At 49.7% G+C, this 139030-nt stretch overlaps 6 protein-coding genes across 16 annotated transcripts; 5 read left to right on the forward strand and 1 right to left on the reverse strand.

Moving 5' to 3' along the window:
- Positions 1 to 4301: 4301 nt before the first annotated feature.
- Positions 4302 to 23582, forward strand: IPO13 (importin 13). The gene is made up of 20 exons (XM_049879052.1): positions 4302 to 5062; positions 6777 to 7513; positions 12374 to 12514; positions 12628 to 12769; positions 12878 to 13044; positions 13255 to 13375; positions 13462 to 13609; positions 14027 to 14208; positions 14295 to 14321; positions 14492 to 14626; positions 14791 to 14934; positions 16263 to 16343; positions 16893 to 17030; positions 17222 to 17318; positions 20191 to 20243; positions 22377 to 22443; positions 22535 to 22593; positions 22738 to 22827; positions 23124 to 23305; positions 23402 to 23582. The coding sequence occupies exons 1-20, from the start codon at positions 4979 to 4981 to the stop codon at positions 23496 to 23498; spliced, it is 2892 nt and encodes a 963-aa protein (XP_049735009.1). The 5' UTR covers positions 4302 to 4978; the 3' UTR covers positions 23499 to 23582.
- A 2108-nt stretch (positions 23583 to 25690) lies between these two features.
- On the forward strand, positions 25691 to 29216 carry DPH2 (diphthamide biosynthesis 2). Of its 3 annotated transcripts, XM_049879053.1 has the most exons (6): positions 25692 to 26001; positions 26214 to 26326; positions 26565 to 26788; positions 26985 to 27668; positions 27756 to 27932; positions 28015 to 29200. In XM_049879053.1, exons 1-6 carry the CDS (start codon positions 25855 to 25857, stop codon positions 28137 to 28139), a joined length of 1470 nt encoding a protein of 489 aa, XP_049735010.1. In that variant the 5' UTR covers positions 25692 to 25854; the 3' UTR covers positions 28140 to 29200. The 3 variants fall into 3 exon arrangements, with proteins under 3 accessions (XP_049735011.1, XP_049735010.1, XP_049735012.1); XM_049879054.1 differs by lacking the exon at positions 26565 to 26788 and having other exon boundaries at positions 25691 to 25949; positions 28015 to 29215; XM_049879055.1 differs by lacking the exon at positions 26565 to 26788 and having other exon boundaries at positions 25859 to 26001; positions 28015 to 29216.
- A 1592-nt stretch (positions 29217 to 30808) lies between these two features.
- Positions 30809 to 34440, forward strand: ATP6V0B (ATPase H+ transporting V0 subunit b). The gene is made up of 8 exons (XM_049879056.1): positions 30809 to 30984; positions 31722 to 31770; positions 32000 to 32083; positions 32392 to 32469; positions 32682 to 32751; positions 32870 to 32921; positions 33291 to 33481; positions 34136 to 34440. Exons 1-8 carry the CDS (start codon positions 30918 to 30920, stop codon positions 34160 to 34162), a joined length of 618 nt encoding a protein of 205 aa, XP_049735013.1. The 5' UTR covers positions 30809 to 30917; the 3' UTR covers positions 34163 to 34440.
- An 894-nt stretch (positions 34441 to 35334) lies between these two features.
- Positions 35335 to 50995, forward strand: B4GALT2 (beta-1,4-galactosyltransferase 2). Of its 3 annotated transcripts, none has more exons than XM_049879063.1 (7): positions 35335 to 35725; positions 37343 to 37698; positions 37917 to 38152; positions 46513 to 46703; positions 46908 to 47030; positions 47146 to 47250; positions 50111 to 50995. In XM_049879063.1, exons 2-7 carry the CDS (start codon positions 37395 to 37397, stop codon positions 50259 to 50261), a joined length of 1110 nt encoding a protein of 369 aa, XP_049735020.1. In that variant the 5' UTR covers positions 35335 to 35725; positions 37343 to 37394; the 3' UTR covers positions 50262 to 50995. The 3 variants fall into 3 exon arrangements, with proteins under 3 accessions (XP_049735020.1, XP_049735019.1, XP_049735018.1); XM_049879062.1 differs by having other exon boundaries at positions 35531 to 35621; XM_049879061.1 differs by lacking the exon at positions 35335 to 35725 and adding an exon at positions 35757 to 36148.
- Positions 50996 to 51470: 475 nt separating this feature from the next.
- CCDC24 (coiled-coil domain containing 24) lies at positions 51471 to 55569 on the forward strand. Of its 5 annotated transcripts, XM_049879064.1 has the most exons (9): positions 51471 to 51579; positions 51759 to 51931; positions 52148 to 52323; positions 52439 to 52555; positions 53362 to 53439; positions 54041 to 54095; positions 54569 to 54668; positions 54767 to 54845; positions 54926 to 55569. In XM_049879064.1, the coding sequence occupies exons 2-9, from the start codon at positions 51806 to 51808 to the stop codon at positions 55194 to 55196; spliced, it is 1002 nt and encodes a 333-aa protein (XP_049735021.1). In that variant the 5' UTR covers positions 51471 to 51579; positions 51759 to 51805; the 3' UTR covers positions 55197 to 55569. The 5 variants fall into 5 exon arrangements, with proteins under 5 accessions (XP_049735021.1, XP_049735026.1, XP_049735023.1 ...); XM_049879069.1 differs by lacking the exon at positions 51759 to 51931; XM_049879066.1 differs by lacking the exon at positions 51471 to 51579 and having other exon boundaries at positions 51620 to 51931; positions 54599 to 54668.
- Positions 55570 to 56375: 806 nt separating this feature from the next.
- SLC6A9 (solute carrier family 6 member 9) lies at positions 56376 to 108682 on the reverse strand. Of its 3 annotated transcripts, none has more exons than XM_049879059.1 (14): positions 108599 to 108682; positions 86888 to 87003; positions 73035 to 73191; positions 72279 to 72410; positions 71634 to 71904; positions 61940 to 62072; positions 61651 to 61785; positions 61453 to 61556; positions 60824 to 61061; positions 60599 to 60733; positions 60391 to 60490; positions 60212 to 60312; positions 56910 to 57080; positions 56376 to 56787 (listed from the first exon to the last, which is right to left on the reverse strand). In XM_049879059.1, exons 2-14 carry the CDS (start codon positions 86915 to 86917, stop codon positions 56593 to 56595), a joined length of 1902 nt encoding a protein of 633 aa, XP_049735016.1. In that variant the 5' UTR covers positions 86918 to 87003; positions 108599 to 108682; the 3' UTR covers positions 56376 to 56592. The 3 variants fall into 3 exon arrangements, with proteins under 3 accessions (XP_049735016.1, XP_049735017.1, XP_049735014.1); XM_049879060.1 differs by lacking the exon at positions 108599 to 108682 and adding an exon at positions 92329 to 92428 and having other exon boundaries at positions 62027 to 62072; XM_049879057.1 differs by lacking the exon at positions 108599 to 108682 and adding an exon at positions 92329 to 92428.
- Positions 108683 to 139030: the final 30348 nt, after the last annotated feature.

Genomic DNA, 139030 nt, shown 5'->3' on the forward strand with positions numbered 1-139030 from the left:
ACAAACAATATATATATATATATCAAAATTAAATGCATCCAAGAATATAAGAAACTCTCAGGTCAAAAAATAAGTGAAAACAGGACACTAGAAAGATAAGCAAAGCTCTGAAGCTGGCTTTCACCTTGAGGACATTTTCTTTACCCAGGAAGGCTCCCTGAGTTTATGGGAAAGAAGACAAAAGTCCAGAGTTCACTCACAGTGGAAGTCTATTCAGAAGCTTCTCCATAAAGCCAGGACTCCAAAGGGCCATGCCCACAGTTTAAGGGTGAATTAGAAATAAAGCTGTCCGTCTCCTACCTACCCTCCCCTGCAAAACCTGGGAACTACAAAGAAAACTGCCTGCATCTGACCTTGGTGCTAAGTAGAATGGGAAAAAAGCCTCCCCTAAGAACTTGCATCTACAAGCAGGCTCCCATCAGGTTTTGCAGTCCAAATTCACACTATTTTGGTAGAGTGAAAAACTTCAGACTGAGAACTTAGTTTGACATGGACATGGACATGGATTGGTGGTGGCACCAGGTGCCCAACAGAGGCTCTGTCTCCTTGGGATGCTCTTTCCTGAATCTGCGGGCCCTTCCCAGACTGTCATAGGCTCTAACACCTATACATTCTACTCATACCTTCTACAACTGGCTCTAAGCTATCCTGCACTGTCATCTCCTAAAGGCCCCCCTTGAATAGAGATTCCCAAGAAATGGCCCTTCCTGGGGCCTACTTGGAGCCCTGGTGGCACAGTGGTTAAGAGCTTGGCTGCTAACCAAAAGGCTAGCAGTTCGAATCTACCAGCCACTCCTCGGAAACCCTATGGGACAGTTCTACTCTGTCCTGTAGGGTCGCTATGAGTTAGAATTGACTTGATGGCAAGGGGTTTGGTTTTTTTTTTTGTTTTTTTTTTTTGTAGGGGCCTGCTGTGGAGCCCGGGTGGTGAAGTGGTTAAGCACTTGGCTGCTAACCAAAAGGTTGGTGGCTCAAACCCACCAGTTGCTCCTTGGGAGAAAAATGTGGCAATCTGCTCCCATAAAGATTACATACTTGGAAACCCTATGGAGCAGTTCTACTCTGCCCTATAGGGTCACTATGAGTCAGAATAGACTTGGTGGCAACAGATTTTTTTTGGTTGCACAATGGTGAAGTGCTCAGATGCTAACTGAAAGGTCCTCGATCCTAACCCACCAGCTGTTCCAAGGGCGAAAAGACCTGGTGATCTGTTCCTGTAAAGATATCAGCCTAGGAAATCCTATGGGGCGCTTCTACTCTACCTTACACAGTTCATGAGTCGAAATTGACTTGAGGGCACACAACAATAGGGCCTACTTTAGTCCATCTGCCTTAGGTGGTATTTGTGAAGCATGTTCAGGAACCACTTTGGTGATGCTTAGCTTCTTTATCTGCTGGGGGACTTCCGGGGTGAGAGGAAGGAGCCCTGGACTGGAAGTAGGAAGAAAACTCCTATTAACCAAGTTGTGGCCTCTGGACCAAGCCCTACTCGTCAATCACCTCAATTTGTCCTTTACTGGAAGTAGGATGCCACAACGGGTTTTGTTTTGTTTTGTTTTTTGGAGGAATTACTATGCTTTTTTTTTTTAATAGGAAAGTGAGTCTCAGAAGAAGCCGAGCAGTCATAGCTAGAAAGGGGCAGGGCCAGGTGTTTAACCCAGGCCTAAGTCCAGAATCTGTGCTCTTAAACTCCCATGCTGAAAGGTAACTATCCCTTTCTTCCCTCCCCCCACTTCCAACAGTAAAAGCAGCACCAGAGCCAGAGCGTTTTACATCCTCCCCCACCCAGGCACAGGTCTGGAATCACCCACTTTATTCTGGCTTCCTGTTTCCTCCTAAGGATTCCAGGTGGCACAGTAAAGAGCTTGGCTGCTAACCAAAAGATCGATGGTGCAGTTCTACTCTGTCCTAGAGGCTCGCTAAGAGCCAGAATCAAAGCAAGAGCAATGGGTTTGGTTTACTCCTACCAAAGGTCCCCTGCCTCTACTCTTTCCTCCTTCAATTCACCCTCCATTATGCAAACAGATTTTCTAAAATGCAAATCCAATCATCACTGCTCACTTTAAAACTCATCTTGGCTTCACATTGCATTTAGGTTAAAAACTACAGAAGTCTATTGCTTCCAACTTGTCTTTTCAACCTCATCTCTGTTACTAACCTCCACCCACCTCCTCACCCCACATATATATATACCCTGAAGCAGAACACAAATTACTAGCTGTTCTTCCAATACTTTCTCGATAAAGGTTTGTTGAATGACTAGCTTCTCCCTGGACTTTGCTTACCAGCATATGGAGAGGCCCTCCTCCCCAGACTCTATTCCTCAAGCTCAGATCAAGCTTCTCCTTCTCAGGAAGACTTCATCCACCTTCTCAGGCCTTAGGACAGTACAGAGGTCCTTTCCCTTTTAATTTTTTTTTTTTTCTTGCTGGGGTAGCTGGCAGGAGTTAACTAAGGAACAAACTGGAGTGGTGAAAGGCAGTATCACAGGGACTGCTGGACTCTGGACCGGGGCAAACCAGATCTGAGGCCCCACTCTGCCACCCTAGCTATGTGTCTAGGGACAAATATGCTTAAAAAAAAAAAAAAAAGTTGCCATGGAGTCGATTCCGACTCATTGAGCCTCCATGTTTTTCAGAGTAGACCTGTGCTCCATTGGGTTTCCAACAGCTGTAATTTTTTGGAAGTAGATCACCAGGCCTTTCTTCTGAGGTGCTTAGGTGGATTCAAACCACCAACCTTTTGGTTCACTTAATCATCTGAGCCACCCAGGGACTTCCAAGATTTGCTTAACCTTCCCCAAATCCTGTTTCTTATCTGAAAATGTTGAATGAAAACACCTACCTTAGAGTTGCTGAGAGAAATGGACCTACAATATGCAAAGTACTGTTCCTAGCAGTTAAAGGTGAGCTATTCTTATTCTGGAAACCCTGGTGGCATAGTGGTTAAGTGCTAAGGCTGCTAAGCAAAGGGTCGGCAGTTGGAATCTGCCAAGCGCTCCCTGGAAACTCTATGGGGCAGTTCTACTCTGTCCTACAGGGTCACTATGAGTCGGAATCGACTCGAGGGCACTGGGTTGGTTTTTTATTCTTATTCTAATTACTCATAGAGAGAAGTTGTTTCCAAGTTGTTGTTGTTAGGTTCTGTCTCCAACTCATAGCGACCCTAAGGACAACAGAATCAAACACTGCCCAGGCCTGCCCCATCCTCACAATTGTTGCTATGTTTGAGCTCATGCTGCAGCCACTGTGTCAATCCATCTCCTAGAGGGTCTTCCTCTTTTTGCTGACGCCCTACCAAGCATGATACCCTTCTCCAGGGACTGATCCCTCTGGATAACATGCCCAAAGTATGTGAGTCAAGTCTCACCGGCCTTCCTTCTACGGAGCATTCTGGCTGTGCTTCTTCCAAGACAGATTTGTTCCTTCAGACAATGTACTACTGCTATTCAAAAAGTTTTCACTTGCCATTTTTTTTAGAATTATGTCGCCAGGCCCTTCTTCCTAGTGTGTCTTAGTCTGGAAGCTCCACTGAAATCTGTCCACCACGGGTGACCCTGCTGGTATTTTAAATACCGGTGACATAGCCTCCAGCATCACAGCAACACGCAAGCCTCCAGAGTACGACAAACTCACAGACGAGTGGTGGTGTTTCCAAAAACCGTAGGGAATTCTCCGAGCACTGTCCATGGTATGTGGATTCCTGCTAGCTGTCTGGGTGGCCAAGCGAGACATCCTTTTTTTTTTTTTTTCCTGAGGCGCGCCAAGTCCCCTCACTTCTCTGGGTGGTGCTGACGCTTGCGCCCAGAGCGGAGCAACCAGAGTGAACTGGGTTCCTCGATCCTACAGCCCCGAGCTCCCACCTCCACCCACCGGGCCCTTGAGTCACAACCTCTTCGGGATCTGCTCCGCAGCGCCACCGACTGCCTGTCCGGAAGTGCCGGCAGTCAGCGGGAGGCCTGGGGCGGACCGGGACTCAGCGGATATTGGCCCACGTGCTCCCGGCCTCCGCCGCCAGGCACCGCCCTCCGGCTCGGCGCAACACGGACTACACTTCCCAGAGTGCACAGTTGCGGGGCCTTGGCTCGGCGGGGGCCTCGGGCGGCGAGCCGCTCCGTCGCCTGCTCGGGGTCGCGCAGACTGGCGCGAGGACAGGGCCAGGGACCCGGAATGAGTTTCCGCGCAGTTCCGCTGGACCGTGCCGGGCTGTGCCGGGTCGGGGTGGGCCAAGGCAGGCGGGGGGGGGGGGCTTGTGTTGGCGGGGCCGGGGACAGGCGCTCGGGGCACCCTGCGCTTGCCAAGGTCCCCGCCCCGTCCCGGCTGGACCAGCTCGCCTGTCAGTCACTGGGGCGGAGGCAGCGGCGGTAGAGGGGCCGGAGCTGGGCGGTGAGCAGATCGTGGGCCAGGCCGAGCGGAGGGGACCTGCCACAGACCCTCAACTCCACGGACCCTTCGTCCCAAGCTCTCAAAGCTGCACCCCCGCGCTTCCTTGGACTTCTCCGTAACCCGCAAAAGGCTCTCTCCCCCGTGATCTCCCCACCCTCGTGACCTCCTCGTAGGACCCGAGAGCACCCCCAGATGAGGGTGTTGTAGGTACAGGTCAACGACCCTGTGATCCCTCACGGGCCAGGGGCTCGGTTTCCCTCACAGACCTCCCCCATGACTGCCTCTCACAGATTCTGAGGATAGAGCCGTGACCTACCATTAGGACCTCCGCCTAATAGCTCCACTCAGACGGCTGCCTTCTCCTGGGAGTCCTCCTCAGGGGGTCTCCTCATATAAGCACCCCCTTTGATCTCTGGCAAGCACCCCACCTCCAGCCGAGGTGGGAAGGCCTCCGTAGCCATGCCTGCCTTGGGTCCCCCGTCACCCTACCACTCCCTGGGTACCCAAGCTGGGGTCTAGCAGGGCGTCAGCAGCCAAGGGGCTGGGGCAGGAGAAAGGTCAGGGTCTACCTCCCTACTGGGGAGGGAGCAAAGATGGAGCGGCGGGAGGAGCAGCCAGGGGCTGCAGGGGCTGGAGCAGCATCAGCCTTGGACTTCACTGTGGAGAACGTGGAGAAGGTATGAGGGCCCTGGGGTGGGCACTCCAGTGACAGAGCAGAAGTTCTGGGAACTGACATTGAAGCCCAAGCCTAGGCCTGGGCTGGATGCCTGCTGGGATGGTGCCCCAGAGCACCTGGCTTTTGCTGTCTCTCTTGGCAGGCAGGACAGCAGTTTTGCAGTCTCCTAATGGGCTATTTTTGTCTTTCCTTAGACACGGGTCCCCTGTGGAGAGATACTGTAGGGTCTTGGGATGGTCGCTTCAGGGAGCTGATGGCTTAGACCTCCAAGGCAGGCTGGCCACGCTCCAGCTCCATGGAAACTGCATGAGCAGTGCAGTAGGAAACCAGGAACCCAGCAAATGTGCAGCTTAGTTCCCAGGAACCATACAGGCGCTAGACCATCCTGGACCCTGACTTTGTTGCACCTGGGGCTCCGAAAATAATCTGGAATTAAAACAATCTGGGTTATGTTTTTGCTCTTCCTTGGTAAGGGTGCTTTGGGAGTGGCTGTCCCCTTTACTTTGTGCTATGTCGGAGGGGCCTGGCCCTGCTGGCAGCTTCACAGGACGCTTCCCTACTCACCTCCCCACATAACCCCTTGCCATGGGCCTCCCAGGCTGCCCTCCTGCTTAGTCCACCTTTTTTGGGGTTGCTTCTCTGGTTCTTTTCTGGGTTCTGTCTCCAGGGGCTTGGAATGCAGGAATGCATGCCTCCTGGGATGAGTGGGGAAATGCCTGGGGCCACCTTGCTGGAAGCAGAGGCTGGAGATATTCAGTACTTATTCTTGAACCCTGTTGCCATGCCAAACTGTGAGAATGCATCCCTTCTGCTTCTGTTCTCTGCCTGCCTCAGCATCCCGAGGAGCCAGACAACTGGCTGGCAGGGGTATAGATAGGGCTAAGCCTACTTGGGTGGAGCCTTCTTAGGGGTCAGTGTCTTGGCCTCACTCTCCCACCCCCTAGGGCTGGGCAGTGTTGGCATGGTGGCGCAAGGTTCCATGTGCTACCGGGGAGATAAGCCACTGTTTTCTTACTGCGTGAAGTCCCAGTGGAATTGGGGCCCTGAGGATTCTGCTAGTTGAGATCTAAAGGCTAGACGTTTTCCAGGGCTGCAGCTGTGGCCAAGGCTTCTCTGGACCGACTTGGACCCTCACATGTGCTCTCTGAGAGGTGTTCTCACTCTCCCCTCCAGTATATCTCTGCTTCAGGGCTGCCTGGCAAAGTCTAAGTCCTGCTCAGATTTCATACTGCCTTTGGTGCCAGCATCTGGAGTGACTTAGGGATGATCCTGGGGGAGCTGAAGGGAGCTGTTGGAGCTGATGGGAGCAGCTGTGCCTGGGAGGGTCAGAGCCCTTGAGGCTGCGCCATGCTTTTCTCAGGCTTGGCTTTTTCCCCACGGAGCCATTCCTTCCACCTGGACCTTGCCCTTTACCTCAAGTGCCTCTCCTTTGGGGATCTCAGCCTCCTTTTTTCCTGCTTTCCTGGGTTCCCTCTTTGAACTCATACGTTTTGCTTCAAGAAGAGAGTATGGTAGAGCATGGGCAAGGTTCAGGCTCTCAAGATATCAGAGGACCCTGGGCCCAGGAAACACTGCCGAGCCCTGAGCTCTCCCTCCTGCCCAGCCCCCCAGTCAGGGAGGGGGGCAGTCTTGCAGGACCAAATCATGCCCTCTGTTCTGGGCTCTGGCACGATCCAGAGTGGCCAGCATCTGCTCAGTCCTGTGCTGTCCTGCAGGCACTGCACCAGCTCTACTATGACCCCAACATTGAGAACAAGAACCTGGCTCAGAAGTGGCTGATGCAGGCCCAGGTCTCCCCACAGGCCTGGCACTTCAGCTGGCAGCTACTGCAGCCCGACAAGGTGCCTGAGATCCAGTACTTTGGGGCCAGTGCCCTGCACATCAAAATCTCTCGCTACTGGAGTGACATCCCCACTGACCAGTACGAAAGCCTAAAGGCACAGCTCTTTACCCAGATCACCCACTTTGCCAGTGGCTCCAAGATTGTGCTGACTCGTCTCTGTGTGGCACTGGCCTCGCTGGCTCTCAGCATGATGCCTGACGCTTGGCCATGTGCTGTGGCAGATATGGTACGGCTCTTCCAGGCTGAGGACTCACCAGTGGATGGCCAGGGCCGCTGCCTGGCCCTGCTAGAGCTGCTGACAGTGCTGCCCGAGGAGTTCCAGACCAGTCGCCTGCCCCAATACCGCAAAGGGCTGGTGCGGGCCAGCCTGGCGGTGGAGTGTGGGGCTGTCTTTCCATTACTGGAGCAGCTGTTACAGCAACCCAGCTCACCCAGCTGTGTGCGTCAGAAGGTGCTCAAGTGCTTCTCCAGCTGGGTGCAGCTGGAGGTGCCGCTGAAGGACTGTGAGGCACTCATTCAGGCTGCCTTCGCTGCCCTCCAGGACTCAGAGCTCTTCGACAGCAGCGTGGAGGCCATTGTCAATGCCATCTCACAGCCTGATGCCCAGAGGTGAGCTCTTTCCCACCTGCCCAGAGAGGGACAGCCTGCTTGGCCAGCTACACAGTTGTCCATCCACCTGTTCAATAAATGCTAACTGAGTGCCTATTGCATGCCTGGTCCTATGCTAGTGATACAGCAAGGAACCAAACAAGACATGGTCCCTGTCCTCATGGTTCAGAGAGGGAGACAGACATTAAACAACTAATCATTCAGTGTGTTACTCAATTAAAATATTTGACTCTTCTCTTTCTCTCAACCAGTCAGTCACCAAGTCCTGACAGGTCTGTCACCAGGCCATATTGTAAAGCTATTTTTTTTCCATCACCACTGCTACCACCTAGTCCAAGCTGTCATCATCTCTCTCTTCAGATTACGGCAGACAGCTTTCTCACCAGTCCCCAGATTTTCACTCTAAGGCCCTTCATTGTCCACCCAGCAGCCAGAGTGATCTTTTAAAAATGAGGATCTAATCTTTCCTTTCTGCCCAGAACCCTTCAGTGGCTTCTCACTGCTCTTAGGATAAAGTTCAGAATCCTTAGTGTGACTGACAGAGGTGCTGCACAATCTAGCACGCTCCTTGCTTTCCACACTCTCACATGGCCTTTTCAGTTCCCTAAGTGTCCCATGCTCCTCCCAGCTTCCGAGCCATCATATGTACTTGACACATCACCTCTTTGTGGGGCACTCCCCTCCTCCTCACCTTGCCCTTCAGAGCTCAGCAGAAACTTCACTTTCTTGGGAATGTCATTAATGATTTTCAAGACTAATTTCAGTTCTCTCTATTATCAGTATTTTTTCTTCTTATCTCTTGACACGGGATACATCATTATAAATTAATGTATGTCTTCCCATTAGTTTTTCAAATCTGTGAGAACAGGGACTGTCATTTTATTTTGTCAACTTTGTGCCTGGCACGTGGAGGCACTCAATATTTTTTGAATGGGTGAAACGTAGAAGTTGCCTAAGTGACAGAGGGGTGGGGGAGAAGGTATTCCAGGTTTCAGGGAGCATGGCAGGTGGGCAGGTCTGTGGTGGGCAGCACGATGGTACACTGAAGGGCCTAAAATGAGGCAAACATAGTGACGTGTTCAGCAAGTGTTTGTTGAGCACCTGCTATGTGTCAGGCCCTGTGCTGAGCACGGGAGCACAGAGGTGAATGGGACTGCCTTCTGCACCTCAGGAGCTCACAGCCTATAGGTCAGTGTGATGAATGCTCTGATGAAGCCTAGAGGAGGCATTGAACCCATCTGGGGTTGTGAAAGGCTTCCCACATGGGTGACAACTGAGCTGTGCTTCGAACACTGTGTAAGAGGTGGTGATGGATATGGGGAGGACATTCCAGACAGATGAAAGAGCCTGAGCAGGGGTGGTGGAGCAAGCCTGGTGAGTCTGGTGATCAGTAAATGACCACACCTGTGGGTGTGATGGACAGCAGGGTTTAAAGGCCAGAGTGACAGGAAATCAGGGCCCAAATCATGTGGGACCTGGTAGGCCAAGCTAGAGATTTTGGCCTTCATCCTGAGGATGATGTAAAGATATTGAAGGATTTTAAGGAGAGAATATGGCATGATGAAATTTTGGGTATAAGTTCAGGAAGAGAAGTAGAAAGGGCAAGGCTGGAGGCCTGATGGTGACATTTCAGAGAAAAGGTTTTGGGAATCCTTGGCAGAGTTGGAGGGGGAAAACGAAGGAAAGAGACCACAGGGCAGAGTGATTAATGGCTCAGGCATTAGTCATGTCTCAGTTTGAATCCCACATGGTCCACTTCCTGGATCCGAGGCCCTGGGTAAGTCACTTCTAAGCCTTAGTCTCCTAATTTATAAATCTCAGATTGATAGAGCAATCTCACAGAGTTGTTTTAGAGGTTTAAATAAGAGTGTACATAAGGCCTGGCTGTGGTACTCGGTAAATAATATTTTTGTATGAAGATTAAATAAGAGAATTTCTGAGAAGGGTTTTCCATAGTTCCTGGCACACAGGAAGCTCTCCATCGGCGGCAGTTGCTAGTATTTGGTATCATTATTGCTTTGGCAGTTAGTATGATCCCTTTGCCCTGGTTTCCCAAGTTGAGGTAGACACCAATTCCCAGGTTAAGGCCTCTCTTGCCAGCCTGAAATTAGAGTGCTGGCTGGCTTTGGACAGGTTGGTGTCCAAGGGGAAGTGGCCAGGGCTACAGGGGTGGGTGGGTGATGTGGGATGTTCTTGGATAGATCCAGGTTTACCCGCCCAGCTTGTCTCTCAGGGGCTTAGGCAGGTAATTGATGCCCCTTCTCCCCTGAACGAATGAGCGAGCAAGGAGCCAGTGAGGGAACCCACAGCCTCCTGGGCGCCCATTGGCTGTAGCCCCCTTGGTTGCTTAGCAACTCTCCCCATTTTCTCAGCTCTGCTCCCAGAGCTCTAATTGCAGGTCTAGGCTTAGCTCAGTGTGAGCTACAGCCAAGGAGTCCCAGCAGCTCTGCCCTTGGCTGCTTGAGTGACCAACTGGAGCCAGGGCTCTTGAATCTAGTCCTAGCCAAGTGCCCTAAAGACATCCTTGCTGTCTCCCTCCCCCAAACCTGGATACCTTTGGGGTTTGAGGCTTGTCCTTCTGTCCACTCACAGGCCCCAGGCACAGGTACCCAGGTGGTGGGAAATCCGTGCAGGAGCTTCCCCCATGGGTAGGCTGCACTCAGCTGGGAGTCAGAGCTGCAGGAAGTAACTCTGTCCTGGGCTTTGCTCTGTCCAGTCTAATTTCCTTGCTTTGGCTTTAGAAAGTCACCTTCAGTGGCTTTGACCCCCAGGCCATCCAGGCACTGTCTTCCCCAGGTGTCCTGATACCCACCCTCCCTTGGGTAGGTGTCAGGACTAAAAACCAAAACCAAAACCAAACCCAGTGCCGTCGAGTCGATTCTGACTCATAGTGACCCTATAGGACAGAGCAGAACTGCCCCATAGAGTTTCCAAGGAGTGCCTGGCAGATTCAAACTGCTGACCCTTTGGTTAGCAGCCGTAGCACTTAACCACTACACCACCAGGGTTTCCAACGGGACTAAAGCTACCCTTTTTTTTGTACTGCTGCTCCTTGCCAGGCTCTCCAATTTTTTTTTTTCTTCTTCCTGAAATATGTTTTTAATCCTGGAAAAACTTTTTAATGGGGACTGAAGGAGAGAAGGTGAATTAGGCAGGCTGCTGGAGACTCCCACAGAGTTGGGACTGGGGATATGGGCTGAGATCTGCATAGATCCTATGGGGACATTCAGGCTAGGTCTTGGAAGAGAAGCAGGCCCATAGCAAGCAGCCTGAGGGGCTGCCTCCACCTGGAACCAGCCTCCAATTTGCTGTGTGACCTTGAGTAACACTCTGAGCCCTTCCGAGCTGGTTGTCCTTGATTTACCCTATTAGGAGGCTCAGATGAGAAAAATTCAGAACCTTAATTGAGTACCTACTGTTTGCACGAACTTTGGCAGGTGGAGGGAGCCTTGGCACACAGTGGAGATGCAATGGGGGTAGGGCACTACCTCCTGCCTCCCTCTCTGTTGCTAGGAAGTACACAGGCCATGCCCTTGGTCCTGCCCTTACCCTTTGTTCCAGAGCCTGGCCTGAAGGTGCCCATTGTCTGGTGGTGCAGCCCGTGTCAGGGTCATGGGATTGAAAAGCTATCCCAGCTGTCCCCAGACAGCACCCTCTGGGGCTGTCTCTGGGGCAGGGGGATCCTGGTATGGATGCCTTGTCTCATCAGCATGGGGGTGTGGAGAAGGGGGCAACATCCCTGGGCTGGTTGCCTCTTCCTGTTCTTCTCATCCTCCCACCGAGGTTATGAGGCTGTCTGCCTAGCAACCTGCTTAGGGCAAGTCCAAGTTCAGATAGAGCTCCTTCTGGACCCTCAGACCCCCTCCCTCCATAGATTGCTATGGTGACAACATTCTGATTGGCAGCTGATCCATGCTGAGAGTCTCTCTTCCTCTGCCTGGTCTGGCCTCCCCAGAGCAGACTGCTGGAGGGGTGCAGTGGATGGAGGGGAGTCTTTTCTTAGTCTCCTTTGTGGGCTCTGCTTCCTCTGCTCCTTCTTTAGGGATCACTGTGCTTCAGGGTTCTGACCTAGACTGTCTTATTTTCTCTCATTCAATACTTTCTCCCTGGGCAATTCTCATCTACTTCCATTGCTTCAATTACCAACTGTTCTCTTATGACTTCCAAATCTATGTCTCTTGCTCTAACCTCTCTGCTGGGCTTCAGGTTTTTTAAATCCAACTCTTTCTGGATGCTTCCACCTGCATATCCCACCCAAGTGCTCTGAGTCAACTGCCTAATACTGAACTTATCGCCTTTGTCCCTCCCGTAAAGGTGTTAGTGTTCCCCTGCACCCACCCCTCAGGTCTCACTAAACAGCTCAGCCAGTAACCTAAGAGTTGTCCTTGACTCTTCCCCATCCTGGTATCCAGTCAATCGCCAAGTCCTACTCATTTTGCCTCTTAGCTTTCTCTGAGTTTATCATCTGTGTCTTTCCCTTCCTATTGCTGCCAGGCGACACAGGAGTTAGGATTTGGCAGTGGTGGGAGGAGGTGGAGTGGATGGTGAGGACTGAGGCTTTCAGAGTTGTTGCTGCCTTCTAACTCTAACTGCTGTCTGTCAGGGCTCCTGAGCTTGTGTTGACTCTTTAGTCTCCCATTCTTGCTCAGTCTCCCCTGACTGTGACCTTCTCCTGCCTCCTTCTGAGAGTTCTCCTGACCTAAGGTTCTTCCCAAAATGGGCAGCATCAAAGCTTTTTCCTTAGAATTTGATCGGGGGAGGGCAGCTTTGATGGAAGGCAAGGAGGCTGTGCCTGTCTCTCAGAGCTGGTGGGAAACAGGGCAGGCAGCTCTGACCGACCTCCTTACCTCATGCCTCCAGGTACGTGAATACACTCCTGAAACTCATCCCGCTGGTGCTGGGACTGCAGGAACAACTGCGACAGGCAGTGCAAAATGGGGACATGGAGACCTCCCATGGCATCTGTCGCATTGCTGTGGCCCTGGGCGAGAACCACTCCCGGTGAGGAGTGGGGCCAGCTGGGGGTGGGACAGCAGGACTCTCTAAGAGGCGGGGTTGTGGGGCCCATTTGCGGGAGGTAGAATGATCTTACTGTGTACCTCCCCTCCCCCCAGGGCCTTGCTGGACCAAGTGGAGCACTGGCAGAGCTTCCTGGCACTTGTCAACATGATCATGTTCTGCACAGGCATCCCTGGCCACTATCCTGTCAATGAGACCACCAGCTCCCTGACTCTCACTTTCTGGTACACGCTGCAGGTGTGTCTACGTGACTACCAGTAGGACTGGGCCGCGGTGGAAGAAGGTAGATCATGGGCTTCTGTGGCTGCTGGCAAGGTGGCTAATTCTCTCCCCTGGCTCCCTCAGGATGACATTTTGTCCTTTGAGGCAGAGAAGCAGGCCGTGTACCAGCAAGTATACCGGCCAGTCTACTTCCAGCTGGTGGATGTGCTTCTGCACAAAGCCCAGTTCCCTTCCGACGAAGAGTATGGATTCTGGTCCTCAGACGAGAAGGAGCAGTTCCGAATTTACAGGTGATGGTAGCAGGCTGACCCTAGGTCTAAACAGAATCCTGAAATAATGAAGGCAATGAGGGGAGGAGCCCAAAGCTGGGTTTCCTGAATCCTGGAGCTCCTTTCTGTATTCTCCAGGCATTTTTTCAGGGGTTATTTGGGTACTGGGGTGGGCTACTGGGTTTGGGGGCAGGATCCAGGTAATGTGTAAGGCCTTCATCTGCTTCTCAGGGTGGACATCTCAGACACGCTCATGTATGTCTATGAGATGCTGGGGGCTGAGCTGCTCAGCAACCTCTATGACAAGCTAGGCCGTCTGCTCACCAGTTCAGAGGAGCCCTACTCCTGGCAGGTACTTTCCAAGCCTGATTCCCTCAGCCCTCCCAGACCTGTCATACTCTCCTCCTCAGCCAAGCCAGTGGCACCTTCTTTCCCCAGCACACAGAGGCCCTGCTCTACGGCTTCCAATCCATCGCGGAGACCATCGATGTCAATTATTCTGATGTGGTGCCTGGGCTCATTGGCCTTATCCCACGGATCAGTATCAGCAATGTGCAGCTGGCGGATACTGTCATGTTCACCATCGGTGAGACCTGGCACACACCCGTAACCACATACCCAGAGCCACAAGCACCCATCCCCAGCCTGGCCAGCCTGCTGGGTCCCATCAACATGGGAGAGACACACATGCCCACATATACAATCAGCATTGCAGCCAGCTGACCCTGTTTTGGCACAGCTAGGGTCCTTCCTACAGTGAGGCTAGTTCACTGTCAGTGGGTCAGAGGTAATGGGCCCATGCTGAGTGACCCCTTCCTGCTTCTCAGCTGTGAGCTCGTGTTTGAGCAGGCACATGCATATTTGCTCATTCAGTCCTGGAGTGCCTGCTCTGTGCTGGGGCTGCAACTTGAACCCGCCAGAGCTCTGCCTGCCTTGCAGGGATGTAGTGTGAAGCCAGCCTGGCTCCTCTCAGAAATCATCCTTCCTCCCTTCTTTGCCCCAGGAGCTCTGTCTGAGTGGCTGGCTGACCACCCCGTCATGATCAATAGTGTTCTGCCCCTGGTACTGCATGCCCTAGGCAATCCCGAGCTTTCTGTCTCCTCTGTGTCCACCCTCAAGAAGATCTGCCGGGAGTGCAAGTATGACCTGCCGCCCTATGCTGCCAACATTGTAGCCGTCTCCCAGGTATGTGGGCTGGGCCCTGGGTGGTGCTGGGCACCAGGACACACTCTGCACTGTGCTGATACCACGTTTCCTCTTTTTACCTCCAGGATGTACTGATGAAACAGATCCACAAGGTGCGGCTCCAGAGTTTCTAGGGGTCTCTTTTATCCCAGAAGCCTGTCTTCTGCCTTCCCCTACCACTTATCCCTTCTTCTCTGTTCTTGGAACCTTCCCCAAGAGGCTTATTTTCCAACCCTTAGCCAGATGTGGCCCAGGGACTGACCCTTCACATTCTGCCCCACAGACAAGCCAATGCATGTGGCTGATGCAGGCATTGGGCTTCCTGCTGTCAGCCCTGCAGGTGGAGGAGATCCTTAAGAACCTGCACTCACTGATCTCGCCCTACATCCAGCAGTTGGAGAAGCTGGCAGAGGAGATAGTGAGTGAGCTCTGGGGGCCAAGGAGCAGGGCTGGGACTTGAGCCTCTCCTGTGTTGTTGGCTGTGGCTGCTGAGGGGTGGGGTTGGAGGTAGCAGTCAGGGCTGGGGCCAGAGAGCCAAGCTGGGGCTGGGAGATCTAGAGCTTGGCTCACTTCTCCCCATAGCCCAATCCCTCCAACAAGTTGGCCATTGTCCACATCTTGGGGCTTCTCTCCAACCTCTTCACCACGCTGGACGTCAGTCACCATGAGGATGAGCATGAAGGCCCTGAGCTCCGGAAGCTGCCAGTGCCACAGGGACCCAACCCCGTGGGTGATGTTGTCACTGCCATTGTTCCCCAACCCTGTGGGAATGTCATTGTCACTTCCCAACTCTGTGGGTTATGTTGTCATTGCTCCCCTGGCCTCATGGGGGGGTGATGTCATTTAGTCCTCTATAGTAGTGATGTCATTGTCTTACCCAGCCCTGTGGGTGGTGGTGTCTTTGTCCCCAGCTCAGTGGAGGCTGATATCATTGTGGTTCCTCAGCCCCATGGGGGATGCTGACATTATCCTTCAGCCCTGCAACTGATGTTATGACAGGCCCCTGTTCAGTCCCCAGTGCTGTGGCATATTCTCCTTCAGCATTCACTGTCCCCTGAGGGTGGTGAGAATGCTTACGTGCTCAGCACATAATAGCTCTCGCTTTCGAGTTGTTCTCAGTTTAGAGAAAATACATGTAAGCAGGTTGTTGCAAAGCAGTGTGATAAATACTGTGATAAACTTGGGCACTGGGGTTGGAAGGACAATTTACAGGCTGTTTGATTTGGATCAAACCTCACCTTCGTATTTGAAACTATGGACATGGGAATATCTGGCTTGCCTACTTCGTAGAACTGTGCTGGGTATCAAATGTGGTCTTCAGTGAAGGAACTTTCTCTAGTGTAATGTTCTGTACAAACGTGAGGGCATACTTTTGTCATTGTTCCCATGGTCCCCTCCAACATTTCTCCCGGAGAAAAGGAAGCCAGAATGGGAGAAAAGGAACTCACAGGCATCCTGGTCCCTCTGCCCATCTCCTTATCCCAGTTTCAGTTACTCTTTTGGCTCCAGACCAAGTCTGGGCCACTGTCCTCCCACAGAACCCCTTTTTCTATAGTTGTCATCCTGTCTTCCCTCACCTACCAGGACCTCTGTCTGCCCTCTGCTCCTCCATAACCTGCCAGTATCTGCACATCCGTGGGGCTCCTTACCACAAGCCTATCTGGGGTGAGGCAGCAGCTTTACTTCGTTTAGAACTAGCCCAAAGGCTTATGGCGCTAAAAGGGCTTTACTGAGTAGAAACAGATAGGAACTAATTTGAAAAAAAAAAAAGTCACAAAGTTTTAATAATCTCATGAAGTACTCAGTATCCCTGCTTTGCAGTCCGTAGCTTCCTCTGAGATGATCCCTAAAATTCAGGATGATCTCTGCTCTAATTCATGGGGCACTTGGCAAACTACTCCTTCCCCTAGCGGGTACCATCTCCTCTGCACTGAGTCCTCAATGTGCAGTCTGGGGTAACAGGTTTGAACTCCTGGCCTACCCACTCGTCCCAAGTCTTTCCCAGGTGGGTGACAGTGGTAGTGGAGGCACCTTACTTCTCCCTGTGTCTTCAGGTGGTAGTGGTACTGCAGCAGGTCTTCCAGCTCATCCAGAAGGTGCTGAGCAAGTGGCTGAATGATGCTCAGGTGGTAGAGGTGAGCCCCAACCCTCGCTGTCTGCCCCCATGGTGACTCTGTTCAGAGGTGGCACAGGAGGTAGTATTGCCGCCCCACTTCAGCTTGCAGTGATTGGGAGGAAATAGGGGAGGCGAATCCTGCCCAGTAGATGCCAGGAATCCTTTGGAGAGACATTCAGAACTCCCCCCAAATCACAAGATGTGCTAAACCAAAGGGCCATGATGTTGTGGCTGAGTGACAGTCAGGGGCCAGTTTAGCATCAGAGACCTGCCTTTTCAGGCCATCCTAAATTCAGGTTTCTGTTGCTGTTGCTGCTTCCTGAGGGGAAATGTGGAGATATAAGTAGAAGAGTTAAGTTACTAAGTTATGTCCTGTGCCCCTCTGAGAAGGGTCTTTTTATCTCCACCTTTCAGTGTGAGGATCAGACTTGCTCACTTTCCTTGGTTTGCTGGGCCAGGCAAGGACTATATGTAAGGACCCCTTTGTAGGCCTCCTATATGCAGGGTCTCAGCCCTGTTCCAGATAATTGTGACCTGCTGACCAGGGCCCTTTTGCTTTCTTCCCAAGGCGGTGTGTGCCATCTTCGAGAAGTCTGTCAAGACACTGCTGGATGACTTTGCCCCCATGGTGCCACAACTGTGTGAGATGCTGGGTCGGATGTACAGCACCATCCCCCAGGCCTCTGCTCTTGACCTAACTCGACAGGTGGGCCTTCTGGTTGGGACAGCCAGTGTTCTGGATTTCTTCCTGGTCAGAGATCTGCTTGCTTCCCCAGCGGTGGGGTGGGATGGGGTAGGTGGCTGCCCCAGCTGGGGTCCCCACCCGCATTCAAGGGACACTGACCTGTCCTGGTGAGGCAGGGCCTCAGCTGACTAGCATTTCCTGCTTTGTTGTAGCTGGTCCACATCTTTGCTCATGAGCCTGCCCACTTTCCACCAATCGAGGCCCTCTTCCTGCTCGTCACCTCCGTCACACTCACTCTCTTCCAACAAGGTAGGTCCTAGCCAGGGTCTCTGCTTCTGCCGTGACTGCCACTGCCTCTGCTTCCCCAACTGGGGAGCCACAGCTGCCCACTCTTCTCTGTCCCCTGAGTTGCACATGGGACTCGATGGGAAACTTATGGGATCAAGCACAGCACAGTTGTCACCTTATAAATAATTGACACCTTAGATTGAAGTGGACAAGAGGGTGAACGATGTCTTCTACTTGCCTGCTGGGCTCAGGGCCAGTCTGGATGTGGGGAAGGGGCGGGGGAAGAGGCTCTGAGGGACTTGGGGGCCATGCTGGCTCTTTCTCATTGGGATATAGTGAAACAGGGAAAGAGTGTGGGCTTTGAAGTCACATAGACCTAGATTCTTATCTCATCACCACCAACCAGTTGTGTGACCTTGGGTAAATCACTCACCTTAGCTGAGCCTTTGTTGCCATATCTGTGAAACTGAAACATCATATACTTGAGAGGATTATTACAGGTATTCAAGTAGCATTTTTGGGCACCTGGCTTGGGGTTTTGCCTGCAAAATACTTCTGGTGCTGGCTCCTTTTCCTACATTGAGACTTTTTCCTTTTTAAGTCAAAAGCCAAGTATGTTTGGCTGTAGTCCCCCTTCACTGTGCCCCCACCTCCACCTGCGAGAGTTGGGAGCAGAGGACTTCAGGCTTTCCCCGCCGCCTAACCCAGGCTCCTAACATGTGGAAGGAACAGCACTGGTCAGCCAGCCTCGTGAGTCTTGCCTGGATTCATGGTCTGGGTTTGAGGCTCACCAGGGGTCTCAACTGGGGCCCAAAGGGTCCTCTGCTCATATCTTCTGTGCCTAATCCTCTAATCCTGGCCTCTACTTCTGTGGGCCATGGGTAGGACCAAGACTGGGAAGAGATGTGAGCCACAATCCTGGGTAGTCCTCCTCAGCCCCACCTCTACTAGCTCATCTTATCTAGTCAGGGACAAGCCCCATTGACCCTGGCTCCTGATTATCCTTCAGTCTGCCCAATTCTCACCACCCTCCATGGCTACTACCTCAGTTTAGGGCCTCACCTGGATCACCTTCTAACTGGTTTCCTTGACAGCTGCCCTTCTCTCCAGTCCATTCTGCACAGTGCAGCTGTAATGTTCCTTATTAAACATAAATCTGAGCATTTTCTCTCCCTGGCTTAAAACCCCTTCATTGCACCCCATTGCCCTCAGGTTAATGTCCCACTCCCACTCACATGATGTAGCTCCTGTGTATCTCTTAGTATCCTCTCCTGCCATTGTCCAGGCACAATGGCTTTTTTTCCCACTGTGCTCCATCTGAGCCCTGTGCCTTGCATTTGTTGCTCCTCTGACGGCAATGCCTTATGCCCTTTACTGGACAGAATCGCATGCTCCTGACTCAGGCCTAAAACAGCCTCGTGCACACACTGCTAATACAGCACCAATCGCATGTGTCTACTTCTCTCACTAGACTAAGCTTGTCAAGGGCAGGGCTGGATCTCTTGTCTGTGTGCCCAGAATGAGGCCAGCATAGAGCAGACACTGGTGGATAAAGGAGGGTAAGGGCTCCTTGTCCTCGGAACCTTTCTTCTTACTTTCTGACTTACCTTCTGAATGTTGCAACTCCTGTTCAGCAGTGGGACCCAGGCACGAGGCACATTGGGCCATATTTTCCAGAACTTGAGTAACTCAGAGTTCATTCAGATGTGAAAGGGATGGACTTTTATCAGTGGCTCCTCATAACCGCCTAGAGAAGGAAACGGCAGAGATTATAGCCTACTTTACCGATGGGGAAACTGAGCATTTGTGGCTCACGCAAGATCACACAACTGCTTAGCGGTGCCTTAGGTGGATGTTCATGCAGCTCATCCTCCTGAGGGTGGAACAGCCCAAGCAGGAGCTCCAGGTGCATGCCTTGCTCTTTTCCTAGGAGCCATCAGAACTGGAAGCACAATAGTATCCAACATCATATTTGTTGGGCTTGTTGGTTGTCTTGCTGAACAGGATGGCCCCCTTACTTGTTATGCTGGCCCAGTCTTGGCCATCCCTTCCTTGGGCGCTGCCCTCCCACTAGACCATGGGGTGACACGTTGACTGGTTCCACTCTCTTGGCAAGGCCTCTCCATGTCCAGATGGCAGAGCTGATCCTTAGCCCTGAGCTTAGCTCTCTGTTGAGTCCTCATCCATGTGGAGGGGGCTTTGCCAGGGTGGGGCTCTCACTGTTGGCCTCATGATACAGCTAATTAGGTTTACTCACCTAGTCCCTGACAGTGGCTTGCACAGCCAGCCCCACAGCACATTGCCCTACTCAGGAAGGAGTCCTGGGGGTAACAGACCCAACAGATTCCTTTCCTTAGCTAGGCCAAGAGCCCTGAGGCTACTGAAGTGAGGGCACACCTGTTCAGGTCTTGCCGTCCTGGCCTTTTTCCAGGGCCTCAACCAGCCCTCAAAAGGAGGTACCAACTGTCCCCCCACCAGCCCTGCCCTGCTTCTCAATAGTTGGTGATGGGATGTCTATGTTAGGGAGCAGTGTAGGGGCCAGCCTGCCAGAGACCACAACAAGAGTTTGGGGGCCATTTCTCCAGCTACCTGGAGTCCAGCATTGTTCAAGCACCAAGGGGACACTTGGGGGGACTCATCTGGGAGAAGTGGGGAGTAGATGGATGGCCCCTTGGGAGGGAGCTGGGGCAGGCCCGTCCTTCACTTTGCCGTCTCTTTCTGTTGGGCTTCTCCCAGTTCATGGTTTTTGTATGTTTTGTTTCTTTATCTTGCTTCCTGCTGCTCATGTGCCCCCACGCTGTCTCCCTGCAGGCTCTCAGTCCCACATAACTATATGAGGTTGAGTTGCTGTTTGTATAATTTTTTCTTAAGTTCCATCTTTATTATATTTTAGGGCCCAGGGATCATCCTGATATTGTTGATTCATTTATGCAACTCCTGGCACAGGTGTGTTTTAGTTTTATTCATTCACGTTCTGTTCTCTCTCTTTCTCTTTCTCTTATGTTGGAATTCAATTTAAGCCTATTTTTAGCTTTCTGTTGACAAATTTTTTTTCTGTTCAGTTGAATAGAGTTTCTTCATCTGTTTCCGTGGAAGTTGACAACCCAACATCCTCCTTTAGTGCCCCTTTGCCTCAACTAGCTCAGTCTTCTACAAGGACCAGGGAGAGGCTGAACCCTGAGGGAGGGAGCTGGGCTGGCCTTGGGGAGGAGGGGTGGTGACTGTGCCCAGCAGATCCTGAGTGGCTGGGCTGCCCAAGAAGTTCAGGGGCAGGGCTGGAATTGAAGGGCCTGGGGTTCATTGTCCCCGTGCTCCTGCCGGGAACTGCCTGCCTCAGTGCCCCCAGCCTGCTCCTGAGAGGTAGGCTGGGAGGAGCTCCGAAGCGAGGGGCTGAAGATGAATGTGCTGCAGTGGAGCCCAGAGTCGGGCTGTTGGAGAGGTTGTGCTGCTGCTAGGAGGTGGGGACTGGGTTCCATTCAAGACCATGTTAGGATGCGTTTGTGTTTGGTGTGTGTTTAAGAGTGTTGGACCTTATTTTGTGTGTTTTGAGTCTGGTTTGCAATGGCAACAGAAATCACCTAACTGCTCTAAGTAGTGTGTGTGTTGTGTTTGGTGTTGGGGTAAGTGTGTGGTTAAAGTACGGGCATGTGCATTGCTGTGAGTTGTCTGTTGATGCAGGTTAGGCATTGATGATTTGGGGCATTGATACGTGTTGAGCTGTGGGAGTGTGTATTATGGTATTGGTATGTCTGTGTGTTTGGGAAGATACATGTGTTGCACTGTGGGAGTGTAAAAGGAGCTGTGGGGGAGGGGTTCTGTGTGTTGGGGGCTCCTGTGGGTTTGGGTATATGATGTCTCTTTGCTTAATCATTCAACAAGTGTTTATCAAGTGTAATGCTTGGTACTCTGCTAGGTGCCAAGGATATAATGGTGAGCAAAAGCAGGCACAGTGCTTGCTGTCTTGGAATTTACAGTCTTTGTGGTGGATGGGGGGGAGGTAGGAGTGAGGAGTAGGGAGTGTGTGTTGGGGTCTGGATGGAGGTGAGGGTGTTGAGTGTATTTGTGGATGGGTGTGTTGGGAGAGTGTGGATATGCTAGAGAACAGTAGGTAAGTTGAGGATATGGGCATGTGGACATGGGTTGGGTGTTTGGGTGTGCGAATATGTAGTGAGGGTGTGTTACAGATGTGGAGAGAGTGTGTGTGTGGGGGTATGTGATAGAGGTGTGTGTTTACAGTGAGGGTACATGTGGGGGTGTATGCACATGAGTGAACATGGGGGTGGAGGGTGTGTGAGGGGTTGGAGGGTTAGGGGCCTGTATGCTCCACATTGGGGGGTTGCTGGGGAAGGGCACTGTTTGAGTACTGCTGGAGCTGTGCAGAGCATCTCCTGTGACCCGAGGGTGTGCCAGTCCTGTGCCAGTACAACTTGGCATGGACCATCTGCTCCCTTGACTCCCTCCATTCCCCTCTTGGCTCTTGGGGTCCATCTGGCTGAGAACGACCTGGACATAGGGTGTCCTGGGTAAAAGGTGGGGCTGTGGCTCCAGGGCACCTACTCTCCTTTCCCTCTTCCTGAGCAGGAGCTGGAGGGTGCCTGAGGAATGCAGATGGGACATGGGAGGGGCCTTTAGACTGGGGGCTCCATGCCCAGCTCCCATCTCTTCTGTCTGCTGCCCCTTTAACCAACCCAGGGGGCCTCGACTACCTTTATGAATCAAGGCGAAGTCACTGCTGGCTACCTGGAGCCTGCAGGAGGTCTGGCCCTGCTGGAGGGGCAGGGAGAACTGTTTGCTCAGAGAGTGATGTGAGATCTAAGATTTCTGCATTGTGCTCCCGACAACCTCTCTCACATACACCTGTGCATTCATGTACATGAACATGTACACAGCATCACTTGGGCTGCTCTTTTCCTGACCTATTGGACTCTGGGGTGGTTTGGGTCCCCCAGAGATGGCTGGGTGGCTGGTTTGGCAGCCTCTACCTGTGATGCACGGAATTGGGGGCTGGGGTGGCAGGTGAGTGGGGGGATGGCCCTTGGAGCTGGCTGGGGCTGGACTTACCAGCTCCACCTCCTGCAGGCTCTGAAGCGGAAGCCAGATTTGTTCCTGTGTGAACGATTGGATGTCAAAGCTGTGTTCCAGTGTGGTAAGTGGGGCAGGGGGAAAGGTGGGCCTGGGCCTCCCCAACACCCCTGGATCCTCTGGCCCCATGTGATCCACCTCCATCTCTCTCACAGCTGTGCTCGCCCTCAAGTTCCCTGAGGCGCCTACAGTCAAGGCCTCCTGTGGCTTCTTTGTAAGTCCCGTGCTGACTCCTGTTACCCCTATACCTAGCCCTGCCCTACACAGGACTCTAGAGGGTAGGGGTGTGGTGTGCAGGTCTTGTCCTCGGGGGACGTGGGAAGGAGCTGGGGCTGATGGGCCCCTCCATCCTCTGCAGACAGAGCTGCTGCCTCGGTGTGGGGAAGTTGAACCTGTGGGAAAGGTGGTGCAGGAGGATGGCCGTATGCTGCTTATAGCAGTGCTGGAGGTGAGATGGAGTGGGAGGGGTGAGACGGGATTGGGTGGTCCTCCCTGCTGAGGTAGCTGGCTTTCTGGGAAACATATGCCTTCGACTCCCTAAGCTCTCTGATCTTCTGTTTCTTCCTCAATTAAATGGCCACGTTGTTTGGGTTGTTGTGAGGATCAGCTGGCTCTCAAAAAGCAGCACTCACTTCTCATGTTCAGTTTGGCTGGGGAACTGTTCAGGAGGGCATGGGGGGTAGCCAGGCACCCCTGGGGCAGAGGAAACAGGCCCTGGTGGTGCTGAGAGCCCCTCTCCCTTAGGCCATTGGGGGCCAGGCCTCCCGCAGCCTCATGGACTGCTTTGCCGACATCCTGTTCGCCCTGAACAAACACTGCTTCAGCCTCCTGAGCATGTGGATTAAGGAGGCACTGCAACCACCTGGTTTTCCCTCTGCCCGCCTCAGTCCTGAACAGAAGGACACCTTCAGCCAGCAGATCCTGCGGTGAGCACAGTTGGGGTAGACCTGGGCTCAGGGTAGGAAGGAGGAAGAGGCAGAGGTGGTGGATGGTGCTAACCTGCTCTTCCTTCCCTCTTTCAGTGAGCGAGTGAACAAGAGGCGGGTGAAGGAGATGGTGAAGGAGTTCACACTGCTGTGCCGGGGGCTACATGGCACAGACTACACAGCTGACTACTGAGGGGTACACCCCGCCCACCCACACCTTCTTGCCCACCTGTATCCCCAAAGAGTAAACCTGGATCCTCACTGCTGCCTCTGCTTCCTTTCTGCTGCCACCAGCACCTAACTGGTGACCCCAGAAGACCTGGGGGGAAGGATAGGAGGACGTTTGGACTCAGGCCTTGGTAGGGAGGGTGAGGATACTGTCTGGCTTCTAGGGTGGAAGAGGCATTGCTGTAGCCCAGCTGCCCCGGCTGGAGCTGGTCAGAATACTACCATTGCCCTGGGGGTGTTGTAGCAGCTGCAGTAAGATCAACAACCTTCCCCCGTTAAATTAGTCCGAAACTGCAAGCATCATACATTCATAACTCAACAGTGCCGAGTACTAGGCCCCTAGAATGCCCTGACTTATTCTGCCCTGAACAAAGGCTGATCTAACCCATACCTACTATGCTAAGCTGGGAGAATGGGACCCATGAGGAAAGTCTGCATGGAGGGAGTTTCATTTCTGATGGGAATTGGAGGTTTTTTAAGTAGAGGCAAAGGCCTATGCCAACACCTGAACTGGAAGTGGGGTGGAGCTGGGTCCAGTTGGGAGGGGAGAAATGGGACAGGGCTTTGAGTTACAGGATAGGTTTCTGGTATGGGGTTGTAGAGGCACCCACACTTGCACATGGTTGAGGAGAGCTATAGAAAATTGAACTTTGAGTATGGGGGGAGGCATCATGGGCCCTAGAGGAGGAAGAAGACAGGAGCTAGTGTTGTCTGTGTACCCATCAGCTCTCACTTCTATCCACCATGAAATGATATGGGTTTGGTCAGGACCAGGGACAGCTCCTGAACTGCTTCTGCGCTCCTCCCTTAACAGTGTTGTCTCCCTGTCTCCTTGGCCATAATTTCACCTACCTCTCAGGCACCCGAGTCCTGAAGAGCAGGACTGGGTTCTCCTCACTTCCACCTTTGAGTGTTGAGTCTCTTTGGATGTGGTAGGGGAACAGGTAACTCCCACATTCATCCTACTCCTATTCTGTTCCCAACCTTTGTCCAAGTTCCATGTCCTCCACTCTTCATCCTGGTCCAACTTCTCCCACATCAATCAGCATCAGTCTCCCTTTATCATCTGCCATCCCCTGTAACCACTCTGTCCCCCTTCCTGTACTCCTCCTCAGTCCATCCTCACTTTGCTCTTGATTTCTCATTTCTCCTGGGAGATGTGGAGATGTTTCACACACTTTTAGTCCTTTGCCCCTACTACATGGAATCCAGGTGTCTCCTCCCCTCCCCCACCGAATGTAGCACATATAAGCTAAGAGAATGCGGGATCTAAAGCCCAGCTTCTGAAATCAAATAGACCTGGGCTTGGTACTGATTGTGCCACTGCCTTGCTGTGTCTCCTTGAACAGGTAGTTAACCTCTTCGTAAATTAGGATAATTCTCATCTGTAAATTAGGATAAATCATACACCAAAGACTAAGCTCGAAGAGTGTGGAGCCTGATGAACAGTTAAGTGCTCACTGTCTGCCTAAGAGACTACTGCGAGGATAATAGCAAATGCTTTCAGTACGTGTGATATGCAAAGGTCTACTTTGTACAGTTTTGTATATAAATTAATTTGATACAACAATCCTACTAGGAGGTACTATCGTTACAACCCCTACTCTGCAGATGAGGAAATGGGCATAGAGAGGTTAAGTAACTTTTTTAAGATACACGGTAATAAGTGGCGGAACCAGTCAATATTCAAATCTAGGCAATTTGGCACCCGACTTAAAAATTATGCAATGCAAAAAAAAAAAAAAATCAAATTATGCAATGCTACCTCCCAGATGATTTTTTTTTTTTTTTTTTTTACCTCCCAGATGATAGAGTGCACATGAAGTGCTTAACAGTGTCCGGCAGATAGGAGCTGCTCAAATGGGAGCAGTTTTTTTTCAGGGAGTCGCTGGTGTCCCTAAGGACCAGAGGCCCCCTGAACCGGAAAACTCCCAGCGCCTTGACGGGAGCCCCAGGAGGACTGCAATGCCCACAAGGCTCCGCGCCTTCCTCGGAAGTACTTCCGTTTGGCTTCGCATTCTGAGGCAGATCATTGGTTCTCTGTCGTAGGCTTGGTGGCGAAGATTGGAGGAAGGGAGCAGTGCTGGTTTAGGATTGGTAAAATTGCTATCAGCTCCGCCCCAAAGACCCGGAAATGATTTCGGGGATGGGACCATGTGCACTGGAGAAAAGGGTGTTCGGGTGGGTGGGCTACGGGCTGCGGTCAGACCTTGACTGCACCACCATCGCGACTTGACTCACTGAGGGCTGTTTTGAGGACGAGGGACCTGAAGCTGATTGAGAAAGTTCCCGCAGCATTCCGTCCCCAAGCTGCCCCCCTAATGGAGTCTACGTTCAGCAGCCCCGCGGAGGCGTCGCTGCAGCGGGAGGCGGCCACAGCAGGGCTGCTCACTCCTCTCGCGGACTTGGACCGAATGTATGAGCTGGAGCGAGTCGTTGGATTTGTCCGCGACCTGGGGTGTCAGCGGGTGAGGGCAGGCTTGGGAAGGGGTGGCTTATCTCCCTGGGGAAGGGTCTCCCTGAGAATGGGGATATTGTGAAGATAAGCCTTTCTGGGGGTACTCCTCTGGAGGACGGGCTTTGAGGGTTGAATAGTGTCTTCCTGAAAGATTGCCTGTGAGGAGCGCCTGGGGGTTGGAGGAAGGAGAGACCATCCTGACTCCATGGTTTATATTTACAGGTGGCCTTGCAGTTCCCTGATCAGCTACTGGGAGACGCTGGGTCCGTGGCTACACGACTGGAAGAGATCACAGGGTCAAAAATGTTCATTCTGGGAGACACGGCGTATGGCAGGTGTGAACTTGGGCTTGTGGATTGGGGTGAGGTAGGCCTAGGGATCCAGGTTCTCCTAAATGTCTGTCCCCAATGTTTGTTTTTATTTGACGATGATGTCTCTCTTCTGATGCTAACTCCCTTCTACCATGGTGCCTTTTTTTCACCACATCATCTTCTTCACTGACCATGTTTCCCACTGATGACAGCAACTCTCTTCCTGATAGGAACCCCTTCAATGATGGTCTCTCCCCTGCAGCTGCTGTGTGGACGTGTTGGGTGCTGAGCAAGCTGGAGCTCAGGCTCTTGTACATTTTGGCCCTGCCTGCTTGAGCCCTCCAGCCCGCCCTCTGCCTGTCACCTTCGTCCTTGGTCAACGTTCTGTGGCTTTGGAGCTCTGTGCCAAGGCATTTGAGGCCCTGAACCTGGACCCCACAGCACCTATGGTGCTGCTGAGTGAGCCAGCCTGTGCCCATGCCCTGGGTGAGGCATTATGCGTGTAGGAAGGGTGGGCCAACTGCTTCGTGCCTTAATTTCCCCATTTTAGTATACTCTCATAGAGCTGTCATTATAGGATTGGCCCTAGCCTTTGTTTTTGGGTCACATTCAGTCTCCTGGGGTTGGAGGGACTCCTGCTTTGCCAGGCCCCACTCCTGACATCACCTCTTCCTCCCCCCAGAGGCCTTGGCTACTCTTTTGCGCCCGAGGTACCTGGACCTACTTGTCTCCAGCCCAGCTCTTCCCTTGCCAACGGGCTGCCTCACTTCAGAGCCTGAGCCCCTGGAGCGTTTTGGACGCCGCTTCCCCTTGGCCCCGGGAAGGTGCCTGGAAGAGTATGGTGCCTTCTATGTGGGGGGCTCTAAAGGCAGCCCTGGTCCTGACCTTGACCCGGACCTGAGTCGCCTGCTGTTGGGCTGGGCACCAGGGCGGCCCTTTTCCTCTTGCTGCCCAGAAACAGGGCAGTGTCAGGACGAGAGTGTTCGAGCTGGGCGGCTAAGGGCACGCAGACAGTATCTGGTGGAGCGCGCCAGAGATGCCCGTGTGGTGGGGCTGCTGGCAGGCACATTGGGTGTGGCCCGATACCGCGAGGCTCTGGCACACCTTCGGAACCTAACTCAAGCTGCCGGCAAGCGTAGCTATGTGTTGGCCCTGGGACGGCCCACTCCTGCCAAGCTTGCAAACTTCCCTGAAGTGGATGTCTTTGTGCTTTTGGCTTGTCCTCTGGGTGCCCTGGCCCCCCAGCCTTCTAGTGGCTTCTTCCAGCCTGTGTTGGCACCATGTGAGCTGGAGGCTGCCTGCAACCCTGCCTGGCCACCTCCAGGTCTGGCCCCCCATCTCACACATTATGCGGACTTGCTGCCTGGTGAGTAGTGGGGCACTGCTTGAACTGGCAACACTTGGGGTGGGGGTGGAGGAGCCATAATTGATCTATTTCGTCCCTTTTTTTCAGGCTCTCCTTTCCATGTGCCCCTCCCACCACCCAACTCAGAGTTGTGGGACACTCCAGATGTGTCACTTATTACTGGGGAGGTCCGACCTGCACCTGCCTGGAAGTCATCAAATGCTCCTGAGTGTTCAGCCCTGACCCCGCGGCCCCAGCTGGAACTGGCTGAGAGCAGCCCTGCAGGTAAGTGTGCCAAATCTTCACCTCTAGCTGAAGTCTTCCCCCACATTCAGCCCACTTGGCCTGAGCGTCCCTTCCTTTGCAGCTTTGTTCCTCAGTTCTCGGAGCTGGCAGGGGCTGGAGCCCCGCCTAGGTCAGACGCCAGTGACAGGAGCTGTGCGTGGAAGACAAGGAATTGCCATCGCCTATGAGGATGAAGGAAGCAGCTGATACCATGTGGGCCCAGAGACACAGATGGACTAGTGAATCAGTGTTGTGACTTTTGGTGTTCCCTGCAGCTCCCTGCACTAATCCCCTCACTCCCCTGCCAGGATCCCAGAAGGAGTTTGGATGGAGGGAGGGCAATCAGCCCCTCCCTGAGGATAGGACCCTGCTCTGTCCTGTCATGGCACTGGCACAAGACTTGGCACATATTGGCCTAGTAAATGCCTGTTGATTGACTGTTGCGAAAGGCTTAGGAGCTTCCCTGAGGCCTTCTGAGCCCATCTGCTCTCCTGGGAATAGACCAGGATCTCTGGCCAATTCCAGTTCCTGGACTGTAATTGAGGATCTGCCCTTGTTAAAGGGCAGGTGCTAGATGTTCTAGACCAGGCTTTCTCCACCTTTACCCCGTTGGCATTTCATGTCCGATAATTCTTTGTTGAAAGGGGCTGTCCTGTGCATTGTAGGATATTAGTATGATCCCTGGCCTCGACCCAACTAGATGCCAGTAATCTCTCCCCCTCTAATAGTGACAACCAAAAATGTTTCTAGACATTGACAAATGTCCCCTGTGGGGACAAAGTTGCCCCCCAGTTGAGAACCACTGGTATAGGCTGGGGGCCCTGGTGGCACAGTGTGTAAGAGCTCAGCTGCTAACCGAAAGGTCAGCCACTGGAATCTACCACCTGCTTCTTGCAAACCCTATGGGGCAGTTAGTTCTACTGTGTCCTTTAGGGTCACTATGAGTTGGAATCGACTTGATGGCAATGATTTAACAGGTGTAGGCCTGCACTGTCCAATACCAGGGCCATTAGATATACAGGGTTATTTAAACTTAAGTTAACCAAAATTAAATAAAATCGATAATTCAGTTTGTCAGCCATACTGATCACATCCCAGTCCTTAAATAGCTACATGAGGAGTCAGCACAGCTATAGAACATTCCTATCATCACAGAAAGTTCTGTTGGACGGCACTGGTCTACACTGACTCTTACTGTGTTTTTCAGGGAATTCACAGAAACTTGAATAAACCAGATACTTTTCCCCCTTCTCCTTCTTTTTATTCATCAAACACTATAGGTCCTGCACAGTTCCTGTGGGTAGAGAAGTAAATTGAATCTGACCTGATTGGTGTCCTCATAGTGGTTGCCACACAGTGAAACAGTACGGTCTGTGAGGGGGAAGCCCCAGGGGCAGTTGGAGCCCAGAGGAGGCTTCCTAAAGAGGGTGCCACTGAAACTGGATCTCTTGAAGGAAAAGTAATTGTCAGGAGTAATAGAGTGTAAAGGACATTTGGGCAGAGGGTAACCACAGCTTAACCAGTGGGATGGGTGCTTCAAGCAAAGTCAAGTTGCTGGACCCTTAAGGTTGAGAGAGGTGAAGTGAAAAGACACCTCTTGAATATGAAGGTGAACAAGGGAGATGAGGTCTCCAACCCCAGGGATACCCAGTCTAGTGGTAGAGGCAGACCTATAAACTGACCTTGGTGACTGAGGAAAGGTTGGCACCAATCATGTATTCTACAAATCTGTATTGAGCACCCATTGTTTGCCAGGAACTGGAAATACAGCAGTGAGCTCAATGAAAATCCTTTCATGGTGCTTATATTCTCATGGGAAGAGTTAGGTAAACAATGTGAAACACTAAGTAGGCCATATAGTGATGAAAAAAAAAAAAAACCGTGCCATCCCGTCGATTCCGACTCATAGCAACCCTACAGGACAGAGTAGAACTGCCCCATAGAACTTCCAAGGGATGAGTACTGTGGAAAAATATAAAGCTGGGAAGGAGAATAGGGAGTGTGGGGGCGCAGAAGTTGTAAGAGTCAAGGAAGGCCTTTTGAAGAAAGTAATGTTTGAGCAAAGGTGTAAAGCAAGTTATGGAGTGAGCCACGTGGATAATTAAGAAAAGCAGAGGGAACAAGTGCAAGGGGCTTGAGATGGGGATGTGGTTAGCATGGTAAAGGAGTAGCAAGGAAGCCAATGCAACTAGAGTTGGGGTGGGTGGGAGATGAAGGCCCGGTAAAAGGGATGAGTAGTCTCATCGAGTGAGGCCTAGTAGGCCATTGTAAGGACTTTGGCTTTTATTCTAAGTAAAAGGTCATTTTAAACGGGGGTAACATGACCTAGCTTTAATAGGCAAGCTTTATAAGCAGGCACACCACCCTCTGGATTAGAAAGAGCTTCCTGAGGAAAGAAGGATTTATGAGGACTAGTAGATTTTAGCCAGGCAATGGGGTGAGTAAGAAGAGGAGTGCTTCTGACAGAGGAAACGCCACAAGCAAACTGAGAAAGGGCATGGCATGCTCTTGGATCTGGGGTAGAACTGCGTGGCTGGGAGAGTGGAGGCGAAGGCAGCCAGCGGGGGTCAGCAGTGGCTTGGAGACCTCTGTGCAGGCTCCTGTATAAAGCGGGACTGGTGGGGCGAAGCGAGACGGGACGCAGGGGCTGAGAAGGAGCGGGCTTGGGTTGAGAGACACGAAAGGGACTAACCAGAGGTTGAAACACTGTAAGAGCGCCAGAGCAGGAACTAAAGGGGAATGTGGGGCGTCCTCCAAGGCGGGCGCCTACAACAACCACAACCCTCAGCGCCTGCAGTTCCGGCGTCGCCATGTTGGAGGCGGGCAGCGACGCTTCGCAGAGCCGGGCGTGTGGTCACGTGGTGCGGGCGACTCACGTGGGCGGGTCAGGTGACGCTGTAGGGCGGACTCCGGGGTGGACGGTGAACGCAGGGACGCGGTTTTAGCTCTGGCCCCACCGACCCGATCCCCGCCGTCCTTGCCGCCATGACGGGTCTCGCGTTGCTCTACTCCGGGGTTACTGTGGCCTTCTGGGCCACCATGCTTGTCGTGGGTGAGGCCGGGACCTAGCGGGGGTCAGGGGGTAGATCGGGTCTGTGCTGGCCGGGCTGGAGTCCAGAGGCGAATGGGACACCGGGATGCCGGGCCTCAGCGCGGGCTCTGCACCCCGGGCTTCGGGACTTGCTTCCCGTCTCAGGGGACCTCTGACCCCGCAGAGGAAACCTGGGTTTCCAGCTGCTGGGAGTGGGGCGGCGAGGGGTGGGGGAACGCAAGAGGAACACTCGTCCCTTTCTGTCATTACTGTCCTTTTCCCCCGCCTCACTGCTGTTGTCTCTCTCTTGCTCCTGACCGGCCCTCTTGGGTCACGAGCCAGCTTCTCCAGTTCCTCTTTTCTTGGTCGTTTACACCACCGCCCCCAGCTTGTTGGGTAAACAGCGGTTCGGGCTGGGCCGGCAGGATCTGGTAGGGCTGGCCAGGGCTCTTGCTTTCTCCCTTCCCGTAGGGTGTTCAGGCCTGCCGGGTGATGTGCCTTTGGAGGGGCTCAGTCTGGGAGATGGTGTCACTGAGGGGGACACGGCACTGAGGGAGTGGTTGAAAATGGAGGCCGGAGCAGAGCAATCTGTATAGACAGCCATTCTGGCGGCCTGGGGGTGGGCCTGAGGACTCGCCCTTGACTTCTGTGTAGACACACCTTTAGGGAGGTGGCCTTTCTGCTGGTCAGCTCCTTATCTAGGTTGAGGAGTTTCACACTACAGACCAGATCCTGACCCTTTTTTCTCATTGCTGCAGGAATCTGCTACACAATCTTTGATTTGGGCTTCCGCTTTGATGTGGCATGGTAAGAGAGGGGCAAGGAGAGGATCCCCTTAGGAGTTTCCTTTCTTCAGCCTTCCTCTGTTCTTGTCTGAGCTCCCTTCCCTGTTTCCTCCTCATCTCCCTACATGCAGGTGCTGGGACGTGGATCTTTGAGAGATTTGAAGTCTGTTGGACTTGAGGGTGGGGGAGGCTGTGAATTTCATGCTCCCTTCCCCAGGACTGAATTGCTTTCTTCCCCACCCCTACACCAGGTTCCTTACTGAGACGTCCCCCTTCATGTGGTCGAACCTGGGCATTGGTCTAGCTATCTCCCTGTCTGTAGTTGGAGCAGCCTGGTGAGTATTGGAAACCCTAGTGGCAAAGTGGTTTAACGTTACAGCTCCTAACCAAAAGGTCAGCAGTTCGAATCTACTAGACGCTTCTTGGAAACTCTATGGGGCAATTCTACCCTGTTCTATAGGGTTGCTATGAGTCAGAATCGACTCGACGGCAACAGGTTTTTTGTTTTGGCTTTGGTGAGTATTGGGGTTGTGGAACTGGGGAGAGGGGCTAGTCATGCAGGGGTGGTGTCATTGGATCCTTAGTCATCTTGGGGGTAATGACAGCTGGGGCTCTGCTCACTGTTTTCTTATCCTTCCACCAGGGGCATTTATATTACAGGCTCCTCCATCATTGGGGGAGGAGTGAAGGCCCCCAGGATTAAGACCAAGAACCTGGTCAGGTAAGCATAAGGGTCCCTGGAAAATTGCCGGACTCAGGTGCATTGGGAGCTGTCTGTATATTTGACCTACAGTGCTGTGCCTGACCAGCCTCCTGGTCAGGTGGGATGTTGGTGGGGGAAAGGTTGATGGAGACTCTTTCGGGAAGAAGGTTGGTTTCTTTCTCAACTCTTTAACCCTTCCAACTCCCCTCCCTTACCACTACCACCACCAGCATCATCTTCTGCGAGGCTGTGGCCATCTATGGCATCATCATGGCAATTGTCATTAGCAACATGGCTGAGGTATGGAGGACCCGGGTCGGGGTGGGCATCTGTTCCAGTATGTTGTACCCAATGTTTAGAGATGGGGTGGGGGGATGGCATAGGGAATGGTTTCTGATTACTTTTCTGCTTCTCTTAGCCTTTCACTGCCACTAACCCCAAGGCCATCGGCCATCGAAACTATCATGCAGGTAGGTGGGTATGTGAAGGCGCAAAGCTGGGGCCTCATACCTGCTTCCTGCCCCCACCCCAGCTGGGACTCTTCATTTTTTGGAACCCTGCTAGTATAGTGGTTAAGAGCTTGGCTGCTAACCAAAAGGTCAGCAGTTCAATCCATCAGCTCCTCCTTGGAAACCCTATGGGGTAGTTCTGCCCTATCCTGTAGGGTTGCTGAGTTGGAATCAACTTGACAGCAATAGGTTTGGTTTTTTGGTTTGCCTACTTTGGCCTGCTTTGCAGAGTTAGGGTGGTGGTTGGCCCTGTCAGTCCATGTTGGGCCCTTGTCTTTGTTTCCCTTGTGCCTGGCTGAACTTCAGTCCTCCCTTCCCTGATTCCCACAGGCTACTCCATGTTTGGGGCTGGCCTCACAGTGGGACTGTGTAACCTCTTCTGTGGAGTCTGCGTGGGCATCGTTGGCAGTGGGGCTGCCCTGGCGGATGCTCAGAACCCCAGCCTCTTTGTAAAGATTCTCATCGTGGAGATCTTTGGCAGCGCCATTGGCCTCTTTGGGGTCATTGTTGCAATCCTCCAGGTGCTAAATTCCCCCAGAGATCCTCTGTATTCTTGCCCCTAACCAGCTCTCCCTCCTTCTGAAGGAGCTGGAGTGCTTCTCTTCTTTACCTATAATGGTAGAAATCCCAAACACTTCCTTCCACCTCGTCCCCATTTTCTGGTTTTCTTCTTTGACACTTTCAGTTTATTTTTGTGTTTGATTCATCATCACTGACAATTGTCTTATTTTTTTTCCTGTTTTGTTTCTATGTATCTTTTTCTCATCCAGTCTCTTTCTGTATGTCTTTTTCATTATCTCTTTGTCATTCATTCCCTGTCTACTATCTGTGCTTATTTGTGAACTAGACTGGGTGAGATCTGTCTATGAGTCTGTCTCATGTGTTTTACTGTGCCTCTCAGGGCCTGTGTGTTTCTGTGCCTCTTAGTAGGATAGCATGTCTGAGTTGTATGTGTCTTGTCTGACAATGACTGTGTGGATTTGTGATCAGTTTTCTCTGTTCCACAGTCTAACTGTGACTATCTGACTGTTCCTGTTCATCTGTATTTGTCACAGTGTGTCCATTCTGTTCCAGTTATCCATATGTTGTTGTCTGTCCGTTCAGTCATGGGTTTGCTAGGTTTGATCTTCTGTCATTTGTCACTGTCCTTGATTTCTCCTGTTCTTCTTTTGCAGACCTCCAGAGTGAAGATGGGTGACTAGATGATCTGTATGGATGGGGCTGTGCCCCACTCTTAATTTATTTGTGGTTTTCCTGAGACAGCTGGAGCTGTGCCCCTTTGCATTTCAGGGAGCTTGGTGTTCAGGGCTCTCTTTCCCGTCACCTCCTGCAGCCTGTCGACTTGGAGGCACTGCTTGGTGGATCCTCATGTGGGAAGTGGGCCACTGACAACTGTGTGCAGTTGTGCATTTGGACCTCCTACATGCACCCCCACCTTTACCCAGTGTTTGTGAAATAAATGTGGTGGTATTTGTCTGGATCAGTGCAGCTTCCGTAGCCCTCCTGCGCCACCTCCTTTCACAGAGAAAGTAAACAGCCTCTTGCCAACTTTCTGACTCTACACACCTGCTGTGATCTGGACAGGGCTAGTTTCTTGAGGGGAGAGGGTAGGGGTTGTTGACTGGAATGAGGGTCTCTGGGGATGTGGTCTCTTGGTGTGTTTGTGCCTGGGGTCCTCCTAGCTCCATGTCCTCAAGGCCCTGTCTGCTAGGTCCAAATTGTCTGACTGCATCTAATTACCTGGTTACCTTCAGGCATCCATTACCCCCTACTCCTGTGGGGCTTGGAGCCCATTCATCCACCTGTCTGATGATAATCTGCCTCTCTACTGATAATCCCAATGCCCATCCTTTCCAAGCAACCTCTAGTCCGACCCCTTGTTCTCAGGGCCCTGTCTAGCTCTTCCCACTCCTGTCCATTCTCAAATTCCCTTCTTCTACCCAACCTCCTACAACTCCGGAAGCCCCAGCCACCTTCAGGCCACCTCTACACCCTCTGTCCACACCTTTAAGGCTCCTGCCCAACCAGCAGCCCGTCTCGCTGGAGCGACCCTGTAATCATGAACCCATTCATGAGTTGATAAATCCTTAACCTTCCACTCTTGGTATGCCCAAACTTCAGGTCCCCTTACTTGACTGAGTTCGCACTCCTTCTCCCGCCATCCCGCCTCCGGTCAGACCTCAAATCAAACCTTTCGACGATCTGACCAATTTCTTACGCACCTCCCTGGTCCTGCGCAGCCTCCACCCTTTGCTACGCCGCGGCCTGGCAGCCAGCAGGGGCGGGCGTCGGAGCCGCGCGCGGCGGATGCGGGCGCGCTGGAGGCGGGGGCCGCGGGGGCGCGCGCGGGCGCGCCGGCCGGGCCTGCCCCTCCGAGGCGCCGTAGCGCGGGAGGGAGGCGGCGGCGCTGTGCTCCGTAGGTCTGCCGGTCCGCCGGTCCGTTCGTCTGGCCAGCCGCCCGGCCCCGCCCTGCCCCCCGGGGCGGCTCCGCTCCATGGCCCGCGGCGGCGGCGGGAGGCGGCCCCGGGGCCGCGGGGACCGCTGACGGGGCGGCGGGAGGCGGCGGGGCCGGGCCATGGGGGACCGAGCCGTCCGCAGCCGCCGGAGCCCGGAACCCAGCCGGAGCCGGAGCGGCGCCCCCTGCTGAGCCCCGAGCGCCGGGTGAGAGGACGGCGCGCGGCCCCCAGCCCAGGGTCCCGAGATTCCAGACCCAGTCCCGCGAGGGGCACCCCGAGTGCGGCCCCAAGATCCCAGCCCAGGACCCGGTGAGGCGCTGGCGGCCAAACCCTGGCCTGGCTTTACCCCCACCCCCGTCCATCCCTCGGCTCCCCTCCGGAGCTCCTGTGCCTGCCCGCAGCCAGCCTTCCTCATTGTCCTCGCTCGCCCTGGCCTCGTGGCGCAGGGAGGCGCTCCGTTCACATTTCCCCTTTGCCTGCGTCCCCCGCCCCACATTCACTGCCCCAATCCACGGCCCTGCCCCCCACACCCAAGTTCCACACCCACCGGGTGTTGGCAGCCTCCCCCATCCTGGGTGCCACGTGTTCAAGCCACTCCGGCTACCAGCGCCGCCCAAACGCACCCCTCAGTCTGGCCGCTGGCTTGTCCCAGAGCCCCTGGCCCTGAGGGAGGGGCGGAATGTTTGCACGTGGGTCTGGGTGTGAGCTGGCCGGGAACCTTTATGTATGACTGTAAGTCCAGGAGCAGGGGATTTCTTTGTATGTGACTCTGTGTAACTGTCACCCTGGTGTGTCTCTGACTGGGTGTGTAGTTTTCTGTGTGTCTCTGAGTGTGGGTGACTGTAGCTGGGGCCAGGGGTGCCCAGTGTGATTCTTTGTATGTGACTCTGTGTAACTGTCACCCTGGTGTGTCTCTGACTGGGTATGTAGTTTTCTGTGTGTCTCTGAGTGTGGGTGGCTGTAGCTGGGGCCAGGGGTGCCCAGTGTGATTCTTTGTGAGTGAGACTTGCCTTGCTCCCTAAAGCACTGACAGAAGTGCCCAGAAGTGGTTGCTGCTCTGTCGGAACCACACTGGAGCCATCGCCCAGGCCAGACCCCTGCTTGCCACTCTGAGTGCTGTCTCCAGGGCCCAGGTGTCTCCCTTCTTGGAATCAGAACCAGCAGTGCCTGGCAGGCCTCAGAGTGTTCCACCCAGCCCCACCCTACGTTTTGATCTGTTGAGAAGAGATCCCATAAACATCTTGCCCATATTTGGGCTGCCCTGGGCCACCCGGGTGCTCAGGTCAGGGCCACTTCCCAGCCTGGTCCCAGGTGGCCTAGCCTTCTTGCCCCTGAGACTTCCCTGATGAAACCACTTCCGATCTGAAAGGACTAAATGAAGTTGTAAGTATAAAGTGTTCCTACACAGTAGTATCAGTTGATGGTCCCTCTTCCCCAAACCAGGAATCCTTTGTTGAGAATGTTGCCCTGTGGCATGTCTGTTCTCTGGGGCACAGGTACACATATGGATATGTGGGTAAACGTGTTTCCATGTTTAGGAATGAGCCACTGTGATCAGAGTTCACGTGTTCGTGTACATGTTCCTTGGGAATACATGGTGGAGTGTTTGTGGTCTTGTAGTAAGGGTATGTACCTGAGTGTGAGGGTGTGTGAGGCTGTATTTGTGTGTGTGTGAGAGAGGATGATGAATGTAAGTGTATGTGCTTCAGTACTTAGGTGGGTCTGAAGGTGTGTGAGTACTGAATTGCCAGAGACTGTGTGTGCCTACTTGTGGATAGAATGTGAGTACATGAATATGGGGGGCATGAGCAGGTAAGTGTGAGGCTGTGGGTCCATGAGTGTGAGCAGCTGAGCAGGAGGTGGATGGGTAGCCTTGCACATCCTGCCCTAACCTGCAGGGTCTGTTTCTTTCCTGCCTCTGCTTAGGCCGGCAGCCGGATGCCTGGGCCCATTGGGCCAGCCGGTGGCTGCCTGCGGGATGAGCAGGCTGCTGGGGGGGACGCTGGAGCGCGTCTGCAAGGCTGTGCTCCTGCTCTGCCTGCTGCACTTTCTCGTGGCCGTCATCCTCTACTTTGATGTCTACGCGCAGCACCTGGCCTTCTTCAGCCGCTTCAGTGCCCGTGGCCCTGTCCATGCCCTCCACCCTGCTGCCAGCAGCAGCACCAACTGCTCTCGGCCCAACGCCACTGCCCCCAGCTCCGGGCTCCCCGAGGCCCCCAGTGCCCGGCCTGGCCCCACGGCTCCCATCCTGCCACCTTGTCCTGACTCACCGCCTGGTCTTGGTGAGCATAGAGGGTGGGGCCTGGTATAGGGGTGGGAAGAGGGTCTCACCAGTTTGACTTGGGGAATGGAGTCTTGAGCCTTGGGGAGTGCTAAGGGTCCAGGGCAGTTGTAAGAGGGCTGTTCCTGGGGATTCCCTTGCCCACCTCCAGGCTGGGGGAGGGGCTGATCTCCCTGTATTCTGGCTAAGGCCCTGATTTCTGCACCATCCTGTCTGCAGTGGGTCGACTGTTGATTGAGTTCACTTCACCCATGCCCTTGGAGCGAGTGCAGAGGGAGAACCCAGGCGTGCTTCTGGGTGGCCGCTACACACCACCCGACTGCACCCCAGCCCAGACTGTAGCAGTCATCATCCCCTTTCGACACCGGGAGCAGCATCTACGCTACTGGCTCCACTATCTGCACCCCATCCTAAGGCGGCAGCGGCTGCGCTACAGCATCTACGTCATCAACCAGGTGTGCTGTCTGTGGCTCAGCTGGACACTGGCCACCAGGGTACCTGTGTGTACCTGTGGGTGTGCCTGTGTTGGTGGGAGGCGTAGGGGCCCATGTACCTGTTGGTGCATTTGTGGGGTTAGGGACATTTGTGGGTGCACGTCTGCCTGTGGTACGCCCATATGTGATGGGCATGTGGGGCATATGTGTGTCCTTGTGCACACAGGAAGGTTTACGAGTGTGTAAAGAGGTATGTGTCCATGTAATGTACATGCGCACCAGCAGGCATGTGCATGGCCTCAGAAAGTAGTGAGTCCCACTGTCTACTATAGACAGGCCCCACTACATGGTGGAGGTCTGGGGTATGCTGGCTATGAGGGTTGTGAAGGGCACCAAGGAGAGGGAGAGTTAGACTCTGACAGAGGGATAGAACCTGCAGAGCCCTTAGGGGCTTATGTAGCCCACAGCTAAGACCAGGAGACTCAGTTCAGCATCTAAGTCCTACCAGGGGCCTGGCTACTGGGTCCCAGAAAGGATGTGACACAGGCCCTCCCTGCCCACAGAGGCTCCTGACTTGGATGTGGATTCTTGTAGACTCCAGTAAGCTGATGAGTGGTTGGAGTTGGAGCAGGGGGCCATGGGAGCACAGACAGGTCTGGTCTAGCCCTGGAGAAGAGATGGATAAGATGAGACTTGGGATGAATAGGCATCTGTTGCTGGAGGGACTGGAGGAGGCATATGTTTTAGGCAGAGGGACCTGGAGGACTCAGGGTCTAGAGGGACAGCTGCCCTATGTGTTCAGGAACTGTCGGCTGAGGGCTGGGGTTCAACATGTGGGGTGGGTAGCAAAGACGAGGCTGGAGGAGCTGGCAGAGGCCAAATCAAGAAGGATCTTGGGAGGCATGTCAAGCATTTGGGTTCCAGCCTGAAGGCGGTGGGTCACCATTGTTTTATGAGGGAGGAAATGCATTATGCTTGCTTTTAGCAATTGCTTTGATTGCATGTGGGGAATGGGATGAGGGAGAGACAACAGGCAGGGTGACCAGCTGGGAAGAGGCTGTGATGTCCAGGAAGGAGATGATGAAAGTGCTTGTCAGTAGGGCAGTAGTGGTGGGGATGAGAGGAAAGATGTTATGCAAATTGTAGAAAGTGAGGAGAGATGTCAAGCATCATGAGGGTCTCGGTCTTGGATGTTTGCTGTGGGAATGGCTGCACTTCTGAGTGAGATGAGGAACACAGGAGCTGGGGCAGGTCTCGGAGATATCTGGCTCTGAATTCATGTGATAAGTTTGAGTGCCTCTGGGAGATATAGGAGAAAGTGTTTAGTAGGCAAAGAAATGACCTAGGAGTGAGGTCTGAGCTGGAGAGAGAGATCTGGGAGCCCTCAGTATGTAGTGGTCCCTGAAACCAGCCATGTCGGAACATGCCCAGGGAGCATGGGGCGTGAGAGGAGGAAAGGCAGAGGAAGGAAGCTCAGAGAAAGTCAGCAATGAAGGGGGTAAGTGGAGAAAGAGAGGCCACCATAGGAGGCTGAGTAGATTGGCCAGAAAGGTCGGGTTCAAGAAAGCATGCTGTCCTGGAAGCCCAGGAAAAGAGTAAGGAAGGAAGCCATGGCAGCTGTGTGAGTGCTGCCGGGGGAGTAAGGAGGGATGTGGACAAGAAGCGTCCAATGGATTTAGCAACAAGGTGGGCCCAGTGAGAGCCATTTCAGGGGCATGGTGGGGGCGGGAGCAGATTGCAGTGGGTTGAAGAAGGAATCGGATTTGAAGAAATGGAAATAGCCAATTGAAGACAACTCTTAAAAAATCTCTGCTAAGAAGGGAAGGCAAAAGGTAGGGTGGTGGCTAGAGGGAGGTTTTTTGTCAGATGGGGAAGAACTGAGCACATTTATGAACTGTGTGAGAAACTCAGGGCTCCTGGCTGGTGAGCAAGGTCAGAAAGGGTGCTGGTGAGCCAGGGGAAGTGGACAATCCTTCCAGGGGCTGGTGGGAGAGAAGGTGCAGGAGAGGAAGGGAGGAAAGCTGGCAGGCCTGGGCAGCTCAGGGTTTCAGAGGGCAGCAGCTCTCACCGTCCAGGCTCAGGCATGCTGGTATAGAAAAGCGACAGCCATGCCTCTTCTCACTTCAGAAGGGCTCTGCCCTCCAAGACCCTCTCTCCAGGAGCCTTGTGCTCAGGGCTGCATGGCCAGAATCCCTGCCTCGAGACCTGCCACTGCAGCCCCATTTCTCAGGGAACCCAGGCTCCTTGTGTTGGGACTGCCAGTAGGCCTGTGTTGATCTTTTTATGTGGGAGATAAGTGACTTACCTAGTCCTTTCTTGGTGTCAGAGGCTGCCCAGGGAGTTGGTCATCGATCCAAATGAGCCAGAGAGGGAAGGTGCCTGAGCTTGGTGCCCTCAGTCCGCACTGCTCCTGCATCTTAGGCATTGTTCATGTGGCGCTCTCGTTGGTCATCTCACTACGTGACTATGCTCGGTGGGGTCAGGGACCAAGGCTGCATATCTCTAGGATCCCCACTGCCAGGCCTGGCACAAAGGAGAGTGCCACAGGGCATGAATGAATGAGAGCTCATTGGAGATTGACATAAATGAAGCACATAGCGAGGAATGAATAATTATGCTGGGGCGGGGGCTGGAGATTTTCTAGGGAAGGCTTTTTTTTTTTTTTTGATACTGTGTTTTAGATGAAAGTTTGCACAGCAAATTAGTTTCCTCTTTAATAGTTTTTATACAAATTGTTCAAATTGTTCTGTGCCATTGGTTACGATTTTTACAATGTGTTAGCATTCTCATTGTTCCCATTCTGTCTGTTTTGTTTCCATTGATCTGGCTTCCCTTCTCCTCCTTGCCTTCTCATCTTTGCTTTTGGATAAATGTTAACCTTTGGTCTCATATAGTTAATTGTTTAAGGGACCACATTACTCACCAGTGATACTGTTTACTTTATAGGCCAATCTATTATTTGGCTGAAAGGTGACCTGCAGAAATAACTTCAATTCCAAGTTCAAAGGGCATCTTAGGGGATAGTCTCGGGGGTTCTTTAGCCTCTATTGGTCCAGTAGGTCTGGCCTTTTTTAGGAATTTGAGTTTTGTTCTACATTTTTCTCCCATAGTATGCAGGACCTTCTGTTGTGTCCCTGGTCAGAATGGTTGGTAATTGTAGCTGGTCACCATCTAGTTCTTCTGGTCTCAGGTTAGAAGAGGCTGTGGTTCATGTGGGCTAATTTGTTTTTTGAGCCTTTGATTTCCTTCATTTTCTTTTACTCCATATGAGTAGAGACCACTAGGTGTACCTTAGATGGCTGCTCAAAAGCTTTTAAGACCCCAGACACTACTCACCAAAATAGGATGTGGAGCATTATCTTTGTGAACTATTTTATGCCACTTGACTAAATTGTCCCCCAAGACTATGGTCCCAAGCCTTTTGATCCAGTAAACCAACCACGTGAGTTTTTTGGCTGTCTAGAAAGCCTCCATAACAGTGCCCCCTGTGTAGTTTGCTGTGTATGTGGATATATACACAGTACACACAAACGTGTATGTACACATGCCTACAGATACACCTTTACATGCACGTGCATTTGCTTGCATTTACCTTCCCATACACATGTATGCATCCATATTTACCTAGGTAAACCACACAGATGTTTTTTGATTGTTTATACTGTTGTTGCAGAATTGTGTATGTTGCAGCATTTATCGAAATTGTCCCTTGTGTACTTCTTAGTGTCTTTATTTACCTTGGTCAGGTTGTGGCAACTTCACCCATATTTGGGATTGCCTTTCCCATCACCAAAAGTAACCAAAAAAAAAAACAAAAAACCCATTGGCGTCAAGTCAATTCTGACTCATAGTGACCCTACTGGACAGAGTAGAACTGCCCCATAGAGTTTCCAGTGACTGCCTGGTGGATTCGAACTGCCAGCCCTTTGGTTAGCAGCCATAGCACTTAGCCACTAAGCCACCAGGGTTTCCACCAAAAGTAACAAGTGTCTACTATCTGGAAAGTGATTCTGCCTTCTTCTCCCTCCCATCCCTGGTAACCATCAAATAACTGTGAAAATTGCTTATATGTCTATTCTTGACTTTTTATAACAGTGGGACCATAAAATGTTTGTTTTTTTGTGATTGACTTATTTCACTCAGCGTAATGTTCTCCAGATTCGTCCATGTTATGTTTCACAGACTCCTCATTATCCTTTATGGGTGCATAGTATTCTGTTGTATGTACCACAATTTGTTTATCTATTCATCTGTTGATGGGTACTTAGATTGTTTCCGTCTTATTGCTATCGTGAATGATACCGCAGTGAATGTAGGTGTGTTGTTGTTAGGTGCCGTCGAATCGGTTCCAACTCACTGCGACTCTGTGCACAACAGAACGAAACACTGCCCAGTCCAAATGTAGGTGTGTGTACGTCTGTTCATGTCACTGCTCTTACATCTCTAGGATATATGCCTCGGATTGAGATTTGCTGGATCATAAGGAATTTCTATTTCTAGCTTTTTGAGGAAATGCCATATTGTTTTCCATAGTAGTTGTACCATTTTACAATCCCACCAGCAATGTATAAGAGTTCCCGTCCCCTCACAACCTCACCAGTATTTGGTGTTCTCTGTTTTTTTGATCATTGCCATTTTGTAGGAATGAGATGGTATCTCATTGTAGTTTTGATTCACATCTCTCTGATGACAAATGATCTCGCTCATCTTTTCATGTATTTGTTGGCCTCCAGAATGTCCTCTTTGGTGAAGTGTCTGTTCATGTCCTTTGCCCATTTTTTGATTGGATTGTGTCTTTTTGTTGAGTTGTTGAAGTTTTCTATGTATTTTAGAGATTAGACCCTTATCTGATACATTGTTGCCAAAGATTTTTCCCCAGCCTATAGGTTTTCTTTTTACTCACTTGGTGAAGTCTTTAGATGAGCATAAGTGTTTAATTTTTAGGAGGTTGCAATTATTTCATTTACCTTCCTTCATTCATACATTTTCAGTTTTCTCTGATAGGCTATTTGTGCCAAAAATTAGGTCCCCTAGTTTTGACCCTGTGTTATCTTCCAGGAATTTTATAGTTTTAGCTTTAACATTTAGGTCTTTGACCCATTTTTGACTTAGTTTTTGTGCATGGTGTGAGGTATGGATCCTGATTCATTTGTCTGCATATGGATATCCAGTTTTGCCAGCATCATTTGTTAAAGAGACTGTTTCTTCTCCATTGAATGGACTTTGACCCTTTGTTGAAGATCAGCTGCCCGTAGATGGATGGATTTACTTCTGGGTTCTCAATTCTATCCCATTGGTCCATGTGTATGTCACTGAACCAATACCAGGCTGTTTTGATTACCACCCCTGTATAGTCAGTTTTGAGATCAGGAAGTATGAGGCCTCTTACTGTGTTCTTCTTCTTCAATATTTCTTTAGCTATTCAGGGTCTCTTTCCTTTCCATTTAAAGTTGGAGATTAGTTTTTCCATTTCATTAAAGAATATTGTTGGGATTTAGAATGGGATTGCATTGCATCTATAGATTGTTTTTGGCAGTATTGACATTTTCACAATATTAAGTCTTCCAGCCTATAAGCATGGAATGTTTTTCTGTTTATGTATATCAATTTTAGTTTCTTGCAGTAGTGTTTTATAGTTGTTGTTGTATAAGTCTTTTTTATGTCCCTGGTCAGGTTTATTCCTAGGTATTTTATCCTTTTGGGGGCTGTTGTAAATAGTATTGTTTTCTTGACTTCCTTTTCAGAGTCCTTCTTGTTAGTGTAGAGGAACCCAACTGATTTTTTTGCGTTGATCTTATACCCTACCACTTTGCTGAATCCTTCTATTAGTTCCAGTAATTTTCTTGAGGAGTCTTTGGGATTTTCACTGTATAGGATCATGTCATCTGTGAATAAGGATAGCTTTACTTCTTCCTTTCCAATTTGGATACGCTTTATTTCCCTTTCTTGCTTTATTGCTCTAGTTAGGACTTCCAATATAATATTGAATAAGAGTGGTGATAAAGGACGTCCTTGTCTCATTCCTGTTCTCAAGGGGAATGCTCTCAGTCTTTCTCCATTGAGAATAATGTTGGCTGTTGGTTTTGAATGTATGCCCTTAATTATGTTAAGGAATTTTCCTCTATTCCTATTTTGCTGAGAGTTTTTATCAGGAAAGCCTGTTGGATTTTATCAGATGCCTTTTCTGTGTCAATTGAGATGATCATGTGATTCTTTTCCTTTGTTTTGCTTATGTGGTGAATTACATTGATTGATTTTCTGATGTTGAACTGCCCTTGCATCCCTGGTACGAACCCCACTGGATCATGATTTTTTTTTTTTTTGATATGCTGTTGAATTCTGTTAGCTAGAATCTTGTTGAGAATGTTTGTGTCTATATTCATGAGGTATATTAGTCTGTAAATTTCTTTTTTAATGTTGTCTTTGCCTGGCTTTGGTATCGGGGTTATGCTGGCTTCATAAAATGAATGAAGGAGTATTCCTCCCTTTTCTATGCTCTGGAATAGTTTGCATAGAATTGGTGTCAGCTCTTCTCTGAATGTTTGGTAGAATTCTCCGGTGAAGCTGTCTGGGCTGGGGCCTTTTTTGTTGTTGGGAGCTTTTTTAAATGACATCTTCAATTTTTTCTTTTGTTATGAGTCTGTTCAAATTTTCTACCTCTATTTGTGTTAGTTTAGGTAGGTAGTGTTTCTAGAAATTTGTCCATTTCTTCTAGGTTATCAAATTTGTTGGAGTACAGTTTTTCATAATATTCTGTTACGATTCTTTTTATCTCAGTTGGCTCTGTTGTAATATCACCCATCTAATTTCTTATTTTGGTTATTTGCATCTTCTTATTTTTTTCTTTTGTCAATTTGGCCAGTGGTTTGTCAATTTTATTGATCCTCTCAAATAGCCAATTTCTTGTCTTATTGATTCTATTGTTTCTCTGTTTCATTTATCTCTGCTCAGATCTTATTTATTGTTTCATTTCTTCTGGTGACCATGGACTTCTTTTGCTACGCCTTTTCTATTTGTTTGAGTTGTAGGGTTAAGCTATTGATTTTGGCCCTTCTTCCTCTTGCATTAGTTTTTCATTCAAAAATTTATACATAAATTGTTTTGTGACATTGGTTGCAATCATAACAATGTGTCAGCACTCTCCCTATTTCCCTTTATACCCTCGGATCCCGTTCATTCATCTTATTTTCCTGCTTTCTTGTCTTTGCTTTTGGGCAGGTGTTGCTCATTTGGTCTTACATACCTGATTGAACTAAGAAACATGTTCCTCATAGGCCTGTCCAGTCTTTGGTTGAAAAATGAACTTCAGGAGTAGCTTCCGTTCTGAGTTAATAGGGTGTCTGGGGTCTGTAGTCTCAGGCTTGTCCAGTCTCTGTCAGACCAGTAAGTCTGGTCTTTTGTGAATTTGAATTTTGTTCTACAATTTTCTTCCGTCTGCCTGGGACCCTCTATTGTAATCCATGTCAGAACAGTCAGTGGTGGTAGCCAGGCACCATCTAGTTCTTCTGGCCTTAGGCTGGTGAAGGCTGTGGTTCATGTGGTCCTTTCTTCTTTTTTGATGTGTGCATTTAATACTATAAATTCTTCTCTGGGCAGTGCTTTTGCTATGTCCCAAAGGTTTTCCTGTTTTTTTTTTTTTTTTTTAATATTTATTGTGCTTTAAGTGAAAGTCCCAAAGGTTTTCATATGTTGTATGTCATTCTCATTTGATTCTAAGAAATTTTAATTTCATTTTTAATTTCTTCTATTGCCCAGTAGTGTTGAAGTAAGGTGTTATTCAGTTTCCATGTATTTAATTTTTCCCTGTTCTTGCTGTTACTGATTTCTAGTTTTATAGTGTTATGATCACAGAAGATGCTTTGTATTATTTCAGTGTTTTTGAATTTATTAAGACTTGCTTTGTGACCTAAAATATGATCTTTTCTGGAGAATGATCCATGTGCGTTGGAGAAGAATGTGTACTGTGCTGCTGTGGGGTGGTATGTTCCGTATATGTCTACGAGGTCAAGTTGGTTGAGGGAAGCCTTTCTAGACATGAGTTTGACAAGCAGAGAAGGAAAGTATGCCAGACAGGAGGAACTGCTATCACCAAAGGCCTGGAGACAAGAAAAAGTCTGTTGTTTTCTGGGACCACTGAAGAATGTACTGTGGCTGGCCTTTAGGGTTTAGAGGGCCGTGGCCACAGAGGAGGCTGGAGCAGGTGATGAAGGCCTTCCAAGGCCAGGTCCAGGTTTAGGAGCCAGACTTGATCCTGAGAATCCAGGGGAGCCATGTAGACAGAGAGGGAGAGGCTAGGCCCCCAGGGGGCCAATAGGGAGGGTGGTCACAGGTCCCCACTCAAGAGGGGCCCAGAGCTGACCTGTCCCCTCCCCACACCCCAGCATGGTGAGGACACCTTCAACCGGGCCAAGCTGCTCAATGTGGGCTTCCTAGAGGCATTGAAGGAAGACGCCTCTTATGACTGCTTCATCTTCAGCGACGTGGACCTGGTCCCCATGGATGACCGCAACCTGTACCGCTGTGGCGACCAGCCTCGCCACTTCGCCATTGCTATGGACAAATTTGGCTTCCGGTGAGGGCTCTGTTCTTAACTGGACTTGGACCTTCCCACTCCCACCTCCCCAGCTATCCTCACCAAACCCAGGCGTTCATTCCCATCCCCAGGGCCTCCCTTTGCTTCCTGGTGCTCCCTGTTGAACATTCCCTAGTCATACCATCTGTGGTCCTCTTGGAATCCCCTGGGGACCCACACTTACACCTGCCTTTCATGCCATAGGCTGCCCTATGCTGGCTACTTTGGAGGTGTGTCAGGCCTGAGTAAAGCCCAGTTTTTGAGAATCAATGGCTTCCCCAACGAGTACTGGGGCTGGGGTGGTGAAGATGACGACATCTTCAACCGGTGAGTAGGGGCAGGGTGGAGAGTAGACTGGTTGTGTGAAGGGGTCAGGTGCAGACTGGGTGGGGCTCCTTGCCCTTCCTGGTGTCTGCTCCAGTCCATCTGTCCCCGTCCCCAGGATCTCCCTGACTGGGATGAAGATCTCGCGCCCAGACATCCGAATAGGCCGCTACCGCATGATCAAGCACGACCGGGACAAGCATAATGAACCCAACCCTCAGAGGTGACCCCCCAGCCCCCCTAGCCCCTTATCCCCTAGAGGTGACCTCCCAGTATCTCCAACTCTTGACCCCAAGTACCCCCAATCCCTGACTCCCTAGAGATAGCCTCCCAGCATCCCTGACCTTAGAGGTGACCTCCCAGCACGCCTGACCCCCAGTGCCACTGACATCTGAGAGGTGATCCTGATCCCCAGATGTGACCCCCCAACACCTCTAACCCTTAACTCCTAGAAGTGACATCTGGTACCCCTGATCCCTGTTCTCAGTGGGAACCCCCATCTCAGCCTGAGTCCCAGATATTTCTTGCCCCTGGTTCCTTGAGGTGACTGACTATTTAAAGGCAGGGCTCACATTGTCCCTGAGAAGACTGCATTCCCATCAGTGCCCTCACAGACCTCACTTGTGCACCTTGCATGAACCCTTCTTATAGCAGCCCTTCCAGAAGTAGCTAGAATGAGAGCGGGCACTGGGCGTACCTCCTGGACCTAGGGACATTGACAAAGGTTGCCCGAACAGCATGGGGTGGGGAGTGGAAAGACAGTGGTGACCCCGTGATTGGAGGAAGTGGCTCCATCGCTGAGGATGTAACGGATTTGGTGCCTAGTCCCAGGCTGGGATAAGTGCCCAAAAGGTGTGTGAAGTGTTGACAAGGGCTTCCTGACGCTGCTCTGTGCCTGTTGAGTGCCAAGCCTTGTAGAGAGGGAGCAGTCATACCTAATCCCCACTGTCCTTCATGAGGTTCATTCAAGGGAGGAAGAGGCACAGTTACAGAACAAGGTCATCAGGGCAGGGTGCCATCCTGGCAGAAGAGGGAGTAGTGGTGGGAGGTGATGGTAAACTGGAGTTTGAAAAGTGTCACTCATTCAACCAATATTTGTCACACACTTTATGCATGGTGCTCATAGTGGTGGCCAGTTTGGTAACAGAAATAGTATTGTAAGAATCTGGAGTATGAATGGTATATGCCAAGACTATTAAACTGTTTGGTTTTAAGATCTCTGAAGATAAAAGGCTGGGGCAGGAGGGGAGGGTCAGAGCTGGGTGTTAAGGGTCTTGCATTCCAGGATGCAAGTTTGACTTTTATCCCGGGGGTAATGGGAAGCGATGAAAGGATCGAATTTGTGTTTAGAAGGATTGCTCTTTGAACTTGAGGAAGGCAAAGATCTGGGCTAGCCACTGGTGAGCAGGAAAGGAAGCAGACTAGGCCTGAAGGGAAACAATGGGGTGCTGGGGGCATGCTGGGTAAGGACCCGGGGGGCTGCTGTGCCCCCAACTTAAACAGTAGGGTTTCTTTGCTCTCAGCTCAGGGTGTAGGAGTGGGGGAGGTGGTTTGCAGCACTGATGTAGGGTTGGTATTTGCCAGAAGCATGAGGCACACGGGAACTCAGGGAGCTGAAGAAAATGCAGTTCAGATGAAAACCATGGTGAGCAGGGAAGGCATGACAGACTGGGAGGAGAGGGGCTTCGGGGTATCTCAGGGAGGGTGCACAGTATTGGGATAGCTCAGGAGAAGGATTCAAGCTGAGCATAAAAGGATACAGTGGATCCAAGCAGTTGGGATGAGGGTGGGCGTGGAGCTCTCTAGAAGCACATGTCAGGAGCCTGGGTCCTGTTTCAAGAGTAGCAAGTCTGGATGCTATCATCAATTAGTAATGCCTGCCTTGGGTGTGGAAATGGCAAGACAGCCTTCAATTTCTGACTTGAACTCTCTGAATGGCTCCATCCACCTGGGTGCTTTTGCCTCATATCTAAGAGTTCTGGATTCTTCTTTCCTTCTCCCTACTTGTCCAGTGCATCGGCAAGTCCTGTTGGTGCCACCGCCGAAACATCTGAGCTCACCCACTGTTTCCTTAACTACCTTGGCCCGAGTCTAACCTCTGTGATCTTGCCTGGACTACTACTACAATGGCCCCTTAACTGGTTTTCTAGCTTCCCCCTTGCCCTTCTATACTCCCTGCCAGACAGCCCTTGCTCCCAACCGAGTTAAAGCTTCTAACTAGGTTAAAAATCCCTCAGTGTCTTCTTCTCACTCACAGAATAAAATATGAGCTGCTTTTTTTAACTCTGACTTACGGAGCCCTGCCCTTACAGGCTATAATGTCCAAGCTCATCTTGTTGTGTTTTTCCCCTTGGTCCATTAAACTCTAGCTACACTGACCCCCTCAGCTGTGCAAAATCTCATTCCTCATTTAGGGTCTTTGAATGTGCTCTGCCTGGAATCTCTTCCCCTGGCTCTAAACTTGGCGTCACATGCTCACCCGTTCCAAAGCAGCCATCTTGGTACTCCCAGTCATATCTCTCAGTTGTTTCTGCATATGCATAGTGCTTAGCACTCAGTGTTTCCTTGTTTGTTACCTGTCTGCCCTAGTGAAGTAGACTTGCTGTGAGAGGAAGTTCTTGCCTCTCTGTCCATGACTTTCTCTGGTGCTGAGAGCAGATCCTGGCACATAGGGAATGCTCAGTGAAAAGATGGTGAAGGAATGACAAAGATCAGGAAATGAGAAGATAGTATGGGGTTGGGGAGTAAAGATGATGCATCCAGTATAGGACATGTTGCATTTGGGGTCCCTATGGGATGCCCCACATTTGGGTCTAAGGCTTAGAAGGAAGGTCTATGAGAAATGTGTGACGTTATCACAATTCTGTTTGCTAGAATTAATGATTGAAGAGGGTGAGATCTCCATTTTGAGGGCAGATGCTAGAACAAAGGGCCCAGGCAGGTGGAGAGAGGAAGGTGTGGCAAGGTGAACCGAGTCACCCCTGGAATGACTTGAGCCTTTGCCCCAGAATTTCCATGTTGAGTTCAGTGGTTAGCTGTGTCCACACACTAGCCCTGACTTGATCCACTTCCATCATATCTAGGTTTACCAAGATTCAAAACACGAAGCTGACCATGAAGCGGGATGGCATTGGATCAGTGCGGTACCAGGTCTTGGAGGTGTCTCGGCAACCACTCTTCACCAATATCACAGTGGACATTGGCCGGCCCCCATCATGGCCCCCTCGGGGCTGACACCAATGGACAGAGGCTCCCAGTACCGAGAACTGCCTGCCGGAGGACTGACCTATAGCCTGGCTGGTGGCTGAGAGGGCAGCTGGGGGAGCTCCCAGGACTGAGACTGTGGGCCCTGTTTTCTGAAGGGCTTCAGCAGGCTCCCCAGCTGTACCTGGAAGTTTCAGAACCCACTTTGGGGGCTTCCAGCCTGGGCTGACCCCTCAAGTGTGGCCCTCGCTGGAGTCAACCCTCTTTCCTGCCCCTCCCTCCCAGCCCAGTCCCCCTCACTGTCAGGGTCGGGCCAGCCCCTGCACTGCCTCGTTGAGTGGCCTGGGCTAGGTCACTCTACCTCTCTGTGCCTCAGTTTCCCCCCCCTTGAGTCCCCCTAGGGCCTGGAAAGGTGGGAGGTTTGTCTAGGGGGCAGTGTCTCACTTCCAGGGGGAATCCTCAGTCTTGGGGATCTCCCATGCTTCCAGGGGAGGGGAAACCTTTTACATTCAACATTGTAGGGGCAAACTTTGGTGTGCTCCCTGCTGGGGAGCAGTCCCAGGAGGGGACCAGAGGGGATGCTGTGTCACTACCTGGGATCTTGGGGTCGGGCTGTTGCATGGGGGGCGGGTGGGGTTTGGATCAGTCAGTCTGGTTCCCGCCTCCCTGTCTCAGAGGAGGCAGTAGCCCCAGGGCCGGCTCTTGTTTGTACATTGCACAGAAACTTGTGTGGGTGCTTTAGTAAAAAACGTGAATGGAGCAGCCCCCTTGTCTGCTTTGAGATGGGGATCTGGGTTCCTGAACCCAGTTATCCTGGGTATATTACTGCGAGGAGCAATAATGGTCCAACGTACAGTTGCTGCCCGGGTGCCCCACACCGCTCTAGACTGCCGTGGGCCACAGAGGAAGGGTTTACATGGCCGCTGTCTGTGGGCGGACAAGACAACCAAGTCATAAACTCAGTGAACCCAGATATTTTGATTCTTGCACCTGCCTGGAAGCCCATTTCGCCCCGAGGCCGAGAGGTGTCCTAGGGTGAGCCCGAGATGCTTGGGATGAGGGCCCTGTTGATGGTTCGGACTTCCAGTACCACCCACACCCGTGGAGGGTCCGGACTTCCCGCGAGCCGGCACCGCCCTCCCAGCCTGGAACGTGCATAGGCGGGGCCTCTGGGGGCGGGGCCTGCAGTTGCCGGGCGGTTTCCCCGGCGACAGTGGCACGGAAGGGGCGGGGCTGGGGTCCTGGCTTCCCTGCCCGGGGGCCGTGGCCGGGAACGGCGGCCCCCGAGAGGCCGGCGGAAGCTGGACGAGAGAAGAGACAGCGCCGGAGCCTGGGGGTTCTGGATGCGGTAATTACGGCCGTGAGCATTGGTGGCAGAGCAAGGGCGGTGCTTGAGAGGCGCCGGCGGGTACCGTCGGTGGGGGCGTGGCCCGTGAGGTCAGGGGGCGGAGCCTGGTGGGGCGTGGCCCGGACCCTGTGCGGCCGGCGTCTCCCAGCGATCCAGCGCCCTGACCTGCCGTCGCGTAGGTCGCAGCGTGGGGCCGCGCGTCTGGGCGCTGCGGTGCGGGCAGGCCATGTCCCAGGACTCCCTGTCGCTGTGGCAGCTAGTGGAGGAGCATGTTCCGCTCCCGGAGCGGTCCGAAGTGAAGAGGATCCTAGGGGAAGCAGTGGTGGACCTCAGCCTGGAGCTGCGGGCGGAGGTGGGGAGTGGGGAGTGGGAAGATGGGGCAACGCCCCACACCTGCCCCACGACCCGGGTGTCTTCCGCACCTCTTCTGGTCCCTATCCCTGCCGGGTAACTCTTTAGTCCTTGTCGGGTCTAACTGCCCCCCATCCACCCTTGCCGTTTGACACCCACCACCCATGCCCTTTCCAGTCACCTTCCCAGGCACAAGATATCCTAGTTCTTCTTGCAGGTGGCCATGTTGTGGGAACTGCTCCAAGAGGCTCGGTCCCCCCAAACCTCTGGTTCCTGTACCACCTCTGACCTCTGCTCCCTTCTGGCACCACCACCCCTTCTAAGGGACCTCGTGCGTCAGGAACTCCGGCAGCTGCTCCACAGCCTCCGCCACAAGGCCATCTGTGAGGGCAGGTGGGAGCCTTAGACTTCAGGCTGGGCCCCTGCCCTTGACAAGGAGTCAGGGTGGCCTTCCTCTGTGGTCTCCTGGAAGGAGCTCCTCCGCCTCCTTCATGTGTACTTTCTGCAGGGACCAGAACCAGGCTTGGGCTCAGTATAGCCCCAGGGTCGTGCGCTTTGCCTTGGAGGAGCCCAGATGTGATTCTCCAGAGCAGGAGATACTTGGAATGAGAGTTGGTGAATCCAGGTAAAGTGGTGGTAGGAGAGGAAGAATCCATTCCTTCTTGGCAAAGGACCCCAGCCAACTGATGGTTCCCATCTCACTCCATGGAGCAGCTTCTAGTATTGGGTTGGCCACTTTTATAGCCTCCTGTGGTAGGGTTCAGCACCTGAGAGCTGTAGAATCCCAGAGAAGACAGCTGCCCAGCCTGTGGACAGACAAGGCTCCCAGAAAAAGTAACTGGTTTGATATGGGTCTTGGATATGAGAAATAGTTTCCCAGGAAAGTAACTGATTTTATCTGAATCTTAAAGTATGAAAGAGAGAAGAGCTTTGCAGGAAGAGAGACCATTTTATGCAAAGGCGGGTAGGAGGAAATAAGACCTGTCCAGATGGCAGTTCTTCCTAAGGCCTGGAGGGCAGGAGCAGGGCTGGGCTGGAGAGGCAGAGAGAGTTGAGGGGAAAGGGTGGCAAATGTTATTTACAGCCTGAGGCCTGAATGAGAGAAATGTATCTGAGCTTGTAGCAGTAAGAAGCGGGTGACGGTAACTTCTTATTTCTAATTCTCACACAATCTTCCCTGGTAGATGATGTCTGCATTTTGCAGATGAGGAAACCACAGCTCAGAAAGGATAAGTGATTTCCCCAAGTTCACACACAGTGTAGGGTAGCAGAGCCCATTTCAAACCCAGGCTGGAGAATTGCTAGTTTTTGCTCAATATTATGTTGCCTTTGTTAGAAAAGAGGCAAAATTGTCTAGGGGAAGTAGTGTTTGTGTTCTGAAGACCTGGCGTGAGGCCACACAGGGAGAGTGATGTTGACTTCATCTGTCAGCAGCAGCCACAGAGACCTCAGCATCATCAGGGACCAACTGAACGTGTCTGACATCGACCAGGTTGCCAGGCACCTGCGGTGAGGCCCCTGTCCCCTAAGTGTGTATTTGTGTGGGTTCAGACAGGGAGGATGGGGCTGGGGATGGGGATGGGGATGGTTCTTGAAGCACTTGGACCGTGAGAGAGAAGGGAGGAAGCATCCTGGTGGGAGTCAGGTAAGTAAGGCCGAAAGGTGCAAAGAGCATGTGGCTGTGCAGCCAGTCAGTGAGGCTGGTACTAGAAAGTATCCAGCTATGGATGCTAGCAGAGACCATGATCCTAGAATTTTTATTTTGATACAGTAGGGAGTCACAGAGGGTTTTAAGCAGGGGAAGGGCTGTGGTGTAGGGGGAGAATGAAGGCAGGAAGAGTTTGAGTCTCAGTGCGATAGTGTAGAAAGGATGGGGCCTGCCGGTGTGGGGGCTGTGAGGTGGGTGAGGAGAGAACCCATCTGCACAGGAAGAGGCTGGTGGGGGCCAGACAGCTGGGCAGCACCCAGGCAGCCGAGGACCATGTGGGCTGAGAAAGGAGGGGCTTTGGGGCAGCCCTGATGAGGCTGGAGGGAGGGGGTGTGGGGCAAGCTCTTCTGCTCAGCTGAGACACCACCCTGTGACTGGCCACCTGACTCCCTCATGCCCCAGGGGCCTCCTGGAGGATGAGTGTCGCACCTTGGAGAGGGAGATCTCCATCCTTCAGGTGAGTTGCAGCTTGGGCTTTTCCCCCAAGAACTTTCTGCTATGCAGAGAATACACGCCTCTCACGTGGTTGTGTGAGACCCAGGTACGCGTGTGTCTGTGTACCTGTATGTGTGTAAAAGTTGTGTAAGCGCCATGTCCATTTCTCTTGTGCACTTCTCGTGTGTGTATGTGTGTGTGTGTGTGGTTGAAGCCCAGGATTCTGGTTGAGTCCCTAAGTCCAGGGTCAACAGTTTTAGATTAACTTGCTGGATTTGCCCTAGGCCTTGCCTCCTCCTCTTAGCTGAGTCTGGGTACAGGCCTAGCCCCAGCCTCATCAAGCTCAGCTTTTCAGTGGGGCTCGCATTCCTCATGGGGGACTACCTTCATGATGGTTGGACTTCCTGGGCTGGTTCCCCAGGGCTGCCCTTGTGGCCTGGACCCTGCTCTAGGGACCTTGCCTCTGTATCCTGCCCTATTCCACTCCTGCCTTAGGATGGGGCACTGACCCTGCTCTGCCTGCAGGGCTGCCTGGAAGAGGAGTACACACAGGCTTCCCAGCCCCCCAAGGCAGCCCTAGAGCCCACCCTGGCAGGTGAGGCCCCGAGCAGGCCCCTGAGTGTCCCCACCCCACATTTGTGCACGTCCTAGAAGAGCTGGGCACTGGTGTCTCAGATGTGCCTCTTCCGCCAGAACTACAGGAACAGAAAAAGGTCATGGAACGGGACCTGAAGGCCCCCCTGGGGTCCTCCTCCGTCTCCCCCAGCCACAGGTAAACCAAAGCAGGTGGATGGCCAGGCAAGGTGGGCTGAGTATTGGGCCAGCCTCTCACAGCTACTCCTTCCTATCCAGGCAGCGGCTGTTGGACCGGCCCCTCCCCCTGGGCACACAGGCAATGAAGCCCTCCATTCAAGGCCCCAGACCCTTTCCTTCCCTCTGTGGGGCTGCTGGAGTTTTGGCTGGGCCTCTCCAGTACCGCCTGCCTACACCTCCTTCAGAGTGCCGCCCCCGACCTAGAGGCCTGGCTGCCACCTGCCGCTGGGGACGTCAGCTCCGATGTAGCACCAGGGAAGGGCCAGCTCCCACTGTAGTGTCCAGTGTGGCACCCCAGGCCCCCACCTGAAGGGCTGGTCACAAAGTAGGCTTCTGCTAGAACTCGCGTCATCTGCTTCTGCTGCCTCTCAGCCTCCAGCTTCAGATCTAGTCTTGGATGGGCCCTGGCCATGACCTCTTGGCTGGCTGGCTAGCCCTTCCCCGCCCCCTCACCAGGGCCCTTGCATCTGGGGCTGAGGAGCAAGGAGTCTGTCCCAGCCATCAGAGCTTTTGGCTTTTTTCCCTGCAGCATCCCACAAGGCCCTGGCAGGCAGAGGTCCCATCCCAGCCCTGACTTTTGTCCCCCTGGGAGGCCCAGACAAAGCACAGCGGCAGCTCAGAGACAGGAATAGAAATTTCATTAAAATCTATGGACTTTAAAATCCTAGTGGTGCACGGATGGGCAGGGGTGGGCGGCGCACCGTTATTGCTACAGAGGATTAGAGGCAGCTTGGCCAGGACTGTCATTGCACAGAGGGGCACAGAGGATGGACAAACGGACACTGAAGGGGTTGGGAAAAGGAACTCTGGCTTCATGGAGGGGTGGGGGGCACGCGGGCTGGGGCCATTTGGCATGTGAACAGGGCAGCACGGTTTAGGAAGACTAGGCTTTTAGCCTGGTGGAGGGAGGGCAAGGGGGGCCGTGCAGGGTCCCCTTCCCCAGTGCTCTGGGCTCAAACTTCCTGCTGGGCAGCCCTCCCCCGCCCCCCAGCCCTGAAACAAGTGCTTTGGGCAGGCTGCTAGGTCACAGGCTTCTACTGGCTGGGCCCGACAGCCAGGGCTGGAATGAGGGGCAGAGACCCTGGAGCAACCGAGTGAGGTGCAGGCAGGCCTGGAAGACAGACTGGGCCCTGGGCTGGGGGCAAGGAGGTGGCAACCACAGATAATACAATATTTAGAAAAATAACTACACAAATAGGGCTGGGTGACACCGCTTGACAAGTAACACTGCACAGCTCCTCAGTCCCTTGCCCACCCCCTTTAGAAAGACCCAAATTTGCCTTGGCAAAGACTGGGGTCTGCTCTGAGGGCAGGAACACTGCTCAGGAGGCTGGAGGCCCAAGGAGGGGGCATGTGGGGGTCCACCAGAACCTCAGCTCAGGGCAGAGTAGGGGGGCATCAGAGGCCAAGTAAAGCCCAGCAGAGGAGGCCTCTGAGGACCTGGCCTGAGACCCCTTCAAAGTGCTTTGGGCCCCCCAGCACCCTTCCTGTCAGCCCCCACCCCTGCTGCCATGTTGGCCATCCAAGGGATCTGTAAACACTGGGGACACGAGCACGAGTGGCCGTGCTAGCAGTGGTGGCCAAGGTGACAGCAGCCACCCTGCACAGGATGTGGCAGGGGCAGGCGGGCAACACTGTCCAATGCCCACCCAGTTTCTGTGGTGGGAGCATGGGATGGGCGTGGGGCACTCTCCTGACAGCTGTGCTCATATCCGGGAGTCCTGGAGGCGGCTGGAGCCGTTGGTACCCACAATGGGGATTTGGGCCTTGTCTGGGTGCAGTGGCTGGACCTCAAGCCCATCTTCTGGGGAGGGAGCTATGGTGGGGGCATAACGCCCAGTCCGGTGCTCCAGGAGGGCGGGGCCCCAATCTCTGCTTGGCTTTGTGGCATTTTTCAAACGCTGTGTGAAAAGCAGGTAGGTGTAGGGGGTCAGGCTAGTTAGAAGGGAGCCCTTAACCTCCATCTGCCCTCCCCCTCCTCTCCTCCCCTCCCCTTATCCAGCCTGTTCCCCCACCCCCTTACCTGGAGGAGGGTGTCCCCATCTGTGCGGCAGAGCTGGAACAGGGCATAGAGTGGGATGCAAAGGACAGAGGACAGAGCCATGAGGAAGCCGATGGCCACAGCCCAGCCTGGATACTGGTAGTGGTTGTAGGTGATTGGTTGGTACTGGATCACCGTGAAGATGAGAATGAACTGTGGGGTGGGGGAGGGGGTATGGGGGAAATGGGAGGGGAGTGAGGCCCACCCAGAGCCGCACCCAGCCCTCAAGCCATCCCTCCTGTCAGCCGTGCCCCGCCTCCCCCACTTTCTCTCCAGTTTCACCAACTAGAAAGAGGCGTTTTGGTAGGGCAGGGGCAGAAGCAGCAGGCATCACCGGGGTCCAGAGGACTGTGTTCAGGGTAGCTGGGGAATAGCCCAAGAACAACTGAGCTGCTGTCAACTTTGCAAGTCAGTCAGTTCTATTCAAAGATTTCAGCTATGTCCAGCAATTTCGACCCTCTTGTCATTTATTCTGGAGAATCTTCCTCCATATCTCCCTCTGTCAAACCCTATGCCAATGCCACCTCTTTCAAGAAGCCTCTTTGGATTTCCCCCATCTTCCTTCTCTGAAGGGCCTCTCAAGGGCATTTTTCATCTGCTTCCCTTAGAATTACTTTGTTTAATGTTTCCTGTGGAGCCCTGGTGGGACAGTGTTTAAGATTTCGGCTGCTAACCAAAAGGTAAGGCAGTTCAAATCCACCAACCGCTCCTTGGAAACCCTATGGGGCAGTTCCTATAGGGTCGCTATGAGTCGAAAGAGACTCGATGACAATGAGTTTCATTTTGGTTTATGTTGCCCATGGAGTCCCTGGGTGGTGCAAATAGTTACTGCGCTCAGCTGCTCACCAAAAGATTGGAAGTTTGAATCCACCCAGGCAGCTCAGAAGAAAGGCCTAATCCACTTCTGAAACATCAGCGGCCGAAAACCCCATGGAGCACAGTTCTACTCTCACATACGTGGGGTTGCCATGAGCTGGAATCAACTCAACAGCAACTGGAAGAAAAAGCTTCCCATAGACTGGGAGCTCCTTGGACTGTATCAGCTTGGGGTCTCCATATCCCAGTACAGCGCCTGGGACACAGATAGCCTGGGAGGGTACAGAAGCTAGAAATGGTGAGGTTCAGGCTGGAGCTGCACTAGGGAGCTGCTTTGGAAAGAAATGAGCAACATGGGAAGAAATAAAGTCTGCAGCCATATCAACAGGAGGAGCTAAAGAAAACAGAAGGATGGGCAGGTGGCACACAGGTCACCCAGTGGGACTGGGGGAGTACGAGGGCAGGGGGATCCTCCCAAGCCTGCGCCTGTATCCTGGAGCTCAGGCCCCTCTGGCCTCACCAGTGACTGAGTTCTAGAAGACCAGACTCACATTCAACTCAGGGGATCCCTCCTGGGACCCACATAGTGGAAGCTTAGAACACATTTCCGGAATGTAACTGGATCCTGATTTAGGTGTGAACAAACCCCTTTTTCCCTTAGTTGAGCTGACAGAAGGGTGGAGTTTGTGAAAAGAGCTTTTCAGAAACAGAAGGAAGCAAAGCACCTCCCTCCCACAAATAAAACAGCCCAGAAACAGGTATGGCCACAGCGTCTGGAGTCCTCAGTACCTCTAGGGTGGCTTCCTGGACACACAGGGCATTCCCCAATTTGCCTCAGTCTCTCAGCCGGAACTTGATCGAGGCTGCCCGTGAAGACCCTTTTTAAGCCTAGCTGCTTGCCTGCCTTGGCAGGACCCTCAGGCCTCTCCCCATGGCTGCAGCCCACGCTGAGTGTGGGAGCCGAGACCCCCTCAGGGCAGGCTCCAGGCCTTAGCCACAGGCCTCTGAGGGCACGGGCACTTGGTGGTGCCGTGGCCTTCGTCGGTCTTCTGCCACTTACAGGAGACTTCCGCTCCCCCTGTTTCAAAGCTGGGCCAGTGGCCAGAGCTGGTGCCTGTGCCAGGCTCAGGGAACATCCCACCCCCCATGTGGTGGAGGTCTCAGCCCTCCAGGGGCCTTCTATTCAGAAACATGAGCCAAAGTAGAAGACCAGTGTTGAGCTCCCTGCAGTCCAGAGGAGTCGGGCACGGCAGGAGCGCCACTCTGGGCACTGTCCCCCCAGCTGTGCTGACCCCTCTGACTTTTGATTGAGGCATGACCATTGCACTATCAACTCCTGCTCCCCCACCCCGCCAACCCTGCCTGGCACATAAAGGAGCAAAATCAGATTGTTTTTAGCCAATGGACAATTCCTTCTTCCAGTAGAACTGTATCTAGCATAGCACCGGCACAGCATGCAAGCGCCCAATTGGACTACCTATTTCAGACCTCTTAGTAATAGCTCTCTGATTAGCTGTGCAACCTTGGGCCAATTACTTAACATCTCTGTGCCTCAGTTTCCTCATCTGTAAATTGAGGATTACAATTATAGCTTGGAGAGTTGTATTAAATGGGTTAACGTATGAACAGTGTACAGAAAATCACTAGTCCAGAGTGAGTGCTCGATAAGTCTTAGCTGTTGTCATCAAAATTCACTTCCTTTCATGGTATGAATTCCCTCCACGAATCCAGCTCCCTGATAGGAGTTTCCTAAACACACATGAAACCAAGCACATTGCCATCAAGTTGATTCCAACTCACAGGGACCCTATAGGACAGAGTAGAACTGCCCCATAGGGCTTCCAAGGCTGTAATCTTTATGGGAGCAGACTGCTGCATCTTTCTCCTACAGGGTAGCTGGTGGGTTGAAACCCCTGACCCCTTGGTTGGCAGCCCAACCGAGCAGTTTGGGTTTTAGAAGTTTCCCAACTGCCGGGAACTCCTCCTCCCCCGACAAGCCAGCACACTGTACTGCCTGGAAGGCTTAAAAAGTTTTCCTTGGTCCTTGGCTGCTTCTGGAACACTCAACATTCACACCACAAATCCTGAGCGCCTCTTCTATGAAGGATCTGAGGAGCTCAGCAGGGCAGACCGAGGCTGACACCAATATCAAAAATGATTCCTGAGGCCCCTCTGGGGATGCCAGGCAGGACGCCAAGAAGAGCCTGAGGGAGCGGGACAGTCTCAGCTGCTGCCAGCCTGCTTTCCCCAACCTGAGGCCAGAGCCTGAGGAGTTCTGAGTCTTCCACACATTTACCTGACTCTGCCCAGCCTCCCTTAGCCTCTCAGTGGCCAGAGTTGTGGGTGCAGAGCCCCCGTGGGGAGCTCTGGTCAGAGGGATGGGTTCCTGCCCTCCCTCCGCTGGCTCCCAGGGAAGGACACGTGGCTAAGGGGCTGCAAGGGAAGGGAGGGGCCGCTGAGGCGCTTACAAAGATGATAGCCGGTGAGACAAAGCGCCAGCAGATCTGGAAGAAGAATGGGGGTGGGAATCCCAGCATCATCTGGATGTCCTGGAAGTAGTTGCGGTGTCCTGCAGAGAGGGGAGTCAGTGACAGAGTAGGCAGGCCGGGGACTGGGACAGCGGAGGCCACAGAGACTGGGTACTTACCATAGATGTACATGATAGACACACACATGATGCAGGAGATGACCACCAAGGAGAAGCTGGCTGCGTAGTTGTCCATCAGCAGAAGCCAGTAGATGCCTGCCTGTGGGCCAGCGGGCAGCTGAGCTGGAGCTCCTGCATCAGAGGCTCCCCCACCCACCATTCCCTGACTCCCTGGTACCTCTGGTCTAGCCTTTCGCTCGGTTCCTACCTGACTGGTAAGGGGGATGCCCAGCAGGAAGCCAGCCACAGCCACGCCCAAGGTCACGTAGGTCTTTTTCTGCAGGATCCACTCATTCCCCACCTCATCCACAATGGCCGTGACCAGTGTCTCTAGGAGGCAGAACTGCAGGATACAGCCGTCAGAGCAGGGGCTCAGCTTCTGCCCCTGCCTCCTCCCTCCCTGAGCTGCTGGCCCACATCCCACACCTCGTACCTGAGTGCCCAGCCCCAGTAAGATGAGCATGAAGAAGAAGAGCAGGGACCAGAGGGGGGAGATGGGCAGCAGTGTGAGGGCCTCAGGGTAAGCCACAAACGCCAGGCCGGGGCCGTGGTCTGCCACACGAGACACATCCACACCCAAGTGGTTGGCCATGAAGCCAAGGATGGAGAAGATGACGAAGCCAGCATAGACACTGGTGGCGCAGTTGGTGATGCTGATGATGACACTGTCCCTGATGGGGAGAACAGAGTTGCTGCCCTCCCTTGACTTGGACCAAGAGAACACTTGGAGACAGGGAAAGTTCTAGAACAAAGGTGTCCCCACCTCCTTTTTCTGGTGTGTTCTGGGCCTTTCTAAGTGAGCCTAAGGCTCTTGAGTCTTCAAAGACCTCTGGGGTCTCATTGTCCCTGTCCCACTTCTCTTTCCTGCCAAAGCTTCTCTCTCCATTCTCCAGTGACTCAGTCTAGACCCAGCATTCCCAGAACTTCAAGGCATGAGTGGAAAGGGGGGGCCCTGGTGGGCCACGAGGCTGCACTGGAGCCTGGTGGGTCTGGGGAGCTGGTGTCTGGCAGTGGCCAAGGCAAGGAATGGGGCAGTCATAGGGCTGGCATGGAGAGCCTTACCGGTAACAGTTGTTGTGGAACTTGTTGTAGGAAGCCATGGTGATGAGCCCTCCCCAGGCACAGCCCAGTGAATAGAAGATCTGGGAGGCAGCATCCCCCCACACCTGCAAGGAGAGATGGGTGGCCAGGAGCTGTGGTCAGAGGCTGACACCTCCCTGGCTCCTCCCTGTCCCCTTTTAGGCCCCCTCCGTATCCCACCTTAGCCTCCAGGATCTTGTCCCATTGTGGGGTCAAGTAGTACATGATGCCTGTGAAGGCTCCTTCCAGGGTCACGCCACGGATGAACAGGATAGTCAGCACCACATAGGGGAATGTGGCCGTGAAGTACACCACCTGGGTACAAGATGGGTGCCTTGACTTCTCTGGGCTCTTTCCCACCCTGGGCACCACCTCCCTGGCCCCCTTTACCACCACCCTCCCCACAATCCAGTTAGGGGAGGCAGGATCTTTCTGGTGGGCACAGACCCTGCAGGGGAGGGGTACTTGCTTTCCCTGAAGACTTGACCCCTCGGATGAGGCAGAGGAAGACAACCACCCAGGAGACACCGAGGCAGCCGAGGAGGGGCAAGCGCACCTCCCCAAAGTTCCCGATGTCGTCTGACAGCTTTAGCACGTAGAGCCTGGGGAGGGGAAGACTGTCATTGAGGGCCAGCCCCCACAACCCCGTAATAGATTCCCAAGGCCCAGGGCCCAGCCCGGCAGCTCCCTCCTTTCTTTATGAGGTTTCAGCAGCCAGCTGGCGTGAGATGGGTCCCATGACAGGGCCCCAGCTGCCCCAGCCACCTCTGTCTGCTGCATTCCCTGGGGAGCCTGATACAAATCTGCTGCTCTGCAGGCTCCCAGCCATTCTTAAGGGCTTCTGGGGCCACACCCGACCTGGACCAGCTTCCTCAGCCCCTGGGGTGAAGAAGTCTCCCTTCCCCTGCTCGAGCTCACTGCCAGTCTCTTGCCTGTGATGCCATCTCCTCCAGGCATCACTTCCTCCAGGAAGCCTTCCATGAGCATCTCACCCACTCTAGTCTCCTCCATCTCCACTGAACAAAGGGAGGCAGCAGAGTGGCTAGGCTGAATCCAGAATTCCCCTACTATGTGTGACTCTGTATGGCACCCTATGTCATGCCAGCCATGCCCTTTCACCAACCTGCTATTCATTGAACACCTACTATGTACCAGGACCTGAGCTAGGTGCTGGCATATACCTAGTCCTGGCTGAGGTACCATCCTGGCCCCCAAGGGAGAGGCCCCAGGAAAGGATGCAGGACAGCTCTGCAATATTGCTGTAATATGAGGAGGACTGACAGACATCCCCTGGGAGGGGCACAGCTAGAAGGCTTCCCAGAAGAGGTGAGGTTTGAGCTAAGGTGTGAGGAATGAGTAGGAGGCAGTTGAAGAGTGGAAGGGCGTGCTAGGTGAAGGGAACAGTAGACAATGGGGCAGGGGTCATGAAACAGCATGGCCCAGTCTAGGCATATGGCTGGAATGGAGGGTAGGTGAGGCTGGAGGGACAGAAAGGGACCGGATTATAAAAAGCCATGAAGTCAAGACTGAGAAGTTTGAACTTTATCCTGAGGGCAATAGGGAACCTCTGAAGGGTTTGAAGCCCAGGGGCGACAAGATCAGGATTGCGATTTTATATGAAAACCTGCAGTCCCTCCTCAGCTGAAAACTCTGCAGTGGCTCCCATCCCATCCCATTGAAAAGCCAAAGCCCTTACAGTGGCTACAGGTCCCACTGACACCTGCCCTGCCACCTCTCTGATCTTCTCTCCTACTCTCCTCTTTGCCCACTGCTCCAGCTGCACTAGCCTCCTTTTGTTCCTTAAATATGCCAGGCACGCTCCTGCCTCAGGGCCTTTGCACTTGCTGTTCCCTCTGTCTGCAGTGCTTGGTTTAATGATCTGCCATTGCCATCTTGAATTCCTAATACATCTTGAACAAGAGTCCGTATATTTTCATTTTGCACTGGAGCTCACAAATTATGTAGCAAGTCCTGCCCACATGGCTCTCTCTTGACTTCCCTCAGGTCTTTACTCAGGTGTCCTCTTCTCAGAGGGGCCTTCGCTTAAAATTGCAGCCTCTCCAAAAGGGCAAATATTGTATAAGACCACTATTATAAGATCTTGAGAAATAGTATAAACTGAGAAGAACACATACTTTTGTGGTTATGGGGGGGGAGGGAGGGAGGGGAGGAGAGGGTTATTTACTGATTAGTTAGTAGATAAGAACTACTTTAGGTGAAGGGAAGGACAATACTCAATACATGGAAGGTCAGCTCAACTGGACTGGACCAAAAGCAAAGAAGTTTCCAGGATAAACTGAATGCTTCAAAGGTCAGCGGAGCAAGGGCAGGGGTTTGGGGACTATGGCTTAAGGGGACTTCTAAGTCAATTGGCAAAATAATTCTATTATGAAAACATTCTACATCCCACTTTGAAATGTGGCATCTGGGGTCTTAAATGCTAATAAGCAGCCATCAAAGATGCATCAATTGGTCTCAACCCATCTAGATCAAAGGAGAATGAAGAACACCAAGGTCACACGATAACTATGAGCCCAAGAGACAGAAAGGGCCACAGGAACCAGAGACTTACATCATTCTGAGACCAGAAGAACTAGATGGTGCCCGGCCACAACCGATGACTGCCCTGACAGAGAGCACAACAGAGAACCCCTGAGGGAGCAGGAGATCAGTGGGATGCAGACCCCAAATTCTCATAAAAAGACCAGACTTAATGGTCTGACTGAGACTAGAGGAATCCCGGCTGTCATGGTCCCCAAACCTTCTGTTGGCACAGGACAGGAACCATTCCCGAAGACAACTCATCAGACATGGAAGGGACCGGACAATGGGTAGGAGAGAGATGCTGATGAAGAGTGAGCTACTTGTACCAGGTGGACACTTGAGACTGTGTTGGCATCTCCTGTCTGGAGGGGAGATGGGAGGGTAGAGAGGGTTAGAAACTGGCAAAATGGTCACGAAAGGAGAGACTGGAAGGGCTGACTCATTAGGGGGAGAGTAAGTGGGAGTATGGAGTAAGGTATATATAAGCTTATATGCGACAGACTGACTTGATTTGTAAACGTTCACTTAAAGCTCAATAAAAATTATTAAAAAAAAAAAATTGCAGCCTCTCCCTTCCACTCAACGCTGCACCCCCTACTCCCTTCTCTGCTGTATTCTCCTCCATAGCTCCTATCTCCTTCTACCACACTGCAGACTTTACTTATTTTGTTTGTCATCTGTCCTCCATGAGGGTAGGAGTTTTTGTCTGTGTTGTTCATCACTGTATCCTCTAGCACATTGCCAAGTGCTCAGTAAATTTCATTGAATGGATGAATGAACATTATAGTAAATGGACTAGAAGGTGAAAAGCGGGTGGGGAGAAGCTGGAGGGAGACCAGTTTGGCTGTCCAGGCTACAAGTGATAAGCAAGAGACAATCTCTTGAGCCTCAGTTTCCTCATCTGTAAAATAGGGAAAATCACACCAGCCTGAGGATAATTTGTAGGAAAAATTAAGTCAATACAAGCTCCCGTCTTTGCCTGCTTACAGCTAGGACCTCTCTGCATAGCTCCCATTCATAGGCAGTCCTCTATTTTTTTGCTGTTTTTTCATCTTTTTTTTTTTTTCCTAAATCAGTTCTCAAAGCTCATAACATTTTTAATACCCTGTGATAGGATGTTACCCTGGGCCCTTATGAATATGAATAATGTCACCAGTCCTGAAATTTGGGGTTTGCTTGGCCAAAAAAAAAAGAAAAATTTTTTTTTTTTTTTTGGCCAGCCTGCCTGATATTGAACTTGCAAGCAGGCACCCTGGGCTGTCTCCCCTCAGCTTCAGGTCTTCTGCCTTTCACATCACAGCCTCCAGAGGGCGCTGTTCAACACCTCCCTGTCCCCTGCCCAACACCTCCTAAACCAAAAAAAAAAAAACCCAAGTCCTTGCCATTGAGTAGTTTCCGACTCATAGTGACCCTATAGAACAGTGTAAAACTGCCTCATAGGGTTTCAAAGGAGCAGCTGGTGGATTCTAAGTGCCGACCTTTTGGTTGGCAGTCGAGCTCTTAACCAGTGCATCACCAGGGCTCCCAATGCCTGCTTGTTGTTGTTAGGTGCTGTCAAGTCAGTTCCAACTCATAGGAACCCTAAGTACAACAGAAAGAAACACTGTCTGGTTCTGGGCCATCCTCACAATCATTATTATGCTTGAGCCCATTGTTGCAGCCGCTGTGTCAATCCATCTCATTGAGGGTTTTCCTCTCTTTCGCTGACCCTCTGCTTTACCAAACATGATGTCCTTCTCCAGGGACTGGTCTCTCCTGACAACATATCCAATGTATGTGAGACCTAGTCTTGCCATCCTTGCCTCTAAGGAGCATTCTGGCTGTACTTCTTCCAAAACAGATTTGTACATTCAATATTCTTCTCTTCTGGCAGTCCATGATATATTCAATATTCTTCGCCAACACCATAATTCAGAGGCATCAATTCTTCGGTCTTCCTTATTCATTGTCCAGCTTTCACATGCATATGAGGTGATTGAAAACACCATGGCTTGGGTCAGGCATACCTTAATCTTCAAGGTGACATCTTTGCTTTTCAACACTTTAAAGAGGTCTTTTGCAGCAGATTTTCGCAATGCACTATGTCATTTGGTTTCTTGACTGCTGCTTCCATGGGTGTTGATGGTGGATTCAAGTAAAATGAAATCCTTGACAACTTCAATCTTTTCTCCGTTTATCATGACATTGCTCATTGGTCCAGTTGTGAGGATTTTTGTTTTCTTTATTTTGAGGTGTGATCCATACTGAAGGCTGTAGTCCTTGGTATCCATCAGTAAGTGCCTCAAGACCTTCTCACTTTCAGCAAGCAAGGTTGTGTCATCTGCATAACACAGGTTGTTAATGAGTCTTCCGCCAATCCTGATGCCCCATTCTTCTTCATATAGTTCAGTTTCTCAGATTACTTGCTCAGCATACAGATTGAATAAGTATAGTGAAAAGATACAACCCTGATGCACACCTTTCTTGATTTTAAACGAAGCAATATCCCCTTGCTCTGTTCTAACAACTGCCTCTTGGTCCACGTACAGGTTCTGCATGAGCATAATTAAGTGTTCTGGTATTCCTATTCTTCGCAATTTTATCCAGAATTTGTTACGATCCACACAGTCGAATGCCTTTGCATAGTCAGTGAAACACCTGCGAATGGCTGTTTATTCCACAGTCTCCAGAACCAGGCCTTGGGCTGGATCCTCTCCAGGTTCTTAGCTCATTGCGGAGACTGACAGATAAAGGATGGGGGAGGTTCAGGAGCTGTGAGGCCACAGAGGTAAGGCTCCTGGTCCCCGTCAGCAGTTCTTTCCAACCTTGTCTCCTTCATGGAACTCTTAGAAAAAGGTGTTTGTTGTCCTGTTGGGGTAAACAAGGGAGCCCTGGTGGTAGTGCTTAGCTGCTAATGAAAAGGTCGACAGTTTGAACCCACCAGCCACTCTGCAGGAAAACGATGTGCCAGTCTGCTTGCGTAAAGGTTTACAGCCTTGGAAACCCTATAGGGCAGTTCTGCTCTGTCCTATAGGATCGCTATGACTATGAGTCAGAATTGACTCGGAGGTAGTATGTTTTGGGGTAAATAGACAAGGCCATTCATAGCTGAAGGAAACTGTGTTGGCGGCTCTGGGATGCCCAGGTCCCACCCTACTAGGCACAACTATTTGGAGGAGCTTATCAGTGTTGGGAAGCTCTGCCCTCCAGAACAGCCACGGGGTTTTCTACTGCTGCTACTCAGAGTTGCTTACGTCAAGTACCAGCATTCAATGTAAAGAAACCATTTATTTTTCAAAGCACTGCATGAGTGTGTTTTACTTTGTCTAATTATACATGTTAAACTGGTAATGTTTTATAGAGAGAGAGAGAGAGCAAGAGTACAACATTATAATACTAGGGATTCAGTAGTCTGGTAGGCTAACCTGGGAACGAAATAATAAATTCTAATTTTATTTTAATGGAATTTATTTACTTTTTTGTTTTTGGCCTGTTTGTTTTTGAGATCAAACAACTAATCTAAGAACTTTCAGAACCCAACATATTTATAAGTTGGTTCTTACCGCATAACATTTCTGAAATTATTTTATGTTATTTTTTTATTTCTCCATATAAATCTTATTTTCCCAAGCATGGTAAATGCCTTGAGAACAGAACCCCTATTCTACTTCTTGGCATCTCCAGCAGTGTCTTTCATTGTACTTACTGAGTACCTGTCACCGTTCTTAGTGATTTATGTTACACTATCTCAATTCAATGGGATAATGCAATGAGATAGGTATTGTAAACTCCTTCCCTTTAACAGATGATAAAACTGAGACTTAAAGACTTAGGTTTACTGACTTCCCAAGGCCAGATGGCTGGTAAGTGGCAGAGCTAGGATCTTTGTGACCACAGAGTTGCCCATGTGTTTAGCCACCATGAAGACACTGAGGGTGGGCATGCTGGGATCTGAGTCCCACTGGGTGGTGGATGCTTGCTGGGTACCACAGGAGCTGTGGAGGTGAGAATGGTACAGTCGTAAGTTTAAGGCCTAGTATCAGAAATAAGACCAGTACACAGATGACTATAAAACAAGATTGTGGAGGGGTGGTGAAGGAGAAGAAGGGAGAGGAGGACCATGAGTCGGAAGGGTTAGGAAGAAGCAGAGATAGGTTCAGAAATTTGCCCTTTGAGCTCCTCTTGTTTTAGAAAATTCACACAATATTTCTTTTGACTTGCTTTCCTTGTTTGTAAAATGGGAATATTTTGTAATCCCTGCATTAACAGGGTTAGTGTTAAGGGCTCAAATAAGATCATGCATCTTTTCAAAGGAACATTGGAGAGCATGGACCAGGAGCACCTGCAGAGTATCATAGGTTTAACTCACAACAGCCACATCAGGCACAGGGAAAGAACTCAGGCTTAGAGCCAGATGACCCAGGTGCATACATATACTGGGTCAGCTCCTTAACCTGAGAGTCAGTCTTTGAATCTGAAGACTAGAGACAATAATGTCTACTGAGATAATATGACTGGTACATAGTAGGTACTCAAGAAATGGAAGTGCTCTCTTCCCACCCTTCCTTGCTGAAGCCAGTTTGGGCAGCGATCTTAAGAGTCATTTTCCCAGGCTCTCCAAGAGATGGCAGCAGGGAGCCATCCTACCTGGGACAGCAGGCAACAGCTCCTTAGGGGGGCCTCCTTCCAGCTGAGGCTGAGTAGAGTTCAACTGTCCTCACCTTTGAGAATTTTTTCCCCTCCAGAACCCAGTTTAAATGAGCAAGTTGATTCTCAACTGACTGTGCAGTCTTTATCCACAGGTAACAAGCACCTGATCCAGCCTCTCCACAGAGAAATGGAATGGGCCCTAAGTGGTAGACTGCTCTGTTTCAACTGGCCGGTGTCCAAGCTCTGACCTTGAGTCCTCCCTGGCCACCCCACTTCCAGAGGTCACCCTGGCCTGTCCTGCTGGCTGCACAAGAGATTTGGTTGCTCTGTGTCCACTTTAGGGGTGCCCTGATTTCACTGGATAAAATCACCTGAGATCTTTACCCTGGGTGGCTCCATAGGACTGGGGATCCCTGGCAGATAGCCCCTGGGGCAAGGGCTGCTGGAACATCTCAGGCACATGGGCAGGCTTTGTGGTTCTGGGAGCTTCCGGGAAGGTTCCTCCCAGTCTAGGTCAAGTTGCCCACTCCACATCATGCCTCAGATGTAGTAAAATACCTAACAGGGCCATTATTTTCTTAGTTTTCCCATCTGATGTGAGCTTCGTGAGGGCAGTGTCTGTGGGTGTCTTACTCCCTGCTCTGCCTTTGCTCTAAGCACAGTGTCTGGTACCTAGAAAAGATCTTCCAGTGACTGTGTCTGCCTAGGGCTAATCTTGCTTGTCCTCTCACTGTGAGGCAGCAGCTCTGTTTCATTTACACTGTGAACTCAGAGGGTAGTGACCATGTCTTACCCATCTTTGAATGTCTGTAGCTCAGCACAGAAGCTGGCACAGGGAAGATGGGCCCTTCAGGGTCTGGAATCTCAGAGCTGGGCTTGTTGTTGTTGTCAGGTGCTGTCGAGTCGGTTCTGACTCATAGCAGACCCTGTGGACAACAGAATGAAACACCGCCCAGTCCTGCACTATCCTCACAATTGTTGCTATGTTGGAGCCCATTGCTACTGTGTCAATTCATCTTGTTGAGGGTCTTCCTCTTTTTTTGCTGACCCTCTACTTTACCAAGTATAATGTCCATCTCCAGAGATGGTCCCTCCTGATAACATGTTGAAAGTATGTGAGACGAAGTCTCACCATCCTTACTTCAAGGATCACTCTGGCTGTACTTCTTCCAAGACAGATTTGTTCATTCTTCTGGCATTCTATGGTATATTCAATATTCTTCACCAACACCACAATTCAAATGCATCAATTCTTCTTTGGTCTTCCTTATTCATTGTCCAGCTTTCACATATATATGAGGTGATTGAAAATACAATGGCTTGGGTCAGGCACACCTTAGTCCTCAAGGTGACATCTTGCTTAGAGGATATCAACTCATTATGACTTGTGGGAAGGAGCCCTGGTGGTACAATGGTTAAGAGCTCAGCTACTAACCGAAAGCTTGGTGGTTCAAACCTACCCAGCGGCTACATGGGATAAAAACCTGGTGATCTGCTCCCATAAAGATTACCAAAACAAAAAACGCCAAACGCATTGCTGTTGAGTTGATTCCATCTCATGGCAACCCTACAGGACAGAGTAGAACTGCCTCATAGGTTTCCAAGGCTATAATCTTCACAGAAGCAGACTGCCACATCTTTCTCCAACAGAGCAGCTAGTGGGTTCAAACAGCTGACCTTTCAGTTAGCAGCCGAGCGCCTTAAGCACTGCACCATGAGGACCCTTATAGGACAATTCTACTCTGTCACATGGGGTCACTATGAGTCGAAATCAACTCAATGGGACCTAACAACAACAATGTGACTTGCGGGACTTGTACATCTCACCAATGGCTCTCCAACACATAGTGGAGTCTGTCAAGCCCATAGCCTTAACTTTGGGAGCCCTGTACCATATGGCTCTCGATGGCTTCTTCTGTCTTATTACTCAGTGTCCCATCTGTCCCCATCCCCAGTTTGCTACCTTCTGGCCTCTGCTCACCTGCTCATGTCTTTCCCAATCCCCTCTACAATGTCCCTCTCTTCTCCTCTGGGGAGTTTTCTTGACCACCTCCTCTTGCCCCTGTGCCTGTAGAACTGACCACTACCCCCTCTGTGCACCACCAATCCCTGCACATACCTGCACTGAGTCACCTGTCCCCTAATCTGGTCACTGTCTCCCCACTGGACTGGGAGCTCCTCAGGCCAGGGGCTCGAGGTCATTCATACCAAGCCAATGGGCACACAGGGCTTGGAATATGGCAGGCGTCTGCATGTTTTTGGAATGAATAAACAAGGCCTACCCACTGCACTCAAGGCCCTGTGCCCATGCCTGGGTCCTACACACAAGCTGTTGCCTGGTTCCCCAACAGGACATAAGGAATTTCCTCTAGGATGTCCTGCTGCTCCCTCACACCCACTCAGTTGGGACAAGGCGTTCTAGAGCACCTCCAGAAACAGCTTCCCCTCAGCTGGTTTCTTTGGCACTGCTGAGCACAGTACAGCCAGGCTATCTTTCCTAAGCACAGCTTGATCACAACACCCTTAAGCCCAGGAAACTCCACGGCTCCTTCTGTCCTGTAGCATTAAATCTAAGCGTAATTCCTGTAAGTTCTCTAAGTAGGGAGGTGTCCTCTTCTATGCCACCTCATGGCCCATGAATTTGCCCCACACCTGTTACTCTCAACAGAGCAGGCTCCTCTCAGTCTGTGGACCAGCCTCTGCTTATCTGGGCCCCAGTGCCTTTGCTCATGCTGCTCTTCTGCCCAGGATGCCGTCCCTCTTTCTCTCCTCCCTCACTGCTACTTTGTAAGTACTCACCAATTCAACACTCCATCTTCCATTGCTCACCAGCATGTTAGCCTCTTCTAAACCAGGCTGTAAACTTATACCTCTCCACCCACCTCCACCCCCCCCATGCCCAGTGAAGGGCAGTCTGCCAATGGCTGTCTGATGCAGAGATGCTGAGGGTTGGCATCAAGTCCCCTCCCTCTGGGCCGTGGGTACCTCACCTCCAGTACTCCTCACTTGGGCTGGTCCTCTGGAAGGTGTGGTTGAGCAGGTGGGAGAGGTTGCTGGGCAAGGAGGCAGGCCGGGAGCCATTGGTGAGGTTGGTGGCATCCAGCACACCAGTACAGTCAAGCGAGTTCCAGGGGTTATTGCAGTAGGCCCAGGGCAGTACGTGCGTCATGGATGAGAAGAAGTAGTAGAAGGCGATGCAGATGACCACGTTGTAGTAGATGCCAATGTACGTGGACACCACCATCATGCCATAGCCCACACCTGGGGGAGGGAAGAGCACCCATCAGGGTACTGCTGGGGTGGGGTATAGGAGGGGGTAGCTGGAAGGAGGTGAGGTTAACAATTTCTAAGGACCCAAGGGGTAGGCTTTGATGGAGGGCTATGGAAGGGATAGGTCACGGCCTTGGCAGGGGCAAGCTGGGGGACAGAGGGGCTTTTTGTGTACACGTGCTGGGAGGAGAGGGTGGAGGCCAAGTAAATATGGATACTAGGGTCTATCCATTGCCTTGGCCATTGATGTGGGGTGTGGAGTCAGCACCAGGACTCCACAGGGGTAGGCAGTGTTTGTACAGATGAGGGGGTCAGCAGGGCCCCCAGAGGCACGTGTGTGAGTGAGTGCTCCTCCCAGACCTCACCTTTGAACATGGGGCTGATCTTCCAGACCCCCAGGCAGCCCTGGCTTGCAAACTGGCCGAAGGAGAGCTCCATGAAGAAGAGAGGGATCCCGCAGAATACCAGCATGATGAAGTAGGGGAACATGAAGGCACCTGGCAGGCAGGGAGAGGTCTGGCTCAGGGGTGGGTTTGAGGGATCCCACCCTGGGCTTCCTGCTCAGAACTCAACAGCAAAACCTTCGCCACTGGGTGGGACCCAGGGAAGTATGTGCCAGGCATTGAGCAGGAGCCTGGGTCTCAAGCACAGTGCCCCCAAACTGTCTTCAAACTTGACAGAGGCTCCCAGAAAGTCTGCTCTGAGCAGAACCCAGCCCTTCTCTCAACTTTCAGAGAGGAGCCATCCTGTTTGGGTAGGATTTGATGGTTTAGTCAAGCAATTTCACAACCACAAGTTGCTGGGCTCCTCAGATATCCCAGAACCGTTTATAGGATTGTTGAAACATGGGGGGATATAAAAGGGGACCCCAGGAAGGGGTGCTTTTCTCCACTTCTCTCCTCAAGGGAGCAGGCTGGCAGGGCCAAGCCCAAACAGCAGACTGCCGGGGGCTGGCGGTAGTCTGTGCCTTAGGCAAAGGGTACTAGGGAGGGTGGCAAGTAGATCAGGGTCAGAGGTCAGGCTCTGTCTGCAGTGGGATCTGTGCTAGGGAGAGGGTGCTCCAGGTCCAGTGGGTAGGCTCTACCCATGTGGGTGGTCCCTGCCCTGTGCCCACTGGGTACCTCCCCCGTTGCGATAGCAGAGGTATGGGAAGCGCCAGACATTGCCCAGGCCCACGGCATAGCCCACGCTCGTCAGTACAAACTCGATCTGGTTGCCCCAGTTGCCCCGTTTGAGGTTCTGGTCCCTCTTGGTGGCCTCGCTGGGCACAGCACCATTCTGTGGGGACAGGAAAGAAGCTAACATCAGCAAGGCATTTGCGCTCCCGCAGCTGACCCTCTGGGCTGCCCCGGCAGGGACACTGTGGACCCTCCAAGCCCCTACCCTGCCTCTGGGCTTCCCCTCTGCTGGCAGGAGCAGCAGGCAGCCCTGGCAGAGGAGGGCAGTGGGAAAGAGCAGCTGCCAGAGGGTGCCAGGCAGGCCTCCCTCCCCAGCCCCCAGTCCACTGTGCCAACTTCACCAGCCCCACCTGAGGAGCTGCTGCCAACCTCTGAGAAGGGGACACTGAGGAGGGAGACAGAGACCAGAGCCCCCCAGCCCCAGCCCCAGCCCCTCTGAGCTTCCCGTTTCCTCTCTGGGTAAGGAGCTGGGAGCAGCTGAGCCTCATACCAAGCAGCCAAGTCAGGCTGGGCACAAAGGGGCCTGTGTCCAGACAGCCCCCTCCACCCGCCGCCTACCACATCGCCAGGCTGAGCACGCTGCCGGTGGGCAGGCGGCTGAGGGTGGCGGCGGGGGGGTGGATGTTGGGCCTAAGGCTGCTTCCTGGGGGTCTAGGGACACAGGGTGGGCTGGTCTGTGGGAGGAAAGAAAGGTGGGGGAGCCACTGAGCTGGGCCATACCTGGGAAGGGCATTCTGGGACTCAGAATGGGAGAGACTATATGGTCCAGGGCTGGGGAAAGGGCCCTGGGGAGGCTGACCTGGGCCATGGCTAGGGGGTGCTGGGCCATGAGCTGGAGGAGGACACCAGAGCTAGAGACACCACACCAGACCTTGAGGACAGACTGCTAGAGGAAATACCCCGGAAAAGGTGGCAGGGAGAAGGGTCCCTCTGAGCTGAGAGAGGGTAGATTACAGAGGAGTGGACTCCATGGTTGGGAGGGGCTGATGAGGGGATTCGCTCCAAGGGAAGGATGCTGGGTCTGCTGGTAGGGGCGGCTTTTGGACCCCGAACCCCACAGTTGGGATGGGCTCTGCAAGTCCCCCTGAAGACATGAACACGCCCCTTCGCCTTGCTACACCCCTCCCCCTTCCCATGGTGGGCAGGAAATCAAGCACCCTGAGCCAGAGCCTGAGGGGCCAGAGGGGACTCATTGAGGAGACACAGAGACCCTGAGAGTCACCAGCAGAGAAACACAGATAGTCCTTGAGTCACAAGGATAGCCTTTCAGAGAGGGACTACTCCCCTGAGAGAAACAGACAGGAGTCCCTGAAGGATACCCAGGCACAGAAATGGGGCCTGAAGGCCTCTGAGACACAACAATGAAGTGACACAGACCCTCAGCTTGAAAGAGACATATTCAAGGACAACAGGCACCAGCCGATAAGCAAAGCAGCCTGGTGCTTTGACACTCTGTAGACTCTGACACTGACAAACACAGATGGCCTCAGTGGCTTCCAGAAAGGCCCACCTGGGAAGCAGACACAGGAGTCACCAGTGCCTGGTGGAGGCCTGGCCTTATTCCCCTTGCTCCCACCGTGGGCATATTCTGGCCCCTATGACTTGCACACCGTGGGCATCACAGTACAGACACCCTTGTGGGGCAAACATCCTGTACAGCCAATCAAGCACAGCCCCTGAGCAGACACAGACCCTCATGCCCTTACGGGAGGTTTGGGAGAACAGTTCCTGGAATGGTGGGGTCTGCTTCAAGAAGTACCCAGAGAAGAACAGCAAGCTGAACCAACCTTCACTCACGCAACAGCAGAGATTCACCAACACCTACTATGTGCCCAGCTCCCAGACACTGGGTATGCAGCAATGAACAAAACAGTCTCTACCCATTCCAAACTTAAAGTCTAGTGGGAGAGCAAGCCATAAATGAAATACACAAACACATGATTTTTATTTGCCACTTCAGTGTGATCACACAGGGGAATTGCTCAACGTCAGAAGAGTATAGAAGGAGGACAAGGGAGTGGGTGTGGGCAGAATGAGGTCAAGAAAGGCGTCCCTGGTGAAGTAGCTTAAGGGCCCAAGCAGACTTGGCTCTGGAGAGGGCTCATGGCCCGAGGTGCCTCTGTGATGTGCTCCTACAGATCTCAGCCTGGCATCTCAATGACTCCTAGGACCTCATCTGGGACAGGCATAGCAATATCACAGGGTCATGGGGCCATGTTTTTGGAGGGTGTGTGGCCTGCTTGGGGTGGCTTATCTGTTCCCAAACAAATCCCAGACGTATAGGGCTCCTATATGTTGACCAGGAAAAACTACAACCAGAATGCTCCTTAGAAGCAAGGATGGCGAGACTTTGTATCATGTATTTTGGACATGTTATCAGGAGGGATCAGTTCTTGGAGAAGGACATCATGCTTGGTAAAGTAGAGGGTCAGCGAAAAAGAGGAAGACCCTTAATGAGATGGATTGCCTCTCATTGGCTGCAATGATGGGCTCAAACATAGCAACAATTGTGGCTGCAATGATGGGCTCAAACATAGCAACAATTGTGAGGATGGTGCAGGACTGGGCAGTGTTTTGTTCTGTTGTACATAGGGTCACTATGAGTAGGAGCCAACTTGATGGCACCTAACAACAACAACAATATGTTGATCAAGGAGCCCTGGTGGCACAGTGGTTAAAGCGCTCAGTTGCCAACCAAAAGGTCGGTGGCTCGAACCCACCAGCTGCTCCTCAGGAAAAAGATGTGGCAGTCTGCTCCTGTAAAGATTACAGCCCAGGAAACGCTATGGGGCATTTCTATTCTGTCCTACAGTGTTGCTAAGAGTTAGAATTGACTCGATGGCAATGGGTTTGGTTTTTGGTTTATATGTTGACCCTACAATAACAGTTTTATTCCGTCCAAGGCTTGTTTACTTAAGGGCACAATGGGGGATTGTGGCAGCCACAGTGGATGTGGGTGGGGTCACAGAGCAGCAGTCACAGCTGTAAAAGGAACAACTGGCTGTCCAGGCTGGCCCTATGGGCAGGACAAGGGCAAGACCCCTTGCAGGGACCAAGGTCCCCCAGGCTTGAGTTTTGAGGTCTCTCTCGTGGCCCCAGCAGCAGGAGGGACAGACCCCTCCCCCATGACTGAGGGCAGGGGGACCAGACATGTATTTCTGAGGTCTGCTCCTTCCCTGGCATGGAGGGGAACAGAGAGGGTGGTGGTGCCCCCAGCCATGTGCCACAGGCAGCTGCCCGACAGCCAAGAGCCAGCCTGCTGCCCTTTAATGAGTGGCACACCACTGAGCTGTGACCTAACCAATTCAGCTGTGCAGGCTGGAACATGGAATGCCAGAGCCCCTAGGACAGTGGTCTGGACCTAGGGTCTGGGGACTGGGCTCTGGCAGGAAGTTACTGACAACACTAGGGGTCTGCTGTGCACAGGAGCTTTAGGTCAGTGAAATCACACCCTACGAGTGGGGCAAGATGCTGCCAGCAGAAGCAGCGCCATCTTCCCCCAGACACGAACCTCAGCTCCATGATACTTCCACCGGTCGGATGCTGCTGTGGGAGCGCCGCATGTCCTAGGCCTCTGACTTTAATTCCCGGGCTATCTAGATTCAATCAGCTGGGCTGAGCAAGGCTGAGCTCTCAGCCGAGAGCAGAGCAAGCCTACCTTTCTCCAGAGGTAAACTGAAGGGAAGAATCAAAAATGCTCCCTCTGTGGGGGTTTTGAGTCCTCTACTTCCCTTCCTTCTCCAGCTGTCTTTGGGGGACCACCTCCACTTCCTCTGGGGTGACTCAGGCCACTGCTGGCAAGCACTTTTCAATGCTGCATAGCTTTTTCTTCTCCTCGCATAATCTTTCCTATTCCAAACCTCTCATTCTCCTGTGGGTGGGCGGCTGTGTCACTGATGTTAACTGTCCCTGCAGTGGTCATCAGCTCTGAGATGCCCACAAAAGAACCCCTTTGTGCTCACAGTTTGACCCAGACTGGCAGCCCGTCTGCCTAACTCGGCTTAGCCCTGCTGACTGGCTGTGCTCCAAGCTTCTCCTGCCCATCACCCAGAGCCCACTGTCTGCCCCTCACAGCTCTCCCTCCCTCCCTTGCTCACACCTCAATGGTGAATTAAACCCTAATGGCATGTTTCCCCTCTGGGTTGGCCTGTCTGTGCCCTTCCACCCCTTCCAGAAGCTCTGAGTGGCCACTTTCAGGACAAAGCCACCTCCCCTCACCACTGCCATGGGCCCAATGTGTGATCTCCAGGACAGGGGCTGCCCTGTCCTGCATCCAAGCTCTCCCAGGCTGCACAGAATGGAGGCCTTGGAGCCTCCCTTCCATGGCAAGATGGGTGAGTTGGCTGTTCATCCTCCATGACCTCCCCTGCTCCAGACACACACACATAATAAGACCCTCAGATGCCCCCTTACCCTTAGAACCCATCATTGATTAAAGAGACACCAAGGCAGCAGTGTCCATCCCTGTACAAGGACTGTAGTCTCTCTTGAGTTAACAACTCTCCCACCCCCCCGGCCCTGCCCAGCTGGGTGAGCCACACTGAGCAGCCACTTACTTAAGGGCTTTATACAGCCCTCTGCTCCAGCCCATTCACTACACTGGATGAGATTCTGGAATTAAGGCTGCTCAGCTCTGAAGATACAATCCGAATCTCCCACTGTCCCTCACTGGCAGAGACAGGACCCTGTGCTGGGGGTTAGAGCCCTGGCGTTGTAGAGACTGCTTCTCCAGTGACCCTGGGAGAGTCACTTCCACTCTCAGTGTCCTTATCTACAAAATTATAGAGTAGATAACCTCAGTAGATCTGCTGATATTCTGCAGTTCTGCCTCGCCTGGATTTTTGCTATTTTTGACTCTCGTATTTTCCATTAGCTCCAATTAGCTTTCTAGACTGCTTTTTAAAAATGGTTTTATTGTTTTTTTCTGATTATAAAACTATTACACGTGTATCATAAAAAAAAAAAAATTGGAAAATACAGAAAATTGTAAAGAAGAACAAAGCTGCAAAACCTACTTCCAGAGGTGCCCACTGATAACACGACAGTGTACTCTCTCCTTTCTTGCACAGTCTCATAGGGAGAGCCAAGATTTCCACCCTGGCCAGTGGCTCCCGCTCCTCCTAGATCAGCACCCACAGGATATTTTTGTGAATTGTGAGCTCCCTCCTCCTGCTATTGGTGGACATTGAGGATTCCTGGAGCTGCCCTGGCTGGGCCAGCCCCACTGGGATCCAGCAGCCTCTTGTTTAGGACTCTCCAGCCCCAGGGTTTGCTCATGGAATGAAGTCCCATCCAAGACAAACTTTTATGGAGGAGAGCGGGCAAGACCCCACATCCCAGACTGCACGTAAGCCAAATCCAGATCACTGGCAGCTTTCTCTGAGTCCCAGCGGGGAATTGAGGCAGAACAGCCATTACAGTAAATTGTTGCTGCCTCAGAAGACCCTACCACCTCCTACCTCACACCCCTTGGTTCTTGTTCTCCCAAGTTTTCTCCCATCAGTTCATGGACCAGGCTGTCCCTTAGGCAGCACCTGCCCTGCAATGACAGAGGCTGCTGCCCTTCACTTGCACAACCTTGAGTGGGGCCAGAGACACCCAACAGAGGCTCTGATTTCTGGTGTCAGTTATCCAGACATGAGGCAGGGTCAGGAGCCAGATATTACAGAATGGAAAAATATATCCTTGATCCAAGCAACATATAGAGGGAATTAGTGCATCTTGTGCAAACAGTTTGCTCTTAACTGCTAACCTAAAGGTTGGTGTTCAAACCCACCTACTAACACCATGGAAGAAAGGCCTGGTGATCTGCTTCTGTAAAGACCACAGCCAAGAAAACCCTACGGAGCAGTTTTAATCTGTTACATATAGGGTTGCCATGAGTGGGCATCAACTCTACAGCAACAAGTTTTTTTTTTTCTTTAAGTAGAACCTCAGAGCAATCACTGGGCACCTCTTAGGACTCCAGGTGCCTGCAGGAGCCCAGGCCTTCATATAGCAGGTAAAAGGGCAAGAACTTGCCCTGTACTGCTTCATCAGAGCCCTGATTGGCAGACAATGACCTGCCGATATTCTGCACAACAGACTGAAGACTGGCACCCCCAGGCACACCAGGCTCTCTGCTCCAGGCCCTAGGGGGAAGTGATGGAGAAGAACAGGTGGGCCCTGCCCAGCCCCTCACCTTTAGGCCTGGAGGGAGCAGCCCTGCCCTCATGCTGGGGCAGCCATGAGCAGTCTCCACCCCAGTCAGCTGGCAGGGGGCTGCCACTTTGGAAAGTGGCTTTGGTTTCTGATCCTAGCTATCCTAAGGTTTGGAGGTAACCCTGCATAATGCTTCTCCAAAACCCAAACCACGTCTCCCCAGAGTATATTCCTTCTCTTGCTTTCTGAAGGTCAAGTCAGGATGCCCCACCAGGAAAGGGTGGCTTTCCCAGGCCCCTCACCCTCACTGCTGTCAGCCGCATCATGCCCTTGTGCCAGACATCCCTGCCCATCTCCACTTCCAGGGATGAGGGCACCCTAGCCCACACCCTACTGGGTACTTGCCCTGGAGGCAGGTGAACATCCAGTGGGGTGTGTTTCCTCCCCACTCAGATTCCTGCCCCATTCCCTTCCCCCACACCTCACCCCAAGTCCATGTACACGGTCCCCCGCCCCCGCACCCACTCTCCCCATAGGAGTAACTGCTGTGGCACAATGAGGCTGTATTGATTAGTACAATTCCTGGGCACCTCCGGCCCGTCTCCCCGGGAGCTGGGACAATGCAGCTTTGATACACAGAGCAGATTCTCAGCAGGTCCTTGGGCTGGGGGAGCCCTCACACCCCCACTCTCCTCTTCCCTTGCCCCTGCCACACAGCCAACTCTTCCTGCACTCCTTTGCACAGTGGCAACTTTCTGGGTCACTTTTGGTAGTGTCTGTCTCCCTCTCTGGCTGTGACTGCCCCTCCCTGGCACAGACCACTTGCCCCCTCTCCCCACCCCCATCCCCAGCCTCCATGCCCGCCTGGTACCAGGGAGGGGGCTGCGACCTTATGGAAGATGACTGACCTGCTCTGGGGAGGAGGGGGCCACGGGTCCAAGCGCCGAGGCCATCCTGGGGAGAACACTTGGAGCTCGCGTGTCTCCGCAGCTCATTCACACCTCTGCCAGCTCCAGCAACACTGACGCATCCCCTGCCTCTCCCACTGCCCGGCCGGGCAGCGTCAATTACTTTCACCTCATCTCCTCCCGAAGCTCTGCCTACCCCCTCCCCTGGCCCTCCCTCTCCGGCCAGTCCCCATGCAGCCCAGCGCGGGTGCTCCGGAGCTAGTGAGTGAGGCGCGGGGGTTTGTTGTGTTTTGTTCCCAGCAAGTTACTGGAACAAAACACACACACACACACACACACACACGCGCGCGCGCAGAGCAAAACGAGCAAGGGAGAGCGAGAAGGGGGCAGACGCCCCTCCTAGGGCTGGGCCTCAGGGCCTGGCTGCAGTCTGAGCCCACAGGCCTGGCACTTAGTAGGCTCTAGTGATGGAATGCTGAAAGAGTGATGGGCACTAGAGTTGGCGACGGGACAGGAAGATGGAGAGCACAGTCCACAGGTCACTCCAAAGCATCTCAGCACCACTTAGAGTGGTGTGTACTGGAGAGACTGGGCCCTGAGGCTGTTCTTTCCTCCCTGCAGCTGGGGACCCTCAAACAGCCAAGCAGATAGGAGTCTTCTCAGGAGACTGTGACTGACCACGTAAGAAAGCTCTGGCCTAGTGAGCTGCACTGTCACCTGTCCAAAGAAAGATGGTGTTAGTCAAGAGGGTGATCATCAGAGAATGCAGACAAAGGGGGAGGCACAGAATAAGAAACCATGGGGATTTGTACAGCATTGTCCAGAAGCTGAAATGCTAGGGAGTCCCTGAGTGGTACGGATGGTTAATGTACTCAGCTGCTAACAAAAAGGCTGGCAGTTCAAGCCCACCGAGAGGAGCCTTGAATGGAACATTTGGTGCTCTACTTAGAAAAATCAGCCGAGAAAACCTTACAGAGAACAGTTCTACTCTGACACACTTGGGGTTGCCATGAGTCACCATCAACTTGACGGTAACCGGTCTGGGAGTATGTCTTGCATCCACCAGGTACGGTCTAGCCAGTGTCACCATGACTGGGGTGGACTGTCACTCAGACCAATCCATATCCCTCTTCTGTGAGGCCACACTCACTGGTCAGTCGCCTGCAGACACTGACATACCACAAACCCATGAACAGGAAGATGGGTGTGAGTATTCTGGTAAGGGAAGGTAAATTGGCAAGCCAGCAGAGGGCCTGGTACATGGTAGGATCTTAGTAAACATCCATTGAATGGAAGCATGGGTGATTTTGAGTGTGAAGGTTTGCTTTTCTGTGAATTTGGTAAGTGTGGTAAACTCATAGGAAGCAGGGCAGGATAACAATAAAACAACAACAATGAAAAAACCCACTGAATTTATGTTAATGGTGGTAGAATAATTTGGAAAAGGATAGTGAGAATGGGTACACAACATAAAGAATGTAATCAACGTTACTGAATAATACATGCAAAAACTGTCGAATTGGCAAATACTTTGTTATGTGTATTTTTGCCGTAATTAAAAAAAGGGGGTGGGTGGGCACAGGTTTTAGAGTTGCATAGGCCTGCCCATTTCTCCCTATATAGGACCTGAAGCAAGTGACTTAACATCTGGGGTCTCAGATTCTTCATGTCTAAATGGCAATAATATTCACCATTCATTGACTCTTGTGAGCATTAGTATTAACAGTAATAGATAACACATAATAACACTTACTACAAGCACTTGGGTGCTGTCCTGGCAACCCTGGTGGTGTAGTGGTTAAGTGCTACAGCTGCTAACCAAAAAAAGTCGGCAGTTCAAATCCACCAGGCACTCCTTGGAAACTCTATGGGGCAGTACTACTCCGTCCTATAGGGCTTTACATATATTAACTTATTTAGTGCCCCCCAACAGCCCCATGAGGTAGGTACATTATTATCCCTGTTTTCTAGGGGAAGTTGGGCTTCGCCTTGGATCAGGCAAGTCTCCTAAGGACAGCCCCAGGCCCCACTGACTCCGCCGCTCACTGGGCCAGGCTCAAGCAGCCTGTTCCCCAGACACGCTCCTCTGATTTCCTGCAGCCACAGACTGAGGGCCAAGGCCCTGGCAGGGCCACTGGCTCCAGGAAGACCCAGTCACCCATGATGCCCAAATGCTCACTTCCACCCAGGGTGGGCTCTGGGCTCTGGCTGCCCTGGCCTAGGCTGAGTGCCCAGAACAGGCAGCCCTGGCTGGACAGCTTTCCCTGGCTCTGGCCATGGGGACAGGAGGCGGCAGCAGCCCAGCTGGGCCCTGGCCGTAATGAGGCCTCATTAGCGGGATCCAGCTGCTCCAGCCCCACTTAGGAAGGCTGACTCCCCCAGCCCTTGCCTCTGACTTTTCTTAATAAGAGTGGGCACGCTCCCAGAGGGGCAAGGAGTCTAGGGGCTTTGTTGTCCCCTGTGACTCTGGAGGGAAGGTCCCGCTGGGCCAGGACTTTGAAGTGCTGGGATGGGGGGAGGTGAGGGCACAGGACTGAGTAGGTGGGCTCAGGGAAAGTGGGAGGGCTAGAGTGGGAAGGAGAGTGAGCGGAGGGGAGGGTCCTGGGGCCAGAGAGGAAGTCTGAGGAAGGTTGAGCCTTTCCTCTGGATCTGACTTTGCCCATTTCATGAGGGAGGGGACAGTTGTACATCTAGGATCAGCAGAGGCTCACCGCTCAGGCTCTCCTGGCTAGGCAAGAACCTCCTCTGTGCGAGTACTCTGTGCTGGGTCACTGCATGCCAGTCCTTGAGCTAGGAGAGTGCCTAGTATATATCAAACCCTATGCTAGGAAAGCACCACTATGTGCCAAGGCTATGCCAAGAGAATTCCCACTGTGTGCCAGGACCTGTGTTAGGAGAGTGTCTACTATGCGCAAGGATCTGTGTTAGAAGGGTGCCCACTATGTGCCAGGCCTATGCTAGGACAGCACCCACTGTGTGCCAGGACCTGTGTTGAGAGAGTACCTACTCTGTGATAAGCCCAATGCTGGGAGAGCTCCAGTGTGTGCCAGGCTCTGTGTGTCAGTCCCATACCAAGTGAGCCCCTGCGGTATTCTAGGTACTGTGCTAGGCGAATGTCCCATGTATGCCAAATTCTGTGCTAGGTGAATACCCAGTGTCTGCCAAGTCCTGAGTGGGGTGATCACCCATTTTGTGTCTGGCACTGTGCTAGAGGAGTGCCCACTGTGTACCAAGCCTTATACTGAGGAGTGCCCAATGTGTGCTGAGTCTGTACTAGTTGAGCACTTGCCACATGCCAAGACTTGTGCTAGGTGATTGCCCAGTGGGTGACAGGCCCTCTACCAAGGGAATGCCCTATGCAAAACCCTGTGCTTGGTGAGCTCCCAGTATGTGCTAAGCTTATACTAGTTTAGCACTTGCCACATGCCAAGACTTGGGCTTAGGTGATTGCCCAGTGGGTGACAGGCCCTCTACCAAGGGAGTGCCCCTGTGCCAAACCCTGTGTTTGGTGAGCTCCTGGTATGTGCTAAGCTTATACTAGTTTAGCACTTGCCACATGCCAAGACTTGGGCTTAGGTGATTGCCCAGTGGGTGACAGGCCCTCTACCAAGGGAGTGCCCCTGTGCCAAACCCTGTGTTTGGTGAGCTCCTGGTATGTGCTAAGCTTATACTAGTTTAGCACTTGCCACATGCCAAGACTTGGGCTAGCTAGGTGGTGCCCAGTAGGTGACAGGCCCTCTACCAAGGGAGTACCCCATGCCAAACCCTGTGCTTGGTGAGTTCCCAGTATGTGATAAGCTTATACTACTTGAGCACTTGCCACATGCCAAGACTTGGGCTGAGTGAGCACCCACTGTGCACCAGGTCTTGTGATGGATGCTGCAGGCAAGAGGTATCCAAGCCCTTATGACAAAGCACGAGAGAACAGGTAAAGGGGGGCAGTGCAGCCCGAGGCAGCCTGTGGTGGATTCAGAAGCCCTGGCACCCCGAGCCCTACCCTGGGTGACCATTCTCATTCATCATGAGGCCATGAGGCAGAACCCTTCACCAGAGACAGAAGCAACAAGTGTGCTCAGAGACATGGAAAGATCAAAGAGGTTCACCTTGACTGGCCAAGACCTGGTCTGAGTGGGCATAGGGGAGGGGACTGAGCTGGTCAGCCCTTGAACTTGAACTTGGTGCTAAGACTGTGGGGTTAAAGTAGAGCCAGTGGGGGCTCTCGTGTCTCCAGTCCTGTTCTCCTCTCCTCCAGCTCCCCTTCCCCCTGAGACCCAGGCAGCCCCACCCCACACATGTACAGAAGCACTAGGTCTCCAAGGAAGGACCACTCCACCCCACTCCCAATACCCCCAAGCATCCAAGCTGCTCCCATAAGCTCGGAGGCACCCTGGCCAGCTGGGTTCTCTCATGGCCCTGTCCTAGGAGCTGCTGAAGCGTGAGGGAGGCAGCTGAGCTGGGCTGGCAGAGACCATCTGGGCTGGGAGTGGGGGGAGGGAGCACATGCAGCCAGCATGTGGGCCTGGGCACGTGCTGGGAAGTGCCTTCCTCCTCCATGGGGGCACCTGCTCCAGAGCAATGTAGAAGCTCCAAGGATGACATAGGGTGTCCATCAATGCTGAAGAGGCCTGAGAGGCCCATGTTCTTATACCCAAACCTGGGGCACAGGGATGGAAGTGAGAACCCCATGGTTACAGGTCATTTGCCCACTCCCTACTGGGCACAAACAGGGCAACAGAGACCAGGGGAGGTCCAAGTGCCATTGGGCTTACAGGCATACCCTCAACATCCTCTCTTCTGACCTCCCATGGAATCCAGGAAAGGGAACTGTCCAAAAGGAGCTTCCCTACCCCAAAAACACAACCACCCAGTAAAATGCCTACTCAGCTGCCCATAGAGCTTGGCTGGGGCTGCCCAGTGCACCTCAGAGGCTGCATCCTAGAGACCAGCTCTGAATAGAGGCAGCTTCAGCTCCACACTGGGGCCCAAGAGTAGAGTAGCCCAAGGTCATCAGCAGAACTAAAAAGGAGGCAGGAATAGAATCTCCAAGCAACTGAGGGGAGTGCCCATGGGACAGATGCTATGAGTCTCGAGCTCAGAAGCCACGGGCAGAAGCCAAAGGGCAGAGGGCACAGAGGAAACCGAGCTCCAGCTATCTTTAGGCACATCCTGGTGCTGGGAACGGGAGTCCCAAGGCAGCATTCCCGTCCACAGACCGGCTGGCCTGCGGAGCACAGGGACAGGGAAGCTCACTCAGGCAGGGCTGCTGGGACGTTGCCAGCCCTGCTCTCCACACTGCCACATAGGTCCTATCTCTCTCCTGCCCGCCAGAGGGCTTTTTAGGTTTCACAGGGCCTAGAATCTCTATGGAAAGAAGGGGCAGAGCCATGCCACCACCCAGCTATAGGCCCATGGCAACTCCAAGGCTTCTCCTAGGAAAGTGAAGCCAGTTTTGGGTTATATCAGAGGATCTTCAAGGGTTCAGGTCAGGAACATCTATCTGTGCCCATTTCTGAGCCCCTAGAATTCAGGTTGGCTCAGGACTACTTTAGGAAGCTTGATTCATTCAGGTTCATCCAAGCAGGAGACGGTATGTAAAGGCCCAGACAGAGCGGGCCTGGGGGACTGGGTGAGGTGTTGGGTGCTAGAGTTCAGAATGGGGCTGGATAGAGGAACTTGAGAGCCTGGAGCAGAACTGCCCATCTCCCTCCCTGAAACCATTCCTCGGCCGAGGTACTCTGAGTCCCAGAAACCTTTAGTGACAGACAGGACTTGTTTGGGGAGGGTTCAGCAGAGACCCCAGGCCAACCAATCTTTAACTGAATGAGAAAAGCAACAGAAGAATTTCCACGGGAGAGGAAGAAGCCGAGGAATGGGCCAAGCTAGGCCTGGCTTCCTGCCTTCATAGCTGCCCAGTCCAGCTTGTCCTGGAGGCAAGGTCCCAAGAGAAGAAATACAACCACTGCCTCTTGGGATAGGGTCTGGCATCTTTTTCCTGGTTCTGCTTCCTGTGAGGACCCTGCTCCATTCATCAGTGAGGCTTGCTCCTTCAAGCCCTTACCCAGGCCCTGCCTCTGCCCTCTCAGAGTTAAGAGCTCATGTTTCTCGCTGGGCCTCACCACCATCCCTCCTGGGCTCTGAACAGAGAAGAAAGGAAGGCCATGGCTTGGGGAAGGTGGGAGAGGGAGATTTTCTGAGAGGCCTCAGGAGAGGATTCACAATGAAATGCTCTTTGTCTCTTGTCAAATCCAAATTTTACTTTTTCTGAGTGAGAAGGAAACCGACAAGCAGAGAAAAGCCAAGCTGGGTCTAAGGAAATCCTTGATCAGCACACGTTGAACACTCCCTGTGGTAATACACTGGGGAGGGGTGAGGTGCCAAGGTGCCGGCCATGGGACAGTACCAGGTGTTCTACTGTCCTCCCTGCAGGATGAGCCTTGTCCTTCCCTCCAGGGTATCTCCAGTGACAGAGAAGGAGAGTGCGCCCCCTGCCTCCCAGCATGCCTTTGTGGGGTCTGTGGCAGAACCTGTCCTGCTGTGAGCTTGGAGCTCCAGTGCCTTCTAACCTGCTGAGTGAGGGGCTGCCCTGCCAGAGGTCTGGACAGCCTGAGCAATTAGGAGCCCTGGCAGTGCCTTACACAGACCTCATGGAGCCCCCAGGCCCTCCTGTTACAAGTGTCTGGCAGAAGGTCCCAGAGGAGTTAGTGCTCATGACCTCCTCCCTCCCTGCAGCCTGGTCCCTGTACTCACCAGCATCCCTTTGGCACCTTTTCCTACCATGGTGGCAGTGGGTTGGGGGCTCTGGAGTCCTGGATAACACTTACTGGCTCTGCTTCCAGCACCTTTCAGACTAGAGACCTCAGGAGCTGTAGAGAGAGCAGAGTAAGGTGAGGACCTGGCATGGGAAGGCAGGGACAGGCGGATGGCCCCCAGTCTCCCCAGCCCTCACCCTCCTGCTCGCCAGACCATTTTCACGTTCCGCTCTTTTCTGGATGACGCTTAGGTCCAATTCCCTCCTAGCTCTTCTCCCGACCCTTCCCCTGCATCTCTTGGTTTCCAAGCTTCCCTGTCCCAATGGGCATCTTGATTTCCAAGCTTCCCTGTCCCAATGGGCGAAGGTCTATTTTTGACTCTCCAGATACCCAATTCTATAAAAGAATCAAAATGAACACAGAACTGGGATGGGGTCCAACTCCTTCATCATCTATGTGAATGGCTTCAACCTTTCCCCTGGAGGGGAGTCAGCATACTCCCCAGGCTCGCCCCAGCCAGGCAGCTGGGATGGTCCTTCCCCATCCTGGTACCTCTTCCTGGTGCCACTGGGTTTGGGTTCCAGGGTATTTGGACTTGTTGTTGTGTTACTAACTGGGACCATCAGCTCTGGGCACACCAAACACCTCATGTACAGTCACACCTCCCTGCCTTTGCTCAGGCTGTCACCTCTGCCTACAACCATGTGGAACTGACTCCTGTTTGCCAAATGAAACGACAAAACCCTGAGTACCACGCTGCAATGTCCCCTCTTCTCTGCAGCCTTTCCCGGCACTCTCCTCTAACAGAATGAACAAACTATTTCCTCCTTTGTGTTTTTGTGCAGACTTCTACTAGCATCCGTATCATATTATATTAGACTTATTTGCTTATATGTTTCTCATCTATGAGTCACTGAATTCCCTGACAGCTTGGGACAGTGTTGCATTTACCCCTTTGTGCCCAGTGCCTAGCACAGTGATAGGCTTCCAGAAAGTGTTGGTTGAATTGAAATGAAGGGAAATGGGTGAGGCTGAGGCACTGGAAGGAGGGGTCCAGGTCAGCCAGGGATGTTGTAGGAAGCATCTGAGAGGCAATGTGGGGCTGGCAAGCTAGAAGGACCAAGCCGTACAGCCATGGTGGTATCTATAGGTTTAATAAGAACAGGGGCAGACGGAAGAGGGGGTTTTTTGACGGGCCTCAGGGAAGGACTTAGCCTTTGGGGCACCTCAAAGAATTCCCTGATGTGAGTTGAACTCTGGGTTCGATGGACAAGGATGCACAGCCCCAGGAGGGGTTTGGGTTCTGCCTCTGGGGTCTTCCGTACCTTTCCAGGCAGCAGACTCCACTCCAAGGCTGTTTTGAACCACTCTGCCCTACCCACAGCTACCTATCAAGGGCTACCTCTCACCCACAGGCCCAGGAAGTCACTGAAAGCCTGAAGGAAAGATGAGGAAGAAGCTGTTTGGCCAGGAAAATCAGCGCTTGGCTTCCTCGGGTCCTAACCCCAGGCCATTTGGTCCTGCAGAGACTTCTCCCCAGGGTAGGGGCGGGGCAGGGCAGTGACCTGTAACCTTTACTCTCTACCAAACACCCTAGCAGGTTTCTCTGCCTCTCAATGTGTCCTCCTAAAGAGTCCCTACTTGTGCCTTTGGCTCTCCTGTGGAAGTTAGGAGAAGGGTGCTTTCAAACACTTGTCCTCAAACTCTAGCTTTGACTCTTTAAAGCTGTCTCTCATCAGTCAACGCACAATAATGACAATGATGATAGTAATAATAGCAGATGGCATTACTGAGAGCCACCCCATGGGTTGGGAATTATTATGCCCTGTGGTCAGATGATAAACTGAGGCCCCTCTGTCCTGGCACTTAGGCTACAGAGTGCTCCCATGCAGGTTATCCCGTTGCTCCTCAGCATACCCTGGGCTGGAGAGGCAGAACAGCTACCAATTAGAGAGATGGGCTCAGAGAGGCTGAATGCCTTGCCACCAGCTTTTCTAATCAGACCCGGTGTTCTTTCCTCAGCCCCAGATGGCTTCCTCAAGGGCCCGCCTCCCAGACCTGATGTAGGGACCCATTTACACCTGTGGAATTAAGAAAGCCTGTCCTGGGCTAAAGCCCTCAGGACCCACTGCATATGCAACCCTTGTCCTTAGTGAGCTTGGTGGGAAAAGACTGCTTAGTGGCTGCTTCCGGGAGAATGAGTTAGGTGGAATGCTTTACTCCTTCTCCTGCCTTTGCCATATCTGTTAAATGGCACCATCTATGGTTAAACACCCTGGTACTAACCAAAAGGTTGAAGGTTCAAACCCACCAGCTGCTCTGCAGGAGAAAGATATGGCAGTATGCTTCCGTAAAGATTAAAAAAAGATTACAGCCTAGGAAACCCTATGGAGCAGTTCTACCCTGTCCCGTAGGGTCACTATGAGTCAGAACTGACTCAATGGCAATGGGTTCTGGGTTTATGCATTCAAAGAGTATCACTGGGACACATATGATATGCTAGGTGCTGTGCTAGGTGTTGGGGATCCACATTGCCCAGGTACCAGACCTTCCCCAACCCACATCTGTGCTTTTGCAGAGCCACTGCTTCAGCAGGCCACCACTGGCAAGCTGTGGGTCACAGAGTCAGTTTAGTGCAGTGGTGAAGGGCTCAAGCTGGAATCCGGTAGGCCTGGGCTGGAATTCTGGCCACTCACTAGGTATGTGACCTCGAGCAATTTACTTAACTTCTTTGAGCCTGCAGAGCGGCTGGTGGGTTCAAATCGCCAACCTTTGGGTTAGCAGTCGAGTACTTTAACCACTGCACCACCAGCATTCCTTTATTAAAGGGTCGGAGGTAGTTAATTAGAAATAGTGAGGAAGGGGAAGAAGGAGATTTCTTTAAAAAAGTGGAACAACATGGGTAAAGGCCCTGAGGCTGGGGCTCAGAGACCCAGAGAGACAGTTACTGAGATGAAGGTGGACAGGTAAGCAGGGGCAGGGTCTTTGGGACCCAGATTTTCATCTCTATCCTGGGGCGGGGGCGGTGGGCAGCTATTGAAGGCTTTTAAGGAGAGAAGCAACTGCTTGGTTGTGCATTTTGAACACATCACCCTAGATACTGTGTGGAGAAAATCCTAGAGGTGGGTAAGAGTGGAAGAGAGGAAATCAATTAGGAATAGGCCAGGCCAGAGATGAGGGGGCTTGGATGGTGACAATGGGGTGGGGAGGCGTGCACAGATTTGAGAAAAAATAGACCGTATCAATGGTAGGACTTGGTGATGAATTGAACTTGGGGGAGTGAGGGATTGTCACTGAACCCCGGCCCATCTTTACAGCCTCATCACTCTGTCTTCTTCTCCTCCAAACAGGGCTGACAGGTCAATCAATTTTAATGGTCCATCTGGGCCAAGTCCTGGAGTTTTTGCTGGGGATGGACGTGACAGGCTCTTTCCCTCGCCGCAAGGGCCTCACAGCTTAGTAGAAAGAGGAGGAAGCATAACCTTCATTCACTGCGATGTAGAGACTGAAGGGGTTGCAGAGGTAAGGAAGGGCGCTATCTTGCCTGGGAATGCACGTGGGACTACTCAGCATTTCCAGAGGGCTCTTGCCTCAGTGCCTTGAGCACCTTTGCTCCCATCTCCACATGTATATATCCTACCCATCTTCAAAACCTGGCCCAGAGCCATTATCTTCATGAAGCCTTCTTCCATCCTCCCAGTTGCAGCCAGCCTTTCCACTGTACCCCCAAAGCATGTGTGTACGCCTGATTAGGACACTTGCCACACGTAGCCTTTCGGCATTACTATTTGTGTACAAGGCTCTCTCCCCCACTAGCTGGAGAAATCTTCCAGGGCAGAGGTGTGATTCTTCTGTATCCCCAGGGCTGGGCACTGAGCCGGGTACCGCTGCAATCTCCGGCCGCGTAGGCCTGAGTAAGGGGGCGTTTTCTCTGCGGTCCCTGGAAACATTTGGGCATGCTCAGCGTCGCCCATTAGTCCCTTCCAAGATCAGTCCCTTCACCCTCTTCTCTCTCACCTTCTGATGCCCCCTTATTTTGGGAGTCTTTAACCTCTCAGGTCCTTCTGTCGTTCCCCACTTCTCGCCCCCTAGCCTTTATCTCCTAGCGGCTGCGCCCTCAAAGATGTTTCAGCAAACAGACTCTGCCTTTGTGCTGGAGCTGTCAGAGAACCGGGGGCGCGGCTCCTTTAAGAGTGATCAGCGAGGGGGTGTGGCCTACGAAGAGCAGGCCCGAAAGGGGGCGCGGCTCCATTAAGAAGCTGCCGGCCGACTGCAAGGAGGCCCCGGGCTGGCGGGCAGAGGCGCGGTGGTTTTCGGAGCAGCGGCGGCTTCCGGAGTGCCCCGATTCCTCGAAGTGGGCCCGTCCGCTTTAATCGTGTGGGAGGTGTGGGGGGGCGGGGGTTACATCAGCCGCCACGTGTGGGCTGCTCAGCAGGAGTGGAGGCGGCAGCCCCGCCCCCGGCCCTGCCGTGGAAAAGTACCGGGGCGCCGAGGTCCCCACCCCCTTGCCCCGCCCCCGGGCCGGCTTCGGCCCTTCCTGGCCCTCCGGGCAAACCTCCCTCGCCTCCCGGCCCGGCCCTGCCGCCTTCCCCGGCCGGGCTGTGGCTGCGGGCGCGGGGCGCCGGTGGGAGGTGGGCGCCCTGGGGCTGCTAGGCCCCTGCGTTCACCTGCGGCAGCCTGAGCCCGTCCCACGCGCGCCCAGAATGAGGGTTGGGGCGCGGAGGGCGCGGGTTCCTCCTGGAGTAGCAGCCCCTAAAGAATTCCCCTCTCGCGGTCCCTTCCCAAGGCCGCGACCCCGAGGACAATGAGCGCCGAGGGCGCCGGGAACCCCCGCGCGGCTTCTCTCGACCGGCGGGCGCGCGGGAACCCGCACCCAGCGGGAGGGTGGGCCGGCAGATAGGGAGGCAGGCAGGCTGGAGGGGGCAGATAGGCAGCCAGGCCGGCCGGCGGTGCGAGGAGATGGGGCAAAAGCCAGCACGCGGGGCGCAGCCAGGACCGCAGGTTTCTAGCCCCCCCGCCCCCCGGCCCCGGGCGCGCAGACCCGCTGGCGCCTCAGACGGACGGTGACAAGCTCTGGTCCCGGCACTACCCGCACAGCCCCGCGCCGTCCGCCCCGGACCGATCAGGCGTCTGGACGCAGCGCCCCGCCTCGGGGAGCGCCCCCCCCCCCCGCGTTCCCGCCAGCTTCAGTTCCTTGGTGACAACGGTGACACCCAGACGCGCGCACCTACCCCGACCTTTGCGGCGAGACAGACATCCCTGTGCGTGCACCCACACTCTTACCCACAGATGGCCGCATGCATGCGCGCTCACACACACACACACGCACACACACACGCTGGTCCTGGGGCTTAGCCCCACGGAGCCACCAAACAGCCAGACTGACCGCAAGACCCATGGAGGCGCGGGTCGCAGCACCCCCTTCCCCAGCCCCCTTACCATGCTGCAGCCCCCGGCCCAGGCGTGCTGGGTCCGCACCGCGATGCGCCCAGGTGGCTTTCTTAAAGGGAAAGTTGCATCAGCTTCCCGAGGCTGGGTGCCGCCGCTAGCCCGCCCGCCCGCCCAACCGCGCCGCTCGCGGTTCTTCCAGAGCTTGTTGTGTTTTGGTTTCGGGGAGGCGGGGGCCAAGAGTTTGGTGAAAGTTTGGAGAGTGAAGAAGGCTTCGGAGACCTAGCCAAGTCCCTCCTCTCGCTGAACAGCTCCCCTGGCCGCCCTCCTCCCCCCAGCCTGTCCCACCCCTACCCTCCTTGCAGACTTCTCAGGCTCCTCCTCCCAGGGAATAAAATTACAAGTCGCTCCAGCTTTCAGATGATTGATCCCCGCGAACCCCTGGGAGTGGGCTCCACAATGAAGCTCCCCTCCATGGCCCTGCCCCTCTGCGCTCCAGCTGGGGCCCTTGGAGGAAGCAGATGTTGTCCCCCTCGGGCTAGGCTGGAATGAGGCCAAGAGGCTTGGGGCACTTCGGGGGGCTGGGGCTGGGGCTGGGGCTGGAGCTGGAGTTAGCTTGCCAGGCCCCTGGCCTTCTGCGCCTGCGTTGCCCCTAGAGAGAAGTCAGAGCAAATTCCATTCCCTTTGGAGCAGCGCCGCTAGGGACTGTGGGCACAGCTGGGTAAGGCCTGGGTCCTACTCCTTGAAACTCCAAGTCTAGAGGGGAACCCCTTCCAGGGGCTCTTCTCTGACCACTGGCCTGGGCAGCCCCATTCTGGCATTACAGGGGCTGTAGGCACCAACCTGGGACACCGCTTCCCTCCCTGGGAGGACAGACCTGGGTTCCGACCCCAGCCAAAGGAGCCTCAGTTTCCTCCTCTGCAAAATGGTGAGGGTGAGCTAAAGTAACTCATATACTTGCATATAAAACACATTGTTCCAGGTGGTCCCTGGGCAGCAGGACCTGGATTTTGGTGGAAGGGGGCTCCCACATTTACTTGCCTTGTGAGAGCCACCAGCTTTTAGGGAGAGGGGCCGGTTAGTGCTGGCTATCAGAGGGACAGATGTTGCCCCAGCCTGCGTGGGGCGTCTGCTCCTCACCATTGTCTGGCCAGGAAACTGGTTTTATTTGTTCCCTGGGGACAAGAAGCTGATGACACATGCCAGACTCACAGAAGACCAATTGACAGTGAGATTCCATTTTTTTAATTTACAATCAAAGACACTGGGCAAGATAACAGGTATCACTTCCTGCCAACGGGAGCCCTCTCTGACCACACACAGTCCAAGCCAGGTACATGCAAAGACAGCCCTACCATCTCAGAACTTCTGAGCTACTCACACTGGAGACTTGATCAGATCTGGGAAGACACTTTAGTCTCATCAGCAAGACTATTTCTGTTTTTACTTTGTCCCCAAACCTAGCAGGTACTACATGTTTGGGATTTATATTCTCCTATAAACCAATTCCAGGTGTGTGTGTATGTGTGTGTGGTGTGTGTACACTTCTGTCTGAGCAGTCTGTTGTGTCTGTGCCCCCCTGACCCTGTGCATTTGTGTAGGTGGATCTGAATGAGAATCTGTATTTGTGGAAGAGTGACTGTGTGCGCCGTAGCAGGTCTGTAACAGTTGTGTGTGTAAATATGTGCATCCAACTCCTAGGACTGGGCAGAGCTGACCCAAGCACTCCGTCTCTCCCGCCTGGACGTAACTCCCTGTTTCTGGTCTCAACCTCCCTGACTCCTCCTAGGGATAGGGGAAGGGAGTCACTTGTCAGAAAGGCCCGCCCCCCCCCGGGGAAGGGAAAATGGAAGCTATTGGAAGAGGCCCCCAGCTAGTGACGTGGTGATCAGGAGTGTGTGAGAGGGTGGAACAGAGCCCTCCTCCCCCCACTTGAAAAAGTGGGGATGGGGTGGGTCTAGAAGAGGGCACTGAGAGTGTCAGAGAAGGTTCTGAGAATTGTCATGGCCCAGGAAAGTGGAGCTTCCCACCTCACCCTAAGTAAGAAGTCCACGAACGCGGACAGGTACAGGATGCACGGAGCCAGGCCCAGAGGATGGGAGGGACACTCAGGGCTCATTCAAGCCCTCTGACCCTTGCTCTGAGGACAGGCTCTGAGGACAGAGAGTTTGGGAATAATGAGCACTTCAGCTCATGAAGTGGGAAGGAAGATTTTCATTGGGCGTTTGGGAGGTTGGAGTTGTTTATCATCAGAATTTTGCTAGACAAACAGATGACACAACACAAAGTGTGTTTTATGTGTAGAGACAGATTTATAAGCATGTGTGTTTTACACACCTTGACCCAGAAAGGACTTCAGGCAGCCACACAGTGAGTTGAGTCCTGAGGAGAAGGCTGTGGGAAAGACTCTGGTTTGAAAGGCCGTCTCCACGAGACGGGGATTAGAGCAGCTGTTTTTTTCCAACCAGAACTAGGCCTCAAGGGAGGCAGGTTTGGGCCTAACCCAGGTCAGAGCTGGGATGGCCTTCATCCCTGGCCGTCAGCTCCTGGCCCCTGGCCCCTGGCAGCTAGTTCATGGGGTGGGAAAGGCATGGCCAGCCTGGGCCACTGTGGGGAGAGGCAGGGAATTGGGCCCAAGGAGGCTGAGGACAGACAGGAGGACTGATGGGGTCAGGCATCCCGGTTGCCCTGCTTCTTCCTGGGGCAGAGCAGCAAGAGGGCAGGCCACCGGCTGGGCCCCACCCACTGCTGGCTAAGGCATGTCTGTCTCTAGGAGCCTACAGTTACAGTGCTATTTCCTGGGAGGGCTGTGCCCAGCGTCAGATCCCCCAGTGCTGGCTTGATTCCTCATTTGCTGTCATCAGCCAGGAGGATCAAGGCCTCTGGGTTGGGACACAGAGCAGCTTAGGTGTGTTCTGGTGGGAAGAGGGATTACGCCAGACTTGGGCCAATTCCGGAGGGCGTTGTAGAAGCTGGCAGCATTGGGCACCTTGATGGAGAGGTGCTGGGGGCCCTGCTGAGAGGTTGGGGTAGGTGGGCATTGCTTTGATTTGGAGCTTGGCCTAATCAGTGGCTTCTATCCCCTTGCAGCCCAGCCTCAGCAGCCTGGAAGCATGACTCTGAGTGGCCTTCCTGGGCTCTGCCCTCAGATTCTTTCTCTCTTGAACTTGGAGTCCAGTGGTCAGTGCCCAGCACCCTCCCTGCTCTGTCCCAATGCAGGGGAGCTAGTTAGATTGGTTCCAGATCCAAAAGCTGTCTTGGGGGCTCCATGTTGTTTTATTGGCTCTGTTCACTGGGGCAACATGAGCCAATCCTGGGGCTGAGAGCAGGTGTCCTAGGCTGGGTCTCAGTGGCTGTAGGTAAAATCAGGCATACAGACGGGAAACATTGACTTTGACTCTGTCCTGGGAAAGCCCAATGTCCAGTACCTTTGTTAGTTGCCTTCGAGTTGGCTCCAATTCATGGTGACCCCATGTACAACAGAACAAAACGTTGCCCAGTCCTGCACCATCTTCGCGATCATTGGTATGCTTGAGTCCATTGTTGCAACCACTGTGTATTTTAAGTACCTTTCAATGCAGGGGACTCATCTTCCATCAGTCCCTTGAACAAATTCTCTTGTGATCCATTGGGTTTTCATTGGCTAATTTTCAAAGTAGATCACCAGGCTTCCTAGTCTGTGTTAGTCTGGAAGCTCTGCTGAAACCTGTCCACCATGGATGACCCTGCTGGTATTTGAAATATCAGTGGCACAGCTTCCAGCATCATAGCCACACACAAGCCACCACAATATGACAAAGTCACAGGTGGGTGGTGGCCTTAGTACCTTGGAGCTCCCGAAGTCCAGAACTCTTCATGCTGAGTGTCAGAGCTCACAACAACTCTAGAGTTCCCAATACCCAGAGCCCCCAATGCCCAACACACAGAAGGCCTAATGCCCTGTGTGCCCAACATCTAGACCACCCAATACTCAGAACATCCAACTTTCAGAATGCTAATGTCCCAATTCACTGGAAAAGAATCTGGAAAGAAGGGAGCAGTGTTTCTGCATGACCAAGGTCCTTTCAGCGACTGGTATTATATTGGGAATGGACATCACTGAAGTTGGAGCTGGGGAGAGGAGGTGGCAGGAGCAGCAAGCTTCCTTGCTGTGCCCATTCTGGGTCTGGAGAGATCAAGAGAGGCTGTAGGAGGGATGGTTTTTTCTCTGGCCCCACCCCCACCCTGGTGGCAGGACCTGTGTAATTGAAAGCCCACTTACTAACTCACTTACCAAATATTATTATCCTTCTACTATGTGCCCGTTGTACGTAGGGTCACTATGAGTTGGAACTGACTCGATGGCACCTAACAAAAACTGTGTGCTAGAGGAGTCCCTGGGTGGTACAAATGGTTAAGCGTTCGACTACTAATCAAAAGGTTGGTGGTTCAAGTCCACCCAGAAGTGCCTCAGAAGGAAGGCCTGGTAATCTGTGTCTGAAAGGCCACAGCCATGAAAGCCCTATGGAGTACAGTTCTACTCTGCACACACGGGGTCCCCCAGAGTTGGAATTGACTCAGTGGCAACTGGTTTGGTTGTTTTGGTTTCTACGTGGTGGGAATTGTACTTTTTAGAAATACAGTCAGGAGAGAGAATTTCCTGCTCTCAGCTACGGGGCAGTGTGACAATGTGTCAGTGTGAGTCAGCGTGTCACCATCTGTGGCCTACATGTGGGCAAGTGTATAGCCACGAGAACGAATGGCCGTGGTCATGTTGGTGTGACCCTGAGCACAAACTCTGAATCAGGAAGTTGACCTGAGTGGTTGTCAGAGTGGGTCTGGCTATGTCCATCTCTCTGGCCATCCTTATAATCCCTCCCAGTCTCACTGCTTTTCTAAGGGGTGAGATATAAGGCCCCTCTTCTCCTTAGACCCCAGGTACTGAGGATCACGCCTCAGTGGAGAGGAGGAGGCTGATTCCAGAGCTAGAGGCTGAGACCCAGAGCCACCCTGGAGATTCCTTCCCCTGCCCCTGCCCCCGCTGGACCCAGAGCCTCTTTGGAACTGGAGGACAGGAAGTGGGGTGGCTATAAGTGGAGCAAGCAAGACTGAAAATAGCTGTCTGCCTTGGGGAGGATCCTGTGACACACCCCCTTCTCCCAACCCAGGCCAACCAGGCCTGCTGAACTGGGGCCTGGGGAGGGCTCCTGTTTGACTCCACTTTTCCAATTCTCACCAGTGTCTGAGTAACCCTTTTAGACTGGAAGGAGGGACAGGGCAATGATGTCACTACACACTATGGCATCATAAGGAGCTAGATGACGTCACAGAGAGTGACCTGGGCTGTGGGCGTAGGTGGCGGCCTGCTGCCTGGGTGGGTGGACTCCATCTGCTGGTAGTTCCCCACAACTCCCAGCAGCTGGGGACAGCGGGGCTGGATAAGGCCATGCTTGGGGCCCTGCCTTATCTGTCCCCCGCATGTGCCTGATAAGCCTCTTACCAAGGGCTGGCCCAGGGAGCAAGTGAGGAACAGGCTGGAAGAGGTCTGGCTGTGCTGTGGAGAAGACAGCAGGGGTCAGGGAGTCCTGACAGAACCCTAGGAAAGGGGAGGCGAGGGTCAATGTGGGAGCAGTGTGGAGTAGTGTTTAGGAGCACAGACTCTGCTGCCTGCATTTGTGTCTTGGCTCTTCCACTTCATAAGTGTGTGACCTTGGACCTCAGTTTCCTCAGTATTCATCAATAGGAGTACCATTAGCAGTGAGTATCATGGTGAGGATTAAATGAGTAAATATGTGTGAGTGGGCATAGAAGAGGGCCTGGTATATAGAAAGTGCTTGATCAATAAGTACTATCACGTTATCCTCCTTTCTAGATAGAGCTAGGAGATGCCCACCGTGCCCAGCAGCACACGCGGTGGCCTGAGACCTAGCTAGGGTTGCCACAGGAGGAGGCTATCCAGCCCCAGACACATCCCCACACCTACCCAGTCTGCTCTCACCCCCAAACTCACCGGGAATCCTGGCCTTTCTGGTATCCTTTCTGCCAGCAGTCCCCACTGGAGCCTTAGCGCCCTCTGGTGACAAAAGCCACACATGGCAGTTACAACCAGACCCCCAGAGCACATCTGGCCAGACAAGGTGTTGTCACTCCTCTGGTTATTTTATATCATCCTCATATCAAGCATCCAGTTGCTGTCGAGTTGATCTGGCTCATTCCCGTGTGCGTCATAGTAGAACTGTGCTCCATAGAGTTTTCAGTGGCTGATTTTTCAGAAGTAGATCACCAGACCTTTCTTCCAAGGTGCCTCTGGGTAGACTAGAGCCTCCAACCTTTCGGTTAGCAGCTGAGCACACTAACCATTTGCATCACCCAGGGACTCCCATATCAACTTTACAAAGTGGGAATTATCTCCATTTTCTAGATCTAATGCTCAGGGCAGACCTTAAGTTGCCCAAGGATACAGAACTAATAAGCGTGAGAACTTGAACTTGAACCCAGGGTGGTCTGTCTCCAAAACCTATGCTGTCACCCTGTGCCCAATATATACATGCTACCTGGTGGAAGAAATGATGAAATAAAAGAACTGAACAGAAGATTTCAAAGGGCCGCTCGACAAGAGGAAGTAAAGTATTATAATAACATGTGCAAAGACCTGGAGGTAGAAACCCAAAAGGGAACAACATGCTCCGCATTTCTCAAGCTGAAAGAACTGAAGAATAAATTCATGCCTCCAGTTGGAATACTGAAGGATTCTGTGGGGAAAATATTAAACCATTCAGAAAGCATACAAAGAAGATGGAAGGAATACACAGAGTCACTATACCAAAAAGAATTGGTCGATGTTCAACCATTTCAGGAGGTACCATATGAGCAGGAACCAATGGTACTGAAGGAAGAAGTCCAAGCTGCACTGAAGGCACTGGTGAAAAACAAGGCTCCAGGAATTGTTGGAATACCAGATGCAGTGCTGGAAGTGCTCATTCGTCTATGCCAAGAAATTTGGAAGACAGCTGCTTGGCCAACCGACTGGAAGGGATCCATATTTATGCCTATTCCCAAGAAAGATAATCCAACCAAATGAGGACATTATTGAACAATATCTTTAATATCACACTCAAGTAAAATTTTGCTGAAGATCATTCAAAAGCTGATGCACAGTAAGCATATCGATAGGGAACTGCCAGAAATTCAGGCCGGTTTCAGAAGAGGATGTAGAACAAGGGATATCATTGCTGATGTCAGATGGATCCTGGCTGAAAGCAGAGAACACCAGAAAGATGTTTACTTGTGTTTTATTGACTATGCAAAGGTATTCAACTGTGTGGATCATAACAAATTATGGACACATTATGAAGAATGGGAATTCCAGAACATTTAATTGTGCTCATGAGGAGCCTGTACACAAACCAAGAGGCGGTCATTCGAACAGAACAAGATGGTACTGCATGGTTTAAAGTCAGGAAACGTGTGCATTAGGGTTGTATCCTTTCACCATTCCTATTCAATCTGTATGCTGAGCAAATAATTCGAGAAGCTGGACTATATGAAGAATGGGGCATCAGGATTGGAGAAAGACTCATTAACAACCTGTGTTATACAGATGACACAACTTTGCTTGGTGAAAGTGAAGAGGACTTGAAGCACTTACTGATGAAGATCAAAGACCACAGCCTTCAGTACGGAATCCACCTCAACATAAAGAAAACAAAGATCCTCAGAACTAGACCAATAAGCAACATCATGATAAACAGAGAAAAGATTGAAGTTGTCAAGGATTTCATTTTACTTGGGTCCACAATCAACACCCATGGAAGCAGCAGTCAAGAAATCAAAAGACACATTACATTGGGCAAATCTGCTGCAAAAGACCTCTTTAAAGTATTAAAAAGCAAGATGTCACTTTGAGAACTAAGCTGTGCCTGACCCAATCGATGGTGTTTTCCACCACCTCATATGCATGCGAAAGCTGGACGATGACTAAAGAAGATCGAAGAATTGACGCCTTTGAATTGTGGTGTTGGAGAAGAATGTTGAATATTGGAGTGCCGAAAGAACGAACAAATCTGTCTTGGAAGAAGTACAACCAGAATGCTCCTTAGAAGCAAGGATGGCGAGACTACATCTTACACACTTTGGACAGGTCGTTAGGAGGGATCAGTCCCTGGAGAAGGACATCATGCTTGGTAAAGTAGAGGGTCAGTGAAAGAAAGGAAAACGCTCAAGGAGATGGATTGACACAGTGGCTGCAACAATGGGCTCAAGCATAACAAGGATTGTGAGGATGGCGCAGGATCAGGCAGTGTTTCGTTCTTGCTGTACATATGGTTGCTATGAGTCAGAACTGACTCGATGGCACCTAACAACAGCAAAGACAACTTGGTGGGTGTTTACGGTGGCCACATGATCCAGTAGACGACTGAAGTGTGTGCCATACTGAGAGTTTGACTGTCACTTGATTGGTTGTGTGACCACTCAGATTCTCTCACTGTGAATACAGTTGTGTGAATTGGTTTTGAGCATAGTAGCGTTGGCTGTTGGACTGTCGGGACTTTTTGTGCGGCTTTGGTGTGGGTGTATGATTGCCTGTGTGAATGTAACCATAGCTGAGTTTGTTACTCATGCTGTAGGAGATTAATCATGGCCAAGTGAATTGTTGGTCTGAGTAACTGAGGCTACAGGGTGAGGCTACGGAGTGATTGTGCTATGGAGGGTGTGTGGCTGGTGTGAGTGTGGTGCGGGGGTGGGTCCTGAGTTCCCAGCACCGCTTGCCTGTTTGGTCCCAGGACTGTGTCTGCTCCTGATGACACACATGATGGATGACTTCACATGCCTGGTGCACTCCCATGGGCCTGCCTGGGTCTTTATCACCCTCCCCACCCCCTACTTTTTTTTTTTTTTTTTTTAAGAAGTAAAGCAAACAGTACCACAGATGGAGTTAGTTTTCATTTTTTTCCATGGGATATTTGTGAAAGCATTTTTAAAGCCTTTGAGTGATATCTCAAAAAAGTGTCATTTAGAAAGAAAAGTAAATATGGCTATTAGAATTTTTTAATTTGAGCATTGGTTTTCAAGGTGATGTTCACAGATCCCTGGGGGTCTCTGGCACCCTTTCAGGGGATCCACAAGGTAATAATGATTTTCATAATAATAAATTGTTATTTGCCCTTTGCACTTCACTGAGATTTGCACTGACGATGCAAGAGTAGCACTGGGTAAAACGGCTGGTGCCTTAGCAGGAATCAAGGCAGTGGCACCGAACTGTCCTTGTAGCCACTGTGTTCTTCATTACCACAACATACTCACAGTTAAAAAGAAGTCACTGCCTAGCTTTCAACAATATTCTCTAATGTAACAACAAAAACACAAAGAACAAAAGACAGAATAAATAAATGGGACCTCATAAAAATTAAAAGCTTTTGTTCATCTGTAAAAATGGCATGGAGATGGCATCTGACCTCCTCTAACTTCACAAGGGGGAAGGAGAATCAAGATCAACACCCCAAGGCTGATTCCTATGAGGTGGAGGTCAGACATGCCTCCTTTCTCCACCATCTTTACCAGTTCTGATACCAACTTCTCCGCTGGGTTTGATAATTCATTGCAATAGCCATACAGAACTCACAGACAATACTCATGATTATGGGGCAGGTTACAATTCAGGTTCAGAAACGCTCAGGTTACAGTTCTTCCATCAGGACAGCTCAGGCAAATGTTACAAAGCTCTTTTAGCTCTGTCGGTAAGTGCCCCAAGGCACCTCACTCCAAGGGAGCTCAGCTCTAGCTCTGTGGGTTGGCAAACCTAGCTCCATCAAGTGCCCTGAGGCACCTTACTCCACCAGCAAGACTCCTTCCCAAAGGTGCTCAGCTTTCTTGCTATGGGGACCTGGAAGCCCACTGCACAGCCTTCTGCCACCATTTCTCGCTGTCTTCAGTGTTACAGGTCACTCTTTCTCTGTCTCCTGGTTTCAGGAGTTTCTCAGCACAGGGAGGATGCTGGGTCCAAAGGAAGTGCTCCACTCTTGGCTCTTTTTCCTTGGCAAAGGTGAGATTCTCTCCTTCCCGCCTCTGGGATGGCTCATTTTAAGCCTAGTGGGATGGCAAAACTGACCAATCACCTTGGTGGCCACGACCACCACATTTGCATAGTCCCATCCAATCATTTGAGCAGAAGCTACAAGACCATGGCAAGAAAGGCCATGTAAAGGCAACTCATTGCACTGCCTCATCAAAAAACTTTGCCAAAAAAGTGAAAAGACAAGCTACCAAGTGGTAGAATATCCTCAGAAACCGTATATCTGACAAGAATCTAGTAACCAAAATATACATAAAACTTCGACGACGCCAAAAAGACAAATATACATCATCCTGAGACCAGAAGAACTAGATGGTGCCTGGCCACAACCGATGACTGCCCTGACAGGGAGCACAACACAGAACCCCTGAGGGAGCAGGAGAACCGTGGGATGTAGACCCCAAATTCTCATAAAAAGACCAGACTTAATGGTCTGACAGAGACTAGAGGAATCCCAGTGGTCATGGTCCCCAAACCTTCTGTTGGCCCAGGGCAGGAATCATTCCTGAAGACAACTCATCAGACATGGAAGGGACTGGACAATGGGTGGGAGAGAGATGCTGACAAAGAGTGAGCTACTTGTACCAGGTGGACACTTGATACTGTGTTGACATCTCCTGTCTGGAGGGGAGATGGGAGGGTAGAAAGGGTTAGAAACTGGCAAAATGGTCACGAAAGGAGAGACTGGAAGGAGGGAGTGGGCTGACTCATTAGGGGGAGAGTAAGTGGGAGTATAGAGTAAGGTGTATATAAGCTTATATGTGACAGACTGGCTTGATTTGTAAACTTTCACTTAAAGCACAATAAAAATTATTAAAAAAAAAAAAAGACAAATAACCCAATCATAAAATAGGCAAAGGACTTGAATAGACATTTCATCAAAGAGGACGTTCAAATGGCCACCAAACATATGAAAAGATGCTCAGTGTCACTAGCCATTAGAGAAATGCAAATCGAAACCATAGTGTGACAAAAAATAAATGTTGGAGAGGCTGTGGAGAGATTGGAACACTTATACACTGCTGGTGGGAATGTAAAATGGTACAACCACTTTGGAAATTGATTTGGCACTTCCTTAAAAAGCTAGAAATAGAACTACCATACGATCTAGCAATCCCACTCCTTGGGATATATCCTAGAGAAATAAGAGCCTTTACACAAATGGATATATGCACACCCATGTTCATTGCAGCATTGTTTACAATAGCAAAAGGACGGAAGCAACCAAGGTGCCCATCAACGGATGAGTGGATAAAAAAATTATGGTATATCCACACAATGGAATACTACACATTGATAAAGAACAGCAATGAATCTGTGAAACATTTCATAACATGGAGGAATCTGGAAGGCATTATGCTGAGTGAAATTAGTCAGTTGCAAAAGGACAAATAACGTATAAGACCATTATTACAAGAACTCAAGAAATAGTTTAAACAGAGAAGAAAATATTCTTTGATGGTTAAGAGAGAGGGGAGGGAGGGAGGGTGGGACAAGGGTATTCACTAATTAGATAGTAGATAAGAACTGCTTTAGGTGACGGGAAAGGCAACACACAATACAGGTGAGGTCAGCGCAACTGGACTAAACCAAAAGCAAAGAAATTTCGGAATAAACTGAATGGCTCAAAGGCCAGCATAGCAGGGGTGGGGGTTTGGGGACCATGGTTTTAGAGGACATCTAAGTCAATTGGCATAATAAAATCTATTAAGAAAACATTCTGCCTCCCACCTTGAAAAGAGGCGTCTGGAATCTTAAACGCTAGCAAGCGGCCATCTAAGATGCAATTGGTCTCAGCCCACCTGGATCAAAGGAGAATGAAGAACACTAAGGACACAAGGTAATTACAAGCCGAAGAGACAGAAAGGGCCACATAAACCAGAGGCTACATCAGCCTGAGACCAGAAGAACTAGATGGTGCCCAGCTACAACCAATGACTGCTGTGACAGGGAACAAGAGAGCAGTGGGATGCAGACCCCAAATTCTGGTAGAAAGACCAGACTTAATGGTCTGTCTGAGACTAGAAGGACCCCAGACCTTCTGTTGGCCCTGGACAGGAACCATTCCCAAAGCCAACTCTTCAGACAGGGATTGGACTGGACAATGGGTTGGAGAGGGATGCTGGTGAGAAGTGAGCTTCTTGGATCTGGTGGACACTTGAGACTATGTTGCCATCTCCTGTCTGGAGGCAAGATGAGAGGGTAGAGGGGGTTAGAAGCTGCAGAAATGGACACAAAAAGAGAGTGGAGGGAGGAAGCGGGCTGTCTCATTGGGGGAAAGCAATTGAGAGTATGTAGCAAGGTGTATATAAGTTTTTGTGTGAGAGACTGACTTGATTTGTAAACCTTCACTTACAGCACAATAAAAATTTAAAAAATTAAAAAAAAAACCCCACAGTGTGATACCATTTCATCCCCACTAAGATGGCTAAGATTGAAAAACAGAAAATAACAATTGTTGGTGAGGATATTGGGAAATTGGAACCCTTAGCCATTGCTGGTGGGAATGCAAAATGGTACAGCTGTTGTGAAAACACAGTTGCAGTTCCTCAAAAAACTAAAAAAAACTACCATAGGGCTCAGCAATTCCACTCCTAGGTATATACCCGAAATACTTGAGAGCAGTGACTCAAAAGAGACTTGTACACCAAAGTTAACGGCAGCACTATCCACAATAGCCAAAAGGTGGAAACAATCTAAATGCTCACTGATAGATGAATGGATAAACAAAATGTGGTACATACGTGGATTGGAATACTACTCAGCCAGTAAGAGGAATAAAGTCTTGATACGTGCTACACTATGGATGGAGCTTGAAGGCATTATGCTGAGTGAAATAAGCCAGTCACAAAAGGACAAACATTGTATGACCTCACTCATATAAAAAGATAAGAAAAGGCAAATGTCTAGACACCAAAGTTTAGTAGTGGTTATCAGGGGCCAGTGGGAGGGGGAAAAGAGGGGTTTCCAGTGATGGAAAAATCGAATTCAGGTTATTGCACCATCAATTATTGCAATTGCTGTCAATAAGTTGTACACCTATAAAAAGTTGAATTGGCAAAGGTTGTGTGATAGATATATTTACAATGACAAAAAAAGTACCTACGGAGGCTGCTTATGTACAACTAAACATCTCATGGGATTTGGTTCCCTAGTTTGGAGGTTTAGGGTCATGGTTTCATGGGATGTTTCAGTTAATTGGCCTAATAACGTGTTTAGTGCTTCTCTTCTCCCTCGTAGTTAGTTTCTCAGTGCCTGGGGTCTTAAAATCTTGCAAGTGGCCATGCAAGGCACAACAGTTGGTCTCTATTCACCTGGAGCAACAGAGGAAGGAAAGTCAGGAATAGGAGGAGGATGTGGAATGTGTGACTAATTACCTGCATGAACAACTACTTCTGTTGCCCTGAGACCAAAAGAACTGAATGGTACCCAGCTACCATTACTGAACATTTTGATCAAATATTTCGTATAAGAATCTTGATCAAAAGGGGGGGAAATGTAGAACAAAATTTCAAATTGTAATGGATGGACTCTAGACTTTCTGGAGCCTTGGAGGGTGGATGAACCCCTGAAACTATTGCCCTGAGATAATCTTTAAACCTTAAACCAAAAACATCCCCCGAAGTCATCTTAAAACCAAACGATAGTTTAGCTTAGCTAGTAAAGAATGTCTGCCTTGAACATTACGTTCTTTTAAGAAACATCTATATGGGATCAAATTGACAACACCAACTCAAAAGATTGGATAGGAACCTTACTGGGCAGTAAGTTTACGTTAATGAGGGATGAACAACTCTGAAAAGGAGGGTGAGAATGATTGTACAACTCGAAGAATGTAATCAATGTCACTAAACTGTACATGTAGAAACTATTGAACCAGTGTATGTTTTGTGTATATTCTCAACAACAAAATAAATAAAATTTAGAAAAAAAAGAAGTCACTGTGACAAGATGGGAAGTACACATAAAGCATGTCTGCAGCCACCAAAATATGACCGTTACCTCAAGGAAAAGCAGTTGTGCAACAACTGAGTTGTGAACTAGCCACTTTTTTTTCATGAAACACCAGTTTTACTTTACAGAATGAATGACAAACTATGGTTATTCAGACTTGGGTATTTGGCATACCTTTTCTCAAAAGTGAATGAAGTGAGCCTGTCACTTCAAGGGAAAAAACTGTTAGTGTTTGTTGCCAATGTTAAAATGAGAGCTTTCAAGTGAAAGCTAGACTTTGAAAAACTTTTTCTGCTACCGTGAGCTTGAAAGTTTCCCAGTGCTAATGAGATTGGTGGTGTCATTAACGGATGTGTGTGTTTTAATATTGGATAATGATGTGTCAACATTTGGAAGGTCTGTATAACTCAATGAATCAGTATTTTCCAAATGACCAATGCATTATGCTGCAAAATAATACATGCATAAAAGATCCATGCAAAATACGAGAGAGAATGAAAAGCTCATTGATATGGTTTCAGGTGCCACACTGCAACTCATCTTTGAGAAACCACCACTTGTGGAGTTTTGGTGTTGTATCAAAGAAGACAAAGAGCCCCGGTGGTGCAATGGTTAAGCACTCGGCTGGTAACCAAAGGTTGGCAGTTTAAACCCACCAGCCAGTCTGCGAAAGAAAGATGTGGCAGTCTGCCTCTGTAAAGATTACAGCCTTGGAAACTCTTTGGGACAGTTCTACTCTGTCCTGTACAGTGGCTAGGAGTTGGAACCAACTTGATGAAAATGGGTTTGATTTTTGGTTATCAAAGAAGACTATCCACAGTTAAGTGAAAAGGCTATTAAAATACTTCTTTTTCCAACTACATACATTGTGAGGCTGTCGTCGCTTGTTTCAACTAAATCAACGTATTGCAACAGATTGAATATAGAAGCAGATATGAGAATCCAGCGTCTTCTACCAAGACATCAAAAAGACTTAGAAAAGTATAAATCGATGCCACTGTGTTCATTAATCTTTTGTTTTGAAAAATATGGCTACTTTTTGTAAACATATGTCTTTTCTGTTAACATACAGTGGATTTAGTATTGTTATTTTAAATTAATACATACTTAAATTTTTCTCCAGTTTTAATCTCAAATACAAGGAACATTAACAGATAAAACCGCTTAAAAAAAAAGCTCTTTGGGGTCCTCAATTCTTCTGAAGAGTGCAAAGGATCCCGAGACCAAAAACTTTGAGAACCGTTGAATTAGAGTTTAACTTTGAAAAAAAATGAGCCTTGATTTTCTCGCCCCAGACCTTTGTTAAGACTAATGTCCTCTTAAAGAACAAACTTATTTTACTGCCTACATTACAATGTATGTAATGATTTTTAGCATGTTTCCAGTGCGGCTGGTAGCACTGTCTTTTCCATGTCTTTCCTCACCTTCTTCCTGGTTAAAAATGCATCTCTGAATAGCTGCTGCCTCCAGGACAGATAGCACTGTGGGTGGGAGGATGAGGGTGGTGGGAGTGGGGGTGGGGGGGCTGGCTCTGCACAAGTTCTGGTGGCCTTGCTTAACTCTACTTCTGTCCCTAAGCACACTTTTCTTTTTTTAAAGCTATAGGGTCGCTATGAGTCGGAATCAACTCGACGGCAATGGGTATAATTTTTGAGTTAAGAACTTTACATTCATTTTCTCATTTAATCCTCACAATGACACTGCAAGCTAGACACTGTAATTATTCCCATTGTATAGATAAGAAAAAACCAGCCTCAGAGAGATTAGGGGAAACCTCTAGGAATGCAACTGACCTTAAATCCTCTTTAATTTGTAGATAAAAATTTAGGGTAAAACCAGTTGCCATCTAATTGACTCTGACTCCATAGAAACCCTCCATAGGGTTTCCAGTGGCTGATTTTTCAGAAGTAGATTGCCAGACCTTTCTTCTGAGGCATCTCTGGGTGGGCTAGAACCTCTGACCTTTTGGTTAGCAGCTGAGTGAGTTAACTGTTTGCATCACCCAAGCACTCCAAGGATGACCTTAAATCTCCTTTAATTTATACTTAAAAAAAATTAATCATCTAAAGTTTAGTACTTTAACAGTTCTTAGTAACAAATTACCACTAAAGGGAGACACCAGCATAGGTCCAAAATCCTCACCTGAGCCCTCACATTTGGGTCCTCACTCCTGAGCCTCCACCGAAGCTCCATGTCTGCATTCTCAAACCTGAACCCTTACGCTCATCTTTCACCTGATTTTTTTTTCAGAACTTTTATACTGAGCCTTCACATTCCATCCTTCCCACTAGAACCTCCCTCCCCTTGAGTCCTTACCTGAAGCAACATGCTTGAGCTCCTCACCTGAGCCTATGTACCTGAGCCTATATAGACCAGCCCATACCAGAGCCCAGCACTTCAGCCACAGGTGGGTTCAGACTCTGAAACAGTCCATCTCCAGCAAGCAGCGAGAAGTCTAGGGCAGAGAGTGAGGGAGTGGGTGGAAGAGGGGTGTGACCTGGTGAAATAGGAGTGGAGAAGAACCATGGGCTCTCCGCCCATAGCCATGGTCAGGAATGTTCCCAGACAGCACTGACCTCTCACCCGAACCCGCCTCAGCACAACTGCCCCCATCATTCCCACTTCAAGGACCAGCAGCCGCCTCTGGAGCAACTGGGGCATTACCATGGCAACCATGCCAGGCCAGCTTTGGAGTGAGACGGGGCTGCTTTAAAACCTTTTGTTGCCCAGAAACTTAGGGCTGATTCTCTCACCCTGGTAATTTCAGGTAATTAGGACAATCTGCTTCCCTACCATGTCTCTCAACTTGGGGAAAAATCTATCTTTGGTCTCAGTTAGATCCTTCCTGAGACAACATGAGCGGGAAACTCAAGCTCTCTGTCCATGGATCCCCAGTCACCACCCATGCCCTAGTTCCCAGTGGGTGTCTCTCACCTCCTCCTGACATCCTGGTAGGAGAGCTAGAGGAAGGCTGAGAGGGCCTGACCTCCTGCCTCTGCCCCACCTGGGATGTGGGCTTGGCAGTGCTAAGGGTGGAGTCTTGCCAGTGGGGTACCTGGTGGAAGAGATGGAGGAATGACTGCGGGGGTAGTGGGAGCTGCTCAGGGCTTGGTGACCTGAACAGAGACCTGCATGTGGGTGATTAGCTGTCACGCTGGCTCTAAGCTCCTTACTCTCTGGATCTAGCCTCCCTACCTCCAGTCTAAGCCAGAGGGAGGGAGCCCGAGGCACCCAGGCAGGGCTTGGGTCCTTGGTGGGTCTGCAGGCTCCCTCCCCAGTGACCCATTTAGCCTAAGCAGCTGTGGCCTTGGGGAAGTCTGGCCTCTCCCTGTCTGTTTGATTCCTTGTCTCTGTGAGTCTCTCTGCTTTTGTGTGGCTCTCTGTGTCTCCCTGCCTTTGTGTACGTGCATCTCTGTTTCTCTCTGTCTCCCTGTCTCTGTGTGTACTCCATGTCTTCTGTCCCTGTGAACAGTTCTCAGCGACCCTGACTCTGTGAAACTGTGGTTGACAACAGAGGGCATGGGTACAACTGGGTGATGGGTTACACAAGTCTCGATAACAGGATTATGGGTGATAGAAGTTCTCGGGGACACAGACCTACTTGTAGGTGAGTCGAGATTTCAAACATCAGGGTCTAGGTGGCAATGCATTGTGGGTTTGAGGGACATTGGGTTTTTGTATTTGACCCACAGATTGGGTGACCCTGAACTGTGGGCAATCCAGAATCTAGGTGACTTGATATCAACTCAGAAAGAATTTGAAAGGCAGCAAAGTGGCAGCTGTGGTTCTCAACCAGGAGCAATTTATACTCTAAGGGAAAACTGGCTACGTCTGGAGACATTTTTGGTTGTTGCACCTGGGATGGGGGGAGATGCTACTAGCACCTAGTGGGTAGGGGACAGGGATGCTGCTCAACATCCTACAATGCACAGGACAGCTCCGCTCACAAACAAAAAATTATGTGGCCCAAATGTAGAATACGAACTCTGAAGTTGCCTGCCTAGGTTTAAATTCCAGCTCTCACATTCTGCTACCTCGGGCAAATCTCCTCATCTCCAACATGGGGTGCCCATATAGTACCCCTTCTAAGCTTATCAGGATTATTGAGTCAATACTTGTAAAGTGTTTAGAATACTGTCTGGCACGTAATAAGGGCTATTTATCTCTTAACTGGAGAGAACGAGGTAAATCTGGATTCAGGGACTCAATCTCTCCCTTTCTCATTTCTGCTTCTACTTCAGACAGGCTTCTTCCATTGCAGGAAACCACATGGCCAGCGATTGTGGGGATGGTGCAGGACCAGGCAGTGTTTTGTTCTGTTGTACATAGGGTTGCTATGAATCACAGCTGACTCGACAGCACCTAACAACAGCCACGTGGCCAAAGGGTAGCTCCAGTCTTACATCAAGCTGGCTTAGTTTTATCAGAGGGAAAGAAATAAGCATTTCCTTGCTTCAATTTGGATACATCCCAAGGAATGGCTGTGATTGGCTTAGCTTAGCTCATTTGATCGCCCTTCTGTTAGCAGGGTGCCATGACTGAGATTAGAATCACCTGATTGGAGGGGAAGGAGAGCTGTTTTCCAAAGGAGGAAAGGGCAGTTGAACAGGCAAAGATGATAAGTGGCTCCCATACCAGGGATTGTAGGTGAACCTGGATTGGCACAGTCTCTGACTGATACAGGGTTGTAGATGACACCATGTTGCAGAATGGCTTCTGTGAGCTAATCCGTCTTAACTTCTCAGGAACATTTAACTCTTATTGACCACTCCCTCCTTACAACACTCTCTTCTCTTAGCATTTTTTTTTTAATAATTCATTTTGTTTATTTTTTGTGGTTGTTGAGAATGTACACAGCAAAAAATACGCCAATGCAAGTTTCTACATGTACAATTTAGTGACATTGATTACATTCTTCGAGTTGTGCAAACGTTCTCACCCTCCTTTTCTGAATTGCTCCTTCCGCATTAACATAAACTTACTGCCCCTAAGGTTCCTATCTAATCTTCAAGTTGCTATTGTCACTTTGATCCTATATAGGTAGTTCTTAAAAGAGCATAATGCTCAAGGAAGACCTTCTTTACTAGCTAAGTTAAACTATCGTTTGGTTTTAAGAAGACTTCAAGAGAGATTTTTGCTTTAAGGTTTTAAGATCATCTTGGGGCAAGAGTTTCAGAGGTTCATCCAGCCTCCAGGGCTCCAGAAATTCTGGAATCAATGAGAATTTGAAATTCCATTCTGTATTTTCCCTCTTTTGATAAGGATTATTCTACAGAATCTTTGATCAAAATGCTTAGTAATGGTAGTCGGGTGCCATTCCATATCCTCCTCCTATACCTGACTCTCCTTCCTTTGTTGCTCTAGGCAAACAGAGATCAGTTGTTATGCCTTGGATGGCTGCCTGCAAACTTTTAAGACCCAGGCGCTACACAACAAACTAGGAGGTAGAACAGAAGCACTAAACGTGTTGTTTTTGTTGTTAGGTGTCATCCAGTCATTTCTGACTCATAGCGACCTTATGTACATCACAACAGGACACCATCCAGTCCTGCACCATGCTCACAATTGTTATGCTTGAGCCCATTATTGCAGCCACTGTGTCAGTCAATCTTCTTGAGGGTCTTCCTCTTATTTGCTGACCCTCTACTTTACCAAGCATGATGTCCTTCTCCAGGGACTGGTCCTGCCTGATAATATGTCCACAGTATATGAGATGTAGTCTTGCCGTCCTTGGTACTAAGGAGCATTCTGGTTGTACTACTTCCAACACAGATTTGTTCATTCTTCTGGAAGCCAACTGTATATTAAGTATTCTTCACCAGCACTGTAATTCGAAGGCATCAATTCTTCTACAGTCTTCCTTATTCATCATCCAGCTTTCTCATGCATATGAAGCTATGGAAAACACCATGGACTGGGTCAGGCACACCTTAGTCTTCAAGGTGACATCTTTGCTTCTCTACACTTTAAAGAGGTCTTTTGCAGCAGGTTTGCCCAATGTAATACATTGTTTGATTTCTTGACTGTTGCTTCCATGGGTGTTGATTGTGGATCCAAGTAAAATGAAATCCTTGACAACTTCAGTCTTTTCTCTGTTTATCATGATGTTGGTTATTGGTCCAGTTATGAGGATTTTTGTTTTCTTTATGTTAAGGTATATTCCATATTGAAGGCTATTGTCTTTGATCTTCATCAGCAAGTACTTCAAGTCTTCTTCACTTTCAGCAAGCAAGGTTGTGTCATCTGCATAATGCAGGTTGTTAATGAATCTTCCTTCAATCCTAATGCCCTATTCTTCTTTATATAGTCTGGCTTCTCTGATTATTTGCTCAGCATGCATATCGAACAGGTATGGCGAAAGGATACAACCCTGATGCACACTTTTCCTGACTTTAAACCATGTAGTATCCCCTTGTACTGTTCGAACAACTGCCTCTTGACCTATGCACAGGTTCCTCATGAGCACAATTAAGTGTTCTGTAATTCCCATTCTTCGAAATGTTATCCATAATTTGTTATGATCCACACAGTCGAATGCCTTTGTGTAGTCAATAAAACACAGGTTAACACATTTCTGGTATTTTCTGCTTTCAGCCAGGATCCATCTGACATCAGCAATGATATCCCTGGTTCCACGTCCTCTTCTGAATCCGGCTTGGATTTCTGGCAGTTCGCTGTTGATATACTGCTGCAGCCACTTTTGAATGATCTTCAGCAAAGTTTTACTTGTGTGTGATATTAAAGATATTGTTCGATAATTTCCACTTTTGGTTGGATCGCTTTTCTTGGGAATAGGCATAAATATGGATCTCTTTCAGGTAGCTGTCTTCCAAATTTCTTGGCATAGACGAGTGAGCACTTCCAGTGCTGCATCCTTTTCTTGAAAAACCTCAATTGGTATTCTGTCAATTCCTGAAGCCTTGTTTTTTGCCAATGCTTTCAGTGCAGCTTAGACTTCTTCCATCAGTACCATCGGTTCCTGATCATATGCTAACTCCTGAAATGGTTGAGTGTCAACTAGTTCTTTTTGGTATAGTGACTGTATTCCTTCCATCTTCTTTTGATGCTTCCTGCGTCATTTAATATTTTCCCTCTAGAATCTTTCAATATTGCAACTCAAGGCTTGAATTTTTTCTTCAGTTCTTTCAACTTGAGAAATGCCTAGGGTGTTCTTCCCTTTTGGTGTTCTAATTCCAGGTCTTTATACTTGACTTTGTCTTTTTGAGCTGCACCTTTGAAATCTTTCTGTTCAGCTCTTTAACTTCATCATTTCTTCCTTTCGCTTTAGCTACTTGAAGCTCAAGAGCAAGTTTCAGTAAGTGCTTCAGTAAGTGTTAACCACATTATCAGGCCAATTAACTGGGATGTCCCATAAAGCCTTGACCGTAAACCTCCAAACCACAAGGAACCAAATCCTATGAGGTGTTTTGTTGTACATAGCAGCCTCACTCTTAGCTTTCTTGACAACACAGCTTTTTTATTTTTTCCCCTTGCCCTCTAGCAGCAATTTCTCTTTGTCCTTTGATGGCTTCTTCTCTTCTAGCAAGCTTGGAAATGTCAGAGGTGTTCAAAACTTAATCCCAGGCTGTGGTGAAATAAGTTCCTTTATGTGACCTTTTGCCTTCATTCTTTGGAGAAACAGCTTGAGAGATTTTTCCCCTAAACCCCGAGGAGTTACCTTTGCCCTAGTTTTCCACCCCAGAGGGTTTGTTACTTTTTTTGTCCAGGTTAATTGACATTTCCTGGGTAAGCTATAAATAACTGGATGGTTTGATACTTTTTTTCTGGCCCTGGGCTGCAGACTGCCCTGTGATTGGTGTGCACCTTGCAGGGATTGGTCAATATACTATGCAAATGAAGTGACCGTGCTGCTGTTGTTGCTGGGTGATATCATGGATTGAATTGTGTCCCCCAAAATATCTGTCAACTTTGCTAGGTCGTGATTCTCAGTATTGAATGATTGTCTACCATTTTGTCATCTGATGTAAATCCTATCACTATGATGTAATAAGATGGATTAGTGGCAGCTATGTTGATAAGATCTACAAGATTAGATAAGTGTTTTAAACCAATCTCTTTTGAGACATAAAAGAGAGAAGCGAGCAGAGAGACATGGGGACCTCGTACCACCAAGAAAGCTGTACCAGGAGTAGAGCACATCCTTTGGACCTGAGGTTCCTGTGCTGAGATGCTCCCAGACCAAGGGAAGACTGCTGCATCACAAGGACCTTCCTCCAGAGCCGAGAGAGAGAGAAAGCCTTCGCCTCGAGCTGGCACCCTGAATTTGGACTTCTAGCCTACTGGATTGTGAGAGAATAAACTTCTCTTTGTTAAAGCCATCCACTTGTGGCATTCCTGTTATAGCAGCACTAGACTACTAAGACAGGTGCCACTGAGTCATTTCTGACTCACAGTGACCGTATGTAGAACAGAATGAAAACACTGCCCAGTCCTGTGCCACCCTCATAATCATTGCTATGTTTGAGCCCATCATTGCAGGCACTGTGTCAATCCATCTCCCTGAGGGTCTTCCTCTTTTTCGCTGACCCTCCACTTTACCAAGCATGATGTCCTTCTCCAGGGACTGATCCCTCCTGATAACATGTCCAAAGTATGTGAGACAAAGTCTCACCATCTTTGCTTCCAAGGAGCACTCTGGCTGTACTTCTTCCAGGACAGATTTGTTTATTCTTCTGGCAGTCCATGGTATATTCAATATTCTTCACCAACACCATAATTCAAACACATCAATTCTTGTTCCGTCTTCCTTATTCATTGTTCAGCTTTTGCGTGCAAATAAGGCGATTGAAAACACCATGGCTTGGGTCAGGCACACCTTAGTTCTCAAAGTGACTTCTTTGCTTTTTAACACTTTAAAGAGCTCTTTTGTAGCAGGTTTGCCCAATGCAGTACGTTGTTTGATTTCTTGACTGCTGTGTCCATGGGTGTTGATTGTGAATCCAAGTAAAATGGAGTCCTTGACAACTTCAATATTGTCTTTGTTTATCATGATGTTGCTTATTGGTCCAGTTGTGAGGATTTTTGTTTTCTTTATGTTGAGGTATAATCCATACTGAAAACTGTCGTCTTTGATCTTCATCAGTAAGTGCTTCAAGTCCTCTTCACTTTCAGCAAGCAAGGTTGTGTCATCTGCGTATCAAAGGTTGTTAATGAGTCTCCCTCCGATCCTGATGCCCTGTTCATCGTACAGTCCGGTTTCTTAGATTATTTGCTCAGCATACAGACTTAATAAGTATGATGTACTGCTGCAGCTGATTTTGAATGATCTTTAGCAAAATTTTCTTTGCACAACAACAGATACATGGGCCAATGGAACAGAATTGAGAATCCAGACATAAATCCATCCACATATGAGCAGCTGATATTTGACAAAGGCCCCAAAACAGTTAAATGGGGAAAAGACAGTCTTTAACAAATGGCGCTGGCATAACTGGATATCCATCTGCAAAAAAATGAAACAAGACCCATACCTCACTCTATGCACAAAAACTAACTCAAAATGGATCAAAGACCTAAATATAAAATCTAAAACCATAAAGATCATGGAAGAAAAAATAGGGACAATGTTAGGAGCCCTAATACATGGCATAAACAGTATAGAAAACATAAAGAACGTAGAAGAAAAACTAGGTAACTGGGAGCTCCTAAAAATCAAACACGTATGCTCATCCAAAGACTTCAGCGAGAGAGTAAAAAGACTACCTACAGACTGGGAAAAAGTTTTTAGCTATGACATTTCTGATCAGTGCCTGATCTCTAAAATCTACATGATAGTGCAAAAACTCAACTGCAAAAAGACAAATAACCCAATTAAAAAATGGGCAAAAGATGTGAATAGACACTTCACTAAAGAAGACATCTAGGTAGGTAACAGATATATGAGGAAATGTCCACGATCATTAGCCATTAGAGAAACGTAGATCAAAACTACAATGAGATTTCATCTACTCCAAGAAGGCTGGCATTAACCCAAAAAACTCAAAAGAATAAATGTTGGAGAGGCTGTGGAGAGATTGGAACACTTCTGCACTGCTGGTGGGAATGTCAAATGGTACAACCACTTTGGAAATTGATTTGGCGCTTCCTTAAAAAGCTGGAAATAGAACTACCATACGATCCAGCAATCCCACTCCTTGGGATATATCCTAGAGAAATAAGAGCCTTTACACGAACAGATATATGCACACCCAGGTTTATTGCAGCACTGTTTACAATAGCAAAAACGTGGAAGCAACCAAGGTGCCCATCAACGGATGAATGGATAAATAAATTATGGTATATTCATGCAATGGAATACTATGCATTGATAAAGAACAGTGAGAAATCTGTGAAACATTTCATAACATGGAGGAACCTGGAAGGCATTATGCTGAGTGAAATTAGTCAGTTGCAAAAGGACAAATATTGTATAAGACCACTATTATAAGAACTTGAGAAATAGTTTAAACTTAGAAGAAAACATTCTTTTGTGGTTACGAGGCGGGGGGTGGGAGGGGGTATTCACTAATCAGATAGTAGATAAGAACTACTTTATGTGAAGGGAATCACAGCACACAGTACAGGGGAGGTCAGCACAATTGGACTAAACCAAAAGCAAAGAAGTTTCCTGAATAAACTGAGTACTTTGAAGGCCAGTGTAGCAGGGGCAGGGGTCTGGGGACCATGGTTTCAGAGGACATCTAAGTCAATTAAAAAAAACCAAAAAAAAGTCAATTGACATAATAAAATCTACTAACAAAACATTCTGCATCCCACTTTGAAGAGTGGCGTCTGGGGTCTTAAATGCTAGCAAGCAGCCATCTAAGATGCATCAATTGGTCTCAACCCACCTGGATCAAAGGAGAATGAAGAACACCAAGGACATAAGGTGATTACGAGCCCAAGAGACGGAAAGGGCCACGTGAACCAGCGACTACATCATCCTGAGACCAGAAGAACTAGATGGTGCCCGGCTACAACTGATGATGGCGCTGACAGGGAACACAACAGAGAACCCCTGAGGGAGCAGGAGAGCAGTGGGATGCAGACCCCAAATTCTCATAAGACTAGACTTAATGGTCTGACTGAGACTGGAAGGACCCCGGTGGTCATGGCCCCCAGACCTTCTGTTGGCCCGGGACAGGAACCATTCCCGAAGCCAACTCTTCAGACTTGGATTGGACTGGACAATGGGTTGGAGAGGGATGCTGGTGAGGAGTGAGCTTCTTGGATCAGGTGGACACTTGAGACTATGTTGGCATCTCCTGCCTGGAGGGGAGATGAGAGGGTGGAGGGGGTTAGAAGCTGGCGAAAAGGACACAAAAAGAGAGAGTGGAGGGAGAGAGCAGGTTGTCTCATTAGGGGGAGAGTAATTGGGAGTGTGTAGCAAGGTGTATATGGGTTTTTGTGTGAGAGACTGACTTGATTTGTAAACTTTCACTTAAAGAACAGTAAAAATTATTAAAAAAAATTTTCTTTGTGTGTGGTACTAATGATATTGTTCCAGAAATACTGCATTCAGTTGGATCACCTTTCTTGGGAATGGGCACAAATATGAATCTCTTTCAGTTGGTTGGCCAGGTAGCTGTCTTCTGGATTTCTTGGCATAGACGAGTGAGCCCTTCTGGCTCTGCATCTGTTTGTTGAAACATCTCGATTGATATTCCGTCAATTCCCGGAGCCTTGTGTTTTTGCCAATGCTTTCAGTGGAGCTTGAGCTTCTTCCTTCAATATGATCAGTTCTTGATCATATGCTACCTCCTGAAATGGACACATTGACCAATTCTTTTTGGTACAGTGACTCTGTGTATTCCCTCCTTCTTCTTTTGATACTTAGTGCATAATGCAATATTTTGCCCATAGAATTTTTCAAAATTGCAGCTTGAGGCTTGAGTTTTTCCTTCAGTTCTTTCAGCTTGAGAAATGCTGAGTGTGTTCTTCTCTTATCTTTTTCTGATTTCAGGTCTTTGCCCATTTCATTATAATACTTTACTTTGTTCTCGAGATGCCCTTTGAAATCTTCTGTTCAACTCTTTTACTTCATCATTTCTTCCATTTGCTTTAGCTACTTTATGTTCAAGAGCAAGGTTCAGAGTCTCTTCTGACATCCATTTCAGTCTTTTCTGTCTTTTTAATGCCTCTTGCTTTCTTCATGTATGATGTCCTTGATGTCATTCCACAACTGGCCTTTTCTTTGGTCATTAGTGTTCAGTGTCTCAAATCTATTCTTGAGATGGTCTCCAAATTCAGGTGGGATATACTCAAGGTTGTGTTTTGGTTCTCGGGACTTGTTTAGATTTTCTTCAGCTTCAACTTAAACTCACTTATGAACAGCTGATGTGCTGTTCCATAGTCAGCCCCTGGCCTTGTTTTGACTGATGATACTGAGTTTTTCTTTCATCTCTTTCCATAGATGTAGTCAATTTGATTCCTGTGTTTTCCATCCAGCGAGGTCCACATGTATAGTCACCATTTATTTTGCCGAAAAAAATATTTCTTACTAATTTGCTCTATAAGCTTTCACCTAAAGCACAGTTAAAAATATGAAAGAAAAGGAGAACGGTATTTCCAATGAATAAGTCGTTGGTCTTGCAAAATTCTGTCATGTGATCTCTGGTGTGGTTTCTATTACCAAGGCCATATTTCCCAACTACAGATCTTTGTTCTTTGTTTCCAACTTCTGAATTCCAAACACCAGTAATTATCAATGCATCTTGATTGCATGTTTGATCAATTTCAGACTGCAGAAGTTGGTAAAAATCTTTAATTTCTTCATCTTTGGTGTTAGTGGTTGGTGTGTAAATTTGAATAATAGTTGTTATAAGTGGTCTTCCTTATAGCTGTATGGATATTACCCTATCACTGTCAGTGTTGTACTTCAGGATAAATCTTAAAATATTCTTTTTGATGATGCATACATCATTCCTCTCCAATTTGTCATTCCTAGCATAATAGACCATATGATTATCTGATTCAAAATGGCCAGTACCAACCCATTTCATCTCACTAATGCCTGGGATATCCATCTTTATGCATTCCATTTCATTTTTGATAGATTCCAATTTTCCTAGATTTGTACTTCATATATCCCACGTTCTGATTATTAATGGATGTTTGCAGCTGTTTCTTCTCATTTGAATCATGTCACATCAACAAATGAAGGACCCAAAAGGTTGGCTCCATCCATGTCATTAAGGTTGACTCTAGTTTCAGGAGGCAGCTTTTCCCCAGTCATCTTCTGAGTGCCTTCTAACCCAAGGGGCTCATCTTCCTGCACAATACCAGGCAATTTCCGCTGCTATCCATAAGTTTGCACTGGCCAATTTTTTCAGAAGTAGACCTCCAAGTCCTTCTCCCCAGTCCGTCTTAGTCTGGAAGATCCGCTGATACTTGTCAACTGTGGGTGAGCCTGCTGGTATTTCAAACACTGGTGGCATAGCTTCCAGCATCACGCAACACGCAAGCCAGCGCATTATGACAAAGCGACAGACACTGATTTGCATCATCCAGGCTCTTTACAGAATTTGTTGTCAGCTTGGTGTATGTAGAACATTTCTTAATATTCTGTTTAGGATGAGTTTACCTCGTAATATAAGGAAAAGAAAGCAGGTATCAGCGCTTGTAAGAGGGGATTTTACTTAAGATTTGGTGAAGGATAATAGCAATAAAAATAGCCAGCATTTTTGGGGTACTTACTAGTACCATGGAAACCCTGGTGGTGCAGTGGTTAAGTGCTATGGCTGCTAACCAAAAGGTCGGCAGTTCAAGTCCACCAGGCGCTTCTTGGAAACTCTATGGGGCAGTTCTACTCTGTCCTACAGGGTCGCTCTGAGTCAGAATTGACTTGGTGGCAGTGGGTTTGGGTCTTTTTTTTTTTACTAGTAGCAGGTCAGTTCTAAGCACTCTTATCTGTATTAACTCATCTAATTCTCACAACTACCCTGCAAAGTAGATGTTATTATTTTCCTTTTTTAAAAAATTGTTGTAAAAAATATATGTCATGCAACATTTGCCAATTCAACATGTTTTACACGTACAATTCAGTGTAATCTCCTTATTTTAACAGCTAAGGAACTGAAGCACAGAAGTTAAGTACTTGCCCTACACCATGTGGTTAGGATTTGATCCGAGGCACTCTTGCTTAAAAAAAAAACGCACTCTCAATACTAGGCTACAGCCACCTCCTTGAATATGTTTAGATATAAAGTAGGTTTTGATTTTTAAGTGTACAGTCAGAGATAATGTTGTATTAATTAACAAGGCTTGGTCTTAGAAATGTTTTCATTGCTAAGAGCTGCTTTTTTTTTTTTTTTTTTCCTAAGATAAAGCAGTTGTGCTAATAGCATTAAGCCACCCGTTCCTCTGAGGGGACTCATGGGAGATTAGTCATGGCTTCTGATGTAACAGCCTTGGGGAGAGAGAACAACAAAAGCTGGTGCTTGGGTGAGGGGTAGCCCAGGGAGTTGGGAAGGTGAGAGGGGTAGAGTGGTATGACCAGGAGAAGAACTAGGTCTAGAGAGGACCCAGTAGGGTCATGAGATGGGGCTGCCATTGTTGACACAGCCTTCATGTTTTGATGATGACCTATGACCCACCTCAACCCTTTTGATTTTCCCTGGGGAAATAATGGGGATCCAGCATGGCCAAATCTTATTCACTAATAACACATTTGCCATCAGTCACATCCATCTCGAGGGAAAGGATGCCAGGATCCTGAGAGTGTTCTGCCCTGGGACCAAGGGCACAGAATAGGAGGATGGCTAGGGGTGCTACTTCCTCCTTTATTCGTGTCACGTATTTCTTTTTTAAGTGTCTAGTATAATGAATGGCGTAGTGGTTAAGTGCTACGGCTGCTAACCAAAGGGTCGGCAGTTCGAATCCGCCAGGCGCTACGTGGAAACTCTATGGGGCAGTTCTGCTCCGTCCCATAGGGTCGCTGTGAGTCGGAATTGAACTCGAGGGCACTGGGTTGGGTTAGTATAATGAAAAATCAATCAGATAGAACCACGTGGGTGGGTTAGATAGGGAAAGATTCACCTGGGAATTCACAGACGCTATCTGCACCAATTGATGTCTGAGATGGCATTATAGTGCCCTCTGGTGGGAATATTAGGAACTTCCCCAATATCAGATTTTGGAAGTTGCAGATGAAAGCGCAGTGCAGTGTTTAAGAGGGGCTGCTAACCAAGAGGTCAGCAGTTCGAATCCACCAGCTGCTCTTTGGAAACCCTATCGGACAGTTCTACTCTGTCCTACAGAGTCGGAATCTACTCCATGGCAACGGGGTTTGTTTAGTCCCTGGGGTGCAAACGGTTAGTAAGCATGGCTGCTAATCAAAAGGTTGGAGGTTCGAGTCCACTCAGAGGCACCTCAGAAGAAAGGCCTGGCAGCCTACTCCTGAAAAATCAACCATTTGAAAACCCTATGAAGCACAGTTACACACGGGGTCTCCATGAACAGGAATTGACTCCACGGCAACAGATTTAACTCCACCACAGGCAGATCCTTTACCAGGGGGTTGGCATCCAGAGTGCCTGGAAAGCAGGCCCATAGTTTTTTTTTTTTTTTTTACTGGGTTTAGTGTGTGTGAGGGGTGGATGGGGAGGAGCTGTGTGGTTTCTCCTAACTTTATAATGCAACGGTCAGAGAAAGTATTATAGAGGCAAAATGTGCGAGCAACTGCTGATAATGGCCCAGGTTAGAAAAAAAAAAAAGAAAACCAAAGGCTGAGGAGATAGGAATTCTCTCTGTTCTTGAAGCAGACTAGGTATAAAAAAAAAAAAAAAAATTGGTGAATTAAATAAGAAGGCACGGCCAGTAACTTTCCAAACAGAACTGGGTTGCATGCCTGGGCTTAGCCTGGAGGTCCAGTTAAACTGAGAAATACTTGAATTCCACTGAGTCCCTTGATTTACCTGCAACGGACTGAGGGCTAGGAGATACTGTGCCTCCAAGTGACATAGAAGGATGTTCTTGTCAGAGTGGGAAAAAAAAAAGAGGTTTTGGGGAGAAGGAAAGATAAGAGCAGATGAGTTAGAGATTTCTTCTTAATGATGAGTGTTTTTGTCTTAAAAATGTGTGTTTAACTGTTTCCCCCATCTGAGAAAGTACCACAGCCTTTGTGTTTTGAGCCGGAAACTTTCTTTTTATCCGATTAGATTTAAAGTTAAACCTGTTGTTGTCTAGTTGATTCTGACTCATAGTGACCCTGTAGTTAGTTGGTTAAAAATTCATACTCAGGGGTTTAGAATTTTTTTTTTCCTGGCTGGCTTCTTCTAAATACATAAAGGAATTACTTCATTGTGAACTTACATTTCTTTTGTTGAAATTGCCTCTGCGTGTCCGACTGCCCAAGTGTAAAATTTATCTGCGAATTAGAGATGTGGAAAAGTTGATTTATTCTTATAATGACTAGGTTTTTTTTGTTGTTGTTAGTGGGTTTTTTTTTGTGTAAATGCTGCAGGAATACATTGGTTTAGTAAACTTTTCATTAAAGTAAAACAATCACATAGAAAAGTACATAAATTCTAAGTGTACAACTCAATGCAGCGTCACAACGTGAGCAAACAGAACCATCCAGGAAAGGTGCCTCGCTCTGCCGTCTTCAGTCACTACCCTCTCTCCCCTCCCCAAGGTAAAGACTCACCTGGCTTCTAACCCTATAGGCTGTATGCATGTTTAGGTAGAGTAAAGACCTTGAAATTATCATCCTCAACATTTGACCACCATTCTAGACATTCTGTGCAAATATATAGAAGGCTAGAAAGAAATAATTTTATGACACATAGTTCAAAAGAATTTCATCTTCAGGATGTACCAAAGTGTAGCCTCAGACTTGGTATTTGGCTGACACCTGCTATTTGACTGTGGTTTGGCATTAGGCCTTACAAGGCTGAATAGCCAAATACCTACTTTGGTATCATTTCTGACATCTTTGGACTTGTGTATGATCCATGATCATGGCTGTAGATTTCCATCATATCTGATCAACGTAGCAATATCAGTAACTAAAGCAAAGCATATTATTCAGATCTATTGTTAATATCTGAATATTCATGTTCAAATATAGGTAACCATTCAAGATATAACTTAATGAAAATGTCTTTATTTGCTTTATATCCTGGAGTTCTATAAGTCAGTTGAAGTATAAATGTATATTTAATATTTCATGAGCAAAATGATGCAGTAATTAATAATGATTACAAAAGCTACTAATTGTGTATACAAAAATAATAACTAAGAACTTTCAAGTAATGAAAAGTGGAAATAGATTGACAGTTAGTGCACTTTTTAAAAGAGACTGTATTAACTAGGTATTTTTAGCAAAAACTTTATTGTCTTTTCAAGTAAAGAAATGCTTGTTGTTGTTGTTGCTAGGTGCTGTCAAGTTGACCCCATGTGACAGAACTGCCTGGTAGGGTTTCCTAGGCTGTAATCTTTACTGGGGCAGGTCGCCAGATCTTTTCCCCCCAGAGAAATGTTTAAAATAATTTAAATACTATAAATCAAAATACTGCTGATTAGATTGTATCATAATTCTAATCTTTGTGGAATTATTTGGTGTAATAGTATTAATAACAATTAAAATAATTCCTAATAGCTGTATTCTGTTTATAAAAAGACATCTTGAAATAAATAAAAATACAAACCACAAAGAAGATATATATAACCAACAAGGAATTAATATCAACTAACTTCTATAAAACAACAAGAACACAGGTAATTCAACAGAAAAATTGGCAGAAGGCTAGTTCCTTTTCAGAAAAGGAAATATGTATGGCCAAGAAATTGATGAAAAATGCTCAACTTCATTAATAATCAGGGAAATATAAATCAAGACCAGAACGAAATACCATTCTACATCCATTCAACTGGCAAAAAAATAAGAAATAATGACAACTTTCTGAAAAGAATATTGATCAATAAGATTTTTTACATTACTGTTGAGTGTACAAATTGAACACTTGGGAAAACAATTAGGCATTATCTTGAACTGTTGAACAATCACGTACCGAGCAATTCTACTTTTAGGTACATACCCAAGAGAAATTTTTGCACACGTACATCAGGAGACTTGTGACAAGAATTCCACAGTAGCACTATTTGTGAGAGAGAAAACCAACGGAACAAATTCAAATGCCCATTGACCACAGAATAGATAAGTTGCGGATAAATCTTAGTAACCTAATGTTGAGTGAAAAAGCAAGTCTCAGAAGATTACTCTTTTCGTAAGGACCAAAAACAAGTAAAACAAAGCAATATCTTGTTTAGGCATCCATATGTGATAAAACTCCCAGACAGCGGTTACTTCTTGGGGATGGCAGAGGACGGGATAGGAGAGGAACACTTAGATCTAAGTTACTGATAGATAATATTTGAACTCTTAAGATGGGCGTTGAGCTCATAAAAAGCTCATAGATAAAATAAACAAACAAAAGCTAGACAAATGGACTTCACTGTCTCATTCACTAATGCTAACTGGATCTCCTTGGGCTTCACACCCAACCAAGTCAGGTAACAATTTTGTTTTCCCGTCCGACTCCCATTCCCTGGAGAATTAGTTGCTGCAAACATTTCTGGTGTGAGTCATTGTATTGGCCAACGTTCTCAGCTGCAGATATCAGAATCTGCACTATCCAGTTTAAACAGAAAGGGATTCATCACAAGGTATTAGGTACTTGATAAAGCTAAGTTTTGAGAGACAATAGATTGTGGCTGACATGGGGTTTGGATGATGCTGGTTCTGAATGACACATGACTTTCTTAGGTCAGGTTCCCTAGAATTAGCACCTGAGGTGGGGACTCTTTCAAGTAATTTCTTTGGGGAGTACTCTCAGGAGAAGGAGCCCTGGTGGTGCAAATGATTAAGAGCTCAGCTGTTAACTGAAGGTTGGTGGTTTGAACCCACCCAGCAGCTCCATGGGAAAAAGACCTGGCAATCTGGCTCCGTAAAGATTATAGCCTAGAAAATCCTATAGGGCAGTTCTACCCTATTATATGGGGTCATTATAACTTGAAAATAACTTCATGGCACCCAGGAGACCGGGGTTTGGTTCCTGGCCAAAGTACTTCAAGCCCAGCCACCACCTGTCTATCACTAAGACTAGGAAGAAAGGTTTGGCGAGCTACTGAAAAATCAGCCAGTGAAAACCCTGTGGGTCACAATGGTCCAATCCTCTTGTGCATGGGGTCACCATGAGTCTGGGGCCAACTTGACGGCGGCTAATAGCTACAATACTCTATCGTCAGAGATTATTGTCAGCCTGGTCCCACAGAGAGCCTTGGAGCATAGACTGTACGGCAGAATTTTTCCCTGTTTAGGCAAGTGGGATATTCTTTTGTACCCCAGAGAGGGTGTGTAACTTTCCAGGGAATCTGATTTCCACTTAGCTGAGAAACATAATTCAGAGAAGGAACATCTGTTAGCAACCACTCTCACAATGGCTGCTGTTGGACGTACTCACCAGGGCAGAGCACCAATAGCATCCTCTGCACAGGATCATAGATCTCTTGGTTGGAAGCAACGGGAAATATGACCCAAACTGGCACAAAAACAGAGGACATTTATTGGCATACAGAACAGGACCATTCAGGGTAGACCTTGCTGGTTTCAAGTGAGGCTTGATCCAGAGGTCCATGACTGATCAGGGCTCATTCTCCATTTCTCTGCTATTATCTCACTTCTCTGTCGGTTAACTTTATACTCCTAGGGTCTTGAGTGATACTTAGTTTGGTCACCTTGTAGCTGCCACAGGTCCAGGCATTATATCCCCACCCCATTATCCTAAAGGAGGTAGAGAAACCTTCCTGGTAGGAAGAGAGGAAGAGTGAGGAAGAATCCTAACAAACCTCTCTTGAGCCTCACTGACCAACTGGTTATGTTTAAGCCAAGTCAGGGCTCACACTTGGAGCTGGGGGTGGGGTTATCTCAAATCATACCACGTGACTGGGAAATACCAAATCGCTGAGTTGGAATCAACTTGAAGGCAGCGGATTTGGTTTAGTGGGTTTTTATAAGGAAAAGAGGAGGGGAAACGGATGCTGGGGAGGCAAACAGCACACTATAGCAGAGGATCTCAGTGACATTAGGCAGAAGGGGACTCAAATTTGTAGGTGACATAGGGCTGTAGTATAACAGATGTGGGTGACATTGGTTGAGGGTGACACAGGCTTGGGTGATACTAGGTTATAGTTGACATGATATATGGGGGATATTGGGCTGTAGGAGTGCCAAGGTTTGGAAGATCCTTGATTGTTGTTGACAATTAATTGTGTTGTGGGTGACAGGAGTGTGGGTGTAGCTAAGTTATGGGTGATAATAGAGTGGGTGAGGAAGATCTGGTGGTAGTGGGCTGTAAGTGACACCATGTGTGGGTAATACAGAGTCTGGGTGATACCTGACTGAAAATGACACTGGTTTGAGGTGAAAATATTATTGGTGACACAAGGTCTCCATCTGAATGTTCTGTATGTTATATTGAGTCTGGGTGATACAGGGGACGTGGGTGACATTGTGTTCAGGTGGCATAGGGTTGTGGGTGAAAGATGATTTGTGTCAAAGGGTACCTGTGAACCTGCTTTTTGGAAGACATGGTTGAAAGTAGATAGGACATGGCTGGGAGTTGTACATGACAGCAGGTCCAAGTGACACAGTGCTGTGAGGGGGTCAATGTGATGTCTGCTAAGCACCGCTTTCTGGCTGCCAGGGTCTGGGTCACAGCCGTCTTTAATGGGGAGACTTTCATTTTGCTCCATCTCAGTCTTGCCCGGATGGTCCTCTTTTGGCTGAGCCTTAAGTGAGGGATCTGTGTTAATGGAGACTTTGTGATGAGGCACAAGCAGGACAGTCAGGAGGAAAGGGACAGAGCACGGACTGTAAAGAGCCAGGCCGTCTTCTGGTGGAATTCAGCCAGTGATAAGTGGAGAGATTGCTGGAAGGCTGTCTGTGGGGAGGGAGGGTGGAGGGAGAAGCACAGGCCAGAGTTTGGGGCGTAGAGGAGTTTCAAGCCCAGCTGTTTCCACCATCAAGCTGTGGAACATCACCTGGGCTAGAGGGTCAGCCATGTGTTTGATGCCGTCTAAGTCGGCAGGCCCAACCCTGAGCCTGGCTTATCTCTGGGCTGGTGCTCCCTCTTCCACCATCCCTTCATCGCCCTCCTCTCAGAGTTCAAGGTGTGGTAGAAAGGGGGGGTTCAGAGCTCCTCAGCCTGGCCTTTGCTTCATGACTATGGGAGGGACACTGTCCTCTTTGGGCTCCAAGGGTAGCAGGAATGGGACAGATTTTTTTTTTTCTGCTCCCAACAACAACAGCTTTTAGAGCTGGTTGTCCATAAGTCAGGGCCAGAGGCTCTATGCACAAAGCCAAAACCCAAACTAAACAAACCTGTTGCCATGGAGACCCCAAGTGCTGCCGGGTAGAACTGAGTTCCATAGGATTTTCTTGCCTGTAATCTTTACAGAAGCAGATCACCAGGTCTTTCTTCCACAGTGCCATTTGGTAGGTTCAAACTACCAATTTTTGGTTAGCAGTAGAGTGCAAATCGTTTGTGCCACCAGCGACCTCCTATGCACATAAGGAGCAGAGACTTCTCTAACCCTTAAGGGAACTGTCACTGACCCAACAGCAACCTGACCCCACTGGGAGGAATGGGGACAGATCCAGGTTAGGTAGGGTGGGGTGGAAGAGGGCAGCAGGGACTGGAGGGGCAGAGGCAGGGCTGTTGTGTACCCTGTACACCCTGGAAGCACAAGCCTGGCTCTCTGAGACCCTGGGGCTCAGCCCCAAGCAGCATGAGCCTCTCTCCCCATCCTGATGGGAAGGACAGGGCCAAGCCCTCCCCTCAACTTCTCATCCTGCTGAGCCCTGAGCACTTGGGCTTGAGGCCCCCTCTTTAGGGACAGGACCTCTCCAGAGTAAGAACACTTAACCTGGGAGTAGGGTGGGTGGGAGAGCTTCCAGGGCAGCTGGGCAATGCCTACCTGAGATCATCAGTGTCACTGGGTCACCCTCCCTGTTACTCGGGCAGAGAGAACTGAAGCTTCTCTCTCAGAACCTACCTTCCCCCTCTCAGCCCTTGACCTCAGGCTCTGAGGGCACTTGACTCAATATGGTGTCTGATTCATTGGGTGATGTGTGGTTTTTTCCCAAACTGCCTGCCTCAGTCTGGAGTGGAACATTCTGGCCTCACAGGAGGGCAGACCACAAAGCATTAACCCCTGCCCTGCCAGCTTGATTCTCCAGGGACAGAACTTGGGATTCTGAAAATTGTTTTTATCCGTGGGAGCCACCAAAGGAAGGTTTATGGAGGGCCTTAGACGTTCCATATACTTCCTCATTGTTGCCACTCCCCCGCCCCAAATATACAGACCAGTTGCTCTAAGCCGATTGGATTCCCACGTGTTTCAGAGTAGAACTGTGCTCCATAAGGTGTTCGGTTCAATGGCTGTGATCTTTCGGGAGGGAACCAGGTCTTTCTTCCGAAGCACTTCCGGGTGGATTCGAATCCCCAACCTTTCTGTTAGTAGCCAAGCACTTAACCATTTGTCCCATTCAGGGACTCCTAGAAAATATTCCATCTCAGTAAAAACAGTGTGTTGGCTATAGGGCCATGGCTTCAAGGAAAGTCACTGCTCCACCTCCCTTTTCAACTCAATTTTTACCCCATACTCTTCTCTATAGACTTTCTGGGGTCACCACTGATGACACCCCTGAGTGGCCTTACCTATGTTTTCTGCACCCATTTTCCTTTCCCCAGCCACCTGTCCTCCTCTCAGGAAGCAGAGCCCACCCCTCCCACAGAAATCCGTGTCTTAATGAGCACCCACATTGAAAATCACAGCCAGCGAACTCTAGTAGCAGAAATTCCCAGACAGGCCCAGGTGGGAGCCATTTCAGGACAAAGGTCTTCAGGTTCTCATACCTTACCAGCTGATGGAGAGGGGACATCTTGGCATGGGATCAAATTGACTCACATTGACCAAAGGACTTGCAGTGGGTGAGAGCTTTCCCTGGGGAGAGGGCCTTAGTTAGAGGAGGCTCAGAGGAATCTGTTCCAGTCTTGCTGATCCCTCCTTCTTCCCTTAACTCACTTTGGGAGACGCTGAGCAAAAGGCTGTCTATAGCTTGTTTTTTTCTCCTAGTTCCTTGGGTGGGAAGGCACCCTATGATCTGGGTCAAGTCACCATGTCCTACCCCAAAAGTGCCAACGTCCACTTTCCTCTTTTCCCTGCTCTTGCCCAGCCTCAGCTGTTGCCTCAGCCTCAGCCTCAACCTCAGCCAGAGCTTGTCCCTTCCTTTAGCCCAGTGCCCCACCACTCCCTCAAGACTGTGGTCACTGTGCCTTTGACTCCAGGTAAGTGAGCACCTTCTGCCTCAAATAGATGCTGGGCGGAGAAGGGCAGAGCCTTGACACCACATCCTCAGCCTGCCACTCCTCTGCTCTGGATTTCTCCCGCCTATGATCCTCTTATTTTATTGATGATTCCTTCTCTCTTGTATTTTCAGCCTCCTAGTCTCTGTTGATTTCTGTCTGTAGCCCAAAACATGCCAAAGCTCCTTCATTTAAAAATAAAAAAGTCCCAAATTTCCCTTCACCACATATCCCATCCCATGCTCTCATATCTCCCCTTTTCCTTGTGTCCATCCAAGCATGTGCCTGAGGTACCAGCAAAGAGGAGCAACACAATAAATAAGTCCATATGGTATGAATAGACCACCACCTGTTTGTTGTACTGTCAGTTTGTTGTACTGTGGTGACTTGCGTGTTGCTATGATTCTGGAAACTATGCCACCGGTATTTCAAATACCGGCAGGGCCATCTATGGTGGACAGGTTACAGAGGAGCTCCCACTCTAAGACTAAGGAAGAAAGAGCTGGTAATCTACTTCTGAAAATTAGCCAAAGAAAACCCTATAGATCACAACAGTAGATTGTCTGAGGTAGTGCTGGAAGATGAACCCACTACGTTGGAAGGCACTTAAAATACACAGTGGCTGCAACAATAGACTCGCTCATACCAACGACTGTGAAGGTGGGGCAGTATCGGGCAACATTTCCTTCTGTTGTGCATTTGGTCGCCATGAGTCAGAGCCCACTTGAGGGCAACTAATACCAACAATATAAACAGGAAAAAAGCAGATTTTAATGAAATTTTGAAATTACAATAATTTATAAGGGGTTATTTGAATTTTAGCATACATGTAATTTTTATTTTATTTTGAAAATAAAAAACATACTTTGTATTACATATAGGAAGAGTGGGAACCATGGTCTTTTAAAGGTGTTAAGTCAGCCCTGTGGCCAACCTTTTCCTCATCTCTCATTCTTCAACATGCTGTGGTTTCAGATGCCATCATGTTACTAACTACTCCTACAATGATACCAATGACCTTCACACTGATATATTCAACGGACATAGTTTCATGCTCAGCTGCGAACATCTCAGCAGAAGTGAACTCTATCCTGAAAAGCTCTCCTATGATTTCTGTGACAGCTACTCTCCTGGTTTCCCCTCTACTTCTTAAACCCTACTACCCCACCCCCTTCCTGACTTCCTCATTGCTCTTCTTCCTCTCTGAAATGTTTGTGCTCCTCAGAGTTCCGAGCTGAATCTTCTCCTCCTCTCCCCCTGTACGCACCTGTCCTCAGCTAGCTCATCCACTTCCATGGTTTTCATTTCATCTATACTTGGATTCCGTCCAAATATCTTTCCCCAGACAGTTATAGTTCCTTGGTGCTAGACATGCAAATATAATTGTGTGCTCTTTCAGGCTTTTAAATTCTATGAGTCCAAAACGGATTCCTCATCTCCCCCACAATACATTCCTTCTCTAGCATTCCCCATTTCTGTGAGTAGCATAGTCCTTCTCAAACCTGGAAATCATCTTTAACTACTTTCTTTTCCCATCCTGCACCTACAATCAGTTACCAAGTCTGTTCCTTCTACCTCCAAAATATCTTCAATTTGGCCCCTTCTCTTTATCTCCACAGCCACTAACTACCTTGGTCCAGGTTACCATCATCTCTGCAGCAGCCTCCTAATTGGTCTCCCCAGTCTCAACCTCCCCAATCCATTTTCTATACTGAAGCTAGCTTGATGAGGGTTCAATTGCTCCTCACCGGCTCAGGATTAATCCAAGCTCCTTAGGGTGGCATACCAGGCTTTCCACCCTCTGGTTCCTGAAACCATCTCAGCCTCACTCTCCTTACTCTTTGCCACTCACTCTCTGCACCATTAATATTTAACTACCTGGAGCTTCCCCTCCACTCCATCACACTGTTTCTTGCTTCTGCTTCTTGGGTTGCCCTTTCTCTTCTCTGATTATTCTTTTTCAGGACAATAATAAGTGAGAGAGGATGATGGGTTGATCACGGGTGGTGACAATGGATGGTGGCGAGGTATTGATAAGATTCTGGACATATTTTGAAGGCAGATACAATAGGACTTATTGATGGATTGGATCTGTGGGGAAAGAAAAAAGAAAAGAGTCCAGGTTTATTTTTGGCCTGATCAACTGGGAAGGAATGAATTCCACCAACAGAGATGGGAACATTGAGTTTGGGTAGGAAGACAAAGAGTTCAGTTTTGGATGCATTAATGGAAATGCCTATTAGAAATCCAGTTAGGTATGAGTCTGGATTCAGGGGAACAATCTGAGCTGGAGCTGTACATTTGTGCCATCAGTGTATAGGTGGTATTTCAAGCCATGAGACTAGATGAGAACACCAAGGACATAAGTGTAGACAGAAAATAGAAGAGACCTAAGGACTGAGCCTCCACACCAAGGACATAAGTGTAGACAGAAAATAGAAGAGACCTAAGGACTGAGCCTCCAACATGAAGAGGTTGGAGAGGTTAGCCCAAGAAGAAAGCCTAAGAAGAAAGCCTAAGATAGTGATGTAGGAGAAAAACCAGGACAGTGTAGCATCCTGGCAGCCTAGTGTGATGGTTAAGATTGTGTCTCAGCTCTGCTGGGCTGTGATTCTCAGTGGTTTGGTAGTTATATAAATTGTAGTTTGGCAGTTATGTAATGATGTCTTTTTTTTTTTTTTTTAATGATGTAGTTATCCTCCACTTTGTGATATAATGTAATTATCTCCATGATGTGGTCAGCCAATCAATTGTAAGGCATGTTTCCTTGGGGGTGTGGCCTGCATCCAATATATATGGATGTTCTGGCAAAGCTCTCTGGTTTTTGCTCACTCTGAATCCCGCATATGGCTTGTCATCATCTGACCTCCAGTTCTTGGAACTTGAGCCAGTTGCCTGCTGTATTGCCTGCTGATCTTGGGATTCGTCAGAAGAAGCCTCCAGCCTGTTGCTAACCCACGGACTTGGGATTTGACAGCCTCTACAACTGTGTGAGCTATTTCCTTGAGATAAATCTCTCTCTCTCTCTAAAGATATATAGATATAGATTCTTCACTGGTTTTAGTTCTCTGGAGAACCCAGTCTTACAGACACTTGGTGAAAGGGATATTTGAAGGAAGAGGGAGTAATCAACTGTGTCAAAGATCAAGCAAGCTGAGGTCTGGGAACTGACCACTACATCTAACAAAAAGAGGGTCATCGATGACCTTGACAAGAGCAGTTTCAGGAAATGATGTGGGCAAAAGCTTATTCATGTATGTTGAAGAGAGAAAGAGCAAAGGGGAATTGGAGCTAGTTTGTATAGATAATTCTGTCAAGGAATTTTGCAGTAAAACGGTACAGAAAAATGAAGGCTAGCTGGAGGGAGAGTTAAGGTCATGACATTCTTTTAAAAAATGGGATAAATAACAGCAGATTATTCCTACATATTTATGGAATTGATCCAGTAGGGAGGAATAGATTGAAGAAGCAAAAGAGAGAAAAAATACTTGAAGAACAATCCTCTATGGGATGAGAGAAAGAGATCCATTGCCTGAGCAGAGAGGTTGGCCTTAAACAGGAGCAGGACATAGCATTGTTGCTCCCCGTGTGTTGAGCTCTTCCTAAGGGATTTGTGTGTCTTCCTCTATCACTTTGCTCAGGGCTCCTTTCCAATGTTTGCTCTTTGGAGAGGTCTTTCCTATCCACCCTTCTAGAATGGTGCTCCCTATCACTCTCTGTTCTTTTATCCTGTTTTACTTTTGTTTAAGTTGTTAGTTACCATCAAGTGGATTCCAACTCATGGTGATCCCATGTGTGCAGAGTAGAACTGTTCCACAGGGTTTTCAAGGCTGTGACCTTTCAGAAGCAGATGGCCAGGCCTGTCTTCTGAGGCACCTATTGGTGGATTTGAACTGCCAACCTTATGGTTAGTAGCCCAGCACTTAACCATTTGTGCCACCCAGAGACCCCACTTTCATTTATAACACTTATAGTAATAAAAAAATACAAAAAATATGTTTTTTTCTGTTTTCCTCACTAGAATACAAATTCCATGTGAGAAGAAACTTGATCTTGTTCACCACTGTATCCTCAGCACTTAGAATAGTCCCTGTCACACAGTAGCCACCCCATAGATGTTTGGGAATTAGGGACTGAAAGAATAAATGAATCTTTTCCTCGTGCCCATTAAAATGTACTCAGTTCTCATTCCATTCTTTTTTTTATTCTTCTATAACCCTCACTCTTTCCCATTCTCCTCCATTCACCCAAGAAAATATAGTCCCATCTCTATTGTCATCCCCATACATCCTCCCCCCTGCACTGTCCTTATCCTATGGGTACCCATCCTCATCTCGTCTATTCTCATCTCCTCCATCTCCCAGCTTAGTCCCCCTTCCTAACCTCATTCTCATCTCTATCCTCACCAATATGCTATCTATTTCTCATTCCCATTTCCTTTATAAAAATTGTGGTAAAATATACATAACATAGAATTTACCGTTTTGACCACCTTAAAGTGTACAATGGACCAATAAGCAACATCATGTAAATGGAGAAAAGATTGACATTGTCAAAGATTTCATTTTACTTGGATCCACAATCAATGTCCATGGAAGCAGCAGCCAGGAAATCAAACGACGTCTTGCATTGGGAAAATTTGCTGCAAAAGACCTCTTTAAAGTGTTAAAAAGCAAAGATGCCACTTTCAGGATAAGGTATGCCAGACCCAAGTCATAATGTTTTCAATTGCCTCATATGCATACAAAAGCTGGATAAAGAATAAGGAAGACCTAAGAAGAATTGATGCCTTTGAATTATGGTGTTGGTGAAGAATACTGAATACACCATGGACTACCAGAAGAGCGAACAAGTCTCTCTTGAAGAAATGTAGTCAGAGTGCTCCTTCGATGAGATGGATTGACACAGTGGCTGCAACAATGGGCTCAAACATAACAACAGTTGTGAGGATGGCGCAGGACCCGTTAGTATTTCCTTCTTTTGTACATAAGGTCTCTATAAGTTGGAACTGACTCGACAGCCCCTAACAACAGCAACAACAACAAAATGTACAATTCAGTGGCATTTAATACACTCACACTGTTGTCCGTCATCACCACTACCTAGTTGCAGAACATTTTCATTACAGCAAAGGGAACTTGTACCCATTAAGATGTCACTCCCCATTTTCCCATCTTCCTAGCCCCTGGCAACCACTAATCTGCTTCCTGTAACTATGAATGTGCCTATTCTGAACATCTCATATAACATATAAATGGAGTCATTCAATATGAGGCCTTTTGTGTCTGGCTTTTTTTACGCAGAATAATGTTTTCAAGATTCATTGATGTGGTAGCATGTATCAGTAGTTCATTCTTTTTTATGGCTGAAAAATATTCCATCGTATGGATATACTCACACATTAACCCATTGCCATCAAGTCGATTCCTACTCATAGCGACCCTATAGGACAGAGTAGAACTGCCCCATAGGGTTTCCAAGGACTGGCTGGTGGATTCGAACTGCTGACCTTTCGGTTAGCAGCCAAGCTCTTAACTGCTGTACCACCAGAGCTCCATGGCTATACCACACTTTGTTCAGCCACTCATCAGCTGATGAGCATTTGAGTTGTTTCCACCTTTTGGCTATTGTGAATAGTGCTGCTATGAACATTCTTCTTCAAGTTTCATTTCAGCACCTGTTTTCATTTTTCCTAGGGTTGGAATTGCTGGGCCATATGGTAACTCTATGTTTAACTTATTGAGGAACTTGTCAAACTACCCTATTGACTTTTGATCCCATCACTACAGCCAGCTTCATTCCTGTTTCTATTGCAGATACCGTCTCTATTCCGCCCCTTTCCCATTCTGTTCCCTTGACATTAACATACAGTCTCCATCTCCATCACCATCACCACCCAATCTGCCTCACCATCCTGGGCAGAAACAAAACCTTACATTGTGTTTTGGTTAGAAACTGTCAGGGGCATGGTTAATACAAGCAATTGTGGGAAGAAAGACAGCCCGAACTGACGCTTTTCACTTAGTGACTTAAGAAAATATTACCAAGCATATTTTATGACCTAACACTATTTGCTACAATAGACATAATACGTGACTCTCTGAAAGTCTCTAAAATATGTTTTTACAAATATTGGCATTATCACAAGCCTTGTGACTGGGGGTTCTGAGTTTGAGAGGTTAAGACAGTCTCTGTGGTAAAAACAACCTGTCTTCTCAGAAGGCCCTTTTCTCCTTAATTTGTAATGTCAGGAAACATTGGGAGAGTGTCTTTAAGTTGTGATTAAAACAAACAAACAAACAAAAAAACCCAGAACAATTCAAATTGACTCTCACTTGGGAACCCTGTCCTTGGCCCAGACTGACTAGTTAGCTGACAAGACTTTTTGCATTGCTCACTGGGTTACAACTATTCTGTATCCTTCTTTATCTTATCTTCCAGAGAAAATTTCAGCCAGAACCTGAATAAACAAAGTAATTTTAGGTTCTTGAGATTTTGTCCTTTCATTTTTTTTTTACCTCATACCAATTTGTGACCTAGAATTCCCTTCTAATCAAGGCTAGGCAAGACAGTCTACATGATTAGTTACTGCACATACAAGCAGGTTTTCAGAAGTGGATCACCAAGCCTTTCTTCCTAGTCCATCTTAGTCTGGAAGCTCCACTGAAACCCATCCAGCATCATAGCAACATGTTAGCTTCCACTGACTGATGGGTATAAGTATTGGCTGGGACTCAAACCCAAGTCTCCCGCATGGAAGGCAAGAGTTCTACCACTGAACCACTACTGCCTCCCCTAATACTGGTTAGTAATTCTTTTAATTGAATTTTTTCTGTTCAAATTACTGGTGCGGTTTCTGTTTTCTGACTGGACCCTGACTGATATTTAAACCACCTGGAACTGATTTTGCGTGTGGTATGAGATGAGTGAAAAAAAAAATTTTTTTTTTTTTTTTTTTTTATGAGATAGAAGTCCGAATCCATTTTTTCCACAGGTAGACAATTATCTTGGTACCATTTATTGAAAAGACCATCTTTCCCCCACAGCTCTTCGGTGACAACTCTGTCACATACCAGAGTCCATACATGCTTTGGTCTGTTTCCAGATTGTATGTTTTATCCCATTTTTCTATTTGTCTATGCCTGCACCAATGCCTCTATATCTCAATTATCATCTTTCATAAGTCTTGGTATGTGGTAAAGTATATCCTTCCACCAATTTCGTTTTCTTCAAAATTATGTTGAACTTTTATCAGATGCTTTTACCTGCTTCTTTTTTTTTAATTTTATTGCATTTTAGGTGAAAGTTTATAGCACAAATTCGTTTCTCATTCAAAAATTTATACACAAGTTGTTTTGTGACTTTGGTTGCAGTCCCTGCAATGTGTCAGCACTCTCCCTCTTTCCTTTTACATCTTGGGTTCCCTGTGTCCGTTTGTCCCGGTTTCCTGTCCCTTCCTGCCTTCTCATCTTTGTTTTGGGCATGGATTGCCCCTTTGGTCTCACATACTTGATTAAACTAAGAAGCAAGTTCCTCATGTGTGTTATTGTTTTATAGGCCTGCCTAATCTCTGGCTGAAAGGTGGACTTTGGGAGTGGCTTCAGCTCTGAGGTAGCAGGGTGTCTGGGGGCCATAGTCTTGGGGGTTCCTCCAGGCTCTGTCAGACCAGTAAGTCTGGTCTTTTTTTTATGAATTTCAATTTTGTTCTACATTTTTCTTCCTCTCTGTCTGGAACCCTCTACTATGATCCCTGTCAGAGTGGTTGATGGTGGTAGCTGGGCACCATCTAGTTCTTCTGGGCTCAGGCTTATGGAAGGTGTGGTTCATGTGATCCATTAGTCCCTTGGACTAATATTTTCCTTGTCTTTGGTTTTGTTTTAGATGGTTGCTTGCAAACTTTTAAGACCCCAAATGGTACTCACCAAAGAAGGATGTAGAATGTTTTCTTTATGAACTATGTTATGCCAGTTAACCTGGATGTGCCCCCAAACCATGATCCCCAGCTCTCAGCCCTAGTAACTCTGTCCGTTAAGGTGTTTGGATCTGTCTAGGAAACTTCTATGCCTTTGCCTTGGTCATGTTGAGCTAACTTCCCCTGTATTGTGTGTTATCTTTCCCTTCACCAAAGTTAACACTTGTCTACTATCTAGTGATTCCCCCTCCCCACTTCAACCCTCCTCTCCCTTGTAACCATCAAAGATTGTTTTTTTCTGTGTGTACACCTTTTCTTGGGTTTTTGTAATAGTGGTCTCATACAGTATTTGTACTTTTGTGACTGACTTATTTCAGTCAGCACAATGCCCTCCAGATTCGTCCATGTTGTGAGATGTTTTGGATTTATCATTGTCCTTTATCCTTGTGTAGGATTCCATTGTGTGTATATAATTTGTTTATCCATTGATCTGTTGATGGGCACCTAGTTTGTTTCCATCTTTTTGCTATTGTGAATAATGCTGCAATGAACACAGGTGTGCATATGTCCATTCATGTGATGCCTCTTATTTCTCTAGGATATATTCCTAGGAGTGGGATTGCTGGATCATATGGTATTTCTATTTCTAGCTTTTTTAGGAGGTGCCATATCAGTTTCTGTAGTGGTTGTAACATTTTACATTCCCACCAGTAGTGCGTAAGATTTCCAGTCTTCCTGCAACATCTCTAGCATTTATAATTTTCTGTTTTTTTTTTTTTAATTAGTGTCAATAATGTCAGGGTAAGATGGTATCTCACTGTAGTTTTGATTTACATTTCTCTAACGGCTAATGATCGTGAGCATTTCCTTATATGTCTGTTAGCTGCCTGAATGCCTTCTTTGACAAAGTGTCTGTTCCTATTATTTGCCCATTTTTAAATTGGATTATTTGTCTTTTTGTTATTGAGGTGTTGAAGCATTCTGTAGATTTTAGGGATTAGACCCTTGTCAGATAAGTTATACCCCCCAATTTTTTCCCAGTCTGTAGGTTATCTTTTTACTCTTTTGGTGAAGTCTTTTGATGAGGTTAAGTGTTTAATTTTTAGGAGCTCCCAGTTATCTAGTTTATCTTCTGGTGTTTGTGCATTGTTAGTTACGGTTTGTATTTTATTTATGCCATGTATTAGGGCCCTAGGCTTCTTTTTTTTATTGTGGTGAAAATATACACAGCAAAACATACAGCAAATCAACAATTTCTACATGTACAATTCGGTGACATTGATTACATTCTTCAAGCTGTGAAACCATTCTTGCTTTATCTGCTTTTAATAAAACACTTGTATTTTCTTCTTTAATCTATGGTGGATTGATTTTTAAATGTTAAACTCTAAATCGTTTTGTTTCTGCTGACTCTGTCTCATGGTGATTTATTTCCTCGTGTGGTAGATAGTTCTTTTTTTTTTGTTT

The sequence above is a fragment of the Elephas maximus genome, chromosome 3 (genome assembly GCF_024166365.1).
Source record: "Elephas maximus indicus isolate mEleMax1 chromosome 3, mEleMax1 primary haplotype, whole genome shotgun sequence".
Classification (NCBI taxonomy): domain Eukaryota; kingdom Metazoa; phylum Chordata; class Mammalia; order Proboscidea; family Elephantidae; genus Elephas; species Elephas maximus.

Excerpts from the sequence above, each read along its gene's own strand:
- B4GALT2 (XM_049879063.1), top strand. The coding sequence starts at position 37,395 with ATGAGCAGGCTGCTGGGGGGGACGCTGGAGCGCGTCTGCAAGGCTGTG. Across the intron at positions 38,153-46,512 it reads GCATCTACGTCATCAACCAG|CATGGTGAGGACACCTTCAA; the intron begins GTGTGCTGTCTG and ends CCCACACCCCAG. Across the intron at positions 46,704-46,907 it reads ATGGACAAATTTGGCTTCCG|GCTGCCCTATGCTGGCTACT; the intron begins GTGAGGGCTCTG and ends TTCATGCCATAG.
- DPH2 (XM_049879053.1), top strand. The coding sequence starts at position 25,855 with ATGGAGTCTACGTTCAGCAGCCCCGCGGAGGCGTCGCTGCAGCGGGAG. Across the intron at positions 26,327-26,564 it reads GGAGACACGGCGTATGGCAG|CTGCTGTGTGGACGTGTTGG; the intron begins GTGTGAACTTGG and ends TCTCCCCTGCAG. Across the intron at positions 27,933-28,014 it reads GGCTGAGAGCAGCCCTGCAG|CTTTGTTCCTCAGTTCTCGG; the intron begins GTAAGTGTGCCA and ends CTTCCTTTGCAG.
- SLC6A9 (XM_049879059.1), bottom strand. The coding sequence starts at position 86,917 with ATGGTAGGAAAAGGTGCCAAAGGGATGCTG. Across the intron at positions 61,786-61,939 it reads GGGTCAAGTCTTCAGGGAAA|GTGGTGTACTTCACGGCCAC; the intron begins GCAAGTACCCCT and ends TCTTGTACCCAG. Across the intron at positions 60,313-60,390 it reads GTCTATCATGTACATCTATG|GACACCGCAACTACTTCCAG; the intron begins GTAAGTACCCAG and ends CCCTCTCTGCAG.
- IPO13 (XM_049879052.1), top strand. The coding sequence starts at position 4,979 with ATGGAGCGGCGGGAGGAGCAGCCAGGGGCTGCAGGGGCTGGAGCAGCA. Across the intron at positions 13,376-13,461 it reads AGGAGCCCTACTCCTGGCAG|CACACAGAGGCCCTGCTCTA; the intron begins GTACTTTCCAAG and ends TTCTTTCCCCAG. Across the intron at positions 17,031-17,221 it reads CTCTTGACCTAACTCGACAG|CTGGTCCACATCTTTGCTCA; the intron begins GTGGGCCTTCTG and ends GCTTTGTTGTAG.
- CCDC24 (XM_049879064.1), top strand. The coding sequence starts at position 51,806 with ATGTCCCAGGACTCCCTGTCGCTGTGGCAGCTAGTGGAGGAGCATGTT. Across the intron at positions 54,096-54,568 it reads GGGAGATCTCCATCCTTCAG|GATGGGGCACTGACCCTGCT; the intron begins GTGAGTTGCAGC and ends CTCCTGCCTTAG. Across the intron at positions 54,669-54,766 it reads CCTAGAGCCCACCCTGGCAG|AACTACAGGAACAGAAAAAG; the intron begins GTGAGGCCCCGA and ends CTCTTCCGCCAG.
- ATP6V0B (XM_049879056.1), top strand. The coding sequence starts at position 30,918 with ATGACGGGTCTCGCGTTGCTCTACTCCGGGGTTACTGTGGCCTTCTGG. Across the intron at positions 32,084-32,391 it reads TCTGTAGTTGGAGCAGCCTG|GGGCATTTATATTACAGGCT; the intron begins GTGAGTATTGGA and ends TCCTTCCACCAG. Across the intron at positions 32,752-32,869 it reads TCATTAGCAACATGGCTGAG|CCTTTCACTGCCACTAACCC; the intron begins GTATGGAGGACC and ends TGCTTCTCTTAG.